Source organism: Cajanus cajan, chromosome 3 (assembly GCF_000230855.2).
Source record: "Cajanus cajan strain Asha chromosome 3, NIPB_CcT2T_4, whole genome shotgun sequence".
Classification (NCBI taxonomy): Eukaryota; Viridiplantae; Streptophyta; class Magnoliopsida; order Fabales; family Fabaceae; genus Cajanus; species Cajanus cajan.
In genome coordinates, this window is record NC_138519.1 from 38783698 (window position 1) to 38927876 (window position 144179).

General features: G+C 33.4%; 1 protein-coding gene and 1 pseudogene across 2 annotated transcripts; both read right to left on the reverse strand.

Moving 5' to 3' along the window:
- Window positions 1-7121: 7121 nt before the first annotated feature.
- LOC145956275 (uncharacterized) lies at window positions 7122-103161 on the reverse strand (annotated as a pseudogene). Its single transcript, XR_014432718.1, has 5 exons — window positions 103154-103161; window positions 100769-101313; window positions 100344-100441; window positions 98744-100255; window positions 7122-7360 (listed from the first exon to the last, which is right to left on the reverse strand). The product of XR_014432718.1 is annotated as an uncharacterized LOC145956275 (transcript).
- Window positions 62171-63004, reverse strand: LOC109791382 (ethylene-responsive transcription factor CRF6). Its single transcript, XM_020350676.3, has one exon. The coding sequence runs from the start codon at window positions 63002-63004 to the stop codon at window positions 62171-62173; it is 834 nt and encodes a 277-aa protein (XP_020206265.1).
- Window positions 103162-144179: the final 41018 nt, after the last annotated feature.

A 144179-nucleotide genomic window follows, 5' to 3' on the forward strand; every position in this document is an offset into this window, starting at 1 on the left:
AAGGCTCTCTAAATTTGATGCATGCTTTTGTGGCTACAAATGAGCAGTTAGGAAATAATGTTCTGTTATCAGTAGTTCTAATTAATCAACATTAGCATCCACTATTAATTAATATGGTTTAATATTAATTAATATAAATAGGGCATAATTTCCGATGGAATTTCCGACGGAATAGTTCCGTCGGAAATTTTCGAAAGAATATTTCCGTCAGAAATTTCCAACAGAATTATTCCGTCGAAAACTTCCGATGGAATTTCTGTCAAAAATTTCCGACGGATTATATCCATCGAAAATTTCTGACGGAATAGTTCCATCGGAAATTTCCAACAGAATTTCTGTCGGAAATTTCCGACAGATTTATATCTGTCGGAAATTTCTGACGGAGCAAAATCCGTCAGAAATTTTTATTTTTCGACGGATTCAAATCCGTCGAAAATTATCCGTCAAAAATTACTATTTTTCTTGTAGTGATAACATTAAGATGTATTATGCAATGGACACTGACTACATGTTATCATGCATGTAGCGCTAGTAAAAATATCACATACATACATAGCTCACAATATGTCATATCAATGGCATACTCACACACTATAACCAGTTATTAAGTAATATAATGATTACACAACATCATCCAATACACCTCAAGTAAGAATCATTATGAAATAATTTAATCATATATTAGCACCTTAAACATAGCCACTGAGATCAATGTCACTATGAATTTTTAGTAATTTTATCATTGTCACACATGAAGTCCTTAGATATCGTTATCATTAGAACACCTAAATGTTAACATTTATGATTGTATGTTAAATTTCACATTTGTATTTTTAATAACATTCATTAATAGAGAAAACCACTACATATCATAAGGATCTTAAAATCTATGATTCTCACATACATCTTAATAGTAAGAGAGACTTACTTTGATCTATAAGAGTTTTAATGAGAATAAGTCCTTCAATTTCCTTTTTCTGGTCTATCTTTTTCCATTCTTTTTCATTTTTCAAGTTGCTTTCTTTATGGTTAATAGTGAGTATCTACATATGGTAGAGACAAAACCGTTGTTTTGTTATTTAACCAACTTCCATCAAGTTGGTTATCGTCAATTATAGAATTTCTTTTTCTTTCAAAAAAGAATAACTTCTCATATTAACCAATAGGTCCCTTCATTTTATTAAATCATATTTAGGCCCATAACACTACCAGAAAATGAATAATCTAAGTTGCTCAATCTAAGACGGTTTATTAAAAACTGATGTAGAATAAGACGCGGTGGCATTGTTGTAAATAAAAGTAACATAATCTACGACGGTTTAGATAATAACCATAATAGAATAGCTTACACGAACATATCTACACCGGTTTGTTGTAAAACTGACTTAGATGATAAATGATCTACGATGCTTTTTGTGTAAAATCGACTTAGATAGATGTGACACCCTTACTACCCCAACACATATATAATATAATTCAATTAAGAAGAATAAACTTTCAAAGGGTTCGTAAAAGGGTTCACATAAAACTTCGAAACTGTTCTTTCTTTAGTATAAGAAAATGACTGAAAAATAAAACTTTAAAGGTAAAATTTAAGAGTTTACAATTTTAAACACATTTATTACAATACCAAATCCATATAAATATTCTGTCCTAGAAATCCTCTGCCCCGATGTCACATTATCAGAGCATTACCATAATTTAACTGTTGACATTCTAGATGCCACTCGTAGCCGGATCTTCTTCACCTAAAATATCCACAGTTTATACGGTGAGAAAAGAAAATATCTATATGCAAAGTACATACAAACACCTCACAATATAATCTCATCATAATTCATTATTTAATAATATATATATATATATATATATATATATATATATATATATATATATATATATATATCAATAATTCATCGTCTTCATATCTCAATTCACATTTAACATATCTCATTTCACATACATATCTCAATCCATCATAATTCACACCAATTATACAATTTACAACATCATTTCCATATTCATAATTCATGTCAATCTTACAATTAACACTATGCCAAGACCTCGCCACATCTAACACAAGTGATACAGGTTAATTGCCTCCCACACCAAACCAGGGTCACGCCCTCCCTGTAGCATCACTTACCCAGGGGCCGTGCCATCCCTAGTCATTAAGGAGTACGCTCGTCCCTGAAGCATCACCTACCCAGGGTTCGTATCATCCCTGATCATCCGGGAGTACGCTCGTCCCTGAAACATCAACTACCAGGGTTCGTATCATCCTTGATCCTTTAGTGTGAGGAACCACAATCAAATTACAATCCATACAGTCTCTTGCAATTAACCCTATGCCAGGGCTGCCATAATCGACATAAGTGGTGTGTGTTAACTGTCTTACTCATCCCACACCATGCTAGGGTCACGCCCTCCCTGTAGCACCACTTACCCAGGGGCCGTGCCATCCCTAGTCATTAGTGTGAGGAAACACATCGCAATCATATTCTTAATCATTTCCATACCATATCTCATCTCATATCACAATTCCATATAACATACACAATTTCATATCACATACTCAACAGATAAGTCTAACAAAATAAGGGTTTACAAATCCCTCAAGCAATTCATATCTCGATCATCAATTCTTATAATATAATATAACAAGAACATTAATAAAATAATTAATAGAATTAGTAATTTAATATAATTTCAGCACAGTAAAACCCCTAATTGTTCCAAAACCTAGTTCATAGGCACTTTTCTACAATTTCGTTCTCTCTCACAGATCATTATTTTTACAAATTATTAGCATATTTATAATCCTCAACACATACCGAATCTAATGATATAATTAATTCCTCAAACAGGAATAATCCAATTTTTCCAAAACCTACCCTACAGGCACTTTTCTATAATTTCGTTCTCTCTCCTAGAGCATCATTTTTACAAACAAATTATATATTTATTGTCCTAAATATATACAAAATCAAATAATGCCAATAATTCTTCAAACAGAAATAATTGTAAAATTACTCATAATCCTAAGGGCTCTTCTTCTACCCAAATTCCCTCATGCAACTCCACATATAAATAATCCCCTTTTCTCCCGTACCTGGATACATAGGAACTCGGGCAGAACCTCCTCTTTTTCCTTAAATAAGGATCGGAACTAAGACTGGAGCAGAACCTCATCCTCTGAGTTCCCCTTGGTCTTCAGAGAGAAGAAGAAGAACGAAAGAGGGAGCAGAAGAGAAGAGGGAGTGAGAATGAGAGGTGTGTAGAAATGAGAGGATTTGAGGCCTATTTATAGGATTTTTCGCCCACCTACCACTACGGCCCGTTCCAAAATCGGAACGGCCCATTCTGGGCCCTTCAAACCTATGTAAATTTTTCAACTGGAACGGCCTGTTCCCAAACCAGAACGGCCCGTTCTCAAACCCAGCAGAACGGCCAGTTCTACTTCCAGAACGGCCCGTGCTCCAAACCAGAACGGCCCGTTCTCCAAACCGGAACGGCCCGTTCTCCCTCCAGAACGGCCCGTTCTGCTTCTCAAATTTTGGGCCTTTAACTTATTCCAGAACGGCCCGTTTCACTTTTGAAACGGCCCGTTCTGGGCAACGAATTGGGCCTACGGCCCATTGAAAATTGGGTTGTTACATTACTTCCCTCCTTTATGAAATTTCGTCCTCGAAGTTTTTGCAATGGTAGACTCCTCGCTTCTTACTTTCTAATTATTATGCGACCTCACTACCTTATTGATATACAACTCTATCAAAAGATATCTAAGGGAAAAAAAAAAAACAAGTAAACTTGGCAAGCCTATCCACTAAAAGACAAATAGAATTAACCTCTTAAGCATCTCAGACAAACCTACAATTAAGGCCTATCCACCCATCATCTCACTTCCACAATGGGAGGTCTAAGTGCTACAAAATTCCTAAAGACTTCTAGCATACTAAACACAAGTATACAATTTCTCTACTCCTTTCTTCACCTTAGGTCACTTCACTTCCGCTGCGCTATTCAGATACATCCTCCTAAGGTCCCGATACATCTCATTAGCTCCTAAATATATATATATTAAGAGTACTGTTATGTACTTCCTCTAAAATCATCTTCCTTAATTCAACGTTACTATGCACCCAAGTTTGTTCTTGCACCTCAAAACAATGTCGATTTCTACTCATAAATGGTTATCTATACTTCTACCAATCTTCTCCACTTGGTTCTCTAAGAAAGGATCTGACTCCTAGGCTTCTCTAATCTCATCCATTAATTCACTAGTCACTTTTAACACAATCAATTCAATGCTTTTAAGGATAATCTCATACACCAACCATAAGTCTTTAAATTCTTCAATCAAATCTAACCCTTAAATCATCATAAATGATATACTAGAGGTCATCATAATCAAGGCATCTGCCCCAATATTGGTTTTACTTCTGTGATCATCTTTAAAGATTAAACACCTAAGCGTAAGTTCACTAGGTATACATATCAGATCTCTAATTTCACCAGTTCATCTACACCCAAGTCAAACTCTTATTCATCACCTTATCCTATAGCCTCATATCTTGTCACCAAAATTAATCAATTAATTATACTTCTCCAATTTTCTTCAACAATTCACTCGTTACTCAAGTTATACCTAGTTTCATACTACTCGGAGTAATCTCATAAGTCAAACTTAAATATTTAATTTCAGCCAAAAAGATCCATCTCTTTAATCATAAGAAAAAATAATGTAGAGGGTTCCTACTCAAAGCATCAACCATCACATTGACTTTATGCAAATAACAACTAAGATTGAAATCCTAGTCCACAAAAATTCCAACTATCTCTTTTGTCCCATATTCAAGTCCTTCTGGTCAAACAAAATTTGAGGCTCTAATGATCACTAAATACCTCCAACTTAGAATCATATAGGTAGTGTCTCCAAATCTTAGTGTAAATATCACGATTGCTCACTCAATGTCATGGGTAAGGTAATTCCTCTCATAAATTTTCAATTGCTTAGAAACATAAGTTATTACCCTTCCTCCTTGCATCTACACTACCTCCAAATTCATCTTAGAAGCATCACGGTATACCACATAAGACTTACTAAAATCCGGTAACATTATCCAATCTTTCCTTAAGAGTTTGAAACATACTCTCACATTTATTATCCCATACAAAGGCAAGTTTTTCCTAGTCAATCTAGTCAAATAGTAAGCAACCTAGAGAAGTAAGCGACGAAATGCTTTGGGGAGTTGAAAATAAGCATAGGTCTAGGGATCCTCGATATAGGTTAACCTTTTGAACTACTATTGAATTCATGGGTAGGCAAAAGACAACTTAGTGAACTGAAACATCTTAGTAGCTAGAAGAAAAGAAAGCAAAAGCAATTCCTATAGTAGTGACGAGAGAAACGAGAGCAGCCTAAACCGTGAACGGCTATCTTAAAAATTTACTCAATAAATTTCCTATAAACTATCTCAATAAAACTTCTAACCTCACAAATTGACTTTTGATATCTCTCACTTAAGCACAACTTCTACCATAGGTAGATCTATGTTATATCCGCGCAAGAAATTACAAGGCCTAAATCTATCTTGGATATATCTTCAAAATTAACTCTAATATAATGATCTCACATCTTAAGGTCAATCTCACTAAACACACAACCATTCACTAATTAATCCATAAGGTCATCTATCCTCATATCCACATACATGCATATCATATTAGAATACCTATTTAAACCTTCATATATAAATCCTTCCCTATCATATATATAAATCTATCACTATTTTACACCATATAACATGTGCATGAACTTAACTTTACCACATAGCATCATAAAACCTTGAATAACCTTACAATCCACATGACAACACCTCAGAACATCATAACAAAATCACTTTTATCCTTGCATTGCCTAGTAACTCAAAAACATCATGATAGCATACATATCCCATCAATAACTGTCAAGGAAAATGATACCTAGAGAGTTACACTTGTCCAACGATCTCAATCCTATCTCAAAAGAAAGATAAAAGAATAAGCTATAACTCTTATGAAAACATGAGATTCTGAATAGATCCTCTTCTCAGCTAATAATTCAAAAATCACAACAGATATATTTAACGCTTATAACTAGCCTCTAATTACCAAAACAACTATAACTGAAGTTCTAAACCTTCATTTTACCTGATTCCAGTGCCATTGAAAAGATCACATCCAAGACTACAACTTCCATGAAGACCACAAAATCCAAATCTATCAATACGGTACTCCTACTAGCATAACAAAACTACAGTGAAAACATCTCCTACACTAGACAACAATAGTGCACTAACAACCCACAGAATACCTCAACCCTTCCAAACTTACTTCTTTCTACCTTAAACTCATATCCAAGCTTCCAACTACAATCCCTAAACGAAAATAATTCACCTATTCCACAAAAGACTTAGAGCTAAAATCAAATCCTCATGCAACCTAACCCTTAACAAGATTAATATGCAAGCATCAAAACTTAAGGAAATCACCAACACTTTGACCTTTCATCAAGAACACTCAAAGTTCTAATGCTCGACACATAACCTCTTGGATTCAATCATTACCACTATAACTTTCAGAAACGCCACCAATCGTAAACTCTTAATACATTCGATAAGTCAATTTCTTACCCACATCCAAGCTTCCACTAGTTCTAGTTGGTTAGCAAGATACTTCGTCTACTACCACTACTAGAACCTATGCTCGCAACACGAGCGATGCCACCCAACCACTACTTCTTACATAAGCAAGAAGTATCAAAATAATTAAGCAATCATGAGATTAAGAAAGACCAATCAAAAATAGCATCATCAAGTTATATCATGTCTATCAGACAAATCCTAAGAACACAATGCACACAAATAAATAACAATAACATAATCAATCATCACATTAGCACATCAATAAGCTTCACACTCAATGCATTCCATCATTCATCTATCGAACAAGCATAATAGACTCACAACTCACGGCCGATTGGATCGACCTGCTTTGATACCACTAAATGTGACACCCTTACTACCCCAACACATATATAATATAATTCAATTAAGAAGAATAAACTTTCAAAGGGTTCGTAAAAGGGTTCACATAAAACTTCGAAACTGTTCTTTCTTCAATATAAGAAAATGACTGAAAAATAAAACTTTAAAGGTAAAATTTAAGAGTTTACAATTTTAAACACATTTATTACAATACTAAATCCATATAAATATTCTGTCCTAGAAATCCTCTGCCCCGATGTCACATTATCAGAGCATTCCCATAATTTAACTGTTGACATTCTAGATGCCACTCGTAGCCGGATCTTCTTCACCTAAAATATCCACAGTTTATACGGTGAGAAAAGAAAATATCTATATGCAAAGTACATACAAACACCTCACAATATAATCTCATCATAATTCATTATTTAGTAAAATATATATATATATATATATATATATATATATATATATATATATATATATATATCAATCATTCATCGTCTTCATATCTCAATTCACATTTAACATATCTCATTTCACATACATATCTCAATCCATCATAATTCACACCAATTATACAATTTACAACATCATTTCCATATTCATAATTCATGTCAATCTTACAATTAACACTATGTCAAGACCTCGCCACATCTGACACAAGTGATACAGGTTAATTGCCTCCCACACCAAACCAGGGTCACGCCCTCCCTGTAGCATCACTTACCCAGGGGCCGTGCCATCCCAAGTCATTAAGGAGTACGCTCGTCCCTGAAGCATCACCTACCCAGGGTTCGTATCATCCCTGATCATCCGGGAGTACGCTCGTCCCTGAAACATCAACTACCAGGGTTCGTATCATCCTTGATCCTTTAGTGTGAGGAACCACAATCAAATTACAATCCATACAGTCTCTTGCAATTAACCCTATGCCAGGGCTGCCATAATCGACATAAGTGGTGTGTGTTAACTGTCTTACTCATCCCACATCATGCTAGGGTCACGCCCTCCCTGTAGCACCACTTACCCAGGGGCCGTGCCATCCCTAGTCATTAGTGTGAGGAAACACATCGCAATCATATTCTTAATCATTTCCATACCACATCTCATCTCATATCACAATTCCATATAACACACACAATTTCATATCACATACTCAACAGATAAGTCTAACAAAATAAGGGTTTACAAATCCCTCAAGCAATTCATATCTCGATCATCAATTCTTATAATATAATATAACAAGAACATTAATAAAATAATTAATAGAATTAGTAATTTAATATAATTTCAGCACAGTAAAACCCCTAATTGTTCCAAAACCTAGTTCACAGGCACTTTTCTACAATTTCGTTCTCTCTCACAGATCATCATTTTTACAAATTATTAGCATATTTATAATCCTCAACACATACCGAATCTAATGATATAATTAATTCCTCAAACAGGAATAATCCAATTTTTCCAAAACCTACCCTACAGACACTTTTCTATAATTTCGTTCTCTCTCCTAGAGCATCATTTTTACAAACAAATTATATATTTATTGTCCTAAATATATACAGAATCAAATAATGCCAATAATTCTTCAAACAGAAATAATTGTAAAATTACTCATAATCCTAAGGGCTCTTCTTCTACCCAAATTCCCTCATGCAACTCCACATATAAATAATCCCCTTTTCTCCCGTACCTGGATACATAGGAACTCGGGCAGAACCTCCTCTTTTACCTTAAATAAGGATCGGAACTAAGACTGGAGCAGAACCTCATCCTCTGAGTTCCCCTTGGTCTTCAGAGAGAAGAAGAAGAACGAAAGAGAGAACAAAAGAGAAGAGAGAGTGAGAATGAGAGGTGTGTAGAAATGAGAGGATTTGAGGCCTATTTATAGGATTTTTCGCCCACCTACCACTACGGCCCGTTCCAAAATCGGAACGGCCCGTTCTGGGCCCTTCAAACCTATGTAAATTTTTCAACTGGAACGGCCCATTCCCAAACCAGAACGGCCCGTTCTCAAACCCAGCAGAACGGCCAGTTCTGCTTCCAGAACGGCCCGTGCTCCAAACCAGAACGGTCCGTTCTCCCTCTGGAACGGCCCATTCTCCAAACCGGAACGGCCCGTTCTCCCTCCAGAACGGCCCGTTCTGCTTCTCAAATTTTGGGTCTTTAACTTATTCCAGAACGGCCCGTTTCACTTTTGAAACGGCCCGTTCTGGGCAACGAATTGGGCCTACGGCCCATTGAAAATTGGGCTGTTACAATAGAGATCCAAAATTAGCGTGCACGACTTCTCTCCTAGTTCATGCGCGCCCTTTAGTCTCCCACCCACAACCCTCGTCGTCGTCCCCCGCAATTCTCAACATCATCTTCTCTCTCTGTTCTCACCCACAGTCGTCGTCGTCCCTGTCGCAACCCAAAACTTTCCAATTTCGCGACCTATGGTTTAGACATCCTTTTAAAGATCTCATCAATTAAGGAATGCCCGGACACCAGACTAATCCTTAATTAATGGTTTTGAAAATAGGTTCATGGAGTCGCCACCAATATTTTACTCAAAACATTGGAAAAAGAAAAGGTTTTTAAAGATCCAATAATGGCCTTGATAACCAGAATTGGCCTTGATAACCAGAATTGGGTTCGGGGGTCGATTACGTGTAACGAAGGTATTAAGCACCCCTACAACGCCCTCAATCGGTACCCTATGATGAAGTTAACGTGATAAGAAATAATAAATTAAATATTAGATCCCATTTATTAATAATTATTTACATACTTGAAATTTAAATAATATGGTTAACCCTAAAATGTCTACATGATTATTTTTATTATAACGATAATTATTATAGATAAGAAATAAAAACAAAGAGAAACAAATTAACTGAAATACCTCTTGAATGAGCTCTGTTGGATCTTCAAAATAGGGAGATTTTAGGTGCTTTGTGGCAACCTTTCGCACTACAATTACCTCACAATACTCAAGAAATACAATAGGAGAGAGACAAAAAAAGAGAGAAATTTCGAGCTCTAAGGAGTGCTGGACGAAATTTTTGGGGTCCCTAGAACTGTGGCCGAGATTTCTATTTATAGGCATCAGATGTGGGCCGGAACGGTCCGTTTTGAATCTGAACGTTATGTATTAATTTTGTACCCAAGAACGGCCCGTTCTGAAATCAGAACGGCCCGTTCTGGGATACAAATTTTAGTCCTTTTGATTGGTTTGGAATGACCCGTTCTAGTCTAGAACGGCCTGTTCCAACTTACAATTTTTAGGCCATTTAGAAGCCTCGGAACGGCCCGTTCCAATTCGAGAACGGCCTGTTCCGGACTTGCACTACAAGAAAATTCGCTATTACAGACGGCCAGAATCCGTGGGAAATGCCAAAAATCCGTGGGTAACTTTCCGACGGATTTTCCCACGGATTTATCCGTGGGTAATTACCCACAAATTTACCCACGGATATATCCGTGGGAAATTACCCTGAAGGAATTTTCCGCCTAAAATTATAATTTTTTTTAATTTTAATAAATTTATTAATGTAACAATCCTCATATTTAGTCTCTCAATGGTTCTATTTCACGATATTTCATTGTTTAGCGTGTTTTATCCTTATTTGTGTAATTTCTGGGAAACTTTCCGGAAGGTCACCCATCCCTGTACTACTCCAGGTCAAGCACGCTTAACTATAAAGTTCTGATGAGTAAGGTACCAAAATGTATATGTATGTTGTCAGTATAACTTGTACAAATTAATTCATTTAAATCATTCTCAAATATACAATCTCATATTTGTACTGTAATAATAATATATAATAATTTTATATTACAAATAATAATAATTAATAATAATAATAATAAATTTAATTATTATTTATTTATATGTAATTACTTTTATAATTAACATCTACTTATTTTTATTTAAAATTATAATTTAAATTATTTAATTTTATAAGTTATAATGATAATATAATTTATAAAATTATAAATATTTATTTATTACATACTTATAAATTAAATTTTAATACTTTAAATAAATTATTAAGTAATTTAATATATTTATTTACCTTAAATCAAACATATAAAATTCAAAAAATGTATTTATCCTTTTTTTTTTCTAATTATCAACTATTAATAAAATACTAACTTAAAATCTTATCTAATTATATATAATATTCTCATATCAAATTTAAAACCAAATATTAGTTATAAAGAAATATTAAGATCATATAGTAAATTGTCAATAAGATTTTAGTTAGATAATTTAAAATAATTAATGTTTCAATTATATTGTTAATTACCAAATAATTTATTCCAAAACTAATTAATTTGTTCATATTAATTATTAGTAAAATTCAATAACTTTTAATTTAACAATTAATTGGATCGATAAAATTCAACACACACCATGAGTTATTGAGCGGAATAACTTTACCAAGAGTTATTTTGTAAGTTATCTTTAATCAAGCAAATAAAATTCAAAAAATGTATTTATCCTTGTTTTATTTTTTAATTATCAACTATTAATAAAATACTAATTTAAAATCCTATCTAATAATATCATAATATTTTCATATCATATTTAAAACCAGTTCTTACAGTTTCGACAAATATAAATTTGTCTGAAATATTTCATCAATAATATAGCTTTTCCTACAAAAATTTTCTCATCGAAAATATAAATTTTCCGTCAGATTTAATTTTGTTTTATAAGAAATCATCTTGGATTAATATAACATTTTGTATATATGATTTAAGAGTAAAAGATTTTTAATTTAACGGTTGAATTTACAAAATTCACATTTAATATAAAGTTATACGTAATCTTGTAACTGATTTTGTCTGAAAAGTAATAGATAATCATACCCTTAACTGATTTTTATTTTATATATTCTAATTTTATTTGTAATAATATGATTATATATTTAAATAGTTTAATTTTAATAATTTTTTAAGTATATTTTTGTCTTTTCACTTAAAATATTTGAATTTCTATATTTTAATTTGAATTATTTTTTAAGTGAAAAGACAAAAATATACTTAAAAAATTATTAAAATTAAACTATTTAAATATATAATCATATTATTACAAATAAAATTAGAATATATAAAATAAAAATCAGTTAAGGATATGATTATCTATTATTTTTTTAGACAAAATCAGTTACAAGATGACGTATATTTCCCTTTATCTATTACTATAGATAATCAAACAACTATATATTTAACTATTTTTCTTCCATTCATTTTCTCTGTCTTTATCTCTACTTTCTATATATAGATTCATTGAAGTTTTAAATACTCATATTTATACTCGTTACTTTGTATTTTACTGATTTACTTAAATATAAAATTCAGAAATCAATAAAATGTAAATTTAAGAAATTACTACAACTTAAAGGGATATTTTTAAATCAACCAGTTATTAGGAACAAAAACAATTATTTTGTGTAATTATTTTAACTTTAATGTTTTAAGTTTTAAATAAAGAAGATTTAATCTAGAAAAAATTCCATTAACCCCTACTTGAAGTTTTTCTCAATAACGTCATACGTATATTTCTTCTCAAATTTTTAAATGAGTATTAATTTTCTTATTTATTTATTTAAGTGGCACATACAACTACTTATATAAGATAATACTATTTATATACTATTAAGAGAAAATAATTTATTAATACAAATAAATAATTAAATGAGATTGATCTCTTATTTCATTATTTCAACTTTTTTTGAAATTTATTTTAAATATCATGCACACTGTGATTTAAAAAATATATTAAATTTAAGTAATAATTTTAAAAATGAATTCAAAAAAATCTTATTTTCAAAATTGAAGATCAATGAAAGTTTTCATGAAAATAACATAGTATTGGATGTAATTTAGAAATAAATGATAGATACATATATATGATTTGCAAAACATAATTTAACTTTTTTCTCCCTTATTTAATTAATAACGTTATTTTCAAAAGAGATGGGTGATTTTTAAAAATTAAAGAAAAGATATGTTATTCTTAAATTTGGACGTCATGTGTTGGTATTTTTTAAGATAAGTAAAAAAAAACACATTTATGCTAATTAGTTTATAATTTATATTAACCTAATTAAACATATAATTATATATAGGTAAGTCATACCTCACTCACTCTAATTTATATTTATCTTATTCATTACAATATATTTATATTTTGAAAACACCCATATAATAATGAAAATATTATATAGTGCATTGTTGTGTGTATCGATGGGATCAGGATTGCTTGCATTTGAAAAATAATTGGCTTATATTTTATTTAATAATTTCATACGGATATAAATCCGTGGGAAATTCTGTCAGAAATTTCAGATTGATTTAAATCTGTCGGAAATTCCATCAGTTAAAATTCTGTCGGAAATTCCGTCAGAAATTTCTAACGGATCTAAATCTGTGGGAAATTTCCGACAGATTTTTGTCCGTGGGAAATTATCCGTCGGAAAATTAACTTTTTCTTGTAGTGTTGGGAACGGCCCGTTCCGGGCCACTAAAAAAGGTTGATTTGGGCTTTTGGGCCCTCCGATGTCCTATCTTGTTATTTGTATGCCCCTCGGACGAAATTGGGTGTCTACAGCTGCCCCTCTTTACTTGTCCTTTGGAATAGTTGTGTTGCTTTTCCAAAGGCAAGTAAAGACGTAGACATTTCGTCTGGGTCTTCTTCTTGTCTCTGTGTTGGTGCTTCTGCGTTGCTTCCCTTGGACAGGTGTATTTGCTCGTATCCTCACCCTTTAGAGAAGTTGAGCATTGATTGCGTACTCTATTGGGTAACAAGGTTGATAAACTGTACACCTGATCTTCAGTCTTCGAGTAGAAGCTCCATTGTTTCTCTTGTGATAATGTGTCCCTTTATTTGTAGCTTGTTTAAGAGGGAGTATTATTATGCCTGGCCTCTCCAGGCTGCCTGCTGAACGGTGAGTATTATTATGCCTAGCCTCTCCAGGCTGCTTGTTGATGCTAAGTATTATTATGCCTGGTCTCTCTAGGCCGCCTGCTGATATTGTGAGTATTATTATGCCGGCCTCTCTAGGCCGCCTGCTGATATTGTAAGTATTATTATGCCGGCCTCTCCAGGCCGCCTGCTGATATTGTGAGTATTATTATGCCAGCCTCTCCAGGCCGCCTGCTGACCTTGTGAGTATTATTATGCCAGCCTCTCCAGGCTGCCTGCTGACCTTGTGAGTATTATTGTGCCGGCCTCTCCAGGCCGCCTGCTGACATTGTGAGTATTATTTTGAGTATTTTTGTGCCAGCCTCTCCAAGCCGCCTGCTGATGTTGATGATGTGATTGCCCCCTTTTTTGTGGGAGGACGCCTGATGAAGACGAGGATTGCTGGTAGGGGGTGCCCTTGTGATGGTGGGCAAAGGAGTAAATGCTGAGTATTATTATATCTGGCCTCTCTAGGCTGCCTGCTTATGATGATGATGTGATTGCCCCTTTTCTTTGGGAGGACCTCTGATGAAGACGAGGATTGCTAGTAGGTGGTGCCCTTGTGATGGTAGGAAAAGTAGTAAATGTTTAGTATTTGATTCATTGTTTGATTGTTGATCGATGGTTGTGGAATGAAAGACTGCCCCTAGGTGGATGGACAGAAGATGTTTGTTGTGCCCCTGTGTTGGTGGGCAGAGAAGTGGATGGCTGGCAGGGATTCTAGTGTTGCTCCTGCCACGTGAGTATTGTGATGCCTCTCCAGGCGCCTTTATTGTGGGATGGCTAGTAAAGAGTTTGGTGTTGTTCTTGTCAAGGTGAGTATTTTGATGCCTCCCCAGCCGTCTGCTTGTGGTAGGGTTTTTTCTGAAATTCATTTTTTAGCTTCGGCTTTTTCATGTTTGAAGCTTGCCTTTTTTTCTATTTTTCTAAATGCTTCGGCTTTTTCAACATTTACGAAGCTTGCCTTTTTCTCATGTTGTTTTTGCTTTTTTTTGTCATCATTGATGGAGGGATCTATTCCCACGATGATGTTATTTGTTGAATCTTTATTGATGAGTATTATTTTGGAAGCCACTCCTGGCTTTGGTTAGGAAGTCATTCCTGGTCTCGGCATTCTCTTAGATCATCCTTCATTTAGTTGAGGAGTAGGGCGCGATGGCCTCTTCATGCTTATGGGCTTGCTTATTCGGTCAATTCTGGTTCTATCCCGTCTTGTTGTTGATGTGTCTTCCTTTTCTTGGTGGCTATATGAAACCACTTGTATGGAATGCCCTTGTTGGGGCTATGCTTTTTGACACGATCTTGGCTCTTGAGGCACTGTCTAGCTGTTGATCTTTTTTACGAGTGCTTCGGCCTCTTGATTCCTTCGACAAGTGATGGATCAACACACACAAAGAATGCAAGGATACAAAAGAAAATACAAAGTAGGAATGGATTGGATTTTTTTTCCAAATTTTTTTTTTTGTTTTTGAGCTTATACCCTTTTATGCACACTTGGGTCATATGCCTGTTATGCAATGATGCTTCTATGCTAATGCTTAAAATGCAAATCTATTCTTACTTTCAGGAAATTAATCTATGCGCATTGATCAATGACATGGATTGTTAGCATTTAGCCTTGTCGAATTCAATGTTGAACTTGAACCTAAGGTTTGTGTAGTTCAGCCCTCTCGCTTGTACCGAATATGATATGTTAGCCCTTAGATTAGGTGTACCTAGACTCTGTTCTAGGACACCTCCATCTTTTCCTTGTGAGTGTTCACTGTGCATACTTCGTGTATCTCTCAAATTTATCTTAATGCCATATAGGTCAAGAGGAAAGAGAGGAAGATGATATATATATATATACATATATATATATATATATATATATATATATATATATTTCTTGTAAAAGTTTTGGTAGAAAGAATTTTTTTCAAAAATGGTTTATAGAAGAATGGCTGACCAAGGTAGGCTAGTGGTTTAGGCTGATGAACAAGCACATTCAAAGTGAGGAAATCATTTTCCGCGTTAGCTTATTATTTCCTTTAGAGTTAAGCGATGACTTGGGATTGCATATTGATTAAATGATCTTCTCGAGCCGCCTTTCGGTTTTCAGCTCGGGATGCTGCTTTGTCCTAACTTTTGCCTAGGTTACCTGAGATGTGTTCCCTAGTAGACATTTTCTTTTGATCCTTACTTTTGCCTAGGTTACCCTTTTTAATTGTGGGTTACCTAGCAGATCTTACCCTAACTTTTGCGCAGCCCCCTTAGTGGGTTTCCTGCCGGGCCTTTGTCTTTGTAGCATTTGTGATCTTTTTTCATTCCTTCATTAAAGGGGGATGCCCCTTGCACTGATTTCGTTTGGGCTTTTATCCACAAGTCATGCCAAGTTTGATTGATCTTTATGTGTTCTTTTTTATGGTGTATAAAACCATTGTTTCTAATGACATCCTTATTTCAAATGTACTTGTTCATTTAGGGTTTGTTGACGGGGCTTAGAGTAGATAAAAGGGAGAAGAGAAATGAAGTAGAAAAGTGTATGGCATTAAAATGGAATTTTCAATTTACACATGCCCATTTAATGTAGCTCGAAGGCCCAGGAATGCCCCGAGTTCGTGATTCGTACACAAAGAAAAAGAAGGAGGTTGCCCCTTAGAGAGGCCTAGGTCATCTAACTGTAGAGCTAGTCCTCCACTTGCTTGGAGGTGGCGCTTCAGAAGATCTCGTGTAGAGGGAGGGCCTTTGGCTTCTTCTCTCATGAAGGTGTTCTCAACCCATATCTTTCCTGAGAAGTAGGAATGGGTAGAAGTGATGATAGAGTTTTCTATGGAGTCTTGTTTCTCAAAAGGAACATTCAAGCTGTTTATCAATTTTCAGCTCGAACAAACATTGCTTTTTTTTTTCCTAGTATGCCCTTTGCGGGTTTTCATTCTAGGAGCTTCTTAACAAGCAATGCTTCTCTCTTGTTGAAATCATCTTTCAAGAAAACTCTATTCACTTTGCCTTAGCATTTGAAGGATTCGTCCTCCTCTGGTTCTCTTTATAAGCTTGCAACTCGTTAAGAGTGTGGATCCATCCATTCCCATTCCCTTTGGATTTCACGGTTGCACGACACGACTTTATCCTCTTAGGGTAAGAGTTGGCGTCTTAATGATTGTGGAGTTCTTTACCCTCAACTTTTTTAAGCATGGCTTGCTTCCATTACTTCCAATTAACGCACATAGGTTAATTTCCCTTTTTATTCTTATTTATTCTTTTACAAGGAGGGATATGTTCTAAATGAATGTAATGCAGAATGTAGAGAAAGTTGAGAATAATAAATATCAGTCTCGTTGATTTGTTTATTTGTGAATGCTCAAATAGATTTCAATAGTATTAAGTGAGAATCTATATTAGATTCTAAGAAGAGTTACTTCAACAAACATATCAAAGCAAGGGCCCAACCATAGTATTTTTAAAGAATTGATTTGGGCTTTTCTTTATAGCGCAGATACTGTCGTATATTAGAGCATTCACTTTTCTTGACTTTCTACACATACGGCAACTTAATCTTCCTTAGCTAATAAAATAAAATGAATGAAATTAATGAGCTAATCTAGAATGCATGTCATTTTTTTTTGCCTAATCTTTATCATGTTTTCATTATCTAAAGGGGAATGATGCATGGTAAAGATGAGATTTCTTTTATTGATTTTTTTTACAAAAAGGAAACTACCTAAATGATGTTAATGAAATGCTGACCTAAGAATGTACAAAGGGGTATAAAATTTTTATTATTATTATTTTTTATTATTATCTTTATTGTTTGCTTATTATAAAATTCCAATCCATCTTATTAGAACAAAATAATACAAACAAATGCACACACATATGCTCAATCAACGTACACCCACGAACGATCATGATCAAATCCTTGGTCTGTGGTCCTTGTCAAGAAAAGTGCGTTTTATAGGACGGTTCTAATCTCACTAGTCTTTAAGGCCCCCAAGGTGCCCCCATTATAGGGACCCAGTATCTCTGTCGCCGTCACTTGGCAAACTCTAAGGTCTGTCGCAGTATTTCGGGCTAGAGTAACCGGTTATCACCTTGAGTGTGATTTTCGACAAGGCTTGCAGGCTCCAAGGCCAAACTTGGGTCGGTCGTACGTCAACCACTCCCTATGTTTAATATCCTCATGCCCCCGGGTGTAGGGGGAACTGTTGTGTGCAAAGGTTTGTGTACATTTTTTATTCAAACAGATTCAGAATTTAAACAGGCAAACAGATATTGAAGCCAAACAAATAAAGCAAACAAAGTAAAAGGGAAAAATATTTAAATTATTATTTTTATTTTATTAAATTCATCAATTAAATGGGCTTGACCCTCTTTAAACGTCCCCAGTGGAGTCGCCATCTGTCGAAACCCGAAAATTTCCGATCTCGCGACCTATGATTTAGACATCCTTTTAAAGATCTCATCAATTAAGGAATGCCCGGACACCAGACTAATCCTTAATTAATGGTTTTGAAAATAGGTTCATGGAGTCGCCACCAATATTTTACTCAAAACATTGGAAAAAGAAAAGGTTTTTAAAGATCCAATAATGACCTTGATAACCAAAATTGGGTTCGGGGTCGATTACGTGTAGCGAAGGTATTAAGCACCCCTACAGCGCCCTCAATCGGTACCCTATGATGAAGTTAACGTGATAAGAAATAATAAATTAAATATTAGATCCCCTTTATTAATAATTATTTACATACTTGAAATTTAAATAATACAGTTAACCCTAAAATGTCTACATGATTATTTTTATTATAACGATAATTATTATAGATAAGAAATAAAAATAAAGAGAAAGAAATTAACTGAAATACCTCTTGAATGAGCTCTATTGAATCTTCAAAATAGGGAGATTTTAGGTGCTTTGTGGCAACCTTTCGCACTACAATTACCTCACAATACTCAAGAAATACAATAGGAGAGAAAAAAAAAGAGAGAAATTTCGAGCTCTAAGGAGTGCTGGACGAAATTTTTAGGGTCCCTAGAACTGTGGCCAAGATTTCTATTTATAGGCATCAGATATGGGCCGGAACGACCCGTTCTGGATTCGAAACGGCCCGTTTCGAATTCGAACGTTATGTATTAATTTTGTACCCAAGAACGGCCCGTTCTAAAATCAGAACGGCCCATTCCGGGATACAAATTTTAGTCCTTTTGATTGGTTTGGAACGGCCCGTTCTAGTCTAGAATGACCCGTTCAACCTACAATTTTTAGGCCATTTAGAAGCCTCAGAACGGCCCGTTCCAATTCGAGAACGGCCCGTTCCAATTCGAAAACGGTCCGTTCCGGACTTGGGAAAGACCTGTTTCGATTTTGAAACGGCTCGTTCCGGGCCACTAAAAAAAGTTGATTTGGACTTTTAGGCCCTCCTATGTCCTATCTTGTTATTTGTATGCCCCTCGGACGAAATTGGGTGTCTACAGTCCCCTGCAACTCTCAACGACGACACCGTTCAGTCTCCCACCTGCAGTCATCGTCTTCTCTCTTTGTTCTCACCCACAACCGTCATCGTCTCCCGCAAGTCTCAATGACGACGCCTTTCAGTCTCCCACCCGCAACCATCGTGTCCTGTCCAGATTCTCGCAAGATCTCAACATCGTCTTCTCTCTCTATTCTCACCCACAGGCAACTCTCAATATTCCATTTGCAGTCGTGAGGGAATAGAGAGGTATTATTTTCAGTTTTGTCTTTGTATCCCTAATTGGCTTCTATTGCAATTTGCTAAGCCAATTGTGAAGCAATTTTTACGTTCTTTATATTTATACTGAAGCATTAGCTTTGACTTGTGTTGGGTTAAGAATAATAGCATCGACCAGATTCACAAAGAAACCACCACAATGTAAAACCATGAATAACATGTAAAAAGGGTACTTTAATATTTTGTGTACCCTTTAGTTGCTCCCTCCTCTTGATGGAAGTATTTCTATTAATAGATGTGAACCAAACCTTTTTCAGCCTTTGGAATCCTAAGGTTAGATTGAGGGTCAAAGGATGATTCATGTTGGAATTAAATGCATTAGATATGTTGGAATTACTTGAAATAAAATCATTTTATAATTTTTTAATATATCAATTTATTGTCACTGTTGAATATCATTAGTTTCCTAAAGTTAGATACTTGCTGCTTATAGAATTTTTGCGTTTTGATCGACTTTAGCAGTATCCCTTAAAATCTAAGGATGTGATCATATTTGTTCATGTATATAATAGCACATCTTAGAGAGTAGTTTTTCCCTTTTCTTCATAACTATCTCATTGGCATCCTCCTCTAACAGTAACAGTTCTAAGAGGTTATTCTCTCCTCTCACATATTCTTCATTTGTAGTGCCACGTGTTACTTTTGGTTTTGTATGCAAAAAGCACTTGCTCTCTTACAAGGTCACTTGTTTAACTACCATGTTAGGATTTATGCTAATTTGTATATTATTGGGAAGTAAAATTTGTTAATTGTATTTCTCCTGCCTTCTGCAAATATGATCGATTATATAATGTTAACTAGTTCATGGGCACAAGTCCACTTTGTGAAAGCATCAAACAAATCAATAAGTTAAATTATTTTCCTTTGTTAGTTCACAAGATTAGGAGGCAGGACTAAGAATTCCCCCAGCTGATACAAGCTAGAAAATAGAGGTCTGATAAAGACAACACTCTGACATTATAATTGTGCAAGTATTGTCCATGGTGTAGCCTTGTGCGATTCAAAAAGGTTTGGAGTTGAGCTAGGTAAAGGGTCATTATATTGTGCAACAAAATATTGGGGTCATTCCAAGAACAATTTTGGCTATTTCTACTCGGGTAACCCTACAAAGTTTCCATGGATTTGGTGATTGATTAGATTGCACAGCATGATTTATTTGGATTGTTGCTCTATCTAAGAACCTGTGAAATTATGTGTGTTATGACCAAGTGACATAAAATTATGTGTGTTAGAAACGAGTGAAGTTAAACTTGAGAATGTCTCTATGAGGTAGAAACTCTATTTCCTCATCAGCTTCCTTGTCCTGTTCAATTTTGTATAGTTCTGTTGGATCTTTAGGAATAGGAAGATTTCTATTGTGGATTGTAGCAACGTAGACATGAAAAATGCATGAATCAAAATAAACACAAACAGCTTGACCATTACAATATGATTCTTAAAATATTACATTAACTATCAACTAATAGCATGAGACAATTAGTTAGGTAGCATAATGTTAATTTTTTTCACTTATAATATGCAGAAAATATGTAATGTACATATATATTTATAGCAGTATAATCTGTAAGACACAATTCCATCAAAAATTTGTAAGAAGGAACCAAACCTAAGAACTAAAGTTATATCCCTTCTATGTTATATGTGTAAAACTGTTCCCTCGAGCTGAAACACTAAAGGGCAAAGGCAAACTTATTTCAACATGTGACATGTTTTTTGATCTCTACATTTACTTCTTAAGTGCACGACTCTATTATCTTAGTTTCCTTCAGAAAAAATGAATGTTGTGGCCTTACTTTTCTCAAGAGGAGAGGAGCACCATTGTTTTGAACCAAATAAAACTATATAAACATGAAACTAAGCTTGACAAATAGATTTCAGAGAAAACATGGTGTAGTGAAATTTCAGGCTCATCTTCATAGGGCTTATTAATCATTTAATAGGAATTTGTGTCCCTCAGCCTAGCAGCTGAATTGCCTGTTAGACCTAGCAGCTCTAAGGTGTACTCCCCCTTTGTGTCCAGGTCTTTCCCCTCTTTATTCAGATAGTTGAATATCTAAAAGTAAAGGAAGTATAGAACTTATAACATGTGTAAAACTAATATTAGAATCCACGTAGATATCTGCACCATCTCTGACAAAGATTGAATCCTCAGCGACTTATATCAACAGGGGGAAAAATGATGCTCCAAGAAGAATAGAAGATTAGAATATAATTTGCCATGATAATAAAACCATTATCCTACTAAAGCAGATAGCTTATTCCTGGTTTTATTTTTTAAACAGCAGCATGTAATCAAGATAGGAACAAGAATACTGGAGATCAAGGGAAATGAAGCACATCTATGATGTTGCACTTACTTGACCCTAACTAGATTGCTTAACTTACTATTACTAGCAAATACCTACGGATTTAGACATTTTTATCTTGAGCAGATCAAAGAAAAAAAAAACTTGTACACTTGACTGAGATTATTTGTATCAGGAGATTTCACTGATAGCATAACTATTATGGTGTTTAGGATTTAACTTTACAATCGAATTCTTAGTGTTTCTTTTTGTTTTGGATCCCCTTTTTTGAATTGAGATTTTGGATGAGAGGAATATTGGATAAAATCTGAATTGGGTTGTTGGGATTTGGGAGTTAGAAAATTATTTAAGTTGGTCTTTTGATTTGTTCCCATCATTCAATTCTAAGGCATTTTGGTTGAATTAGTCTTATTAGTGTCATGTAAAAGAATAAGAAGAAGTTGAAGATGAAACTTTGAATTTGATGGATGTCATGTCAAGTGTTACTTTAGTTTCCATATGTGTGATATTGTTGCAATATGTCCCATGAAGAGTGTGACCTACAGTTTCTAGATATTGATGCATTCATGACGATGTAATTTGATTAAATTAGCTTTGAAAATTGCATATTTAGCTTATGCTTGGTAGGAATTAAATTCGGTTGGTGATATAATTTGATAAAATTGGCTTTGAAAATTGCATATTTAGCTTATGCTTGGTAGTAATTAAATTCGGGTGGTGAAAAATGATTTTGTATTAAGGAATAATATATATATATATATATATATATATATATATATATATATATACACGGTATATAATATGAAATAAAAGAAAAAAATATAAATAGTTGTTTTTTTTATTGAAATATAAATAGTTGCTATAGCATTAAAAAATTAATAATTTTGGTATAATTAACTTTTGAACCAACAATAGTTAAATTAGTTAAAAACGATCAATTTTTCTAGATTCTATAGTTGATAGTCTACTGTTCGAACCTATATAAATTGTCAAAGTTAGAAGCAAAGCAAGTATATTTCCTCCAAAATAAAATGTCCTGATCTCCCTAAATAATAGTATCCTATGTATATTCTAATTTATATAATAATGATAACAAGTTTCTATGGTGCACCTGTTTATTATTTGTATGCTAGCAAAGTTTATTTTTCAGTCACCTTTCTTTTTTGCCAATAATTCATCGTAAGTTATACCCGTGACTTTGGTATAACACATTCTTGAATCTTTTTTGCAGAACCCATGACATAAACATAACATTTGGCCACGTACATGTTTTGAATAGTAGCGAAAGCACTACACAATATGTAGGAGTCTGATCTAGCGATAACTTCTCAAAGACCCTCGCCAGGTGATGGACTCCTTCCACCAAGGGGATGAACAAACGTCAATGGTGAAGAGGAGCTCCTTGCTAAGGCCAAGATAGTGACCTTACGGAGTGGATGTCCTTCAAGGGTACGACAAAAAGGAAGGTGGGCGTAGATGGTGATGGCTTGGACGAATATGAGAAATGAAGGGAGGATGGTGTTTTGGGTGTTCTAGTTGGCTCTTTTCACTAAGTGGAGGTGAAGGTCATTCAAGGTATCCCTAAACTCACTCTAAGGAGGAGATAAGAGAGGTAGGTCGAATTGACCTAGTGACTAAGGAGAGGATTTGAGGCAAAAATGTTCACTCAAATTCATATAATCCAAAGTATTTACATGATGCATAGCCTATGGTATTTATAGGAGTGGGAGACATCTAGGGTTGCATTTGGAGAGTGCATGGACGAAATTCACAAGCCAAATGCACACCAAATGAAATGAAAATGAACCCTAGATGCAACTTGGTGGCCAAGGATGGAATCTTTGGGATTAGTTAGGCTACATCTAGGTGCATGATAAGACCATGCAACCTTTGCCCTCCACTTGGACCTAAGCCTTTCTAACACCAAAACATAGGTCCAAGAGCCACAAAAATTATGTCTAGGTTTTGTTCCCACCCTAATCAAATACCTTAGCCCAAAAATAAAAACATATGATCTAAAACACCCCATCATACAAAGGTAAAATGGGAAATATAAAAGAAAATAAATCCTATGACTAAAATACCCCAAAATACAAGGGTAAAATTAGAAATACAAGTAAAATAGATCCTATGTCTAAGATACCCCAAAATACATGGGTAAAAATGGAAAATCAAAGACAAGGGCAAAATAGGCATAAAGATAAATTCTAGGCTATCAAAGCTTAGGAGAGTGATTAATGTATTTTAATCTTGAGAAGCATGTCTTCTAAGGTTTTGACTTCCCTATCCTCTTCCACTCTCTTAGCCATTGGCTTAGTGATGGGTCTCACATGAAGCTCCATGGATGGTCCTCCATCATCCCCTCCTTCTTGAGAAGGATTTGACCACAAATCTTCAAGCTCAATCATTCCATTGATACCTTCAAGAGATGTGAGACCACAATTAGGGAAAGAAACTACTCAAAACTTAGCTATGCAATCCTTAACTACACAATTTGTTGAATGAAAGTACTAGGGGAAGGAGAGAGCCAAAGAGGCATCACCATTTTTGAAACAGTTATTGACCTCATGTAATTCATTCACTAAATCATCTATCTTAGGAATTGGGTGCCTTTTATTCGATGATGGCTTTTTTAAAAAAAGGTGCTCATCCTCCATTGCCATCTTTCTTTGGCACCAAAAAGAATGAGGATGGCACAAGGGTTAAAGTTCTCTAGAACCTAGCCCTTTTTCTTCAAAGGAAAAAATCTTTTTTTCTTTTATTTTCTTTTTGTTTTTGTTTTTTCTTTTATCCTCATCTTTCTTAGCTTTTAATATGAGTTGGTCCTCATTCACTTGAGAAGGTGATAGAGGACACCACACAAATTTCTTTCCCAAGTATTGAAAACTTATTTTATTGGTGAGGCCATCATGGATTGTTTTCTTGTCAAATTGCCATGGCCTCCCAAGCAAGACATGACTAACCTCTAATGACACTATGTCACATAAAACTTCTTCTTTATACTTGCCAATAGAGATTGGTATGCTTGCTTGTTGGTTAACTACAACACCTCTTTCCTCATTGATCCATTGCATTTTGTAAGGTTTAGGATGAGGTTTTGTAGTTAAGGCTAGCTTATCAACCAATCTAGTACTACAACAATTAGAAGTAGACCCACTATCTACAATGAGAGAACAAGTGCTTTCTAAGACCTTGCATTTTGTTTGAAACAAGTTCTCTCTTTATGATTGGTCAATTTCACTAGATTGATTGTTAAGGAGCCTTCTAACCAACAATAAGTCTCCTTCACAAGGTAAGATTTCTTCCTCGGATTCTAAAACTTCTTCTTCATCACTTGACGATGAGGAAGTAGCTTCATCATGGCTACTATAGTGATCTTGGCCCTTTAAAAGCATGGTTTTCTTGGTGGGATATTGTGAAGTAATGTGCCCACGGCCAAGACACTTGAAACACTTGATGTCACTTGTTTTAGTGTCTTTGGAAGATGCCTTAAAAGATGATTTTTCTTTTTCTTTTTCTTTTTCTTCCTTGGGAGAAGGTTGAGAAGAGTGACCCTCCTTCTTAAAACTCTTAGGATAAGAGGGAGTGGAGTCTTTTCAAAAAGATTAATTTTCTTTTAAGTTGATGCTCCACCCTTGAGAAAAGTTGAACAAGTTCATTCAAATCCCTATATGGCAAAAGTTTAACTTTGTCTCTTATCTCAAGGTTTAGACCACTTTGAAATCTAGAGATTGTGGTCCTCTCTTCCTCCCTAATCCCAACCCTCATCATTAGCAACTCCATAGATTTTCTATATTCTTCCACACTAGAGAATCCTTGGTTCAATCTTTGAAGCTTGTCCATAAGCTCTCGATCATAGTATGGAGGTATATGCCTCCTTCTTAAGGCACTATGGAGCTCATTCCAATATTGGATTGGGGGCTCATGGTTTATTCTCCTTTCTTTTTCTAAGGAGGTCCACCAATACATAGGATGCCCTTGGAAGCTAAGGGTTGCTAAAGAAACCTTCCTATCTTCACTCACTCCATGGCAAGAGAAAAGTTGTTCAACTTTCATTTCCAAATCCAAATAATTTTCAACATTATCCTTGCCATGAAATGGGAGGAAGAGTGATGTTAGGTTCCTTATTGGAGGACTCCCTATGTCTATGTTGTCTTGGGGGTCTTTGATAGTAATCATCATTGTGATGACTACTATAGAATATATCACTTGGAGGTTGGGTATGATGCCCTTCCTCCTCATGAACACTTGAGGGTATCATATGCCCCTTGCCTTTTGAGGATTTAGGAGAAGTGACTCTTGGTCTTGAACCACTAGCCTCTCCTCCCACAACTAGCCTAGTAAGCAACCTTTTTATTTCTTCATTATTTTCTCAAATTCTTTTTCTCTTTTTCTTAATTCTTCCTCTCTTTTTATATTTTCCTCTTCTTTTTTTCTTAGGTACTCCTTTAATTGCCTAAGTTCATCCCTAACACTAGACCTAGAACTACATGAGTTATGACCATGTACACTAGAATGATCACTCATCTTTGATCAAAAAGGTTTTCACAAAGTTGTTTTCAAAAAGGTTTGAAAAAGGTTTCCACATAGAATGAGTGATAAAAAGGTTTTCACAAATGGTTTTCAAGGTGCAAGATAGGTATAAAAAGGCCTAAGTGTACAAAATAAACTATCAAAGGGAGGTGGACTACTAGGAATCACTTAATAACCAAGCCTTAACAAGTAAAAATCATTAAGCCTTTTCTACTTTTCTCACAAAACAATTTGGCACAAAAATAAAGTGTGTGTGTGCACGTTCCCCCTAGTAGGCAAAAGCAAGCCTTCTAAACGGAAATTGAGAAAAAAATAAAGTCCTAAGCAATTATACTACTAAAAGCTTTAAAACATGCAAAAGAAAAATACTTAAAGCATATACTAGTCGAAGTCCTAGGTGAAGGTTTTCAAATCACCTTCAACTACACGAACTAAAACCAAAATGAAGAGGTTTAAAAGTGGCCAATTACAAACCAAGATAAAAGAAAGCAAAGGCCAAAATGCAAAAGGCCGAAAATTCACAAGAAAGAAACAATTAGGAAAACAAAATTTTCAAGTCTTCAACTCCTCCAATTTGGCTCCCCTTCACAAGGAACAAACAAAGTTAGTCCTCTCCTTTGGTGTTTGCACTCTTTGAGATATGATATCCTTCTCCAAAGCACTTGGGACCCCACGGATTTAGTCTCCACTCAATCCCCCAAAGAAATTTTGCTAAGGGTATCTTGGAGATAGTACTTCACCTACACTCAAAGACAACAAACTAACCAAGAACAAGAAGGAGACCAAAGGAATAAAAACTAAAAAAACTCAATTAAAAAGCTAAACTCAATGAGAGATTAATGAGACAAACATAATAATTTCAAGGAAGACAAGCAAAAATTAAGACACATTAAAAAAGGCTAGCACTCAAAAGAGAAAATCCTAGAATGGCACTAGAATGGAATAAGTCTTTAAAGGTTTTGCAATTGTAAACTTAAGTCCTTTTTGGTAAAGGTCCAGCCACGGTTTTGTATCTCAAAGAGGGTCCAATAAGGTCCAAAAATTGAGTCCAAGTCCAACTCCAATGTGCAAGGGTAATGAGGTCAAATGTCCACAAGTCTAGCAACAAATTCTTTTGTTTTCTTTTATTTTCTTTTGGCCTTTTTGGTCAAGTTTTTTTTCAATATTTTTGTCCAGATTTTGTTTCTATTTTTCTTTTAAATGTTGCTTGGTTTTTACACTTGTGGGTGATTAAAAATGCAGCACATAAAGGAGTCAAATTTAAAGAGACAAGTGGCAACACATGAGTGGGTGATGAGGCATATTGTGAGTGGAGTGTGTCTTGTACTAATTCTTTCTTTTTGTGCAGATTTTTTGTCAAAGATTCCAGCACTCACACACAAAATTTAACCACTCACACATGTGCACAAAGGATAAAGGAATAATCATGTAATGATGTGCATGGAAAGGTGGCCAATCATGTATGTGCAGGAGGAAAATAACACATAGATTTCAATACAAATTTGGAGCATGCCAAGGACTAATCAACATGCATGAATGACTTCTAAATGGTGCAGTAAATTTTCAGCCACCTCATGGAAAAGCACATACATCAAATATTTTCATTTTTCTCATACATCAAATGGGTGCATCATACATATAGATTTTTGACTTTTTGAGATGGGTGAGATAAACACAACTTTTGACAAAACTTTAAAGGTAAAAAGATCAAAAAGAGATGGAAGACATGTTCTTGATGTTCATAATATATTTTTCCAGCAACAAGAATAAATACAAAAATGGCACACAAGAACCTAAAACTCAAGAAAAACCCTAAAGCACAAAAGGAGGCTCATGAATAAGCAATGAACCATGGAGAAACATAAGAAAACATTTTTAACAAGGTTTTCATGGATGAAAATGAACTCAAAGATGACGCAAATCAAGACTCAAAAAAAGAAAAGACTCAAAGAAATGGAAAGGAAGCTAGTTACCCTTGAAGATAACCTAAGCTCTGATACCAAATGATGGACACCTTCCACCAAGGGGATGAACAAACGTCAATGGTGAAGAGGAGCTCCTTGCCAAGGCCAAGATAGTGACCTTACAGGGTGGATGTCCTTCAAGGGTGCAACAAAAAGGAAGGTGGGCGTTGATGGTGATGGCTTGGGCGAATATGAGAAATGAAGGGAGGATGGTGTTTTGGGTGTTCTAGTTGGCTCTCTTCACTAAGTGGAGGTGAAGGCCATTCAAGGTATCCCTAAACTCATTCTAAGGAGGAGATAAGAGAGGTAGGTCGAATTGACCTAGTGACTAAGGAGAGGATTTGAGGCAAAAATTCTCACTCAAATTCATATAATCCAAAGTATTTACATGATGCATAGCCTAGGGTATTTATAGGAGCGGGAGACATCTAGGGTTGCATTTAGAGAGTGCATGGACGAAATTCACAAGCCAAATGCACACCAAATGAAATGAAAATGAACCCTAGATGCAACTTGGTGGCCAAGGATGGAATATTTGGGATTAGTTAGGCTACATCTAGGTGTATGATAAGACCATGCAACCTTTGCCCTCCACTTGGGCCTAAGCCTTTCTAAAACCAAAAAATAGGTCCAAGAGCCACAAAAATTATGTCTAGGTTTTATTCCCACCCTAATCAAATACCTTAGCCCAAAAATAAAAACCTATGATCTAAAGCACCCCATCATACAAGGGTAAAATGGAAAATATAAAAGAAAATAAATCCTATGACTAAAATACCCCAAAATACAAGGGTAAAATTAGAAATACAAGTAAAATAGATCCTATGTCTAAGATACCCCAAAATACAAGGGTAAAAATGGAAAATCAAAGACAAGGGCAAAATAGGCATAAAGATAAATTCTAGGCTATCAAAGCTTAGGAGAGTGATTAGTGTATTTTAATCTTGAGAAGCATGTCTTCTAAGGTTTTGACTTCCCTATCCTCTTCCACTCTCTTAGCCATTGGCTTAGTGATGGGTCTCACATGAAGCTCCATGGATGGTCCTCCATCACCAGGTATCTAATTGTCTACTATTGTAGATATTTTATTAATCTTTGACTATCTAGCTGACGATGAATAATTCTATTTAGATGTGATCATGTGAATCTATCAACTGAGATCTAACAAGTAATTATCTTATATTTAATAACATGTTTAGATATTACTATATTTATCATAATTGATTTAATTTGATTATATCATTAGTGATGTGAAAATTTTAATATGCACGTTTTTAGTGATTTGAAAATTTTAATATGCACTTTTTATTCTAAGTATTGAATATCTTAAATATAAATCTAAATATTTGTAGATGGTTGATTCAAGAAAAACTTCATAATTAATACGTAACACAAATTAATATAGGTTGAACAATAATTATTAATTATATAGAGTCCTATCATTTTAGAAATATGAATATATGTTCTTCTTAATCCTAAGGTGTCATTGTAACTCTAAGGTGTCATTGTAGTCTCTATATAGTATTAGAGAAGATTATTTACAAACATTTATGATTTACTTGAGTACTTATGGTTTACCACTCAATTATTTTATCCACAATATGTGTGATAGTGCTTATGGTTCACCACCCAATAATGACAGGCACAAGTCTGTAAATCCCTTTTCTATAGTGTTAGGCAAGGTGTGTTTTAGGGATTGATGTTGGCATATTAAGTAAACTATTAGTTGGGGCATATTAACTATATCTTCCTTTTATGATGCAGAATGGATCGTAGTTGGATGAATGCTAAAAGAATCAATAATGAGTATCAAAATGGGGTTGAACAATTTTTGGAATTTGCTCAACAAAATCAAGTAGATTTGAATGGGAAGTTTTATTGTCCTTGTGTTAACTGTTTAAATGGGGGGCGACGTACAATTGATGAAATACGGGACCATCTTATTTGTGATGGGTTTCTAACGAGTTATACAACATGGATATGGCATGGTGAACATAAAGAGATACAAACAGTGTCTCAAACTCGACACAATGATGAAGAAATGGATGATCAAATAGAGGACATGATTCATGACGTGGGACAAGAGTCTTTTCAACAACCACATTCGCATGTGTATGATAATTTAAAAAGTGACTCAGAGACACCTTTGTTTCCTGACTGTATAACCTTCATGTGATTGTCAGTGATGTTGAGATTAATGAATTTAAAGGCAAGAAATGGTTGGAGTGATAAAAGTTTCACAGAGTTACTTGAGTTGTTGAAGCAAACGCTTCCAAAAGACAACACTTTGCCGGATCATCACTATGAGGCGAAGAAGGTTTTGTGTCCCATGGGTTTACAATACAAGAAAATACATGCATGTCCTAATGATTGTATATTATACAGGAAAGAGTTTGAAGCATTGCACAAGTGTCCCTATCATGGGCTATCACGGTATAAAGTGAAGGATGGTGGTGGTAATAGTGATGAAGATATAACAGATAAGAGGCCTCCAGCAAAGGTGTCATGGGATCTTCCAATCATTCCAAGGTTCAAGAGATTGTTTGCTAATGCAAATGATGCAATGAACCTTACATGGCATGCAAATAAGAGAAATGGTGATGGCTTGCTTCGCCATCCGGCTGGTTCTCCATAATGGAAAAAAATTGATGCTTTTTTCCAACTTTTGATAGTGAGGGAAGAAACCTAAGGCTTGGACTTGCTACAGATGGAATGAATCCTTTTGGTAACTTAAGAACCAACCATAGTTCATGGCCTGTTCTCCTTTCAATTTACAATTTACCTCCTTCATTGTGTATGAAGAGAAAATATGTGATATTGTGTATGATGATTGCCAGTCCAAGACAGCCGGGAAATGACATTACTTTTTGTCAATGCGAAAAACCCAACCCTTCAAGGTTAGAGGCAGTGATATATATAGTCTTGTAGAATCTTCCCATTGCTTGATCTTTGAATATATCCGTTGACGCAGAACTTCCTTTTGCAGGTGTCCGTTGAGGTAGACATAGTCGTGCATGATCAATTCATTCTGCTTATTTAATGCTTGAGTTCTTGCATTAAATGTTGCTTCCTGTGATAGACCATGCGTGAAGTCTTCTTTTTCTTGTTAGCAATTGTGTCTGAATATAGCAAAGACCTAGGAACCTTTTTGTCATTTCCTGGTCACGTAGCTTGTAAAATGTTGTCCTTAACTGAAAAAGTGATGTACTTTTTCTGACACAAGCATGCTTTTAATTCTGCGCTTGATTTTCTCGTTTCATTCTTCTTCTATTTTTGCGCATTCAATTTAGAGTCCTTGTTTTTGTGTGGTTGTAGATGATGCTTTGATTTGTCCTTTGAGACTTGATTCTTCATATGCTTTCATGGTAGTCTTCGTCTGCGTCTGGTAGTCCTTGTGCATCTCAAGTCTTGACTTTCTTCTGAGTATTGACCAACTTTCATCTGAGTCTTGTTGACTTCCGTTTGATGCTTCTTGACTTGTCTATGTGACATTTTTGTCTGTCGTCTTGTGTTGTCTGATGCATATGTTTGTTTTGTCAGATCCTTGTTTTCCTTGACCTTGCTTCATATTTTGGCTTTTCCTGCTCTTATACATATTTGAAACACTATTATACTTTTTGTTAGCAACAACAATATGTATTATATTTGTCTCATTCAAAACCTTGATGGGAAGTGCTTTGTTTCCGTTTGACTTAACACTTTTCACCAATTGTTTTTCTTTAAACTCACATAAATATATTAAAAAAATTTGTTACATGATAAAAAATTAATCTAATATATTAATTATTGTTAAGAAAGATTTTAAATTAATATAAATAATTATGGGAAAAATTAATGTAAATAAAAAAACACAATTTTTTCTCCAAATTTAACTAATAATTTTTTATTTATTAATAATACTGAAAACTAAGAAAGTGTAATAAAAAATAGAAATTTTTAATATATTAATTATTAATTACACTTTTAAAAAATCACTTATATAAAGATATAACTTATAAATATATCATCATTAAATAATTCTAAAAAGATATAGTATCATTATATATATTTCATGCAATAATTCGTGCTCTACATTAAATTTTATTATCTATCTAACTATTAAATTAAAAATTCTTAATATATATATAGATTAAGTCTAAATTTTTTTAAGAAAATTAAAATTATTTGATACTCCATTTTGTTAATTCAAATTAACAAATATATATATATATATATATATATATATATTTATTTATGGTGGTGTAATAAAATATTAATTATATTAATTAATAATTGTTAAAGGTTTAAAGTAAATTAAAATTATAAAAATTTACAAAAATTTACTTAACAAAATTTGTTCGAGAGTAATGTTTACCACATTGAAACGTCTATATTTAATTGCAACTAATTGTATACGATAAATTTGGATGATAATTATGTCATTTAACTGAATCATTTAAAGTTATTATTATTTTTAATTTTGTATATTATTCTTCTTTGTAATCTTTATTTTTTAATCCTTTCAAATTCAATTTAAATTAGATGATACTTGTAATGACGTGTCAAGATACTACACTTAACATTTGGTGTAACATAATCACTATGCAACCAAAAACACAAAACTTCAACTTAGCTTAAGATTATCATGCAAATAATATCTAGATATTTATACAATAGATATATGTATATGATGTAGAAAAAATTAAAATAATCCTTGTTATCTTTATGGTACTAAAGATATACATCGTAATTATAGGATCAAAGGATTCTTTCATAAAGAAAACAGAGAATTTGAGACACTTTTTCATAAGAAATTTCACAAAGTTACATGTTTTTTAGATTGATAAGTTTTGAGTTTGAAAACTAATATTTATAGATTATTTTCATGGATAATCAATTATTTTATTCTTGGTGAATCTAGAAACCAGTCAAGAACATTATAATCGATTATTTGCTGGAATAATTAATTATTACAGTGAACTTCTCATAATGAGAAAAAACAATGTAAATAATCGATTATTTCAAGTGGATAATTAGTTATTTTGAGTGATGGACTCAAATTCTCAATTTTTTAAGTTTAAAACCAATTTAAAAACACTTTCATCATCAAACATCATCTAACAAGAAATATTTGACTAAGTTACTCATAATGCACAAAGCAAACATGCCTAACAAAGAATAAACACGCATCAATATAATTTGCACTCTCTTAAAACATGAGGGGCGCGTTTTATAATTATTAAAACATAAACATAAACTAAGTCTTCATCTTGAGCTTGGTCAACATTACCAACCCCAATCCACGTAGTGACTCTTAATAATACATGATCCCCCTCATGAGATTCTAATTTTTTTCTCCTCTTGTCGGGATAACTCTTTTGCCTGCTCTAGGCTACTCTTAACCTATCTTGGATCATCTTAACCTTTTCTATAGTATGTTGCATTACATCAGGTCCTAACATAAGGTTCTCACCAAGTTCACACCAACACAAAGGTTTCTTACACTTCCTCCCATATAAGGCTTCATAGGGTGCCATTCTTATACTAGAATAATACTTATTGTTGTACGTAAACTCTATCTAACACATAAATTTATCCCAACTACCCCTTTGTTCTAAAGCACAAGCTCTAAGCAAATCCTCTAAGGATTGGATGGTTTTCTCTATTTGGCCATCGTTTAGAGGATGATTAGTTGAAAACAACATAAGCTTGTTTCTTAAGGCTTGGTGAAGACTCCCCAAAAATCTAGAGGTGAACCTAGAATCTCAAAAAAAATGCTAAAAGGCACACCATGTAATCTAAGAATCTCACTAATGAAGAGATTATCCAATCCTCCAAAGAATACCTAATATTGATAGGGATAAAGTGACCAGACTTGTTCAATCTATCCATTATAATATAAATGGAATCTAAACCATTTGATATCTAAGGAAACCCGACCATAAAGTTCATTGAAAAGCTATCCCACTTCCACTCAAGTACAATCAAGGGTTATAACAGACCCAATAGATTCTAGTGTTCTATGTTAGTTTTTTGACACATTAAGCATGCACACAAAAAATCAATTATGTCTATGTTCATCTTAGACCACCAAAATATCTTCCTAAGGTCCTAATACATCTTAGTAGCACCTCGGTGAAAACTAAGCTTACTCATATGTCCCTCCTTTAAGATCAACTTCTTAAGCTCAAGCTCACTAGGTATACATACCCTATCCTTAAATGTTACACCCTTACTACCCCAACACATATATAAATATTAATCATGTAAATAAACTAAAGAATAAAATTTTCAACGTTGGTAAAAGGGTTCACATAAAACTTCATAACTATTCTTTCTTCAATATCCAAAATAACTAGAAATAAAACTTGGAAGGTAAAATTTAAGAGTTTATAAATTGTTTTCAAAAGACAAGGTATAACTCAAAATACATATAAAAATCTATATCCTAAAATTTTCTGCCCGGTGTCACAATATCAGAGCACACCCACAATTCAAATGTTGGCATCCTAGATGCCACTCAAAGCCGGATCTTCCTCACCTAAAACATCCACAAATCGTACGGTGAGAAAAGAAAACATCTATATATATAGCACATAAGAAAACACAACATATTGTCTCATTATAACTTAATATTCATAAATATTTTAACATAACGTATTTCAATCAACCATGCATCGTCATCACGTCATAGTTCTCAATCACACCAATCATCACAAATCTTGCACTTCACACTATGCCAAGGTCACGCTACCCATTTAACAATCCAAGGTCGTGCTCACCCCTGATATAACACTATGCCAAGGTCACGATTCCCCTGTAGCATTTCTAGCCCAAGGTCATGCTCACCCCCGACATGTTATTCAAGGTCACGATACCCACATAACAATCCAAGGCCGTGCTCATCCCTGATATAACACTGTGCCAAGGTCACGTTACCCCTAACCTAGGGCCGTGCTCAACCCTAACATGTTAACCAAGGTCACGATACCCATGTAACAATCTCGGGCCGTGCTCACCCCTGGTCATAGGTGTGAAGAACCACAATCACATCTCATTCACATTCCACACAACATCTCATAGTTCAATTCCATATACACATCAGATAAGTCCAAAATAATGGGTTTCATACATCTCATGCAATTCACATCTAAGTCATCAATTTTTATCAAGTAATATAGCAATAACATTCATAAATTAATATAATAATCAATGAAATTATCAATTTAATACAATCTTAACCTAAATAGTAAAACCCCTAATTGTTCCAAAACCTAACTCACAGGCACTTTTCTACAATTTCGTTCTCTCTCCCAGATCATCATTCTTACAAATTAAATATATATTTTTAATCCTCAACACATACAGAATCTAATGGTATCATTAATTCCTCAAACAGAAATAATCCAATTTTTCCAACAATTGTCCCCATAAACCAACACAATACTTTTCAGCGTGTTTTCTCTTTCTTTAAGTCATTCTCAACTGCATTGTCTCACACCTATTCTAATCTCTAGATCCCTTTCATTTTGGTGTGTCCAGGTTGTTACACATAACCTCATGCCCCCATCTTCCTTTTTAACTAAAAAGATAGTTGTTCTGAAAGGTGATACACTAAGTCTCACAAACTATTTCTGTAATAACTCATCTAAATATTTTTTAAGTTCAATTAGCTATAAGGGAAACATCTTATAGGGTGCTACAAATATGGGTTTGGTTCCTAGTACTATGTTTATAGAAAACTCTATCTCACACTCAGATGGTAGACTAGACATGTCCTTAGGAAACAATTCAAGAAATTCCCTCATTATAGGTATCTCACTCATAAAAACCTTATTCTCTAACTTCTATGAGGCTAATATTATGCATACTTGGGCACCCTCTTTCAAAGATGCCTTAACCTAGTTGGATATCAAAAAATTATTACTTTTACCATCGACAGACTAACTAAAGACAAATGTTTTATTTGAACAATTTAACAAGACATGATTAAAAGATAACCAATTCATACCAAGAATAACATCTAGTTGACTAAGAGACAAACAAATTATATCAAATATAAAATTATTATAAGTAATTTGCAACGAATATTTAAGGCATAGGTCAAAAGTAAAAATTGACCCACTAGTTGGCATTTCCACTACAATTTCAAACTTCAAGGTTGACACAACACAATTTAAGCTTTAGCACCAATCATGTGATATAAATGAATGAGTTACACCATAATCAAATAAGACAACCAAAGGTACTCGATCAATGAGACACATACCTTGGACCAAGTCATTCGGTTGTGAGGCTTCAGCACAACTAATAGTAAAAACTCTCTTAGGAGCCTTTGGTTTACTAGCTTGGAAGCCATTCTCACTAGCACTCATTGACTTCCTCTTAGGGTTGGGATAATCTCTCAGAAATTCCCCTTCCCTTAACAGTTGTAGTAAGTCACCCCTACTCAACACAAACATATGACTTGTGGCCCAGATGACCATACTTTAAGTACTTCAACTAGCCTATAAAAGCAGACCTCACACTATCCTTATGCGTAAACTAGCTTTTGGTTGGTTGCTGACTCCATGATTGAGGCTACTAAATCCCTCGATGGACACTAGATTGCCTTATAGGTGCCGACTATCGCTTTCTCCCGCTGGAGGAACCATACTCTTTTACTCCCTCACTTTCTCTATGCACCTTACCATCCTCATCATATATGTGACATCTATTTACCAATATAGGGAACTGGTAAATCTCTTGATTGTTAAGAGTTTGTTTAATCTCTAGTCATAAGTTGTTGGCAAACTTCACACACTTAGATTTCTCGTTGTTCGCATCATTGTAGTGGGGACAAAAGTGCACCAACTTCTCAAACTTGACAATATACTTCGTCATCATGCCATTACCCTACTTCATCTCTAGGAACTTTATCTTTTTGTTGTTCTTCACATCTTGAGGGAAGTGTTTCTCTAGGAAAATCCTTTTTTGAGGTTATCATAGTTAACCAAAGTTCCTTTTACCATATTCCTCTCCAAGGTGTTCTGCCACTAGAACCCATCATCTCTAGACAACTTGGAGGCAGTAAGGATACCTTTTAACCCTTACTGCATTCCATAGCCTAAAATATCTTCTCTACCTTGAAGATCCACTTTATAGCCCCATCATGATCATATCCATCAAGGAAGGTAGGCAAATTATTTTGGTGAAACCTCAATAGTCAATTGGTCCCACAACAATCATATACCCTGTCACCTAAGCTATTGTGTTCAAGGCATCATCTAACTCATGATTGTTCCTCCCTCATTGCTTTTCTAATTAATAGAAAAGTATACAACCACTCAAATCACTCTACACAAAACACAAGTCAAAGTACACATATAAACATGGCAAGCTTCTTAACACACTGGCCAGATAAACCAACATGCTTTGATACCACTAAACGTGACACCTTTCTACCCTAATTTATAATAAATAAGGATTTTTTATAAGAAAATTCAATTAATTTTAATATTATAGGAACATATTTTAAACTTAATTTTTCTAGTAAAAGGGTTCACAATACTTTAATTTAAAAACTCCTTAACCAAAACATAATTAAAGCTCCTCAAGATTTCAAAACAAGGTATAAATCGTCAATTTATGCAAAACTCCAATAGAAATATAAAATGCCATAAAATAAAATAAAGCGTATCCATAAGTAAAGAAAACATGAATATTTTTAGCCTCAATGTCACACTATTAGAGCAAGATCCTAGAATAGTCATCAAAGCACTAGACCTCGCCTTCATCAAACCTATCTTCTTGTACCTAGTTTATAACTACAGGTGGTGATCAACCCAAACAAACACAACAAAAAATACAGGGAGTGAAAATATATCTCATCCATGTGCAACACATATAAGGTGTAGGAATAATACTAAAGACATACATCATAATCATGTTTTCATACAAACAATTATTTTAACTTTCATCATTTAAAGTCATACTCAACTCAGTACATCTATCACATTACATTCATTTATCAACAACAACCATTCATCTCATTCAAAATATCTCAATCATAAAATAATACTTGTACAAATGCATGTACTTGACTTTATATAATTGTACAAATCTTCTCATGATCACCAACTCAAGGAAACCTAGAAGTAATGGAATGGAATCACCATACACTAGGTGACCCCTTCAATTCACTATCAACTAAGGGATGTCTACCAGGATCTAGTCAACCATGGTTACCTCACAATCACATTAGAGGCTATTTATCATAACACCCCCAAGGTCTAGGTAAATAACCATAATGACTATCTTAAATAGGCTCACGCTACCTTGTAAACAAACCAATTGGCTCACCCTCAACATATGTAATGACCAATTGGTGATACTTTCTTGATCGTAGAGTCTAGACTTATCCACAACAAACCAAACACTACTTAGATTTTATCATTATAAGTAACAACCTAGACTTACATATCTCATCACTGTGACACCCTTTACCCTAACATACATATACAATAATTATGAAAACATATTCTTAGAGTAAATAAATCTTTTGAATTACAACCATGGTTCCACTAACATAAGAGTATATAATTCACATTCGTAAACATAAATCATGGTCAAATGCGGAATTTACATGAAAATGGAACATGAGTTTTTCCAAAACAAAATAACAATAATGAAATCCTAAACTAAACCTAACTATGCCCCGATGTCACATATCCTATCAGAGCATGCCCAATTGAATCCTAAGCCTCATCACCAACATCCTCATGCTGATGATCACCTACAAGACAATTTAAACACATACAAAAAGAAACAGGGGAGTGAGAAACATCTCATTCAGGTTAAGGTATAAAAATAACGGTCAGGCAACACACACAAATCATAATAAAGCACAGCACAAAGCACACATTAATCAAGCATAACTCAAGTCATACATACATTAGTAGCACATACACAGTCACTCATTATGCAATGATGTCATGGACTCAACTCACAAATGCATGCATGTGGCGCTAGTCACATCACATATCATTAGTGTGTTGCCTAAGCAAAACACCTAAGGTAGTCTAGGAGTATATGTAGGGAGCTACCCATACACTCTCAACTAGAAGGATGTACTGCTAGGGTCTGATCGGGATAGCAAAGTTGTGCAAGTTATGTCTCATGCTCACAAATGGGCGGAATCGAGACATCCAAACCACACTAACCCCTAGGACTCCCCCAAGTTGCTCCCATATGATGCATGTCACACACATTCACACTTCATGGACTCATCACTTTACTTATCATATCACATCAGATCTCATGTCACTTGTTCACATTTCTCACACTCATAGTCACAAGGTCACAAATAAGAGATTCCCATCCTCATCATGCTCATAGCAAACATGTCACTTGCATTAACACAATAATAAGGTAGTTCTCACACCACTAGCACTTTCAAACATGGCTTAAAACTTATCTTTTCTTGAAATTAAACACATTCACACTCAGCAAACATCAAGGGACATAACAGAAAACTCAAACATCAAAACAGAAAACATTCATATTTTGCCTGTTTCTCATAGCACTACTAGAATTTATCTTATTACATGCGACTTTTCTTGCGAATTTTTATATAAATTCGCAGGAAATGTTGTTCTTACAAATTTTTCTATGAAATTTTATCTACAAGTAATACCTTTGTGGATAATATATTTTTGCGAATTTTAAAATTCACAGGAAATTTTCCTGCAAAATTTCTTGCGAAAAAATTCGCAAGAAAGTTTCCTGCAAAAATATATTATCCACGAAGGTTTCTTGCAAGAAATTCTGCAGGAATATTTTTTACAAAAAATTGAAGAAATTACTATAAATTTTATCAATAATTCTTCAACTTTCAAATGCTCACAATGAATTCATCCGAAACATTTGTTTTCATGCCTCCAACATATGATACATAATCTTTTAAATTCTAAGATTGTAGATTATAAGCCTAACACTCAACCAAACAAATCAACTTGTAAGGTAAGTGTTGCCCCAACTTATATACTCTTTAATTGTTTTATTTTCAATCGATGTGGGACTTGAAGTTTTTTTAAAGTATTAAACTTATAAATTTAAATATCTTTTTTTATTTTTCCTACAAATTAAAATTTGCAGGAAAATCCGCAGGAAAAGTTACCTGCAAAATTTTTCTACCATTTAGTAAACATTACTTGGAAATTTATTTTTGCAAGAAAATCTGCAAGAAACAAAATAAAATTCTTACAATATTTTCTGCAAATTTCTACCATGGAAAAAACTTTCTATGATTATTAAAATTGTAGCAAAATTTGTAAGAAATATTTATAAATTATTTTTCACAAATAAATTCGCAAAAAAATTCTGCAAATAATTTTTTGTAAGAAAATTTGCAAAAAAATTCTACGAATATTTTTTGCAGGAAAATTTGCAAAAAATTTCTACGAATATTTTTTTGCAAGAAAATTCGCAGGAAAATGATATTTTTCTAGTAGTGCAGGGTTTCTCGTAGGAACCCATAGAGCACTCTAATCCTTATCAAAACATATTCAAATTTAAAATTAAATATGCATTCATGCTCAGTAATTAACAGAGAACACAACAGAAAATTCAGAAGTCAAAATAGAAAACATTCAAAATTTGTCTGTTTCTCATAGGGTTTCCCGTACGAACGCATAGAGCACTCTAATTCATATCAAAACATATCCAAACTCAAAATTAAACGTATATTAATTCATGCTCAGTAATCATCAAGGAACACAACAAAAAACTCAGAAGGCAAAACAAAAAACATTCAAAATTTGCCTTTTTCTCATAAGGTTTCCCGTTGGAACCCAGAGCACTCTAATCAATATCAAAACATATCTATTCTTGAAATTCAATGCATATTCACACTTAGAATCACACAAGGAACGCAATAATACAATCAGAAAGCAAAACAGAAAACTTTCATAAAGTGTCTGTTTCTCATAGGGCTTCCTGTAAGAACTCATAGAGCACGCTAATCCATATCAAAACATATCTATTATTGAAATTAAATGCATATTCACAATCAAAATCACACAAGGAACGCAACAGAATAATCAGAAAGTAAAATAGAAAACTTTCATAAAGTGTTTGTTCCTATCAGGCAAGGGATTGGGAGCCAATCCTGCTACCCAACAATTATTCCCACACCTCCGAGTGAGGTTTCTCACTCCCCCTTACCTGAATGAGAAGAAGATGAAGTATGTGCGGTTCTTGGGTGATCTCCTCCTCCTGGTTCTTCTGAGTCTTCAGAGCGCGTAGAAAAGAAATGAGAGACTAGTCCGGAGAAATAAGAAGCGTGAAAAGTAACTCCTGACAACTCATTTCTTAAAAATAATAAAAATGAATAATAATAATAATACTATTTAGCAAAAGACCACTACGTCCCTCCTTCTCTTCTCGTAAAATAATTAAACATATTTTATCTTTTTAATAAATAATATATATAAACATAATTCTTGATAAAAACATATTTTTCATAAAAATAGTCTTATTACAAATAATTTGAATATTAATTAAAAATAATTTTTATAATAAAATAGAGTTCACATAAAATAGATAAATAATATAAAATATATTTCTCCATTCTAGTAAAATAACATACGTTTGTATAAAAATAGAACTCGTATCTACTAACTAAATAATATTAAAAATCCTTCTAACAAACACATTAAAATATTAAAATAAATACAAATATATTATTTATAAAATACATTTCATAAAAGTTACCTATATATCACTAATCAAAATAATCATTATAAATCATGTCTCATAAATAAAATAAAGCTCATATAATTAATTAAATAATATTAAAACTCTAAAATAACTATATTAAATATCAATAATTTCAAAATTTATTTATATAAAGTATGAAAAATCGGGGTGTTACAATCACCATATGTCATAATGATATCATCCTCAGGCATCAACACCATTCATAATATCATCATACATCATAATATTATACATTATCATTACTCATACTCCTATCATCATCGATTATTATCATCTCATATATTGTCATTCATTAATGTCTCAAATGTTGCGCACAACACTCTCAATTTAAACATCAATATTTCACATCATATCATGCACAACCATCTCATATTACATTTAGGCACTTAAAGAATAAAACAACTCACTATTACAACTCATAAATTATCTCTTCTTATCTTAATGTTCTATGACATTGTGTGGTTTAAACACAATATCTAGAGTTGTACCTATGCTATCAAGTTTATCTTAATTTTATTACAAAGCTGAGATAATTATCTACAACTTCTATGTTGACCTCAAGAGTTAATTTTCCTCTACATATGTTCTTAGGGTTTTGAATAGACATGTAAGAACAACATACCCCTTAGTTTTGTTTTTGTTTTTGATAAACCTTTAGGTTAGGCTTAAGAGTCCAACCCAAATCTCCTCTCTCCACCTACAACCCTTTTATTTTATTTAAATAAAAGATTAATTATATAACTAAACCAATTAATTAAATTAATTAAGAATGGGCAATCGTGCATAAATGTCAAAAGATTATTTGCTTATCATGTATGCTAATAAGAATATAATTGAAATAGATCGGGCATTTGTTGTGAACGATTATTTCTAGAGGGCTAGAAGGAAGGATGGTGGTCCATATCCTTATGCCTTTTCACCATTTAACGTGTTTAAAATTGTTGGAGTTAATATTTCTTAAGAGAAGAAAATCATTCTTTATCCCTTTGACAAGATTTGAAAAACTTCTCTTCACCATATAGGAATGAACAGTAAGAAAATAAATGGATTTTCAAGGGAGATGTGCCTTAAACTTCTAATCATATGGCTGATGAGGATGGAGTTATTGGTTCAAAGATAGAGGGAGAGCAAGAGTAGGAACAAGGAAAAGAGGAATTTAAGCCAAAACTAAAGCCATCATCTCCATTTTAGCAAAATATGATCAATAAGATGGATGTTATTATGAAGATAAATAACAGATATGAATCTAGATTTTAGGGATTCTTGGTCGCTTTGATGATATGCAACATGAAGTTGACAAGATCAAGGTCACTTGGAATTAATGATGACTTCTATTGATGATTTAAGGTCTAAGACTTCATTTTTTTTGTCTGTTTTATTTCATTTTCTTGGCTTTTTAAGTTGTAATGTTTTTGAACAATTATCTTTCTATGTTATTTTTTTTATCAATGTAATGATCATGGTGATGATCTTTTATGTTTTAATGAATAATTATTTTATGTTTATTTGGATGCTTTTGATGATGTCCAAAGGGGGAGAAAGGTATTGGTTTTGTTTTAAAATTTTTGAAAGCAAACCTAAAAGCAAAAATGACAATTGTGCATCTTAAAAAGGATGGAAGTCATGAACAAATTTGTCATTTATAAAAGGGAGTTTTCATCATTAAAAAAGGGAGTTTATTGATCAAGATCAAGTTGAAATTCAAGGATTTTGATGATTACAAATATGTATAGAGTTATTTAAATTAATTTTCTTTTGAGAGAGTGCATCTTGAATAGTTTGTTTTGCTTTGTGCATGTTTTGTTTTGTGATTATGTTAAATCAATAGTTTATATATATATATATATAATCTTCTTATTAGTTTACGATGATTATGGATAATGTTTAAAATTGATTTGAAACAAATTGAAATGAAAAATTTAAAGTTTTGAGTTTTTACTCTAAGTAGTCAATTATCTTTAAATATAATCGATTATTTTTTTCCCATTTTGAAGTGAATTGGAAATAATTGCTGAAATAATTGGTTATTTGGCAAACTAATTGATTATCTAGCAAAATAATTGAATTATCTAATAAAATAATTAAATTTGGAAATAATTGTTTTTTTACCAAAATAATCGATTAAATTATTTTTGTTGGATTTCCATGTCCACAAAGAAGAAAATGATCAATTATCACTTAAAATAATTGATTATTTTAGGTAGATAACTTTATATAACAAATTTCATTTAAAGCTTAAGTGTGACTCATTTTTTACAACTCTAAATATCTGAGTTTGATATTTAGCTACAAATTCTTGAGAGAAGATTATGAGAAATTGAGTTTATCAATTGGGAAATATTCTATCATGAATTAAGAAAGCATGAGTGATGGAGGACCATCCAAGGAGGATACATACTTGAAGGCCATTGGACCTTTAACTAAGTCCATAGTTAGGAGGCTAGAGAAGGCTTCAACAGAGGAGGTGTTTCTTAGACCTTTGCTCTTACCTTTGTAATCACTTTTGATCATATATTTGAGTGAGTTCAGAATTTGTTCAGAACATTCTCTCTTCCAGAAGTCTCTAACCTTTTTGATATTCATTCAATTCTCTTATCCTCTCAAAGAAGAGTGTGGGGCTTATCTCCTCCAAGGATTGGCACCTCTTGAAGAGTGTTCTACACCAAAGCATTGGTGGAATCCGAAGCTTCTCACCCATTGGAGGCTTTGGAAAGCTTAGGGAGAATCAAGGAGTCAAAGGTCTACGGAGGAACTTAAAGAGGAATCAACATCAATCTGGTTCCACTACAAGCTTTCCATCAATGAGTCATCATCATCAATCATGAAGATTGTAGAACGTATGGTTTAGTTGTTCACCTATTTTTTTTGATTCTATATAATTAGGTGATACCCTTCCTTTATTCTTTATTAGAATCTTGAGTAGGTTTGTCAAGAAGAAAATGTTACTTTTAGTAGGTTTTCTACAAAAGCACTTCTTGGGGTTCAAGAAGTGGAGTTATCTAAATTTTCAATAGTAATTTTCATGATTGTGATTGTGAAATTTTGGAATTTAAAGATTTAGTAAAATTCTTAATTGGGTTGATTGGGAGATTGGATGTAAATCATGCTAGTTGTAATTAAACCAGTATAAAATCTTGCACAACCTTTCTTACTATTTCTTTATTGCTTTATATGAATATTATCCATGTATATGTTTGGCTAATTGAAAGCATGTCATTTAGGGTAGTTTAATTGTATCTTGCATCCTAAGCTTGGTTAAAATCTTGCATAACCTTTCTTATTATTTCTTGATTGCTTTATCTGAATATTATCCATGTATATGTTTGGTTAATTGAAAGCATGTCATTTAGGGTAGTTTAATTGTATCTTGCATCCTAAGCTTGGTTAAAACCAATTGAGTTAATTGGAAATCTTTTAGAAAAGTAATCCAAGAAAGTTTTAAGATGAATTTTTAAACAATCCAAATCACCCCATCTTGGATACAACTATATTTTCTAACATTTGCTACTTGATTACATGTGGTAAATGTCCTCATGGATCTCTCTATTGACGTATTTGGCTTGTTTTTTGGTGAGGCACTTAAGTACATGGAAAGTGTCCCCTCTCTTGTAGAATTTGCCTATCACAATGACGTAGTGACAAGACTTTAGTTTTATGTGGCGCATTCAATGGGTTAATAAAGAGGTAATTTGTCATTAGGTAGTTAATGAAGGACCATCCATAAAGACCAAAGAACCTTTGACAAGGTCTTTGGTAAGGAGGCTAAAGGAAGCTAATAGAAAAGATAATGTAACATGAGCATAGAATATGTGTTCTCCTAGTTGCTTATTCTCCTATTTGTACATATTGTATAGGATATTTTGACCATGTATTTTGGGTCAAGTAGTATAGGAAAATTGGTCCTTGTATTTTTCTTTAAAGGTGTAATTAGTAGTCTAGGGGAGGCGTAACTAGCCTAGGCCATAGACTTATTTGGGCTTGGATGGCCCAAACATTTTTCTAGCCCATTAAGGTTGGACATCCACTTGCCTAAGAAAGTGGTTTGGACGTCCAAGTTTAGTGAACATGAAATCCAAGTTTATTAAATAAGTCACATGGCATTGATAGTAACATCTCAACAAACTAATCAAAGTAATCATTAGGTTAGGTAGTTGGAGTTAACTTAAGCTAACCTAGGTTATTTCTAAACTAGGATTAGCTTAGCTTGCTCCATAAGTTTCTAGAAGGGTAACTAGGGTTGGTTAGCTTAAGTATAAGGTAGCTAACCATGGTTAGTCTAACTTGCACCATAAGCCAACAAAAATAGTATATATAGGAAAGCTTATATTGGTCGAAATTTTCACTTTGGAGTTTAATTAATAAATTAGATGCATTTTTCCAAATTCTCTCTCTCAAAGCTTGTTTCTCTCCTTGAAACTTGCTTCATTTCTCTTATCCTCTCTGGAGTGTATCAACTATTTTGTTCTTATGAGATGTGTTCACCATGAAACTCTTTGAATTTAGCAATGAGTTCGGAAACAAGTAAGTAATAACGTTGGTGGTAGGGTTTTTTGGATTGGTATGTGTCAAGTACTTGGTCAATGAATAAATGAGAGTTGCTATAACATTAAAATCTTTTGACACCTATCTTATGGGTGAGTCAGAGGTTGATTAAAAACGTTTTATATTTTACTTGATCGTCAAGACTTTGAACTTGAAACTAAGTAATTTTTTGAGCATGATGCCTTATATTGGTTTTCCAAGATGATTCTAGCTCTACTTTTTTTATCACTTGATGAGTTATCAACGTGCAAGGTCCACCTATCATGCTTGACCTAGGGTGCAAGAGTGAGTTTAACCATGAGGTCGATGATGCATTGAAACTTGATGGACCACATGCTTTAAAATTTAAAACATATTCAAACTACTCCACTAATTAGACAATCATCCATCTAACTAATTCTAACTTCCTTGGAATCTGATTTATAGGGTATTTTGTTTTCAATATAATCTGGTGGCTCTAAAAGTAAAGACATAGTCGATAAGCTACGGTGATCAAGCAAAGGCAAGCCTCACTATAACTTGATACTTAAGCTTAGCTTCATGGAGCATTAAGCTGATGAATTACACGGGTTTATTCTTTTTCCTCCTATTATACTAGGATGACACTAACAACTCCATTCGTGGCAATGAGTATAGAAGGAGGGGTGCTTCCATGGTTGATTGAAAAACCTTTTCATAAGGTTCACTCTTTTATAGTTCAATTAGCTTTTTTAAGAAAGTAAAAAAGTGTTTGGCCCTTTTTGTCATGTGGGGTATGAAATGGGAAAGCGGTCTTAGTCATTGAGTGAGCTTTTGTACATCCTTTAACTTCTTGGTAAATGTTTTACACTTATCACTATCAGCCTTAATACCCTAATAAACATAAAACCTAGGAACTTGCCTCCTCAAAATTCAAAGGCATGTCTTCAGGGTTGAGTCATATGTTATGCTTCCTAATTGGAGTTAAAGTTTCTTCTATGTTGGGGTGTGGTCATTAAACTAGTCAAAATTTATAATCATTTCATCGACATAGACTTCCATGTTGCACCTTAAAAGTTCTTAGAAAACCTCATCCATAAGCATTTAGTAAGTTGCCCCTACATTTTTTAGGCCAAAGGGCATTACTCTATAGTAGAAGTTAGAGTCATCTGTGATAAAGGAAGTTATGTTTTCTTGGATGAAGTCAGTGACTTTAAGATAGCGTGTTTCCTCTCTTACTGCCTTACATCTTATGTTTCCTAACTTATGCTTCTTCTAGGCGATTGACTTGTCTTCTTTGAACATGACTTGTAGCATATAAAATTGGGGTTAATCCTCGACATGTTAACATTACTCCATGTGACACCCTTACTACCCCAACACATATATTGTAATAATGAAAACTTAACAAAAACAATTTTCAGTTTCGGTAAAAGGGTTCACATGAGAATCTTCAAAATTATTCTTCAATAACCACCACAATAAAAATGAAACGTGAGAGTTTACAAATGATTTTCAAAAATAATATTTACAATTCTAATTCCATATAACAATCTATGTCCTAAAGAAAATCCTCTGCCCCGATGTCACAAAATCAGAGCATACCCACAACTCAACCTTTAGCATTCTAGATGCCACTCGTAGCCGGATCTTCCTCACCTAAAATATCCACAAATCGCACGGTGAGAAAAGAAAACATCTATATATATAGCACATAAGAAAACACAACATATTATCTCATTATAACTTGATATTGATAAATATTTCAACATATCGTATTTCAATCAATCATGCATCGTCATCACGTCATAATTCTCAATCACACCAATCATCACAAATCTTGCACTTCACACTATGCCAAGGTCATGCTACCCATTTAACAATCTCAGGCCGTGCTCACCCCTGATATAACATTGTGCCAAGGTCACGTTATCCCTATCACAGGGCCGTGCTCACCCTTGACATGTTAACCAAGGTCATGATACCCACGTAACAATCCAGAGTCGTGCTCACCCCTGATATAACACTGTGCCAAGGTCACGTTACCCCTAACCTAGGGCCGTGCTCACCCCTGACATGTTAACCAAGGTCACGGTACTCATGTAACAATCCAGAGTCGTGCTCACCCCTGATGTAACACTGTGCCAAGGTCACGTTACCCCTAACCTAGGGTCGTGCTCACCCCTGACATGTTAACCAAGGTCACGATACTCATGTAACAATCTCGGGCCGTGCTCACCCCTGGTCATAAGTGTGAAGAACCACAATCACATCTCATTCACATCCACATCCACATCCACATCCACATCCACATCCACATCTCAATTCCACAATACACACACAATCCACACAAAATGGTGATTCACATACCCCTCGAGTAATTCATCATCTAGATCATCAAATAATATACCAATAACATTCATAAAATAATATAACAAACAACAGAATTATCAATTTAATATAATTTTAACGTAAACAGTAAAATCCCCAATTGTTCCAAAACCTAACTCACAGACACTTTTCTACAATTTCGTTCTCCCTCTCAGATCATCATTCTTACAAATTATTAGCATATCTATAATCCTCAACACATACAAAATCTAATGGGATCCTCAATTTCTCAAACAGAAATCATCCAATTTTTCACAACCTAACTTACAGGCACTTTTCTATAATTTCGTTCTCTCTCCCAGAGCATCATTTTTACAAGTTAAACATATATTCGTAATCCTAAATATATATAGAATCACATAAGATAATTAATTCTCCAAACATAAATAATTATAAAATTATTCATAACCCTAAGGGTTCTTCCTCTACCCAATTCCCTCATGTAACTCTACATATAAATAATCTCATTTTCCCCCGTACCTGGATAAATAGGAACTCGGGCAGAACCTGTTAGAAAAGAATGGCCCAATCCAAGAGGGGGGGTGAATTGGATTCAATGACCCTTTAAAAATTTATCAGAGTTTTTGGATCGTAAATTCAATCAAAACTTTTCTATGACAGAATTTTCAAATGAAGCACTCTTAAAGACTTGTTACAATAATATGAATGCAATGTGCAACTTGATTACAAGACAATGAGGTTCAAATATAATATCCAATTATAGATTTAAACCATCAAAATTCACATACACATGTTAATCAAGTTTTATCTTCTTTAAAGCACAACCAAGAAATTACAAAATAAGAGATAAGGTTGAAGAAGATTGCACAAGTCTTTTATACTGGTTCAGCCACTCCACATGTGACCTACATCCAGTCCTTAATCACCACCTGATTAAGATTTGATCCACTATCTTTTAGCAAGAAGGTTTACAAGCACACACACATGCATATACTTCACTACAAAAAGATAACCACTTTCTTGACCCCAAGAAAGTAACCCTTGTAGAACCCACTACAAGAAACTTCACCACTTGAGAAACCCTTCTCAAGATTTTTCACAAAGATTCACAAAGAATAAAATGAAACGAATTCACCTAGAATTCTTGAACAAATCTTTGTCTTTCTCTTTCAAGAGTATGATGATGATGATGATTTCCTCACAAGCTTTTCACAAACGTTTTTCTCTTGGATTTCACAAAGAAAACTCTCCAAGATGTCACACAGACTCTCTAAAACGTTTTTACCAGTTGATTATCAGTTTTTACTCAATGTTTTTAAGTTTCAAAAGAGTTCAAACTATTTATAAAAATTCAAACCCAGATAATCGATTATTTTAAAGAATAATCGATTATTTTGTTCTTCAGATTTCTGGAAATCAATCAAGAACAATTTAATTGATTATTTAGCTGGATAATCGATTATTCCAGAGAGTTGTTCCTGAAATAATCGATTATTTTGGCAAATAATCGATTATTACAGCAAGGCATTCCACTTAGCCCACTTGCTGAAATAATCGATTATATTTAACAATAATCGATTATTTTGAGTCAGTTCTTAAAACTTCATTTTAAGTCTCAAAATAATTTTCCAATGTTTAACTCATCATCATCTACTCCCTACTTGATTCTAGACAAGATTTGCTCAATGCACAAAGCACACACAGACACAAATATAACAATTCATTTATAACAATTTGCTTCCTAAGCTCTATTACATAGCTATACTTCAAGGTATTTTTCTTGACTCTTCCTTGACTTTGTTTTTGTGTTCAATGTTGTTGTTGTACACTTGTTGTCTCCAAGTTGTTGTGATCATCAAAACTCTTAAAGTCTTCAGCTCCCCTAAGCTCAACAGAACCTCCTCCTCTTTTTCCTTAAACAAGGATCGGAACTAAAACTGGAGCAGAACCTCATCCTCTGAGTTCCTCTTGGTCTTCAGAGAGAAGAAGAGGAACGAAAGAGAGAACAGAAGAGAAGAGAGAGTGAGAATGAGAGGTGTGTAGAAATGAGAGGATTTGAGGCCTATTTATAGGATTTTTCGCCCACCTACCACTACGGCCCGTTCCAAAGTCGGAACGGCCCGTTCTGGGCCCTTCAAACCTACGTAAATTTTTCAACTGGAACGGCCCGTTCCCAAACCAGAACGGTCTGTTCTCAAACCCAGCAGAACGGCCCGTTCTCCAAACCAGAATGGCCCGTTCTCCCATTAGAACGGCCCGTTCTCCCATCAGAACGGCCCGTTCTGCTTCTACAATTTTGGCCATACTCACTATTCCAGAACGGCCCGTTTCAAAATTGAAACGGCCTGTTCTGGGCCACGAATTGGGCCTTTGGCCCACGAAAAATGGGTTGTTACAATACTCCCCTCCATTAAGAAATTTCGTCCCCGAAATTTTTGTAATGGTAGGCTTCTCTCTTCTTACTTTCTAATCCTTATGCCACCTCACTACCTTACTGATATACAACTCTATCAATTTTATCAAAGGATTTCTAAGGGTAAGACATGTAAACCTGGCGAGTCTATCCACTGAAACACAAATAAAATCAATCTCTTAAGCGTTTTAGACAAACCTACCACTAAGGTCTATCCACTCACCATCTCACTTCCAAAATGGAGCGTTTAAGTGCTACAAAATTCTTAAAGATTTCTAGTATGCTAACCACAAGTATACAATTTCTTTACTCCTCTCTTCATCTTAGGTCACTACACTTACGCTACGCTACTCTGATACATCGTAGTAGCTCTTAAATGAATGCTAAGAGTACTCTTACGTTCTTTTTCTAAGATCATCTTTGTTTTCTTTTTCTTTTTCTTTTTTTTTTAATTCAAGGTTACTAAGCACCCAAATTTGCTCTTGCACTTCAAAACAATGTCGATTTCTATTCAAAAAAATGGTTATTTATACTTCTACCAATCTTCTCCATTTGATTCCCTAAGAAAGGATCTGACTCCTAGCCTTCTCTAATCTCATCCATTAATTCACTAGTCACTTTCAACATAATCAATTCAATGCTCCTAAGGATAATCTCACACACCAAGCATAAGTCTTTAAATTCTTCAATCAAATCTAATCCTTAAATCATCAAGAATGATATATCAGAGGTTATCATAATCAAGGCATCTACCACAATATTAGTTTTACTTCTATGATCATTTCTAAAGATCAAGTACCTAAGTGTAAGTACACTTGGTATTCATATCAGATCTTTAATTTCACCACTCCATCTACACCCAAGTCATACTATTATTCATCTCCTTATCCCATAGCCTCATATCTTGTCACCAAAATTATGTTTCTCTAATTTCCTTCAACAATCCATTCGTTACTCAAGTCATACTTAGTCTCACACTACTAAGGGTAACCTTATAAGCCAAACTTAAGTCTCTAATTTTAGCCAAAAAGATTCATCTCTCTAATCATAAGGGAAGATAAATATAAAGGTTTCCTACACAAAACATCGATCACCACAATGGCTTTAGCCAAATAATAAATAAGATCAAAATCTTATTCCTTAAGAAAATCCAACTATCTCTTTTGTCACGTAATTAACTCCTTCAGTCAACAGATAATTAAGGCTCTAACGATCAATAAATATCTCAAGCTTAGAATCATATACGTAGTGTCTCCAAATCTTAGTATAAATATTAAAGCTTCTAACTCAAGGTCAAGGATAAGAAAATTCCTCTCATGAATCATAACCTACTACCTTTCCTTCTTGCCACAACACTCCTCCCAAACCTATCTTTAGAAGCATAACTATATATCACAAAAGTTTTATTAAAATCTAGTAGTATTAACACTAGTCAATCTTTCCTAAAGAGTTTGAAAACTACCTTCGCATTTGTTATCCCATACAAAGGCAACTCTTTTCCTAGTCAATCTAGTCAAAGGTGATAGTAAGCGACCCAGAGGAGTAAGCGACGAAATACTTTGGGTAGTTAAAAATAAACATAGGTCTAGGAATTCCTGATATAGATTAACCTTTCGAACTACTGCTGATTACAAGGGTAGGCAAGAGACAACCTGGTGGACTGAAACATCTTAATAACCAGAGGAAAGAATGCAAAAGTGATTCCCGTAGTGAGGGCAGTTTAAACCATGAACAACTATCTTAAAAATTTACTAAATAATTTTCCTATAAACTCTCCAATAAACTCCTAATTATACTAATTGACTCAGATATCTTTCACTTTAAACACAACTTCGGTAGATCTACGTTATACCTCCGCAAGAAATTTCATGGCCTAAAATACTCACCTCATACAATCCAAATTCATACTTAGATAATCTAGTCTAAATCTATATTGGATATATCTTCATACTTAACTCTAATATGATGATATTACATCCTAAGGTCAATCTCATTAACACACAAACATCCACTAATTGATCCATAAGGTCACATACTTGCATATCAAATCATGTTAGAATACCTTCTTCACATATACCATCCCTAAGCATGAATGAATTGATCATCGTTTACACCATGAACCAATCATATCATTTTAATCAACCTTTCAATGACCAAACCTCAAAACATCACCAAATCCATTTTTAACCTTGTTATGCCTAAAATCTCAAAAACATTCATAACAGCATATATCTACCTGACACATAGAGTTATATTCATCCAAATGATTTCAAACCTATCTCAAAAGAAAGCTAAGAAAATAAGCTACAACTTTTATGAAAACATAAGATTCCCAAAAGATCATTTTCTTAGCTAAAAGTTCAAAAAAAATCACCACAAATGTATTTCGCTCTTACAACTAAACTTCTGATCACCAAAGCAGTTATAACTGAAGTTCTAGACCTCCGTTTTATGTTATTCCAGTTTCATTGGAAAGATAATATCCAAAGCCACAACTTTCATGAAGACCACAAAATCTAATGCTGTCAATACGATACTCATACTGGCACAACAAAACTGTAGTGAAAATATCTTCTACACCAAACAACAATAGTGTATGCCACAAACTACCTCGACTCTTTCCAAACTCACACCTCAATTTCTCATTCAAGTCTCTCACTACTATCCTCAATGAAAAGAACTCACATGCTACCTAAATCATAAATAGTTAACATTCCAGTACTAACACTCAAGGGAATTACCGTCATTTCAATCTCTCACCAAGGAGACAATCACCTTAGATTCAACCGCTACAACTATAGATGTCAGAAACTCCACCAATCGCAAACTCTTAGTACACTCGACAAATCAATGTATCACTGACATCTAAAGTTCTAGTTGGCTAGCACAAGGCTTCGTTCACTATTACTGGCACATGTGTTCGCAACACGAGCGATACTATTTAACCACTACTTCTTACATAAGTAAGAAGTATCAAAACCAATGAGTAATCATCAACTAAGCTATATCATGTCTTCCAGATAAATCCTAAGAACACAATGCACAAAAATAAATAAACAAAATCAATCATCACATTAGCACATCAATAAGTTACAATCAAATCATCACATTACTCATCTACCAAACAAGCATAGTAGACTCATAACTCACGGCCGATTAAATCGACCTGTTCTGATACCACTAAATGTGACACCCTTACTACCCCAACACATATATTGTAATAATGAAAACTTAACAAAAACAATTTTCAGTTTCGGTAAAAGGGTTCACATGAGAATCTTCAAAATTATTCTTCAATAACCACCACAATAAAAATGAAACGTGAGAGTTTACAAATGATTTTCAAAAATAATATTTACAATTCTATTTCCATATAACAATCTATGTCCTAAAGAAAATCCTCTGCCCCGATGTCACAATATCAGAGCATACCCACAACTCAACCTTTAGCATTCTAGATGTCACTCGTAGCCGGATCTTCCTCACCTAAAATATCCACAAATCGCACGGTGAGAAAAGAAAACATCTATATATATAGCACATAAGAAAACACAACATATTATCTCATTATAACTTGATATTGATAAATATTTCAACATATCGTATTTCAATCAATCATGCATCGCCATCACGTCATAATTCTCAATCACACCAATCATCACAAATCTTGCACTTCACACTATGCCAAGGTCACGCTACCCATTTAACAATCTCAGGCCGTGCTCACCCCTGATATAACACTGTGCCAAGGTCACGTTATCCCTATCACAGGGCCGTGCTCACCCTTGACATGTTAACCAAGGTCACGATACCCACGTAACAATCCAGAGTCGTGCTCACCCCTGATATAACACTGTGCCAAGGTCACGTTACCCCTAACCTAGGGCCGTGCTCACCCCTGACATGTTAACCAAGGTCACGATACTCATGTAACAATCCAGAGTCGTGCTCACCCCTGATATAACACTGTGCCAAGGTCACGTTACCCCTAACCTAGGGTCGTGCTCACCCCTGACATGTTAACCAAGGTCACGATACTCATGTAACAATCTCGGGCCGTGCTCACCCCTGGTCATAAGTGTGAAGAACCACAATCACATCTCATTCACATCCACATCCACATCCACATCCACATCCACATCCACATCCACATCCACATCCACATCTCAATTCCATAATACACACACAATCCACACAAAATGGTGATTCACATAACCCTCAAGTAATTCATCATCTAGATCATCAAATAATATAACAATAACATTCATATAATAATATAACAATAACAATAACTAATATAACAAACAACAGAATTATCAATTTAATATAATTTTAACGTAAACAGTAAAATCCCCAATTCTTCCAAAACCTAACTCATAGACACTTTTCTACAATTTCATTCTCCCTCTCAGATCATCATTCTTACAAATTATTAGCATATCTATAATCCTCAACACATACAGAATCTAATGGGATCCTCAATTTCTCAAACAGAAATCATCCAATTTTTCACAACCTAACTTACAGGCACTTTTCTATAATTTCGTTCTCTCTCCCAGAGCATCATTTTTACAAGTTAAACATATATTCGTAATCCTAAATATATATAGAATCACATAAGATAATTAATTCTCCAAACAGAAATAATTATAAAATTATTCATAACCCTAAGGGCTCTTCCTCTACCCAATTCCCTCATGTAACTCTACATATAAATAATCTCCTTTTCCCGCGTACCTGGATAAATAGGAACTCGGGCAGAACCTCCTCCTCTTTTTCCTTAAACAAGGATCGAAACTAAAACTAGAGCAGAACCTCATCCTCTGAGTTCCTCTTGGTCTTCAGAGAGAAGAAGAGGAACGAAAGAGAGAACAGAAGAGAAGAGAGAGTGAGAATGAGAGGTGTGTAGAAATGAGAGGATTTGAGGCCTATTTATAGGATTTTTCGCCCACCTACCACTACGGCCCGTTCCAAAGTCGGAACGGCCCGGTCTGGGCCCTTCAAACCTACATAAATTTTTCAACTGGAACGGCCCGTTCCCAAACCAGAACGGCCCGTTCTCAAACCCAGCAGAACGGCCCGTTCTCCAAACCAGAACGGCCCATTCTCCCATTAGAACGGCCCGTTCTCCCATCAGAACGGCCCGTTCTGCTTCTACAATTTTGGCCATACTCACTATTCCAGAACGGCCCGTTCTGGGCCACGAATTGGGCCTTTGGCCCACGAAAAATAGGCTGTTACACTCCATGTGGAAAGGCCAGTGTTGGTGAGGAGTAGTTTTTGATATCGGATCGAGCCTCGACCTATAAGCGTTTGTTTATCTTTGTTCTTTAGTCGGGTTTGGGACTTATCTAAAGGTCGACAAGTTAATTTGTTGGGGTTAAGAAAAGGTCACCATGCTTGATACGAGGGTCCATGTCAAATCTTGTAAGTGGTGGTTGGCTAATAAAGGCCACGATGTGACCTATGGTGACAAGGTTAGCTATATATCCTAGGACTATCTTTAGGCTCTTAGCATAACATCTTTTGGTCGTTCTCTAGTATGCTCATATAGTGGTTATCATCTTGTTGCTCGTTGGGAACTTCATTACTAGATGTGGTGTTGGGGCAATTGAACATGGGGCAATTAGGAGTGGCCATCCCACAATGACATTGTAGGAAGTGGCAATGCTTGCTAACATGTATTTCATTAATAAGGTTTGGTGCTCTTCCCACTTCCAAACTTGGTCAAGAGTTCAACATAACCTCTTGTGTTGATGCCTTCATCTATAAAAAGAATCAATTCATTATATGGTTTGATCTCGTCATAGGGAACTTGTAGTTGGAGGAAAGTGTTCGAATACAGGATGTCAATCAAATTGCCTTAGTCGACCAGAGTTTTATGTACTTCGTAGTTGGCAATCAAGACCAAGATTACCATATGTAACATCTTAATAGGTCACTACACCTAATATACCATGGTAATCATGCTATGAAATATTATTAAAAATATAAATAAATAAATTTATTAAAAAAATTATTAATATTAAATTTTTTTATACAATTGTCTTTTTTTCATTATAGGTTTATAAACCTATAATGAAAAAAACTACTATACATAAATTGTCCCTCCAACAGAAAATGATTCACTTTTTCTCCTATATTTCATTTAAAATTTAAATTTTATTAATATTGAGTAAATTATATTTTAAAAATAAATTTATTTATATAATATAATAAAAAAACTACTATACATATATTATTAAAAATATAAATAAAATATAAATTTATAACGAAAAAAAATTATTAATATTTAAAATATTTTTTATACAATTATTTTTTTTATTATAGGTTTATAAGCTTATGATCTGTGCGTGAGTGTACATCAACATACATGGTTCTATATGAATTGTCCCTTCAATAGAAAATTATTCACTTTTTCCCCTATATTTCTTTTAAAATTTATATTTTAATAATATTGAGTAAATTATATTTTCAAAATAAATTTGTTGACTTTTAAAAATTAAGTTTATTCATCTAATTGATATTATTAATATAAATAGACTTTTAATAAATAAACTAATAAGTCAAACCTAAAAATAAGTTTATGATAAATAATAGACCACGCTTAGGTTTTAGAATTTATTTTTGTAGAATAGACTTAACTTATATATTTAAAATTTAGTCTAATTTATACTTTTTATGTTATTGCGTATCTAAAGTTATCCTCCCAAAAGCCTGTAGTCTTATACTCCCCTTGTTTAACTAATTTACTAATTTAATCCCATCTTGCTATCTCTTTGTTCTAAATTCTATTTTTTAGTGATATTGAAAAAGACAGTTAATGACCTTTTGAAGAATTCCGTTTGTAATTGTGCATAGTCCCTTTAAAAAGAGAAATTATGGAAGGTAGTTAGCATAATACTAGATACAATAATTGTATTATAATTTATGTGAATAAGAACCAAACCAACCTTGCAAACTAAAGTTTTGTTTACTATTATTAAATCATTTGGATCAACACATTATAATTTAGGTATATATATATATATATGAGGAGAGTTCAAATATATGATCTAAGAGATATGAACTTTTAATTTAACGGTTGATTTTCAAAATTCACATTTAATATAAAGTTATTGAGCTGTGTAACACTTAATAAAAGTTACACTGATGTCGTTTGAACTCTCCTCTCTCTCTATATATATGATCAAATTACTTCAAAATTATTTTTTAGTAATTTCAACAATATAATTATAAAATTTAAAATTTTTAATATATAAATTAAGTCTATAATTTATTTAAAAAATTTGATAATCATACATTACTTCATTATATAGATTCAAATAAACATATATAATATTTTTATAATTATTCATCGATTTAAATTAATAAATTAAAATATTATATAATTATATGTTCAAATCAATGTATAAAATATTTTTATATTTATTTATCCATTTAAATTAATGAATCAAAGTATTATATAATTTTTTTTATTTTTTAAAATTTGTAAATTTTATTTATACATTAAAAACTTTTAATTTAACGATTAAATTGTTAAAATTTAACATACACGATGAGCTATTAAATAAAATTACTTTATCAAAAAATATTCTTACAGTAATTGGATCCTTTCTTTTATATATATATATATATATATATATATATATATATATATATATATATATATATATATATATATATATAGTTAATCACCTATACACTGTCGATGTAAAAAAAATTTACATTGGCAATCAATCATATCTTTTAATAGTGTCACGTCAGTTGTTTATTTAATGAAATAATAATAAAATAAGTAACTTTAAAAGATATGATTGGTTACCAGTATAAAAAACTTTACACTAACAGTGTATAGATGATTAACTTATATATATATATATATATATATATATATATATATATATATATATATATTCCTTGGCAAAAGTATTTAATTGAAAATTTATATAATTAAATTTATAACTGATGTCGTTGACCTCCTTAATTAAATGTTGACTGTTCCTGCTTGAATCTATATCCGCGTGTTCTTTCCAAGACTTAGAAACCATAAAATCTTAATTCCTTCATTAAAAAAAAACACATCGGAAAGGGTGAGCTACGAACTAGGGAGGATCACAAGTTATTCTTTCTTACAGTATTGTCTTTGTTTATTTAATTTTAAATAGAAAGAGAGTGTGCAAAGTTCCCCTTTTCATGAAACTGCAATGCAACAACTTGCTTGTTAAATCCCCTATAGACAAAGGGAAAGTGGTATTTGAAAGTTTGGTCAACATTATGCTAAAAAGTGGATTGGAGTGCAAGAATTGCATAGAGCAGACTTTTTCTTTGTCAGATGCATGTATATATAAGGCATATTTGTGAACCATGAAGGAATGATATCCAAATTAGACCAACTTGCATGCTTGTGTTTTAAAAGGTGATGTTCAAAAGTCAAAAATATCTTAACCAAATTAATGATGCAAGCATGTAAATGGTCTTTTTGTGAACACTTCGGTAGGGCCACGTTAAGAGTAATCAGACGCTGTTGAGTATTTTAAACCGGAAGACTTTAACATATTAGGATTTGATATTATAAAATTAAAAATAAATTTATAAAAAATTGAAAATTATATTAATTAAAATTAAACTAATAATGTGTGACTTTAATAATAATATTAATATTTAAAATTAAATGATATTTAGTAATTAAATTAAAGTTTTAATTTATTCAGTATTCCATAGACTTATTATATATATTTTAATTTTAAAGACTAGTTTTAAATTTTAATTTAAAAGAAATTAACATTAAGTGAAGTGGTTCAACATATATATAAATTGCACCTAGAAAATTAATACAGACAATGTAGGACTTCCCAATACCTCTCTCCATAGATAGCTATCAAACCAAGTGAAGCCTACCAGGTAAATCAAGAAAATAAGTTATAAGTTCTCATGTCATGTTAGATTTCAACTTAAAACCATTGGTATTAAGTAAAGTTGTTCAATAAATATATAAACCGCACGAGAATTGAGGTAGATGATGTCGAACTTTCCAATACTAATATGTCAGATTTTCTTTTTACTTCAAAGATTAAGAAAAATGTATTAGACTAAAATTTTAAAAGACTTTTATTATTAAAAAAAGTCTTTTACTATTCAATCAAGACTTTTTCTTAAAATAAAAATGTCATGTGGTATTCATTGTTAAAATTTTAAAATTATAAAAATTTAACTATTTATTTTTAATAAAAATTTAATATTGAAATAATTTGAAACATATATTAAAAAGACTTTTGAAGGTCATGAAATGAAAATGAAAGTTTCAATTTATGTCATGCATACTTAATAAATGTGATCAAGAGGACATTTAGTATTTTTAAATCATGCTTAACAATTTTTAAGTGAGGGCCTTTATTTCTATTTAAAATACAGTTGAACTTGTATTAGAATGTAGTACTACGTAACTTTTTTCACAAAGAATATCCTTTTATGAATTTTCAATTGAATTTGTGGATTAATCTTTATCTTTAATGCTATTAGTTAATGAAAATCATAATTTTAAATATATTATTCAGACTCAAGTATATAAAAGAGAACATGTCAATATATAAAGGGCTAGTATAACTTTAGATATATGAAAAAATGTCAGTTAGAAAGATATTAAAGTCAATTATTTATCAAAAGATAGAAAAATTATGTATGTTTTACTTTTCTTTATTATTTATGTTATATATTTTTCATTAAATTTTGTAGTATTGTAAATCCACATTTTCCTGTAAAATCTATAATATTCTTTAAAATCTTATAATATAAATTTATCAAAATCTATTAAAATTTGAATTATAAAATCTTGATTAAAATCCAAATTTTAAAAATCTTTTAAAAAAAATCTTAAAAATCATGACATTCCTACAATATTTTTTAAAATCTATTAAAATTCACATATCTTTTTCATACTAAAATATTATTTTTTAAAATCCCAATTCAATATAACCTAAAGTATCTATTTACTTCCAAAGAATTAGAACGTTTCCCACTGTATATCTGTCCGTCGAAACCTTGTTACTTTGTTCATGTGACAAAGTTTCTAGATGAAGAAAAACGGAAACCCCCTCACAATTTAAAAGATTCAAAATGGCCAATATAGTTTTAATGATTTGGACTTGATATTTCAGATTTCAGGTTCAATGTGAATCACACGAGCTTGCATGCCTCTGTTTTAAAATGTGTATGTTCGAAAGTATCACTTCCAAATTGGTAGTTCAAGCCTCTAACATCGATCCTTCTGTCAAGGTACTTGAGAAAGTGACTTTAACATAGACATAGCTAAGGTAACAGTAACATCAAAACATTGCAATCATAATTGCCAATGAAAATGTTTTTTGTTGACCACACATAATGCAGTATGTGCGGCTGTGAAGTGCCTTAAGTGGCCAACCATAGAACTCGAAACGTGGACTCACTTTAAGCTTAAGTGCATGAATGGCCCAAAACTTTGCACAATGCATCTCAATGCATCGTCAAAAATATCCCACAAATTAAAAAACAAAAAATCAAAACTTGTTTGGAGTTAACTAACAACACTTTAATCTGCTTATTTACAAATTTCTCCAAAATAGACTAAACACAAAGATACAACTTTTTTTTCCTTTGTGAACCCACATCTCATCATGGTTGCAACAAAGGATCAGTGAAATAGTTATCTAAGTCCCATTTACACGATTCAAAATCCTCGTACAACGGAACATCAACACAATCAACATTAGAAAACATCATAGGAAGAGGTTCTTCGTAGAATACACGATCTTGGAACAAGAAATTATCATCATTATCATTTTCTATCAACCCTTGAGACGTATCTTCCAATAATAAGGGTTCCACCCAAGGCCGAAACATGAGAACAGAAGTGGGTGAAGGGTATCCACAACTCGTGACACTAACAACATTGTGACCGTACACATCCTCGTCTTGTACCACATGTGTAGGTTTTTTTGTCCACATGCCACATGTATCTTTCGATCCATTGACACAGAAACTAATCTCATTCGTAATATTATGGTTTATGCACGGTGTTGTTGGTTTGATTATATTAGTAACAGCTTGAGCACCTCTTAAACTAATAGCGGCTCTGTCATACACCATAGCGGCCTCTTCAGCAGTGTCGAAAGTGCCGAGCCATACCCGCCTTTGTCGGGCCGGGTCTCTAATCTCGGCGGCCCACCGGCCCCAGGCCCGCTGCCGGACGCCGCGGAATTTTCGCTGATTTTTCTCTTGTTGTTTGAGACTTTCATTCTCTTGGCAACCACTGTTGTTATTGCTTGAGACACACACAATTCTTATCTCGTTAACTACTTTCTTGATCCTCGGGATGTGTTCTTCTTTTTCTTCATCGCTGGAGGAGTCTGTGGCGTTGTGATCAGTGACCGAAATGCGAACAACTTTGGGGAAGAATTTGGATTTCACGAGTTTGGTGGTTATGGTTCTTTGTTCGTTGTGTTCCATGGTAGCTAGAGAGGCAGTGTGTGAAATATCAAGAATTTCTTGCTACAGAATCTCTATTTTATAGCATGATATGTTTGTTGTTTTAGTTCAAATTTTTTGTCTAAGGAGATTTTTATTTTATATATAAAATATCAGTGCATTAAATATTTGGAAATATCATTGGCTTGATTTCCTTGTAAAATTGAAGGAAACTTTTGGCGAATTTGTAAATGATTTTAGGCAATTGCGAGAAGAATCTTGAAAAGAAAGAAAGACCGTTATTTAGTAATTGCTTGAGACTAATCCGAGGAATTTAGTTAAACTTTTTTTAAAATTATATTTTTATCTCTCAATTTATTTTTAAACTTTAATTTAATCTCATCATTATTAAACGATTCAATTTAATTTTTAAATTTTAATTTTAAATATTTTTACAATATTGTTTTCTCGTTTTTTAATAGTAATTATTGAGTGTATTTTATGTTTTTAAGATATTAAATATTTACTTTATAAAGTAATAGGTGAATTTGTAGGAAAATTTATAAAAATCACCCGTACCATTACTTTTTGTTTTTTTTTTTAATGAGAAGTCAATTTTCTGTTCTTGAGATAAAAGTAATATGCTTGGCCACCAAGGAATTCTCGTTTCTTGTGTCATTATTGATTATTTTTAATTCTTTTGAAGTCAATACAATGTCATCATTGTTTATATCAGCCCACTCCCGTTGTGGTGAAATGAATAATTTTTTTATCATTTTTTTTCTTTACCAAAGAAATAAATTTTACTGTATAAATGTAATTTTTTTTATGTATAAATGTAATGATTAAACAGTATCAATACAAATAAAAGCTCCAACAAGCTAGCTAGTTCTAATTATTTTAAGATTCTGCTGTTAAAAAAATATTTTAAAATTCTTTAATATAACTATCTCGAAGTTATAATGATGAACTATATATTGCTGCACTGCATGTTTTATTCAATCAAATGTGTTTCGTTTTCCAAAAAACGCGATTCCCTAAGAAAAAATCTATAAAGGGAAGAAGATGTCAACGTCGAAATAAATACATGTAAAAGCTATGTTGACGTTATAATTTGTGGACAGGAACAAATGGGCACACTATTCTGCAATGTTGTTGGCTTTGCTTGGGGATCAAGCGAAAACAAGACGTTCCATTACTTTTACATAATAATCAAGAAAAAAAACAATATGTTATTTAAATATAATAAAGAAGCAACTAGTATCTTTATGTATTTTAATTAAATAAAAAATAAAAAGAAAAATGCGACAGAAAAAAAGTTATTTATTTTTTTATGTACTTTATTAAATAAAATAAAAATTAAAAATGAAGAGAAGTTGAAATGAAAGAAATGTTTAGTTATTTTAGAAAAATAAAATAATATAATTAATACACATTAAAAAGAAAACTGCTTTTAATAATAATAATAATAACAATATATTATTTATTGATTGGTTGATTTATTATTATTATTGTTGTTTATAATATTATATTATCCCAAAGACGGTTTTTACATAAAAAGATGTTTCATAACATCATTATATTCATCATTTTTCGCCTAAATGTTATTACCATTATTTTAATTTATAAAAATGAAATATATAATTATAATAATTAAGCTGATTGCAAGGAGTATATATTTTAATTAAATCAATTAATTCAACTATATGATTTATGTAAATTTTAAAATTAAACATGTTTTTAATTTTTAAACTTTTATTGATTTTCACTTTTAGTCCGAGAGATTTTTTTCTATTAGCATTTTTTTTCCTTGACATAGGGACATTAAGATCTTTTGTAATTTTGTTCATGAAAGAAAAATTTAGGACTAAAATAAAATAAAATTTGTTCAAAGGCTAGAAATGAAATTAACAAGAGTTTAAGGATTAAAAATACATTTAATCCTATATTTAATTTTATATAACATATTAATATTAATCAATTTATTAAATTTTATGAAGATTTTTATAATTACGTAATCAATTATTAAGTGTGTTTGATAAAATTAACTTACTTTCTTATTGAAAACTTATAAAACGTATAAGTTCGTTGAAAGTTTATATGTTATAAGTTAGGAGTTAAAAAAAAATTAAAAGTCTATGAGTTAACTAATTGAATTAGAAGTATTTGGTATGATCAGTTGATAAGTTAATTTATTAATGAAAAATGACATATATATTAATTTGATAGTGAGAGTGAGAGAATAACATGTAAAGGGTCTTTGATATATGACAAATGTTAACTATCTGAGAATCATAATAATTCATGGAAATCATAAATCCTGTAACTCATGAAAATTTGTTTGGTTGCTCATAAATATTTATGAGAATGTTTATAAATGTTATCTCAAAATTAAAGATTTTTACTATATTAAATAAATAAATAAAGATAACATGACATTTTTGTAAGATAATTATGTCTCATGTGAGAAACATGTGATGTATGAAGGGACTAATAAATAAATAATTAAAAAATTAGGGACTAAATCATAAATGGACTCAATGGAACGGTTTTGAGAATAATTGTTATTTGATGGGAATAAAAATCTTTAAGGGTTATAAATATTCACTAATGTGAAACAAGGTCCAGACCCCTAACAGAAATTATTCTCTCAAACCCTAACCATCAAGAAAGATAGAGAGAGTAGAAAGAAAAGTCAAAGGGAGTGAAATCTTGGTTCTCTTCTCAAGAAGATCAAAGCACTTTAAAGATTGAAGGAAATTTCCATTATGGAGGAAGGGACATACTTTTCTTAGTATTATGTGAGTATTATGAATTTCAAAGATCCTTTAATTTTCTATAATTGATGTATTAGAAAATCATAGAACTTACATGTGGTATCAGTGCAAGGTTTTGAAATTGAATGATTCTCCGTAAATGATATGTGTTGTAAAATTGTATAATTCTCCATGAATGTTATATATACATATAACGATTTTGCAATGACCTAAAAGACATTGTCAAATTAAGAAATTTTAAGCATTTTTCTTTCTCATCGAAAGTGAGATAATTGTATGACAATGAAAATAAAAGAATATTTTCTCACCAGAAGTGAGATAATTGTGCAACAATAAAAATAAAAGGATATTTTCTCACTGAAAGTGAGATAATTGTATGAAAATGAAAATAAAAGAATATTTTCCTCACCGGAAGTGGGAAAATAATATGAAAAGTGAAAAGGAAAAGAATAGATAAATAAACGAATATGTTATAAATATTATGTTTGATCCTTTGAGTACCACCTGAAGTGGAATAATTTTGTCAAGGTCATTGTTGCAATATTAAATGATGTTTGAGACAATTATATACATATAAATCCCAATTCATATGAACCCTAATTTTATAAATTAGGAATTATGATTTAATTTTCCGCTACATGTTGTTTGTTTGGATCATGAATGAAATTTTTAATTTTGAATTATGATCAATACATTAAATCCCACATTATCGAAATCCTAATGACATTCGCGTAAGAATTATTTTCTTAAAATCGAGTGATTGAAAGAAAGTTTCCCTTTTTGAAATGCCTGAATTTGTATTTTAAATTGGAAAGAATTGATTTTTTTCTTTTAATCAAATTTTCGAGTGATTGAAAGAAAGTTTCCCTTTTTGAAATGCCTGAATTTGTATTTTAAATTGGAAAGAATTGATTTTTTTCTTTTAATCAAATTTTGGAATTCGTGACTGCGCATTCTATCCTTATATATTTTAACGTAGAAATTAACATTTCAAACTGAAAATAATTTATTTTTCCTTTTAATCAAATTTTGAAATTTGTGACTGCGCATGTTACCTTCATGTATTTCAACGTAGAATTCCAATGTTCTCAATTTCTAAAGTATGAAGTTTTATTTTATTTTCTTTTATGAAATTCGTGAATGACTTTAAATTGGGACTAGTCAAGTTTTTTTATTTACTTGGAATTAATTGTATGATGAATTTGTTAGTCACCAAAGTGGCCAAATTTTATATTTATTTAATTCCAAATTAATGATGATTTAATTCAATTACCCATAGAATAATAATGGATGTTAAATAAAATAATTGTTTGTTTATGGGTATATTGAAATTCATTATTATAAGATATTTATGTATCGCACAAAGGTTGATTAGTTGTTCTTATATTTAATGAATATAATTGTGTGTGACTTATGTGTGCGATTAAATTATTTATATACCCAAAGGTATTAGATAATTTTAATTGGTGCATGTTTAATTGCAAAATAATGATTAAATTTATTAGCATCATTATGTTTGTATGTTGTGTGTTGATGTATCACCCAAAGGAGAGCATCAATATACTAGTGATTGATGTTTGAATATATTATATGTGTAGCATGTACTTTATGTCTCAAAACACTAATGTGAAATTTTATTATAAAGTATTTGTTCCCAATTTACTGAATTCTCTTGTAGCGTCTGTTCCAATTTTTAATAGGCTAGCTTAGCTTATTTGACTGGAATGAGCAAGTCTAATTTCACCTCGGTGTATTGGATTTAGACCTTACTATATTAGAAGAGAAACCTGCTGCTATTATTGATTCTAGTAGCGATAAAGAGAAAGCCTATTATAAAGCTGGGGAAAAGTCTAACAAATTTTGCGTGCCACTACAAGATTAAATATTTTTCGAAATGACATTTATTGTTGTAAAAAAATTATAGTCGTTGTAAAAAATACTTTTCTCAACAAAAAAAATGTTGTTGCATGTTGTGACGATAAGCGTTGTTGCGAAAAGTTTTTCAACAACTTTAAATGTCGTTACTAATGGTAATGTTTTGACAACAATAATTATTGTTGCTATTTTGTCATTTGTTTTGTTGTCAAAACTTTTTTTTTTCAACAATTTTAGTTGTTACCGTATATGATATATCCCAACGAAAAAAAAGTCTTTGTAATAAAATACTTTTTTCGCAACAATTTCTGTTGTGACCATTTCCCTTTTTCATAAGAAAAATAATAAATATAAATTTTTATTTTTTAATAATTATTAATATTATAAAATATTTAATGTAAACTTTTTTGGTTAAAATTAAAATATTATATTATTTTTAATTTATTTTTATTCGTAGAAGCATAAATTTAATTATATGTTAATTTATAATACACAAAATTAAACCATAAATAAATTAATATAAAAAAGAAATCAATACAATAACTATATTCTTGATGTTAAAAATTAAATCATAAATCAATTAATATAAAAAGAAATTTATAATATATTAATTATGTTCTTGATATGAAAATATTAACAAAACATAACTACCATTTCACTCCTTAAAAAGAAACTACCATTACATAATATTGTCTTGAATTTCTAACTAATTATTTACATAAAAAATGAAATTATAATAATAACTTCATTCTCTAATTAAATTGCCAATATCTTCCAAAAGCTCGATGAGTATAATATCATTCAACCTGTACAAATTAAACATATAAAAATGTCCTTTAATTTCATCGAACATATTTTTTAATTTCTTTTAAAGTATGGTTGTGTTGGTATTGAATTTTCTAATCTATAATATCTAATACATTAAAATTCATTTGTTCTAAGAAAGTTATAGTCTTGGCGAAAAAAAATTGAAAATGAAAAATACATGCTTTATATTTTATAGTAATAAATATATGTTAATTTATGATTCGTATTTAAAGTATATATATATATATATATATATATATATATATATATATATATATATATATATTATTTTTAAAAATATGCTAAGAAAATTTGATGACTTAGTGGTTTAGTATTGTAGTTAAAGTGAAGGGTTATGAATTTCTTATTTTTGACATTTTCTTATCTTCTTTCAAATGTTTTATGTTTGTACTTTGTCCAACGACGTAAAATATGTTAACTTAAATTTTTTTGTTAACAGTTGTTATATCGTTGGTATAAAAAGAATGTATTTCTATCAATAATAAATACATTAAAATATGAAAATATCTTTTCTCAACGACTGTCAATATTGTTAGTATAAAACACTACTTTTCCTAACAACATATAATTTTCACTCATCTAGTTGATAAAAGAATTCATATTGTAACAAAATTAAAATGTCAACAACTAAAATATATTTTAAAAATAAAAAAAACATCAAAGAAATAATTTAAACCAAAATTTAAAATTAATTTTGTAATTTGTACCGCTATTTTTATATATATATAAGTTGGAATTTGTTGACACCAAAATATAAAAATATGATCTACTTCTAATTATTCTACCATTAACAATTTGTATGAACACCCTTAAAAAAATAATAATTTGTATGAGCAAGTTTGTAGCATATAGATAAATCTATAATTATAACAAAAGACATAAGTTTTTCCTATATATAGGCTTGTATCCAATTTTAATCATGCAAAAAATTCACTGTAAATAACTATTTTTTATTATTTTCTTTATGTAAATTTTACTTTATAAAGAAACATGAAGTGACTATTTTTTCCTAATTAGAATATCTATCTTGAAAATGAGTGATTTTAGGAAGTTATTTTTTAACAAAATTATTTTTAACTAATTTTCTTTAGTTGTAGAGTTTTTGGAGATTTACTTAATATCTCATCTCTTTTGATTTTACTTTAAATTTTAATTTTGATTTAGATTTCAATGCTTTATAGAAAATTATTAGTTGTTAAGAAAATTATTAGTTGTAAATATTAAATTTGTATTATAATATAAATTAGTTATTATAAAATTAAAAATATTTATTTATTATGAATTTTAATTGTAATATAATTTATAAGTAAATTAATTACTTATTAAAGTTATAATTAAATCAAATAAACATATATTTTATAAAATTTATTTAATAGTAACAAATTTGAATTTTAATTATAGTATAATTTATAAATTATAAATTATTATTTTTGAAAATTATAATTAAATCAAATAAACATGTATTTTTATAAATTTTATTTAATATAATAGTAAATAAGTGTAAAATTTTAGTCCATGTTTAAGATATATATTATTACTTTCATATAATATCAATGAACTTTAATAGCTTAGTGCTATAATATTATTATTGGAGTTAAGGGATTAAGGATTCAAGTCTCATTTTTTACATTTTGACGATTTTTTTTATCTTATTTAAAATATTTTATCTTTATATTTTTCTCAAAAGTGTCATTCCTAACAACTTTAAACATTTAGATAAATTTTCATCTTGTTTTAAATATTTTATGTTATCATTTTTTCCAACAACTTTAAACATGTTGACATAACATTACACCTTTTCTTAACGACTACTGATATTGTTGACATAAAGTAGTACATTTCCTAACAACACATAGTTTTTGCAACAATATTAATTTTGTTAACAAAAATAAAATCCTATCGTAACAAAATTTTTATGTCGTTGCCAAATGACTGTCTTTACCAACAACTCATTTTTTGTTGTAAAAAAGTCGTTGCGAATAACCTATTTTCTTGTAGTCCTAATGTTCATGAGAATGACTGTTGCTGACAGTATTAAGATAACTCTTCCCAAAACTGAAATTGCTAAAGATTTATGGGTTTTATGGGAGAGTGTCTCAAACAGCTGATAAGTCTCTTGTTGGGACACTAATGAAGACACTAACCACCATCAAGCTTGATGGTTCATGTACTATGCATGAGCATGTCATCGAGATGACAAATATTGTAGCAAGACTTAAGTCTTTTGGAATGGCCGTGAATGAGAACTTCGTTGGGAATGTTCTGCTTACTTATGACATAAACGTTTAGGTCACATTTCTAGAGAAAGAATGGAAAGATTAATTCAATTAGTCATTTTAAAATGATTTAATCATTTTAATGCGCATTATGTTAATTTTATTTATTTATTTATTTGTCCATTATGAGAAATGTCACATGAGTCAAGTGGAAGAATGTATGATAATTATGTCTCATGTGAGAAACATGTGATGTATAAAAGGACTAATAAATAAATAATTAAATAATTAGGGACTAAATCATAAATGAGCTTAATGGAGCAGTTTTGAGAATAATTGTTATTTGATGGGAATAACAATCTTTAAGGGTTATAAATATCCACTAATGTGAAACAAGGTCCAGACCCTTGACAGAAAGTATTCTCTCAAACCCTAGCCATCACGAAAGATAGAAAGAGTAGAAAGAAAAGTCAAAGGGAATGAAATCTTGGTTCTCTTCTCGAGAAGATCAAAGCACTTTAAGTATTGAAGGAGATTTCCATTGTGGAGAAAGGTACATACTTTTCTTATAATTATGTGAGTATCATGAATTTCAAAGATCCTTTAAGTTTATATAATTGATGTATTACAAAATCATAAAACTTACAATTTTTACCACATTAAAACTTTATTTTTAACTTCAGAAAATTACTTTGCCACCTCCTCACTTGGGAATAATTCTGTGGGAAACGCATGCGAAAATCATTATTGAGAGACAATATTTCCTATGAATGTTATTTTTTTAAAAATAATAGTCCAAATGTGGAAAACTAACATTCCTTATGTCATATTCCCAAGAAAGTAAAAACCATTTTGTGAACCAAATGCCCTTTAAGGTGTGTTTCATAACATTAGCTTATAAGCTAGTTAAAAGCTTATAAGTTAATTGAAAACTTATAAGTAATAAGCCCGTTGATTGAATTGAAAATTTTGGATAAAATTAATTGATAGGCTATTTAATAAGTATAAAATGATGTAAAATAGTTTTCATAATGAGAGTGAGAGAATGATAGAATAGACAAAATAGTTTCTAAATTAAAAAAGGTTAAACAAGGATTTTAAGAAAATTGACGAGGATAAAAGAGAGAGAGAGCTTATAAACTAGTTAAAAGAACTTATATGCGCATATATACTCATGTAATAAACAAGTTCATATTAGTCAAATTAACTTGTAAACTAGTCAAAGGAACTTATAAGCTCTTGAAAGTCTTACCAAACACACTAATAAGCAAAATAATATCTAAAAAAAGGTAAAGAAAGATTTTAAGTAAATTATGATAAATAAAAAAAAGGAAAAGGAACAAAAAACTAAGAGCTTATAAGCTATAAGCTCCTAAAATAAGCCCTCTTACCAAACAAGTTTATTTTGATCAAACTAGCTTATAAGTTGGTCAAAGGAATTTATAAACTACTCAAATGTATTGTCAAACACACTCTAAATAATCAAAATAATACATAAAAATATTGGTTTAGTATATATAGGGAGCATATCAAGTGAGAGAGAATTTATTATGAGAGATGAGAGGGTTAAAATATAACCCTTAGATTTATTTCCTTTCACTTGATTAAACCCCAAATTTTCTCTCACTTGATTAATCTAAGGGTTATATTTTAACCCTCTCATCTCTCATAATAAATTCCCTCTCACTTGATATGCTCTCTCTCTCTCTCTCTCTCTCTATATATATATATATATATATGTAATATCAAAAAGGTTTTCTTCTCAAAGGAAGTCCAAACTAAGTCCTATAGGAGATGGTCTATTCCAAGTCCTCCAAAAAACAAATGATAATTCATATAGGCTATAATTCATCACCAATCATTCACTTGATTAAAATTTTTTAAAATATATAATTAAATTTAAATTAATTATTAAAAAAATATAATACTTAATTTCTGATTGATTGAAGACGTAAAATTTATAACATTATTAGGTTCACCAATATAAAAACTATGAAATGTAATTGATGTTTGAATTTAAAAAGATTATAAACATAATAAAAATTGTGTGAAAAATATATTTTGTGAACAACTAAAAACTAATATGAAATTGGATTTTTTGAAATTTTGTATTCTCACCATGTTTATAACACATTTGATTTGAACTTCAATTATATTCAATAATTTTCATTTAAGTAAATCTTGTGAAACAAATTTTAAGTCTTGAATTAGTAAAAGAAAATTCAAAAGGACTAAATTGACCTACATTTAAAAGATAAAAGACCAAAATAAATAAATAAAATAAAATAAAAGAACAAAAATATAATTTAACCTTTTATTTATTTAAATAGACAAATGTGAAGTCTTTCTCATGCATATCTCAATTCTAATTAGGGATGGAAATAGATCAGGCCTTACAGGGGTATATGTAACACCCTGTGACACCCTCTACCCCATTATTAATATACAACAAATACAACAATAAAATATTTCTTTTCTTCTTTTTGGGTAAATAAAATCTTTCATAGTTGACAAATATTTCAAATATAACAAGGTAGAAGATTCACATTCGTAACTCATCAATCATAAAAAGTCAAATATAAGTATTAAACTCAAGAAATCATATATATACAAATAATAATAAAGGAAATATAAATTAACTCCAGTAAAGGTGGCAGTGCCTCCTAGTTAGGGATTAATTTATACTCCCAAATCATATAATAATAAATATAACAAAGATGTACAATTTGGTCTTTTCTCAAGAACGTTCAAAATTACATAAGAAGAGAAAATTAAAGCTTTTAAAACAATAACATCCCTAAAAAAAACAAGCCTAGCTATGCCCGATGTCACATCCTATCAGAGCATGCCCCACTGAAGCCTTAAGCCTCATCACCAACATCCCCATGATGCTGATCATCTGCAACACAATTTAAAACATATACAAAAACAACAAGGGAGTGAGAAACATCTCACTCAGTTTCAGGTGCAGAAATAACTGCTAGATAGCACACACACACACAACATATATAAGTCACATGTAAACAATACATAAATAGTCAATATCACATATATATACTCATTTATCATGCTTATGATGTCATGGACTCAACTCATAAATGCATGCATGTGGCGCCATACGGAAGATTCACAATTCATCGTTGGTGACCCTAAGGTACACCTGGTTACATCACTGGTGACCCTAAGGTACACCTTGTTAACATGTTACATCGTGGGTGACCCTAAGGTACACCTTGTTAGTCGTGGGTGACCATAAGGTACACCTTGTTAGTCGTGGGTGACCATAAGGTACACCTTGTTAGTCGTGGGTATGCGGCCTCAGCGGCACACCTGGAGTAATATATGCATATGATGCATGTCATACATTCATAATCTCATGGACTCAACATTTAACTTATTACATAATTTCATTTAGTACATCATATCATTATTTGTCATAGTATCATAATCATAGTTTGTCTCAATAGTCCATTCTTAGGTCTCATGTCATTTGTCCATATTTCACATGGTCATGTCATCAATACTCCTCATAAGGTCCGCATAGGTATTCACAGAGAGCATTCTTGTTCATATTAAAACTCATTTATTATTAACATTAATTTCATACTCATTTATTACTTTCAACAAAGAACAAAGTATAATAAATAGAAAATCGGACAGAACAACGGCACCTTTAACAAAAACAGAGTAGAGTAAATAGAAAATCAAACAGAACAACGGCACCTTCAACAAACAACAAAGTAAAGTAAATAGAAAATCAAACAGAACAACGGCATCCTCAACAGGGAACAAAATAGAGTAAATAGAAAATCAGACAGAACAACGGCAAGGGATTGGGGGCCAATCCGACAAACAACTACCCAACAATTATCCCCACACCCCTGAGCGAGGTTCTCACTCCCCCCCTTACCTGGATAGGCGGAGTTGAAACTTGGGCAGGGTCTCCTCCTCTGGATCCCCTTTTTCTTCCCTCTCTTTCTTTCTTTCTTTCTTTCTTTCTCTCTCTCTCTCTCTCTCTCTCTTCTCTTTCTCTCTCTAGGATTTCACTTTCTTACTGAATATAAAATTTTCACCCCCCTGCCCCTATTTATAGGCCTCCTGGCGCAACCAGAACGGCCCGTACTGATTTCGGAACGGCCCGTTCCGGATCCTTCAAACGTGGGCAAATTTCTCAACTGGAACGGCCCGTTCCAAAACCGGAACGCCCGTTCCCAAAAAGCAGAACGGCCCGTTCTGAAACCAGAACGGCCCGTTCTCAATCTCAGCAGAACGCCCCGTACTGCTTCCAGAACGGCCCGTTCTCCATACCAGAACGGCCCGTTCCAGGCCCGTTCTGGGTCTTTAAAAACAAGCATATTCCTTCTTTTGGAACGGCCCGTTCTGCATTTGGAACGGCCCGTTCCGAAACCCAGAAATACCCTTGTCCCTTTATTAAAATTACGAAAATGCCATCAATAATTACGAAAATGCCATTATTAATAAAAAATATCCTTTTAAGGAAATTGGGGTGTTACACACCCCGATTTTCAAAAATTATATGAAGGCTCAAAGCTCACTATTTTAAATTTTAGTAGCCTAGAACGGGCCGTTTCCAAATTGGAACAAGTTGTTCCAAACTACTAAAAAGGCCTATAAACCCTAGTTGGAAACGACCTTCCCAAACTGGAGCAGAGCATTCCAAACCATCAAAATGGCCTATAACCCTTGTTGGGAACGGACCGTTCTGGATTAAGAACGGGACGTTTCAAACATGGCCATTATGAGTTAAACTCAACTCTAGAATGAGCCGTTCTAGTTTAAGAATGGGTCATTCCAGATGCGAATTTTACACATGACGAACGAGTCCAGAATGGGCCATTCTAGATCTGAAACGGGCCGTTCTGGCCACTTCTGACATCTATAAATAGCAAACTCTGGCACTGCTTCTGGACACACTCTCTAAAGACCAAGGAGAACCAAGAGAAGGATATCAACTATACTCTGCTCTAGCTTCATCTTCTACTTATCCAAGTAAGGGGGGAGTGAGAAACCTCGCTCGGGGGTGTGGGAATAATTGTTGGATAGCAGGATTGGTCCCTAATCCCTTGTGGAAAACCCTATGAAGTAAAATTAGGGATATGATCTTTGGATGATTTTGAGGCATTATATGTAAAATTGTTGATGACTTCATGTTTTGGATAAGTTCTTGGTATGATTTATGTACTATTTTGATGTATATGACTACGAGAAGTTCCTTGTATGAGACTATGTGAATATGACGTGAGAATGTGAAAGGTGAACATATGATCTGTGATATGATATTATGAAATAATGTGACATGAGATATGATGAGACATGATAAGTGAAATGTTGAGTCAATGAAATAGTGAATGTGTGACATGTATCGTGTGCATATATGATCTATTCCAAGTGTGCCGCTTAGGCCGCATACTAGTGATGTAACAAGCTAACAAGCTGTACCTTGGGTCACTAGTGATGAAATGATATATTCCAGGTGTGCCACTTAGGCCGCATACCAGTGATGTAACAAGCTATTCTAGGTGTACCTTTGGTCAACAATGATGTATTTATGAATGAACGTGCCCCCAGGTATGTTGCTGTAGCAGTATACTAGTGATGAGAAATGTGAAACTTCTATATGGCGCCACATGCATGCATTTGTGAGTCGAGTCCATGACATCATTGCATGATAAATGAGTGTACATGTGATACTGATTATGTATGTGTATTGTTTATATGTGATTGGTGCTTGTGACTTGTAATATATTTGTTGTGTGTGTGCTATCTAACCTTTATTTCTGCACCTGAACCTGAGTGAGATGTTTCTCACTCTCTTGTTGTTCTTTGTATGTGTTTAAATTGTGTTGCAGGTGATCATCAACATAAGGATGTTGGTGATGAGGCTTAGGCTTCAGTTGGGCATGCTCTGATAGAATATGTGACATCGGGGCATAGCTAGGCTTAGTTTAGGATGCTATTTCCATTAAACTATTTGAAAACTCAGTTTTATTTCTTTGTAATTTCACTGACATGTTATTTGGATCAAGTTTATGAATGTGAACTCTTTACCCTTATGTGGTTGGAGATTTGGTTTTTAATGATGAAGAATTTTATTTTTATAATTATTGTATATATATGTATGTTGGAGTAGAGAGTGTCACAGTATATAACCTGACTTTTTTAAAGTATGGTCCGATTTGACCTATTTAATAAAAAAATCAAGTTTATACTTTCAAAAAAACTCATTTATATAAAAAGGTCAAGTTTAGGCTTATAGAAAAGCTTATTAGGCCTAATAAGTCGGTCTATTTATTTATATAATATAATAAAAAAAATAATATACATATATATATATTATTAAAACTATAAATAAACAAATAAATTTATAAAATAAAAATCAATTATCAACATTTAAAATATTTTTTTATATAATTATTTTTTCCATTATAGATGTATAAGTTTACGACTTATGCATGAGTGTAAATTAACATACATTACTATGCATGAATTATCTCTTCAACAGAAAATGATTAATTTTTCTCCTATATTTCTTTTATAAAATTTAAGTTTTAATAATATTGAGTAAGCTATATTTTAAAAATAATTTTGCTGATTTCTAAAATTTAGTTTATTAGCTTAATTAATATTAATAATTTAAATATGCTCATAGGTCAAACCAAACTTTAAAAAAGTCATGTCAAACTTATAAAAAAGCCTATGATAGATCAAACTTGATCTTTAATTTTGTAGAACATATCTAACCTATATATATAAAGTCTAACTTAACCTAACTTATTCTCATCCTTAACTGTAATGGAGAACCATATTTATGTAATTTTTTAAAAAATAAACTTTTATTTTAGTTTTAACATATTTGTTTTAGAAAATAGATAATATTTAATAAGACTTTTACAATGATCAAATAACAAAGATATTCAAATGTTTATAGCCAATAATCTTATACTTTTTTAATAACAAAATATATGAAGAAAATTCAGAATGGTTATTCCTAATAACCTTTATTTTTTTTTTGAAATATTTGATATTTGAATGAAATCTACACAATAATGAATTAAGAAAATTAAGAAAAAGATTCAGATGAATATTACCAACAAACTTATTTATAAATATAACGTATTTAATATCATGATAAGTTCTTCATAATAATCAAATAAGAAGACAATCCAAATAATTATTGTTACGATCTTATTTATAAATATTATTATAATTATTATTAGAAAGTATTTAATATTTTGATAAGTTCTTTACAATAATCAAAAGAAAAAAAACTATTAGTAACAGCCTTAATTATATATGATTATAAGTAAAAAAATATTATATTGTGGTATAGTCTTTTACAATAATTTAGTAGAAAAACATATTAATGCTAATAACCTTAAGATTTCATAATAACCAAATAAAAAAATTCCAAATAACCATCACTATTGAGCATAGTTTTAAAAACCGGACCGGTCATCGAACCGGTTAAGGTACTGGGTCAGTAGGTCAAAGGTTGAACTGGTAGATCATTAGTTGAATCGCATGACTCGGTTTTTATTTATTTTTATTAAAAAAATATTCATATTAAATATATTTTATACTTATAAATTTTAATAAATTCATATCTTATTTTAAATTTCAATTTTTTTATCTTATTTAAAATTATTTTTATTTTTATTTTGTAAAAAAATACATAAAAAATTACATGTTAAACGGTATATTAATACAAATTACAAATATAAATAATATGTACATATATAATATGCTTACAATTAATATCACAAAATAATATATGTAATATTTACATAAATATTATATTATTAAATATATAATTTAAAATTAATAATATATTATAAAAGTTATTTAAGTTGTATATATTGCAAACAAATATATTAAAACAAGTAGTCATTGTTATATTTAATAAGACTCCTTGCTTTTTCATTAAGAGATTCAATTTTCATTATTATTTTTTGTGGTTTATGGTCCCTTAAAAAAATTTAAAAAAAAAAGAAAAAAAATGGTTGAACCGGTTTGACCCACTGGTTCACCAGTTGAACCGAAAAATTGACCGGTTCAATCCGGTTTGAAACGGGTCGACTGCATAACCGATCTAACTTAAGATTCGGACCGGCTGGACCACCGGTTCCCGGTCCAACCGGTCCGACCGGCCGGTTCGGTCCGGTTTTTAAATAATTACTATTGACTTTTTTTAATATATTGTTTTTTTTAATTATTTAAATAACCTGGGCCGTTTTTATTTACCCAAATGACCCATTTCCAGTAACAGATTTCTTAAAGGGATTTTTAAAAATCCCTTTGAGAAATCAATATTATTTTTTTTTGTTTTTTGTTTTTTATTTCAGATTTTTGATTTTTTTTGTTTTTCATTTTTTGATTTTCAGATATTTAAAACAATTATAATTAATTTTTTAAGAAAATTCATTTTGTTTATTTTTTAGAATATAAAAAATATATTTAATATTTAAATTAAATAATTTTTAAAGAATAAAATTTAATAAAATTAATATTAAATATAATTTTAAATAAATGACAATATTATTATATTAAATCACAACTTTAAATAAGAACAAAATAACAACAACAAAATAGGAGATCGAATAAAAGAGAACAACAACACAATTACAATCCACCAAATTACAATCCAACTTTAATGATGTCTATGCCCACCAGTTCCACACCTCGGAGGTTGTCGGTTCCTTGTTGGGTTTCGATGATCAATGTGTGATTGTTATGGTTCAACTTGCTCCTCATCATGTTCTATATGAACAATATCAATGGATGGATCCAACGAAGCACTTCCACCGACCTCAGAGTGATAAGAAGAAAATGAAGTGCTTAGTTGTTCGATGTATTAAAGTGGTATAAAAATTAATTGATACCTCGATGCTAGTGGAAATGTAATATCCCGTTGGACTCTTGGTTGGATGAAGGGCATGAGATACCAAGCCCAAGACTGTAGAAGCAAAGAACATCCACCCATTTTTTTGACGATGGATAGATTTCCCTACACATTTCTCTGTACAAATGTGCCAAACAAGCAGAACCTCAACTATATCGTCCTGCATGTTCCAAGTCAGCCAACAATGGTAAATACATTAAGTGAAGTCTATTACTTGACTTGTCTGACATAATGACACTACCGATAAACCTTAAGATATATGCCCTACAATGTTGGTGCAATTGTTGGTCTCTTAACCATTTTAGTTTTATGGTTAAGCCAACTAGAGCTTCCCCTTTCGGAGGTACGAAGCCTAACAACTCGTAACACAATTCATCCCTGTCAAAGAAAGTTGGTCCTATGACTGGTTTGTCGCCGATCCTTAAACCTAGTTGTAGTGCCATATCTTCCAAAGTGACCGTGCACTCACCAACTGGAAGGTGAAAAGTATGTGTCTTAGGTCTCCACCTCTCCACCAAAGATGTTATCAGACAATCATCGATTTTAAAATGTCTAATTTTTGCAACCTCGCCAAACCCAGCAACCTCCAACAAATGTTCAATTCTTGGGTCAGGTGTAGGCATGGAATGATAGTAAGATTGAATCACTTGATCACTTGTTGTCTACGAATATGGCAGAATTGAAATGTTAGTAATAAATAATATTAGTTGTAAACATTATGCAATATATATTTACTTACCATAAGATGAGTTTCATTTGACCTATGGAGGTATTGTTTCCACAACATAGTTGAAGATGAAGAAGACATTCTTGAAAAACAATAGCAATGAAATTGAAGAATGCAATAGCTGAAGAGAATTGATCTTTTGTTGTGTGTTTAGGGTTGGAACGTATGTAGTGTATATATAGTGCAAAAAATTCGAATTAGTTTGTCTCATTGCGTAAGGAATCCAAAGATTTTGTGCAGAGTGTCATTGCCTTGGTTCCAAAGCATCAGGAATCGAATGACTTTGTGCAGAGTGTCATCAATTGGTTTGTCCTAGAGCGTAAGAAAATTAATGCTTTATGCAGAGTGTCATTGCCTTGGTTCCAGAGCATCAAGAATCCAATGACTTTTTGCAGTGTCATCAATTGCTTGGTCCCAAAGTGTCAGAGAATTTAATGCTTTGTGCAAAGTGTCATTGCCTTGGTCCTAGAGCGTTAGAAATTTAATGCTTTGTGCAGAGTGTCATTGCCTTGGTCTTAGAGCATCAGGAATCTAATGACTTTGTGCAGTGTTATCAATTGCTTTGTCCCAGAGAGTCAGAAAATTAATGATTTGCGTAAAGTGTCATTGCCTTGGTCCTAGAGCGTTAAGAATCCAATTACTTTGCGTTTGTCCACATTTGCTTGCTTTAGTTCTATATAATGTTCTATAACAAAGGCTAAAATGCATCAGATTGAAACATCCAATCAATGGAGTCGTTAACTGTTCCAACCATTGTTTATTATGATGGAAAAATTGTCTCCACTAAGCATGGAGATACGTTTGTTAGCAACGAGGTTAGAACCCTACTGGTAAGCAACATGATGACTTATCAACAACTTAAGCAGGCTATTAATAATAACCTTAATCTTCCTCATTACAAAGTTGTCATAGATATCCACTACCGATACCCAATTTCATGTATCGGTGGTGTATAAAAATATACAGCGTGTCATCTTAGGGATGATGAAGATGTGGAGTGTATGTTTTCATTGTTCACATAACTGCACGACCTAACAAGTCTCAAATTGTATGCTATGACGACGTATATTGGATTATTAAATGGGACGGAAGCGATTGAAAAATACATTGACCAAACAATGAAGTTAGACAACTAATGTCACATGGTGTAGGGTTTATGTTATTTATCTACTATGTTTGAAGTTTGTTTAAATTGTGTTTTTTTTAAGTTATTTTTATTTTAATGATGTAACCGTTATAATTAGTGTACTAAATATATAATATCATTAATATTTAATAAAATAATATTGTCATTTATTTACTAATAAATTTAATTATCAATAATTATTAATACAAAATCTATATATTTCTTATTTTATTACATTATTCAATTTTCTATATTTAATAAATTTAATTTAAATAATAAAATCAATTTTAAAATTTTAAAATTGAGTAATGTAACATCCCGAATTTTCTACTAGTATAATAGTTAATTATTGTTTATTTATATTTATGGAGGTTGTTTTCTTATAGATATTTTAATGGGTTTTATAGAATATTTTAAAGGTTTTTAATATTTATGAGTATTTTAATAATATATATTTATGAAAATTATTTTTGATAATATTTTGATTTTTTTAGTAGTCTAGAACGGGCCATTTACAAACTGGAACGGACCGTTCCAAATTACTAAAATGGCCTTTAAACCATAGACTGGAACGGGCCATTCCAACACATGATTTTATGAGTAATATTAATACACGATTCTAGAACGGGCCGTTCCACTTTAGGAACGGGCCGTTCCAAACATGGCTATTGTAGGTAATATATAATTTTAGAACGGGCCGTTCTAGTTTTGGAACAGGTCGTTCTAGATGTGAAATTTACGTATGATGCATGAGTCCAGAACGGGCCGTTCCAGATTTGAAATGGGGCTTCTGGCCACATCTGATGCCTATAAATGGAACGTTCTGGCACTCCAAAAACACATTTTTTTTTCACTTCTGACTTCTTTTCTTCTACACTCTCTAAAGACCAAGGGGAACCTAGAGGAGAAGACCAACAAGATCCGGTTTTAGTTTCAGCTCCTGCTTATCGAGGTAAGGGAGGAGTGAGAAACCTTGCTTTGGGTGTGGGAATATCTATTGGGTAGTGGGATTGGCCCCCAATCCTGTGTTTGTCGTATTTTTTTGTATGCTCATGTATGAGGGGTTTTCCCCAATTGTATCTGTTTTGCCTATTGTTTTCTTATATGTAATTAATTGTATGAGCTGATGTCTCTGTGGGTTCCTATGGGAAACCCTAAGGGAATGCATTGGTGATTGTAAGAGGAGATGGTTTGAAGCGGTAATTTTATGAGTTAATTGTATTCTTTTAAGTGTTTATTGTATGAATTAGAGTGCTTTGCGGGTTCCTCTGGGAACCCTATGAGAAACAGGCAAAATATGAATGTTTTCTAGTTTGCTTTCTGATTGTTCTGATGTATTCCTTGTTGAATGAGATGTATAAATATGTGTTTATTTTTGAAAATAGACAAGTTTTGATATGATTTTGAGTGCTCTGTAGAGACTATGTGAATATGATGAGGATGTGAAAAGTGATAATTGTGACACCCTTCTACCCCATAATAGATAAGTAACAACAATAAGAATAATTCAATAAATATAACATCAAGAAGGGTCCACATATTTTAATAAAAACTCATAGGTTCACAAGTCTTGAAATAAATAGAAATAATAATAATAATAATAATAAAGTTTTACTCTTAAAAGAAAATTATCAAGGTCTCTAAAGAAAAATGAAAGGGATCCAGAATTTACAAATATAAGGTGAATATAAAACTCCTAAAAATAAGTCTCCTCAAACGACAAATAACAATTCATAACTAAAGCATCCTAAATTCATGCCCCAATGTCACATCCTATCAGAGCAGAACCCTTTCCCTTTAGAACTCAACACTATGAGTGCCTTCATCTTCACCTAAAAGAAAACCACATAAAAACAGGACGGTGAGAGATAGATAACATCATATATGAACATAGAGCTACCCAATTCCCACCCCACACCGTGCACCAAAATATCATCATTAACTATAAACAACAAATACATCTCATATAATTACCAAACATCATTTTTTTTCAATCATACAAGCTTTCATACACATGCTCACTATATGCTCATACACATCTCCTCTCCTAAGAGTCTCAACTTGGCACTCCGCACAATGGGCGTACCTCGTCAATTCCCTTAGTTGTTGCCAATGCGGGCATACCGTTCTCACACCCTCCCAGGGCCGGTATGTTGCACGGTTAAACACCCAACGGCCCGTGCAAAGGCAATCCACCCACCGTTAAACCCTCTGTGGCTAGTGAGCTGCGCAGTTAAACACCCAACGGCCCACGCATGGAATGCCTCCCGTCATGGTCCCCCCTGTCTCAACCCCTCTCTGGGCCCAGGGTCCAATGCAATATAGCCACGTCTGGCTTCTCAAGCACCACATGCAACTCATAAGTCTCATGCAACTCATGCATCCCACGTAACTCATAATTAATGCATCTCCATTATATAACATCATCACATGTCAATAACAATCCATGCAATATCATCCTCACATGCTAGGTACCTATCATTAAGTTATCAACATCATAGACCACAAATTTCACATAATTCTTCACGCACATCACAATATCTATGACATTCAGTTAATAATTTAACCATAACTCGAGATATACATATCCTTTCTAAGTGATCCCAACTCCATTAGAATCCTAACATCAATATCTACAACTTTCATGAAGAACACAAATCCTAATAAAGTCGTTTAGGTTACCATTCAGGGCTCACAAAAATTGATGTTGTGGTTCGCACACAGATTGGAAGGCTCAAATTGCAACTCACATAACTTGATCAAATATTAATATTTTTACACGATTCTTGTGTCTAAATGGTAGCCCCAGATGTCTAGTTTCTAACAAAACAAACGGAACTCGATTTGGATAACTACACAGAAAGATATCGCAAAATTACGAACGTATGTCGGGGTCCCGACGCCCGACGCCCAAAACTGGCGCTGAGCGCCCAAATCTCTGCCCAGACTCCCCTCTGTGAAATTAAACCCTGCGTTTTACGAGTTTCAACAAGGTTTTTACCAATTTTCACTACTTCTACACCCCGTTGGTTCAGTTTAACTCCATTTATATTCTTCATACGTTCCAAATCAATCCATACACATCTCAAGCCTCAAAAATTGGTTTCCATTGGTTTTACAAAAAAAAATCTAAACTCTTCTTAACACATAAAATTCAAGTCATCAAATTTAAGGATAAAGAATTAACAAGAAAGCCCCAATGGAATTCAAAGACAATTCAAGAAATAAGTTCTTCCAAATGAATTAAGAATTTAGAACATCGATTGCACAGATAATCGTTCAGAATTTTAAATAGAGTTCCTAGAGGGACTTAGGGATTGCCCTCACTACCCGAACACCCCTATATTCACATATGAAGAAACCCATCTCCCCCGTACCTGGATGAGCAGAAGATGAATGGTCTTGGTGTGATCTAAGATCGTTCCTGAGTACTCTTCCTTAGAGCTCTTTGTTTCTCTTCTTTTTTTCCCTAACCCTTCAGAACGCAAATGAGGCAGATAGGGTTAACACCACCTGACTCCTTTCTTAAAATTAATCCATTGGACTGGGTCAACTCAACCCATTTTCCTTCTCTTCTAACCCACTTCTAATTTTCCTCAAAATAATTAAATAAAATAAATACATGTATATTATAAAATATTTTTTCTCTATAATAATAATATATTTCTGACCCTAAATATAATAATATGATTTCAATAACAAAATATCATATAAAATCAACCTTCTCTTAAAACATATAAATATTTATTTAAAAATGCTAATAAAAATACTTATTTAATACGTACAAAATAATTGTCCAAAATAATAATTATTTAAAACGTACAAAATAATATTTCTCTATAATTATTAAAATAATTATGACCAAATACCATCTAATAATAATAATAATAATAACCTTTTTGAAAATTGGGGTGTTACAATAATGAGACATGACAATGTTATATGAGAATGCATTGAGTCTTAATTGACATGCATCATATACATAAATTTTTTTAAGGGTACGATATGAAATACAACGCCAGGAAAGGCCCCCTAGTGTAAAAGCTTTGGGGATTAGTCCTTGGGGATAGCTCGGTTTAGAAGTCCAAGTCTCGCCCATTGTGTGCATGGGATGTATCTTGCGCGACTTAGCTCACTACAAGAAAAATGCTGATTTCCGACGGAAATAGGTAAATTTTCGATGGATTTTGCTTTTTTCGACAGATTTCCGACGAATTTCAATCCGTCGAAAAAAGTGGCGTCGGAAAAAAAAATCTGTCGGAAATAATTTTTTTGACGGAAAATTTCATCGGAAAATTTCGTCAGAAATTTCCAACGGAAAATTCTGTCAGAAATTTCCGACAGAAAAATCTGTCGGAAATTGCTGTCAAAATTTCCGACGGAAAAATCCGTCAGAAATTATAATTTTTTTTTAATTTTAATAAATTTAATAATATAACAACTCTCATATTTGGCCTTTCAAGGGTTCTATTTCACAATATTTCACTGGTTAGCGTGTTTTATCCTTACTTGTGCAATTTCTGGGAGACTTCCCAGAAGGTCACCCATCCCAGTACTACTCCAGGTCAAACACGCTTAACTGTGAAGTTCTGATGAGTAAGCTACCAAAATGTCTATGTATGTTGTCAATATAACTTGTACAAATTAATTCATTTAAGTCATCCTGAAATATACAATCTCATATTTGTCCTATAATAATAATATAATAATTTTATATTACGAATAATAATAATAATAATAATAATAATAATAATAATATGTTTAATTATTCTTTATTTATATGTACTTACTTTTATAATTAACATCTACTTATTTTTATTTAAAATTATAATTTAAATTATTTAATTTTATAATTTATAATGATAATATAATTTATAAAATTATAAATATTTATTTATTACATACTTATAAATTAAATTTTAATATTTTAAATAAATTATTAATTAATTTAATATATTTATTTACCTTAAATCAAACATATAAAATTCAAAAAATGTATTTATCCTTATTTTTTTTCTAATTATCAACTATTAATAAAATACTAACCTAAAATCTTATCTAATTATATATAATATTTTCATATCAAATTTAAAACCAGATATTAGTTATACAAAAATATTAAGATCATATAGTAAATTGTCAATAAGATTTTAGTTAAATAATTTAAAATAATTAATATTTCAATTATATTGTTAATTAGCAAATAATTTATTCCAAAACTAATTAATTTTTTATATATTAATTATTAGTAAATTTTAATAACTTTTAATTTAACAATTAATTGGATCGATGAAATTCAACACACCATGAGTTATTGAGCGGAATAACTTTACCAAGAGTTATTTTGTAAGTTATCTTAAATCAAACATATAAAATTCAAAAAATGTATTTATCCATGTTTTATTTTTTAATTATCAACCATTAATAAAATTCTAACTTAAAATCTTATATAATTATATCATAATATTTTCATATCAAATTTAAAACCAGTTCTTACATTTTCGACAAATATAAATTTGTCTGAAATATTCTATCAATAATATAGTTTTTCCTACAAAAATTTTCTCATCAAAAATATAAATTTTTCGGCAGATTTAATTTTGTTTTATAAGAAATCATCTTCGATTAATATAACATTTTGTATATATGATTTAAGAGTAAAAGATTTTCAATTTAACGGTTGAATTTACAAAATTCACATTTAATATAAAGTTATTGAGCAGTGTAACACTTAGTAAAATTTATACCATTGTAATTATAATCCCCCTCAGATATATATATATATATATATATATATATATATATATATATATGTGTGTGTGTGTGTGTGTGTGTGTGTGTGTGTGTGTGTGTGTATATATATATATATATGATTTAAGAGTAAAAATTTTCAATTTAACGGTTGAATTTACAAAATTCACATTTAATATAAAGTTATTGAGCGGTGTAACACTTAGTAAAATTTATACCATTGTAATTATAACCCCCCTCATATATATATATATAACTTAGTAAAAGTTACACCGATATAATTATAACCCCCTATAATTATATATAATATTTTCATATCAAATTTAAAACCAGATATTAGTTATATATAATATCTGTCAAATTTTTGAAGGAAATTAATTCTCATGTGATAAAAAGAATTTCTTAATAATGAATTAATTTTAAAAAAAAGTTTAATTGTAATATATATATGTATATATATATATATGTCTTAATATTCACATATATAATGTAATATATTAAAACAAATAATTTTTTGATAAAATAAAATTTGTAGCATGCATGTTTATCTTTTGTGTTTTTTAATTATTGTATACGTTGATTGAAAAAATCAAAATAGTAAAATTGTATACATTGATTAAAAAAATCAAAATAAGAAAAATCATAAGATTTATATTCTATTTAGAATTGTTATTATAAGATATATTTTAAAATCAATTATCATCTAAAAATATATATTAGATATTAAAAACATATTTATATCATAAATAAATTAAACTTTATTTTTATAAATTTAACATATAGATCTTTATATTTTTTATAGTGTTAAATTATTATAAAATACGTCTTTATGATTGTAGTTCTACCCAAACATTTAAAAATTGTCTATGATAGATAAATAAGTCATACTTAAAATATATATTTTTAAAGAAAGTTAGGTTCAAACCAAGTAAATTATAATAAAATATAGTATAACCTAATTTATTTTCATCTTTAATACTAATCGTAGATATAAAAAACTTGTAATAAATAATTATAATATATATTTATATTTTTAAAGATACATAAATTTTTTAATACTACAAATATATATAAGAAATTAATAAATTAAAAATAAGAAATTAAAAAAAGAAATTAAAAATAAAAAATAAAAATAAAAAATAAAAATAAAAAATAAAAATAAGATTTCCGATGGAATATTCCGTCGGAAATTTTCTGGCAGAAATTTCTGACGGATTTATTTTTCTGTCAGAAATTTCTGACAGAATTTTCCGTTGGAAAGTTTCTGTCAGAAATTTCTGACGGATTTATATTTCCGTCGGAAATTTCCGATAGAAAATTTTTGACGGAAAATTCCATCAGAAATTTCCGACGGATTTATAAATCCGTCGAAAATTTCCGACAGATCCCTATCTGTCAGAAATTTTCCGTCGGAAATTTACATTTTTCTTGTAATGGCTATCCCGACGAGACCCTGGTAGTATGTCCTTCTAGTGAGAGTGCGTAGAGGGTGTGACCTGGCATGTACTCTTAGACTATTCTTCGTGTATTGCTAGCGGCAATATGCCATGTGAATATGTGATATGTTACTGGCGTCACATGCATGATAATATGTAGTCTGTGTCCATACTTATGCATTTTTAATGTTATACGATAAAGTGATGGTTTATGTCTTGGATGAGTGAGATGTGATGTTATTATTAATTTGTCTACGTTATACCTATTTTGTTTGTGTTTGGCTATCCAGTGTGTATTTCTACACTGTGAGCCAGAGTGAGATGTTTCTCACTCGTTTTTGTTTTTGTTGTTTTCCTTTGACCGCTATTTGTGACACCCTCTACCCCAACATACATATACAGTAATTATAAAAAAATATATATATAATTTTACATCAATAAAAATCAAATTTCCAACTACGTAAGGGTAAAGAGTTCACATTCATAAACTTAATCCAAATAACATGCCGGTAAAATTACAAAGAAATAAAACTGAATTTTCCAAAATAATTTAATAAGAATATCTTAAACTAATCCTATCTATGTCCCGATGTCACATGTCCTATCAGAGCAAAACCCAACATAGAAGCCTAAGCTTCATCACCAACATCCTCAGTCTCACACTGATGATCACCTGTATAATAGTCACAGCAAAACAACACGAGAAAAGGGAGTGAGAAACATCTCACTCTGGCTCACAGTGTAGAAATGTACGCCGAATAGCCAAACACAAACAAAACAAGTATAACATAGATAAATTAATAATAACATCACACTCATCCAAGACATAAACCATCACTTTATCACATAACATTAAAAATGCATAAGTATGGACACGGACTACATATTATCATGCATGTGGCGCCAGTAAAACATCACATGGCATATTGCCGCTAGCAATACACGAAGAGTAGTCTAGGAGTACATGCCGGGTCACACCCTCTGCGCACTCTCACTAGAAGGATATACTACTAGAGTCTCGTCAGGATAGCTAAGCCGCGTAAGATACATCCCATGCACACAATGGGCGAGACTGGGACTTCCAAACCGAGCTATCCCCAAGGACTAATCCCCAAAGCTTTTACACTAGGGGGCCTTCTCTGGCGGTGTATTCCATATCGTACCCTTAAAACACTTATGCAAATGATGCATGTCATTCAAGACTCTATGCATTCTCATATCTCATTATCATTTCTCGTGGTCATTTCACATCATATTTCATTATCACATTTCATATCTCATGTTTCAATCACATTTCACATTATCTCATCATTTTCACAAGGCCTCCACAGAGCACTTTAATTTGTATCAAAACTCATTTATTTATAAAATTAAATACATATTTTTTCATCTCATCAAACAAGAAATATAATAGAGCAATCAGAAATCAAAACAGAAAATATTTATATTTTGCCTATTTCTCATAGGGTTTCCCATAGGAACCCATAGAGAACTCTAAATCATATCAAAACATATTTATTCTCAAAATTAATCACATACTTACACATCACATTCAACAAGGAATATAATAGAGCAATCAAAAATCAAAACAGAAAATATTTATATTTTGCCTATTTCTCATAGGGTGTCCCTTAGGAACTCATAGAGCACTCTAAATCATATCAAAACATATTTATTCTCAAAATTAATCACATACTTACACAACACATTCAACCATACACATCACATTCAACCATACACATCACATTCAACCAGGAATATAATAGAGCAATCAAAAATCAAAACAGAAAATATTTATATTTTGCCTATTTCTCATAGGGTGTCCCATAGGAACCCATAGAGATCTCAAATCATATAAGTAATTGCATATAAGAAAAATAATAAACAAAACAGATACAATTGGAAGAAACCCCTCATACATGAGCATACAAAAAAATACAGCAAACACATGATTGGGGGCCAATCCCACTACCCAGCATATATTCCCACACCCAGAGCAAGATTTCTCACTCCCCCCTTACCTCGATAAACAGGAGCCGAATCTTGTTGGTCGCTCCCTCTAGGTTCCCCTTCGTCTTCAGAGAGAAAGGAGGAAGAAGATTAGAAAATGAAAAAATGAGTTTTAGAGAGTGCAAAATGCTTTATTTATAGGCATCAGGTCGCGGCCAGAACGGCCCGTTCCGAATCCGGAACGGCCCGTTCTGGGAATAGGTACAAAAGCCTCTCCAGAACGGCCCGTTCAAAACCAGAACGGCCCGTTCTGGGGTTTCTGGAACGGCCCGTTTCAATGTGGAACGGCCCGTTCTGAGTCAAACTTTGTTCTTTTAAAATCACATCCGGAACGGCCCGTTCCTAAAGTGGAACGGCCGTTCTGGGTTAAAATTTTACCCACGAATGCTTGATTTGGAACGGCCCGTTCCCAAAGTGGAACGGCCCGTTCCAGAGCTATGAAAATCCAAATTACTGATTAATAAATAAATAAATAAATAACGTATATATATATATCAAAATAAAATATCAATACAATTTAAAACATGATTTTCTTCAAATAATAATTATAATAAAAATATCATAATTAATAATATTATACAAAATAATTTTCATAAATGATTATTATTAAAAACCTTTAAAACTTCAATCAAACCCATTTAATTAATCACAATAATTATAAGGAAATAATCTTCATAAATACAAAAATAAATAATAATTATTCGTAGTATTAGTAGAAAAATTCGGGATGTTACACTATTTAGGTGATTATCAGCATGAGGCTGAGAATGTAGGTGATGAAGCTTAGGCTTCAGAGTTGGGCGTTGCTCTGATAGGACATGTGACATCGGGGCGTAGATAGGATTAGATCAGGATGTTTCACTTATTAAATTATTTTGGAAATTTTAGTTTTACTTCTTTATAATTTTCGCTAATTTTGTTAAGTTATGGATGTGGTACTCTCTATCTGTAACACGTTTGATATTTTAATTATAAAATGTTATGTTATTCAAATTTTATTATTATGTGTTATGGTATGCGGGGTAGAGGGTGTCACATTAAGTGGTATCAGAGCCTGGTTGATCCAATCGGCCGTGAGTTATGAGTCTACTATGCTTGTTTGGTAGATGAATGATAGAATGAATTGATTGTGAAACTTATTGATATGCTAGTGTGATGATTGATTATGTTTGTTGTTTATTTAATTATGTGTATTGTTTTCTCAAGAATTTGGCTGATAGGCATGATATTGCTTAGATGACACTATTTATGATTGTTTTTCTTCATTTTCGTGATTACTTGTTTGTTTTGATACTTCTTGCTTACATAAGAAGTAGTGGTTGGGTGGTATCGCTCGTGTTGCGAGCATATGTGCAAGTAGTAGTGGACGAAGCATCGTGCTAATCAACTAGAAACTATTAGAACCTTGGATGCGGGTGAGACAGTGATTTGTCAAGTTTATTAATAGTTTATGGTTGATGGAGTTTCTAAAACCTATAGTTGTAGCGATTGAATCTTAAGAGGTTATATTTTGAGAATTGGAGTTGAGTGTTCTTAATGAAAGGTTGAAATATCGGTGATTTCCTTGAGTTTTGGTGCTTAGATGTTAACCTTTTATGGTTTAGGTAGCATTAGAGTTTTATTTTCTAAGCCAGTTGTGCTAAATTTGTGAGTTGTTTTGGTTTAGAAATGTAATGGAAAGCTTGAATATGAATTTGAGGTGTGAGTTTGGAAGGGTTGAGGTATTTTTGTGGCCTTAGATATATTGATACACTATTGCTATCTGGTGTAGAGGATATTTTCGCTGTAGTTTTGTTGTGCTAGTATGAGTACCGTATTAACATATTTAGATTTTATGGTCTTCACAAAAGTTGTAGCCTTGGACGTTATCTTTCCAATGGAACTGGAGTCAAGTAAAACGGAGGTCTAGAACTCTAGTTATAGCTACTCTAGTGATCAAAGGTCTAGTTGTAAGCGCTGAATATATTTGTGGTGGTTTTTGAATTTTTAGTTAAGAAGATGATCTTTTTAGAATCTCATGTCTCCATAAGAGTTGTATCTTATTCTCTTAGCTCTCTTTTGAGATAGGTTTGAGATCATTTGGATGAGTATAACTCTATAGGTATCATTTTCTTTGACAATTGTTGAAGGAATATGTATGGTATCATGATATTTTTGAGTTGTTAGGCAATGCAAGGATAAAAACTAATTTTGTCATGATATTCCGAGATGTTGTCATGTGGATTGAGAGGTTGTTTAAGGATGTATGATGCTATGTGGTAAAGTTGGTTCATGTACATGCTATATGGAGTAAATGGTGATTGATTCGTACATGCTTAAGGATGATATATATCGAATGTTTGAAGTAAGTATTCTAATATGATTTGTTATGTGTGTATGTTGATACGAGGATAGATGACCTTATGGATTAATTAGTGGATGTTTGTGTGTCTAGTAAGGTTGACCTCAAGGTGTGACATCATCATATGAGAGTTGAGAGTGAGGATTTATCCAAGACAACTTTAGGCTAAGTTATCTAAGTATGATTTTTGGTTGTATGAAGTGAGTTTTCTAGGTCTTTTAAATTTTAGTGGAGGTATAACGTAGGTCTATCTAAGGTAGAAGTTGTACTTAAGTGGGAGATACCAAAGTCAGTTAGTGAGGTTAAGAGTTTTCTTAGATTAGCTTATTATTTATAGGAGAGTTATTGAGGAAATTTCTAAGATAGCATTACCTTTGACTAGATTGACCAGGAAGAGAGAGTTGCCTTTATGTGGGATAGTAAGTGTGAGAGTAGTTTCCAAACTCTTAAGGAAAGATTGACTAGTGTTAATACTATTAGATTCTAGTAAGTCTTTTATGATATATAGTGATGCTTCTAAGATAGGTTTGGATGGAGTGTTGCTACAAGAAGGAAAGGTAGTAGCTTATGTTTCTAGGAAATTGAAAATTCATGAGAGGAATTACCTTATCTATGACCCTGAGTTAGCAGTTATGATATTTACACTAAAATTTGAAGACACTACCTATATGATTCTAAACTTGAGGTATTTAGTGATCGTTAAAGCCTTAAATATCTTTTGACCAAAGGAGATATTTGGAATTTCTTAAGTACTATGATTTTAATCTTAGTTGTTATCTAGGTAAAACCAATGTGGTGACTGATGCTTTGAGTAGGAAACCTTTACATTTTCCTTTCCTTATGATTAGAGAGATGGATCTTTTAGTTCAAATTAGGGATTTAAGCGTGACTTATGAGGTTACCCTTAGTAGTGTGAGACTAAGTATAACTCGAGTAACTAGTGGGTTTTCAAAGGAAAATCGGAGGAGCACAATTAGTTGGTTCATTTTAGTGACAAGATATGAGGTTATAGGATAAGGTAATGGAGAGAAGTTTACCTTGGGTATAGATGAAGTGGTAAGACTTTGAGACTGAGTATGTGTACCTAGTGAATTTATGCTTAGGTGTTTGATCTTTGGAAAGGATCATAGAAGTAAAACTAATGACATGGCTAACGCTTTGAGTACGATGCTCATTCACCTATCATCTTTGATGATTTAAGGGTTGGATTTGATTGAAAAGTTAGAAACTTAAGCGTGATGTGTGAGCTCACCCTTAGGAGCATTGAATTGAGTATGTTGAAAGTGACTAGTGAATTAATGGATGAGATTAGAGAAGCCTAGGAGTTAGATCCTTCTTAGTGAACCAAGTGGAGAGGATTGGTAGGGGTATATATAACCCTTTACGAGTGGAAGTTAATGGTGTTGAGCTTAGGAGAGCTTGAAGCTTAAGGAGTTTTGATGATCACAACATGCAACAACTTGGAGAACACAAAAACAAAGTTAAAGAAGAGTCAAGAGAATGCTATGATCTAAGACTATGTAATAGAACTTAGGAGATGAATTTTTATATTTGTGTATACTTGTGTGTATGCTTTGTGCATTGAGAAAATCTTGTCTAAAATCAAGTAGGGAGTAGGTGATGATGATGAGTTGAGAACATTGGAAAATTATTTTGAGACTTAAAATGAAGTTTTAAGAACTGACTCAAAATAATCGATTATTGTTAAATATAATCGATTATTTCAGCAAATGGGCTAAGTGGAATGCCTTGCTGTAATAATCGATTATTTGTCAAAATAATCGATTATTTCAGAAACAACTCTCTGGAATAATCGATTATCCAGCTAAATAATCGATTAAGTTGTTCTTGGTTGATTTCCAGAAATCTGAAGAACAAAATAATCGATTATTCTTTAAAATAATCGATTATCTGGGTTTGAACTTTTATAAATAGACTTGAACTATTTTGAAACAGAAGACAATTGAGTAAGAACTGATAATAAACTTCTAAAAACACTTTAGAGAGTCTGTGTGACGTCTTGGAAAGGTTTCTTTGTGAAAATCCAAGAAGAAAAACATTTGTGAAAGAACTTGTGAAAATCATCATCATCATCATACCCTTGAAAGAGAAAGACAAAGAATTGTTCAAGAATTCCAGGTGAATTCGTTTCATGTTTGTTTCTTTGTGAATCTTTGTGGAAAATCTTGAGAAGGGTTTCTCAAGTGATTAAGGTTCTTGTAGTGGGATCTACAAGGGGTGCTTTCTTGGGGTCAAGAAAGTGATTATCTTTTAGTAGTGAAGTATATGCATGTGTGTTTGCTTGTAAACCTTCTTGCTTAAAGATAGTGGAAAAATCTTAATCAGGTGGTGATTAAGGACTGGATGTAGGTCACATGTGGAGTGGCTGAACCAGTATAAAAGACTTGTGCAATCTTCTTCAACCTTATCTCTTGTTTTGCAATTTCTTGGTTGAGCTTTAAAGAAGATAAAACTTGATTAACAAGTGTATGTAATTCTTGATGGTTTAAATCTGTAATTGAACATTATTAGTGAACCTCATAATGTTGTAATCAAGTTAGCATATTGCATTCATATTATCATAACAAGTCTTGAGAAGTGCTTCATTTTGAAAATTCTGTCATAGAAAAGTTTTAATTGAATGTGAAGATCCAGAAACTCTGATAAAATTTTAAAAGGGTCATTGAATCCAATTCACCCCCCCTCTTGGATTTGGCCATTCTTTTCTAACAATTGGTATCTAGAGCAAGGTTCTTGAGAGTTGTTCAAGACTTAAAAATGGCCAACAACAACCTACCCTATGGTGAGGGTGTCTCTATACATAGACCTCCTGTTTTCAATGGTGAAAATTATGTCTATTGGAAAATTAGGATGAGAATTTTCATTGAAGCTATTGATATAGCTGTATGGGATGCTATAGAAAATGGACCCTATGTTCCAATGAAAAAGAATGATGATGGTGAGCCTAAGGAAAAACATTGGAGTGAGTGGAGTGATGAGGAAAGGAGAAGAGCCCAACATGATAAGAGAGCTAAAAATATAATAACATCTGCATTGTCTATTGATGAATTTTTCAGGATTTCACAATGCTCATCAGCTAAAGAAATGTGGGACACCTTGCAAGTCACTCATGAAGGAACAAGTGATGTAAAAAGATCAAGAAAGCATACTCTCATTAGAGAATATGAATTGTTTAGAATGCAAAATGGTGAATCCATCTCTGATTTTCAAAAAAGATTTACACACTTGATAAATCACCTTGTTGATCTTGGCAGGAAATTTGAAAAGGAAGAGCTGAATCTAAAAGTGCTGCAATGCTTGGATAGAACATGGCAAGCAAAGGTGACAGCCATTGAAGAATCAAAGGACTTGACCTCCTTAACATTAGCTACTCTCTTTGGAAAATTAAGGGAGCATGAACAAAAGCTGCACATATTTGATGAACATGAGCAGCAAGACAAGAAAGGCAAAGGAGTGTCATTGAAGGCCTTAAAATCTGCCAAAGGAAAAGAGGTATATGAAGAAACAAGCTCTGATGACTCCGAAACCGAAAATTTCAACCTGCTAGTGAAGAAATTCAGAAAGTTTATAAGAAGAAAGAGAAACTCTCCCTATAAGTTCAACAAAAAGCCAAACAAGAAAGAGGAAGCAACCACCTCCTCCTTCAATTGCTTTGAATGCGGAAAGCCGGGACACATGAAAGCTGAGTGTCCAAATATCTTAAAGAAGCAACAAGAGGAGAAGAAGTTTAAGAAAAATGCAAAAGGAAAAAGAGCCTATATTGCTTGGGAAGACAATGACTCAAGCACAACAAGTGGAGAATCTGAAAGTGAGGAAAACAATTTGTGTTTGATGGCTGGAACTGCACAAGACACAATAGTAAGTGACTCAGACCTTGAATCAAATCCTGATTATGACCAACTTCAAGAAGCTTTCATTCAAATTCATGAAGAGGCTGTCAAATTAGGTGCCTCAAATTCAAAATTGAAAAACAAGCTGAAATGGTATGAAAATGCTTTAATTAAAGCTGAACAAGAACTTGAAGATTTGAAGCATGAGCATGATAATCTTCAAACTATGTTTAACTTTAGTGAAGCTCATTCCTCAAAAGATGTTTGTGAACATTGCAAAGTTTTTGAAAAAGAAAATGCTGATTTGAAATCCACACTTGCAAGGTTCACAAAGGGAAATGCAAATTTGAATATTCTTTTGGGAAAGCAAAGAAACACTTTTGATAGGAGTGGACTTGGCTTTAATCCAAGTACAAGCATACCAATTGTGTCAAAGAAAGTAGCTTTTGTGAAAAGTCAAAATTTTAGAAAACTCAAAAGCAACTTTTCTAGACAAGCAACTTGTTTTTATTGTTGTAAAAGGGGTCATACAATTAGGAACTGCTATTCAAGAAAATATGGAGTTCCAAGTGGAAAAATGATTTGGGTTGAGAAGAGTCAAAGGTTGAGAACTAACCAACAAGGACCCTCCACATGGGTACCTAAATTTTTCCTCTAAATTTGTGTTGTAGGAATGCTTGAGGGCCAAAAATTTACTGTGGTATCTTGATAGTGGCTGCTCAAGGCACATGACCGGGGATCCCTCCAAATTCTCAAGTCTGAAATTGAAGAATGAAGGGTATGTTACCTATGGTGACAATAATAAAGGCAAAATTCTTGGTCATGGAAATATTGGTAATTCCTCCTCTCAAACATTGATTGAAAATGTATTGCTTGTTGAAGGTTTGAAGCACAATTTGCTGAGTATAACACTACTAGAAAAATTAAAATTAGAGAGGAAAAAAATCCGTCACTAAACTTCATAAAATCCGTCACAAATAAGTTAGTGACGGAATTTGTGACGGAAATGATTCCGTCACAAAATTTGGCGTCACAAAATATTTAGTGACGGATTATTTTCTCCGTCACAATTAGTGACGGAATTAAGGCGTCACAAACAATATAATTTCCGTCACTAATTTGTAACAATAAATGTTTAGAAATTAATAAAAATCCGTCTCAATTTGTGAGGGATTAAATCCCTCGCAATTTGTGACGGATTAAATCCCTCGCAATTGATGAAAGAATCCCTCGCTATTTGAGAGGGATTAAATCCCTCGCTATTTGAGAGGGATTTTATCCGTCACTAACTGAGATGAATCCCTCGCTAACTGTTTGATGACTAAATTTGGGGAAACTATTGTTTTAATAGTCTGGTAATCGATTACCTATACATGTAATCGATTACCAGACAATGAAAATCATATGTTCGAAATTTACTTATTAAAGGTTCTCTGGTAATCGATTACCCATTTATTGTAATCGATTACCAGAGACTATTATTGAAACAATTTCAATCAAAACAAAAATATCAAGTCTTTTTTATGAAAATGCATGATATCATTTAAAATGAAGATAAAAGAACAATACAGACATCAAGAGGAGTTCCCAAGTTTAATGATGTGCTTAATCGGCAAGACAACACATGAAAAATAATGAATGACCTCTATCAGTGTAAGTATGACAATAAAGCTTCATTGGAGTATATCCATAGCCATGATACTTTTCATCATTTAGAGATCAAAATCCACAAGGCACACATTTAGGCAAAGAAACCCCTTCAAACAATACACATGAAGCAACCTAATTTTACTAAGCTAGATTGCTTATATAGTGATGACCTTATACCTATCTACCAAACATACAATTAATAGAGGCAACATGTTCCAAATCAAATCATACAAAAATTCAAATACAGGGGAAAAAACTCTTAAAATTAATTACCTTTTTTCCCGGCCTAACAAGCCTCAAGGCCACCTCAGCAGCAGTATTTGCAGGAGCAATAACATCAGTTGCCCTTCCTGTGACAGGACCTTCCTGAAGAACATGAGTGTGAGCCACAGCCGCGATGAAACCATTTATATGACAAGCCAAATCACTACAAACAACCAAAGAAACTACCATCAACTTTTTATGCTTCACTCCAGAACAGAGACAACAGACAATCACAACCAGTTTCACAAGTCCATTTTCACTTCATGGTGACTTACAACCATAAGTTTACATTCACTTCACGATTTCACAATATATCATATTGCAACGTTAAAATTGAATCACAGTTCCAGAACAACTGGAAAAAAGATGACAATCGTCATACTGTTGAATAAATGAAATGTTGAAACAAACTGTTGCAAATTAAACCCAAAGAATGGGAGACTAATAAAGTGGTTCCTCTCCAAAGAATGGGAGACTAATAAATTAAATCCAAAGCACTATTCTCTATGACACGGCAGCAGGATCGTAAGATCACTAGATTGCAACTTTAATTTTTAACAACATTCCATGGCAAAACAAATATAGTACAAGCAGATACCAAATGGAAACTAAAGGAAAACCAGCATCATCAAAGCCAATATATGAACTGACAAATTAAAAAATATATATAAGAAAAAATCATGTGGGCATAAGTCTTAATACAAGTGTTGGGAACTTCCCTGCAAAGTGGTGCAAAATATCAAAATAAGGTTCAGCTAAAGCAATATTGAAATCAGAAACCCAAAATATAACAATTCTAAAAAGCAGGGAATCAAATTCAAAAGTACCAATCCAATTGCTAGATGTTAAAAAAATTGAACTTGACAGTTAACTATGTGTACGTTTCACTCTTAGAGATGTTGCAAATATAGTTACTCGATCGTTAGATAATTGATATGCATAAAGGCCAAGAATTAATCATCCAAGTACCTAAAGTTACCTTTGAAAAATAAGCAATTTTCTAAATTTATGCTATCACAAACAAGCACATAATGCAACTGCTAGTTGTAGAATAAACTACAATGATACTCAACTCGAAGCTATAGAAAAAAGGAAAACTGTGTGAGGATGTATCTAATGAAAAAGTTTTTTTGACTAGTGAGGGAAACCAATTTTAACCATACAACTACAAATGGATGATTGAAATTAATAGGTCACATGATCATCCCAAAAAGTACATGATTTTTATAATTTAAACTTAATCACTCATGATAAAGATTTAATGGCCAATACCTGTTCTTGTCAATCACACACAAAAAAATATCATTGATGTCTCTCATACATAGATGTATAGTTTACTGCAGTATCATAAGCTTGGCGGTTCAATATCTTAGACAAGTCAATTTCAAAATATGAGGCACCACTAGGCCTTAAGGTAACTACAATAAAGCACGGTGACATAACAAGAAATTTTACCTCCATAATCCTTCTCCTTGACATTCAAATAAGAATGAGGAAGCACCCACCGAACTCCCGGCAATTCTGCATTTCCAAAAAAACCACAAATCGAATAAACCCTCACTAGCACAAAACACATGCAAAACACTTAAAGCTCAAAAACAACATATACCTTTAATCTTGTAAGAAAGCTCTTCAGACACAAGCGCACCAAACGCAAAGTAGTGCCTAGTCGAAACAGAATATATCTTCATCCGGGCTTCCTCTTCACTGCAAAAACCAAACCAACCACACTAAATAATCAAAATCCAAAACCCATAACCACCTAAGGGATGCACCTCCAATAGCTTCTACATAGCCCATTTAGGTTCACCTTATCATACAATAAGAGCTTAATTTTAATTAAGCCACTAGAGCAAATAAAAATAAAGAACTAAAACTAATTTATGTTAAAAATAAAATTCTTGAAAAAACTAATAGGAGAATTAGGTTATACACAAGGCAAATTATTTCATTTTTACTTGTTAATTTATTGTCCTGAAGAGGCTAGGTATGATGGATAAAAAAAAAGGGGTTTTTTTAATGTTATTTTGTTACCTTCCGATAACCTTGGCCAAAGTTTTGATGTAGGAATCGATGATTTCGTCGAGGGTGGGGTCGCCTTCGGGCTACTCCATGACGACGAGCCAGTGTTCGAAGTGGTAGCCGTCGAGGAGGATGGTTTCCTTAGGGGGCGGTTGGACCAGTTGGGGTTGGGGTCGTTGAGGGAGGAGGTGGTGGCGCGTGTGGAGAGGGCGCGGAGGGAGGGGGTGGCGGGGAGGAGGAGGCAGCGGAGGGAGGGGGAGGCCGCGAGGGAGATGCGGCGAAGGAACGAGAGGGCGGAGAGGGAGGGGGGTGGCAGCAGAGGGTAGGGGAGGCCACGAGGGAGATGCGGCGGAGGAACGAGAGGGCGGAGAGGGAGGGGGTGGCGGGGAGGAGGAGGCAGCGGAGGGAGGGGGAGGCCGCGAGGGAGATGCGGCGGAGGAACGAGAGGGCGGAGAGGGAGGGGGTGGCGGGGAGGAGGAGGCAGCGGAGGGAGGGGGAGGCCGCGAAGGAGATTTGGCGGAGGAACGAGAGGGCTGAGAGGGAGGGAGGAGCAGTGGCTGAGAGGGAGAGGGAGCGGGAGAGGAAGGGGGTTAGGGTTCGGGTTTTAGGGAAGACTGAGTGGCGGAGAGGGAGAGGGAGAGGGATAATGGAAATGCAAAAATATATTTTTAGGGAGAGGGAGCGGGAAAAGTAAAAGAGGGAAAATGATTAAAAAAATTTCAAGAAAGAGTGGTGCCTCTCTTTAGGGTTTAAACCCGTTCCTCTCCTCTTTGTGCGTTTTAAAAATATATTTTTTATTTTGAAAAAAAAACTACCATTTTAACTCCTATAAATAATATGAAATAAATATCTTTAAAATACAATTATTTTTAAAATTACTACCTTATATTTTTATTAATTAAATTAATATATAAATAATATTTTGAATTTAAACTTGAAAATAATGATTAATATAATTTAATTTAAATGCAAAATCGTAGTATTTCAAATTTAAAATAATAATATATTTATAATAACAATTATAATAGTTCAATTTTGAAATTTTAACAAAATTTTAAAGTTTTATGTACAACACTTTTTCTTTGGATATAAAAAAATGATATTCTCTCTAAATAACTACATAAAATCTTTTAACAAAAACAGAATCGAGTAATACCTGTCATATTAATATTCTCTCTAAATGATTTAACACAGCTGGAGGTGTGGTGGCCGGGGAGAGACTGTTGGAACGGTTTAACACAAAAAGAGGTGTGGTGGCCGGGTGAGGGACTGTTAGAATGGTTAAAATTAATTAAATATTTTTATCAAACAAACTCATTCAGATTTTAAATTTATTTTCTATCTTTCATAATCAAAAGAAATCCAATATTAATTCAAAAGATAATAAAAATTATAACTAAAATATTTATAAATTTTCTAATATTACATTTAGTATATATTTAAATTAATTAATTAAATATTTGTATTTAAGAAATTGTTAAAGATTTTAGATTTTTATTTTATTAAATTAATTAAATTTTATCACTTTTTAATAAAGTGAGTGAATGATAATGAATTAACTAAAATTCAAAAATATATTTTAATTAAAAATAATTTTTTATTACCGAAACAATTAAATTCTTTGTTTAAATATATTTATATCTTATAGAATTATCTTAACATATCTTATAGAAATTAGGAGAGGATAAACTAGTATATCTAAACTATATCTTATAGAATTATCTTAACATATCTTATAGAAATTAGGAGAGGATAAACTAGTATATCTAAACTATATCTTAGTTATTATTATTATTATATTAAATTTAATGACTATATATAATATATTAAAATTATATATACTATAATATATTAAAAGATTGATCTATTTCAATAAAAATGAATAATAATAATAATAATAATTATTATTATTATTATATTAAATTTACAATAATATATTGAAATTATATATACTTTTATTTATCTTTTTAAATATTAAACTTATTGATTTATATAATAAAGTGAAATTTATAAGTTTAAAAATTTGTATACTTTATCGTTTAATCAATAATTTTATTGAGTTTTGCTTTTATATATATATATATATATATATATATATATATATATATATATATATATATATATATATATATATATATATATATATATATATATATATATCGGACAAGATAAGAAGATAAAGAAAATAATTCTTATAATGTGTGTTTGGTTGAAAAATTTTACAAATTTAAAGAATTTTAAATTCTTACTATTTGTAATATAGTTTTGTTGAAATGATTTTGTAATTTTAAGGCAAACATTTTCAATCCATAAAATTATAATGAGTGTGGATGCTTTGTAAATTATCACTTGAGAGTGCAAACGAGAGGTTAGAGTTGTTTGAGGCTAATTTGATACTGTTTCATTCTACCGTTGACTGTGGATAGTTATTACAATATCAATTAATTCATATGTTATTTCCCTTACTTTTTCTTTGTGATACATATGAATATATAGTTCTAATATTTATTCATTTAAATCAATTCTAACTCATATTTTATCACAATATTAGGATACTTGAAAACACAAGATCGAGTAATACCTGTCATATTAACAACTTTCATGCAAAATAAAATATCTCCATTTTTTAGGTTGTGCTTATTTCTTTCATAAATCTAAATTAGATTAATTTATAAGTTTGCTTTTAAGCATAAAAAATAAGAAATTAAAGGATATTAATTTATTAACAAAAAATAATTTTTTTTTAATTTTTAACTAAAAATTTAAATTTAAATTAAAAATTATGAAATTAGAAAGATATTTTTCAATAAATAACTAAATTAGTTAATTATTATTTATTTTATATTTGTGGACATTATCTTCTTATATTTATTTTAATGACTTTTATAGAGTGTTTTAAAGGTTTTTAATAATTATTAGTATTTTAATAATGAATATTTATGAAAATTAATTTTTATAATATTTTGATTTTTAACTAGCCCAGAACGGCCGTTCTCAAACTGGAACGGGCCATTCTAGACTACTAAAATAGCCTATTAAAACTAAAGTGGAACGGCCCATTCTAACACATAAATTTATGAACAATCCGCAAATACGGAACGGCCCGTTTCCAAGGTGGAACGGGCCGTTCTAAAATACTAAAATAGCCTATTAAAACTAAATCGGAACGGCCGTTCTAACACATGCATTGATGATCACTATGCGAATACAGAACGGCCCGTTCCAGTTTTGGAGCGGCCCGTTCCAGTTTTGGAGCGGCCCGTTCCAGACATGGCTGATGTACCTTAAAATGTGATCCCAGAACGGGCCGTTCTGTTTCTCCAGTTTTGGGCAATTTTCTTATTTCGGAACGGCCCGTTTCACTTTTGAAACGGCCCGTTCCGGCCACCAGCAATTTTGATATTCAACTTATTAAAAATCTAAATTTAAGATATTTCTATTTATCAAATTCATTTTTTTATATAAAATAACATAAATATAAATTATCGTTTCAATAATTTCTAAATTCATTTTTAAAAATTTAAATATATAATCATATTTTATTATAAATTCAATTTTAAAATTAGCCTAATTTTGAATTTTGAAATTTATATAATTCTTATGGTTTTTTAATTACAAAAATTCTAATAACTAAATTAATGTTATTTTGAATACTTTATTTAGAAATTTGATTTCATTTGAGTTTTTTCCAAAAAAAAAATTATAAATAAAATCTACAATAAATTATTACGTTTAGTCATTTTTTATAATCTAAATCATGTTTACTCATTTTTAAAAAAAAAAATCAATTTAAACTTATTTATAACTTAACTAAAGATAAAAGAAATACAAAGGTTTTGGTCCCCACTTTATTAAAAAATAACCTCCATGTAGTAGTTTTGTTGGTTATCCAATTTTACAGTTTTGTTGGTTTTTATAATAAAAATAAGACATAATTTAAAACAGATAAATTATTGACGGTTGAAAGAGGATGGAGTAAAGCAATTCTTGCATTTCAAAATCAAAGTGTTTAGGGTTTATCGAATATGCATTCCAATTCATCACAGTAGTAGTACTTTCTATTTTCATTCGAATTAAATCTTCGATATAAGGTTCCCAACCTCTCCATGTTCTTGTTAATCGAATTCATAACGACCATGTGTTACTGTCAAACCCATGGTTGAGTCAAATACTATGGTATTGATAAAAATTTATTCACTAGAGTGTGAGATTGTTTCTCATAATTTGTTAGATATCACTCAATGAAGGGTTTCAAGATATCTTATTTTCTTACTTTTTTTCCTTCATTTAGAAGCAATTAAAGTTAAAAAAATAATTAAAAACTTGTAAATTATCCTTGTCACTTTTAAATCTAAATTACATTAATTTATAGTTTGTTTTTAAACAAAAAAAAATAAAGAAATTAAAAGATATTATTTTATTAACATAAAATAAGAAACTTTTAATTTTTTAACTAAAAATTTACACTTTAAAATTATAAAATTATGACATTAGAAAGACATTTTTCAATAAACAACTAAACTAAAAAACAACGTGTATTATAATTTTCATTAATACTATATTATTTGTCTATTCATACATACATATATATATATATACATACATACATATGTATTATAATTTTCATTCATACTATATTATACTCTCATTAAAAATTTCATAATTTTACTATATATACATACATACACACACACACACACACACACACACACACACATATATATATATATATATATATATACACAATATTTTAAAATTATATTATTTGTCTATTCAAATTAACGTGTATTATAATTTTCATTAATATATCAAATTGTAACATATCCCGAATTTTCTATTAGTATAATTGTTTATTATTACTAAATAAATAAAATTTATATATTATTATTTTTATAATATTATTGATGAATTAATATCAATAATATTATTAGTGTATTTATAGATAAACTCATAATTTGATAAATATAACTTATTATATATTAATATACTTTTACAAAATTATAAGTATATTAATTATAAATATACATATCTTATCTAGTATATTTATATTTTTGTAAAATTATATTAACATATACTAAGTTATATTTATCAAATTATGAGTTTATCTATAAATATACTAAAAATATTATTGATATTAATTTATTAGCAATATTAAATTATTAATAATATATACATTTTATTTATTTAGTAATATTAAATATATATCATTTGTTACATTAATAAAAATTATAGTATATGCTAACTTAAATAAGCAAATAATTATATAATTTAAATTATTATATATATATATATATATATATTAAAATTTTAAAATTATTAAATTTTTAATGGGAGACATTCAAATTGTACAATTATGATATTTGAGGGACTAAAATTGTTCAATTAAAAATTAAAGAACTAAAATTGCACAATTACAATTATTTAGGGACTAAAATTATCTAATTAAAACCTTAGGGATCAAAATTGCACAATTACAATACTTGAGGGAACAAAAATGTAATTAAGCCAAAATTAAATTAATAATCTTTTTTTTTTAATTTCACAAGTTTTTTTTTTAAATATTTTTAATGAATGTCTTAATTTCTTATGCTCAAAATTGATAATTTTTTATTTAATTAAATAAATTTCATAATTTTTTTAGTCTTTTAATGAAATAAAATATTTTTATTTTTATTATTATTTTTAAAAATATTTAACATATTTTCTTTAATTATGCATAATTCTTAAATATGAAAGTTTCATAAATAAAATTTAATATTTTGAGAGGGAATAATTTGTAACACCCCAGCAACCCGCATGTGGATATTGTCCGCTTTGGCCGCAGCCCTCACGGTTTTGCTTCTGGCAATGGCACGCATGCCACCCCAAAACGCGTCCACACAAGGAAGGTATCCACACCCATATATATGGCATGCTTCGTTCTCCTTCCTAACCGATGTGGGACTTCACAATCCACCCCCCTCATGGCATGGGAATCCAGCGCCCTCGTTGGCACACCGGCCCGGGTCCCGGCTCTGATACCAAATGTAACACCCCAGCAACCCGCATGTGGATATTGTCCGCTTTGGCCGCAGCCCTCACGGTTTTGCTTCTGGCAATGGCACGCATGCCACCCCAAAACGCGTCTACACAAGGAAGGTATCCACACCCATATATATGGCATGCTTCGTTCTCCTTCCTAACCGATGCTTCGTCCACACATGCGGGTTGCTGGGGTGTTACATTTGGTATCAGAGCCGGGACCCGGGCCGGTGTGCCAGCGAGGGCGCTGGACTCCCATGAGGGGGGTGGATTGTGAAGTCCCACATCGGTTAGGAAGGAGAACGAAGCATGCCATATATATGGGTGTGGATACCTTCCTTGTGTGGACGCGTTTTGGGGTGGCATGCGTGCCATTGCCAGAAGCAAAACCGTGAGGGCTGCGGCCAAAGCGGACAATATCCACATGCGGGTTGCTGGGGTGTTACATTTGGTATCAGAGCCGGGACCCGGGCCGGTGTGCCAGCGAGGGCGCTGGACTCCCATGCCATGAGGGGGGTGGATTGTGAAGTCCCACATCGGTTAGGAAGGAGAACGAAGCATGCCATATATATGGGTGTGGATACCTTCCTTGTGTGGACGCGTTTTGGGGTGGCATGCGTGCCATTGCCAGAAGCAAAACCGTGAGGGCTGCGGCCAAAGCGGACAATATCCACATGCGGGTTGCTGGGGTGTTACATTTGGTATCAGAGCCGGGACCCGGGCTGGTGTGCCAGCGAGGGCGCTGGACTCCCATGAAGGGGGTGGATTGTGAAGTCCCACATCGGTTAGGAAGGAGAACGAAGCATGCCATATATATGGGTGTGGATACCTTCCTTGTGTGGACGCGTTTTGGGGTGGCATGCGTGCCATTGCCAGAAGCAAAACCGTGAGGGCTGCGGCCAAAGCGAACAATATCCACATGCGGGTTGCTGGGGTGTTACATAATTCGTCACAAATATTTTCACAAAATATTTTAACCTATTTGTGACGGAATTTTGAGAGGGAAAAATCCGTCACTAAATTTTTTTTATTTAGTGACGAAATTTGTGACGAATTTTTTAGAGACGAAGTTTATTCCGTCACAAAATCCGTCACAAACATTTTTTTTTATTAGTGATGAAATTTGTGACGGATTTTTAGAGACGAAAATTTTCCGTCACAAATTTTTTTTTTTGATTCAGTGACGAAATTTGTGACGGATTTTTAGAGACGGAATATATTCCGTCACAAAATCCGTCACAAATGTCAATAAATTTTAGTCCGTCACAAAACTTAAAATTCCCTCACAAAATGCGTCACTATTAGCGATGCTATTTTTTCCGTCACAAAATTCGTCACAAATATTAATTTTTCTAGTAGTAGTCAATTAAGTGACAAAGGCTTTAAAATTGAATTTGACAATACATGTTGCTTAATTTGTGATAAAAGGAGTAAAGAAATCAGATTTATAGGAAAAAGGATTGACAACATATACATGCTAGACTTAGAGCATTCTATATCAATGTCAAACACTAAATGTCTAATAACTCAAGAAGAAAGCACATGGCTTTGGCATAGGAGAGCTGCACACATTCACATGGATCACTTGAATAAATTGAGTAGGAAAGAATTGGTGGTTGGTCTACCTAAACTCAAGTTTGGAAAAGACAAATTATGTGATGCTTGTCAAAAGGGCAAGCAAGTGAAGGCTAGTTTTAAAAGCAAAAATCAGATTTCAACATCTAGACCTTTGCAATTAATTCACATGGATTTGTTTGGTCCATCAAGAACAATGAGCTTAGGTGGAAACTACTATGGCTTAGTGATTCTAGATGACTACTCAAGATTTACATGGGTTATGTTTCTTGCAAATAAAAATGATGCTTTTACTGCCTTTAGAAAATTTGCTAAGCTTGTTCAAAATGAGAAGTGTTCAAACATCACCTCTATAAGAAGTGATCATGGAGGTGAATTCCAAAACATCATGTTTCAAAAATTCTGTGAGGAACATGGTATAAACCATAATTTCTCAGCACCTAGGACACCTCAACAAAATGGGGTTGTTGAGAGAAAGAATAGGTCCTTAGAAGAACTTGCAAGAACAATGTTAAATGAAACAAACCTACCAAAATACTTTTGGGCTGATGCTATTAACACAGCTTGTCATGTGTTAAATAAAGTTTTGATTCGGCCTATTTTAAAGAAAACACCCTATGAAATCTATAAAGGAAAGAAGCCTAACATTTCCTATTTTAGAGTGTTTGGTTGCAAGTGTTATGTGCTGAACAATGGGAAAGAACAACTTGGGAAGTTTGATGCAAAGGCTGATGAAGCAATATTTCTAGGATACTCTACAAATAGTAAGTCTTATAGAATTTACAATAAGAGAACTCTAGTGGTAGAGGAATCTGTTCATGTAGTATTTGATGAATCAAATAAGCAAGAGACAAGGCAAACTGAAATTGAAGATTTAAATGAATTGCTTGATCAACCCCTATTGGAAAATGAACCAAATGAAAAATCTAAGGAGAGTGTATCACATGAGAAAGAAAAGGTAACATGTGAACAATTGCCTAAAGAGTGGAAGACTTCTAGAGAATTATCAATAGATAACATAATTGGAAATATTGGTAAAGGTGTTACAACTAGGAGTGCTATCAAAAATATTTGCAACACTATGGCATTTGTTTCATAAGTTGAACCTAAGAACATTGATGAAGCACTTAAAGATGAGCATTGGTTAATGGCTATGCAAGAGGAACTAAATCAGTTTGAAAGAAATGAAGTGTGGGATTTAGTGCCATTACCAAAAGATTATCCAATTATTGGAACCAAGTGGGTTTTCAGAAATAAGCTTGATGAATCTGGAATAATTCTTAGAAATAAGGCAAGATTAGTGGCTAAGGGATATAATCAAGAAGAAGGAATTGACTATGATGAGACTTTTGCCCCTGTAGCAAGGATTGAAGCTATTAGACTGCTTCTTGCTTATTCATCAATTAAGAATTTCAAGCTTTGTCAAATGGATGTAAAAAGTGCTTTCCTCAATGGGCTGATACAAGAGGAAGTGTATGTGGAACAGCCACCTGGATTTGTGGACTTCAAAAATCCTAATCATGTGTACAAGCTCAAAAAGGCACTTTATGGCTTGAAGCAAGCTCCTAGATCTTGGTATGATAGGTTGAGCAAATTTCTAATTGAGAATGATTATGAAAGAGGAAAGGTGGACAATACATTATTTGTTAAGAGATTTAAAAATGATACAATGTATGTGCAAATATATGTGGATGATATTGTGTTTGGATCTACAAATTCCTCTCTTTGTAAAGAATTTGCTAAAACAATGCAAGGAGAATTTGAGATGTCAATGATGGGAGAACTTACCTTCTTTTTGGGATTACAAATCAAACAAATGCATGATGGAACTTTCATAAGTCAAAGCAAGTATTGCAATGAACTTTTGAAAAAGTTTGGTATGGAAGAGTGTAAGGAGGCTGCCACACCAATATCAAACAATTGCAATCTTGATTTAGATGAGAAAGGAATTGCTGTTGATAACTCAAAATATAGAGGTATCATAGGATCACTCTTATACTTGACAGCAAGTAGGCCTGATATAATGTTCGCTGTGTGCCTATGTGCAAGATTTCAAGCAAATTCTAAAGAATCTCATATGAAAGGTGTAAAGAGAATCCTTAAGTATTTGAAAGGTACAACTAATGTTGGTTTGTGGTATCCAAAAGGAGTCTCATTGAGTCTAATTGGCTACTCAGATTCAGATTTTGCTGGGTGTAGGCTAGACAGAAAGAGCACAAGTGGAACTTGTCACTTGTTAGGTAGTGCACTTGTTTCATGGCATAGCAAAAAGCAAGCTTGTGTTGCCTTAAGTACAGCTGAGGCTGAGTATATAGCAGCTGGAAGTTGTTGTGCTCAAATTCTTTGGATGAAGCAACAATTAAGAGACTATGGAATTGAGTTGAACAAGATTCCTTTGAGGTGTGATAACACAAGTGCAATAAATCTAACCAAGAATCCAATTTTGCACTCTAGGACTAAGCACATTGAGATAAGACACCACTTTTTGAGAGATCATGTTCAAAGGAATGATTGTGTTGTGGAGTTTGTAGAGACAAGCAAACAACTAGCTGATATTTTCACAAAACCTCTACCTAGAGAAAGGTTCAATCAATTGAGAATTGAGTTGGGAATAATTAGTGAATCAAATTTGAATTGATTATGTTGTGAGAATGAATGTGAGAGATGTGTGGAAGATAATATTTGAAGGTTGCAAACAAAACTTGGTGAAATTTGAGAAGTCAAAATTTTCAGTGAAGCAAATCCTCACTAGAATAATCGATTATCTTAAGATATAATCGATTATCTTAAGTGACTCATGGAAATAATCGATTATCTGGAACATGAAGAATTCCAAGAGTTTCGGAAATAATCGATTATTTGGGTAATAATCAATTATCTGATAAGAAGGAACTCAAAGGTCACTGAAATAATCGATTATTTAGGGCAATAATCGATTATCTGGGAATGAGAATACAAATAGTCACTGGAATAATCGATTATTCCGAAAATAATCGATTATCTAGGGAGTATAAGGAAAATGAACCCTCTGTAATAATCGATTATCCTTAAAATAATCGATTATTCATATCAGAAAATGGTTTAAGCTGAGTTTACTGATGCAAATAATTGATTATTTGCACAAATAATCGATTATTTGGGCGGTTTTTTAAATTTTCTTAAAACGGTTAACTCCGCGCCAACTCTTAAAACTACCCATTTTCTCCATACCCAGAATGTGCAAATGCTTTAAGACTTCTCAGAACCTCTCATTCTCTCATTCTCTCATTTATCCCAAACCCTCCAAACCCTAACTCTCTCAAAACCTCTCAAATCCCTCTTCTTCTTCATCCTTCTCCAAGACCCAACCATGGCATCTTCCTCCAAGAGACCCAAGAAGCTGGAAGTGAGGGGGAGCAAGCGCCCTCTTCCCTCGGAGCAACTAATCTCGAAGTGGTTCGCCGATGAGAAAGCCTAGGAATACTATTTCGAATGGTATGCCGGTCGGAGAATCATCCCTCCGAAGACCCTAAAGCTTGATTGATTCAAGAATGAGGGTTTTAGCTTTCCAACCCTCCTGGAGTACTAAGAGTTGAAGGCGTTTCTAGAGATGGACGGACCCTATTATCTGGAGCTCATCCGGTTATTTCACTGCTTTGCCACCACAAATGGAGGAGTTATGCAATCCGTGGTGAAAGGCAAGCTGATCAAGTTAGATGGACCAACTTTGAAGGCGGCTGCGGGTCTGAGCGGAACTGGAGCAGAGAAACCCCAGCCATTCAACTTTGGAGATTTTGAGGAGCTGATCACTTTCCGGGATTGTCAACGGAACCCATCCAACACCAACTATGAAAAGTTCTTGGAAGGAGGTATGAAAAAGAACTCTCGCTTGATTTCCTTCATTATTGCCTGGATGTTAAAGCCTAGGTTGCACAACCATGCACAAATGTCTCGGGATGACATTTTGTTAATGCATGTCATTAAGAAGAAAATTAAGATTGATTGGGTGGCGGTTGTGAATGACTGTATTTGGAAGGCAAGGAGAAAGGAAGACGGTCCAATTCCTTATGCTTTGCTTTTGTCAAAAATTTTTGAGACTGCTGGTGTAGATTTAACAGGTGAAAGAAAGATTGTCCTGCACGCATCGAACAAAATAGAGAAGTCTTCTTTGCATCATATGGGGATGCTGAAGCAAGAAGACAAGTGGGTTTTTAAAGGAGATGTTCCTCCTACCCCGGAGCCAGCTACAGATGAGGACGGTTTGCCTTCTCATGATGAGGATCAGCCACCACAGGTGGAAGCTGAGCCTGGAGAAGCTGAGCCGGAACTGAAGCCGTTCTCACCTTTTGAGCAGATCATGATTAATAAAATTGATGCTATGATGGACATGTCAAGGAGACATGAGACTTTGTTTTCAGGTTTGCTGGACAGGTTTGATGATCTGGATCGCGAAGTTAGGCTGATCAAGACTCAACTTGGCATTCCTGAGGATGAAGAATGATTGTTTTTACTAGTTTTCATTAGGATTTTTAATTCTGGTTGAGACAATTTTAAGTTCAATTGGGTTGTAATGATTTTAATTTCTGAACACTTTTATTGCTTTTGGTGTTGAACACTTTAAATTTGATGAATTTGAAGTTTGTTTGTCAATTGAGTAAGAACTGATAATAAACTTCTAAAAACACTTTAGAGAGTCTGTGTGACGTCTTGGAAAGGTTTCTTTGTGAAAATCCAAGAAGAAAAACATTTGTGAAAGAACTTGTGAAAATCATCATCATCATCATACCCTTGAAAGAGAAAGACAAAGAATTGTTCAAGAATTCCAGGTGAATTCGTTTCATGTTTGTTTCTTTGTGAATCTTTGTGGAAAATCTTGAGAAGGGTTTCTCAAGTGATTAAGGTTCTTGTAGTGGGATCTACAAGGGGTGCTTTCTTGGGGTCAAGAAAGTGATTATCTTTTAGTAGTGAAGTATATGCATGTGTGTTTGCTTGTAAACCTTCTTGCTTAAAGATAGTGGAAAAATCTTAATCAGGTGGTGATTAAGGACTGGATGTAGGTCACATGTGGAGTGGCTAAACCGGTATAAAAGACTTGTGCAATCTTCTTCAACCTTATCTCTTGTTTTGCAATTTCTTGGTTGAGCTTTAAAGAAGATAAAACTTGATTAACAAGTGTATGTAATTCTTGATGGTTTAAATCTGTAATTGAACATTATTAGTGAACCTCATAATGTTTTAATCAAGTTAGCATATTGCATTCATATTATCATAACAAGTCTTGAGAAGTGCTTCATTTTGAAAATTCTATCATAGAAAAGTTTTAATTGAATGTGAAGATCCAGAAACTCTGATAAAATTTTTAAAGGGTCATTGAATCCAATTCACCCCCCCTCTTGGATTTGGCCATTCTTTTCTAACAAATGGTGTTTTGGGGTTCAATGATAGGATCTATGTGCCTAGTAATCTTGAATTTAGGAAGATGATCTTAGAGGGAGGACATAAGAGTACTCTTAGCATTCATTTAAGAGCTACTAAGATGTATCAGAGTGGCGCAACGGAAGTGTGGTGACCTAAGATGAAGAGAGGAGTAGAGGAATTTGTGTATTCATGTGGAGTATGCCAAAAGTCTAAGGTGGAACATTAGAAGTCTTTGAGATTTTTATAGCCTTTAGACGTCCTAGTTTGAAAGTGAGATTTTATATCTATGGACTTAGTTGTAATTTTGCTTGATATGCTTAAGAAATTTGATCTTATTTGGTTAGTGGATAGACTCACCAAGGTGGCTCACCTTACCCTTATTGATATTAGATATTTTTTCGAGAGATTGATAGGGATGTACTTCAGTGAGGTAGTAAGGTTTCAGGAGATTTTCTACTAGTATAAATTTTGATGGGAAATATTTAGGAAAGTGCTGCATGAGAATTAGAAAGCAAGGTGCGAGGAGTCTACCCATTTCTATTATAGGAAAATTTCGAGGACGAAATTTCAAAAAGGAAGGGAGAATTGTAACATCCCGAATTTTCTACTAGTATAATAGTTAATTATTGTTTATTTTTATATTTATGGAGGTTATTTTCATATAGATATTTTAATGGGTTTTATAGAATGTTTTAAAGGTTTTTAATATTTATGAGTATTTTAATAATAAATATTTATGAAAATTATTTTTGATAATATTTTGATTTTTTTAGTAGTCAAGAATGGGTCGTTCCCAAACTGGAACGGGCCATTTCAAATTACTAAAATGGCCTTTAAACCATAGACTGGAACAAGTCGTTCCAACACATGATTTTATGAGTAATACGCGATTCTAGAACGGGCCGTTCCACTTTGGGAACGGGACATTCCAAACATGGCTGTTGTAGGTAATATGTAATTTCAGAATGGGTCGTTCTAGTTTTGGAACAGCCGTTCTGGATGTGAAATTTACGTATGACGCATGAGTCTAGAATGGGCCATTTTGGCCACATCTGATGCCTATAAATGGAACGTTCTGGCACTCCAAAAACACATATTTTTCACTTCTGACCTCTTTTCTTCTACACTCTCTGAAGACCAAGGGGAACCTAGAGGAGAAGACCAACAATGTGACACCCTCTACCCCATTATTAATATACAACAAATGTAACAATAAAATATTTCTTTTCTTCTTATTGGGTAAATAAAATTTTTCATAGTTGACAAATATTTCAGATATCACAAGGTAGAAGATTCACATTCGTAACTCATAAATCATAACTACAGTGTAAAAAAATTATAAAAGAAAAGAAGTTAAGATTTTCAATACAATTTAGTGAAAACAAGAAATCATATATATACAAATAATAATAAAGGAAATATAAATTAACTCCAGTAAAGGTGGCAGTGCCTCCTGGTTAGGAATCAATTTATATTTTCCAAATCATGTAATAAAATATAACAAAGATATTCATTCTGGTCTTTTATCAAGAACGTTCAAATTACAATTCTTAACATACATTTTCCTTGAATTATAAACTTTATCTACGTTATCTCTTCGTTAGAAATTACAAAGAAGAGAAACTAAAGTTATTAAAACAATAACATATTAAACTAAAAATAACTATGCCCCGATGTCACATCCTATCAGAGCATGCCCAATTGAAGCCTTTAAGCCTCATCACCAACATCCTCATGATGCTGATCATCTGCAACACAATTTAAAACATATACAAAAACAACAAGGGAGTGAGAAACATCTCACTCAGTTTCAGGTGCAGAAATAAAGGTTAAATAGCCCACACACACACGACAAATATAAGTCACATGTAAATAACATACATAAATAATCAAATATCACATATATATTCATTTATCATGCTATGATGTCATGGACTCAACTCATAAATAATACACATACATCATCAATATCACATATATATATTCATTTATCATGCAATGATGTCATGATCTTGACTTATAAATGCATGCATGTGGCGCCATAAGGAAGTTTCACATATCATCGTTGGTGACCCTAAGGTACACCTGGTTACATCACTGGTGACCCTATGGTACACCTTGTTAGCATGTTACATCGTGGGTGACCCTAAGGTACACCTTGTTAGTCGTGGGTGACCCTAAGGTACACCTTGTTAGTCGTGGGTGACCATAAGGTACACCTTGTTAGTCGTGGGTATGCGGCCTCAGCGGCACACCTGGAGTAATATATGCATATGATGCATGTCATACATTCATAATCTCATGGACTCAACATTTAACTTATTACATAATTTCATTTAATACATCATGTCCTCATTTTTCATAGTCTCATAATCATAGTTTGTCTCAATAATCCATTCTTAAGTCTCATGTCATTTGTCCATATTTCACTAGGTCATGTCATAAATACTCCTCATAAGGTCCGCACAGGAATTCACAGAGATCCAGAGAGCATTCTTGTTCATATTAAACCTCATTTATTATTAACATTAATTTCATATTCATTTATTACTTTCAACAAAGAACAAAGTATAATAAATAGAAAATCGGACAGAACAACGACACCTTCAACAAAAACAAAGTAGAGTAAATAGAAAATCAAACAGAACAACGGCACCTTCAACAAAGAACAAAGTAAAGTAAATAGAAAATCAAACAGAACAACGACATCTTCAACAAAGAACAAAATAGAGTAAATAGAAAATCAGACAGAACAACGGCAAGGGATTGGGGGCCAATCCGACAAACAACTATCCAACAATTATCCCCACACCCCTGAGCGAGGTTCTCACTCCCCCCCTTACCTGGATAAGCGGAGTTGGAACTTGGGCAGAGTCTCCTCCTCTGGATCCCCTTTTTTTCTTTCCCTCTCTCTCTCTTTCTTTCTTTCTCTCTCTCTCTCTTCTCTCTCTCTCTCTTTCTCTTTTCTTTCTCTCTCTAAAATTTTCACTTCTTGCTCAATATAAATTTTTCACCCCCCTTGGCCCTACTTATAGGCAATCTGACGCACCCGGAACGGCCCGTACTAATTTCGGAACGGCCCGTTTCGGATCCTTCAAACATGGGCAAATTTTTCAACTGGAACGGCCCGTTCCAAAATCGGAACGCCCGTTCCCAAAAAGCAGAACGGCCCGTTCTGAAACCAGAACGGCCCGTTCTCAATCTCAGCAGAACGCCCCGTACTGCTTCCAGAACGGCCCGTTCTCCATACCAGAACGGCCCGTTCCAGGCCCGTTCTGGGTCTTTAAAAACAAGCATATTCCTTCTTTTGGAACGGCCCGTTCTGCATTTGGAACGGCCCGTTCCGAAACCCAGAAATACCCTTGTCCCTTTATTAAAATTACGAAAATGCCATCAATAATTACGAAAATGCCATTATTAATAAAAATATCCTTTTAAGGAAATTGGGGTGTTACAAACAAGATCCGATTTTAGTTTTAGCTCTTGCTTATTGAGGTAAGGGGGGAGTGAGAAACCTCGCTTTGGGTGTGAGAATATCTATTGGGTAGTGGGATTGGCTCCCAATCCTATGTTTGTTGTATTTTTTTGTATGTTCATGTATGAGGGGTTTTCCCCAATTGTATCTGTTTCGCCTATTGTTTTCTTATATGTAATTAATTGTATGATCTAAGGTCTCTATGGGTTCCTATGGGAATTCCTAAGGGAATGCATTGGTGATTGTAAGAGGAGATGGTTTGAAGCGGTAATTGTATTAGTTAATTGTATTGTTTTAAATGTTTATTGTATGAATTAGAGTGCTTTATGGGTTCTTGTGGGAACCCTATGAGAAACAGGAAAAATATGATTTTTTCTGTTTTGCTTTCTGATTGTTATGATGTATTCCTTGTTGAATGAGATGTATAAATATGTGTTTATTTTTGAAAATAGACAAGTTTTGATATGATTTTGAGTGCTTTGTAGAGACTATGTGAATATGATGAGATGATGTGAAAAGTGATAATGAGACATGATAATGTTATATGATAATGCATTGAGTCTTGATTGACATGCATCATATGCATAAATGTTTTTAAGGGTACGATATGGAATACACCGTCAGGGAAGGCCCCCTAGTGTAAAAGCTTTGGGGATTAGTCCTTGGGGATAGCTCGGTTTGGAAGTCTGAGTCTCGCCCATTGTGTGCATGGGATGTATCTTGCACGGCTTAGCTATCCCGACGAGACCCTGGTAGTATGTCCTTCTAGAGAGAGTGTGTTGAGGGTGTGACCCGACATGTACTCCTAGACTACTCTTCATGTATTGCTAATGACAATATGCCATGTGATATGTTACTGGCGCCACATGCATGATAATATGTAGTCTGTGTCCATACTTATGCATTTTTAGTGTTATATGATAAAGTGATGGTTTATGTCTTGGATGAGTGAGATGTGGTGTTATTATTAATTTGTCTACGTTATACCTGGTTTGTTTGTGTTTGGCTATTCGGTGTGTATTTCTACACTGTGAGCCAGAGTGTGATGTTTCTCACTCCTTTTTCTTTTTGTTGTTTTCCTTTGACTGTTATACAGGTGATTATCACTGAGGATGTAGGTGATGAAGCTTAGGCTTAAGAGTTAGGCTTTGCTCTGATAGGACATGTGACATCAGGACGTAGATAGGATTAGATCATGATGTTTCACTTATTAAATTATTTTGGAAACTTTTGTTTTATTTCTTTATAATTTTTGCTGATTTTGTTAAGTTATGAATGTGGTACTCTCTATCTGAACACGTTTGATATTTTAATTATAAAATGTTATGTTATTCAAATTTGATTATTATGTGTTATGATATGCGGGGTAGAGGGTATCACAAGTAAAATAAATAATTTTAACATTTTCTTTATTTTTAACATAAATTTAAAATATTATACATAATTTTATAATTTTATATATAATTCTGAAAATTAAAATTAACTATATTTAAAAAAAAACTTTAAAATCAGAAATATTATAATTTATAAATAAATATAATATTAATTTTATTATTAAGTATTATTCTTTATAAATTATTTAATTTAAATATTAAATATATTTTTTTATTTCTGAAAATTTAATTAAATTAATTTTTAAAATTTTTAAAGAACAAAAAACAAAAAAAAAAGAAGCCCACTATTGATACCTTTAATTTTTTTAAAATAAAATAATTAAAATCCCTAGAATAAAATGAATAACAACGTTAAAATATAAAAAGATAGTATAGTCTATAATTATTATAGCCCATATTATTTAGAAGCTCTTTTAATTTGTTTTATTTAGTGTGTTTTGTATATTTTGGGTATATATAAGGCAAAAATGATATAGAGTTTATCTAATGTAATGTGGAACATTCAAGCGAAAGAAAAGAGAGAAATAAAAAATGTGAAACTTGAACTTTTTATATTATCAAATGACTTACTTTAGGTTGACTTTCATTAAGATATAATTTCTTTTTTTCTTTTTGGTTTTTAAGTGTAGTCATACATTGTAGGTTTTAAATCAAGAAGAACACTCAAAACAAACAAACATATTTCAAAAAAGACATTATATCTATAAGATTTGAACACAAATAAATAAAGAGAATGTTTCTATTATGATTAAATACTCTAATTTAAAGCTAATTTTTATCAAAAGAGAAGTTGATTTTAGTTTTTAAGTTGTATATATGAGTCGTGAATTTTTCATCAAACATTTTAATGTTGCAAAACTATACCTTAAAAAGATATATAATTGTAATTCAAGATATAACATTGTCGTTTCAATATTTTTTTAAAGAAATTGTCAAATGAGTACAAATTATTTTTCATAAATCTAAAATATAATTTATATGTTTAAGAAAATATATTTATTATAAATTTAATTATAAGATAATTTATATATCAAAAATTATTTATTTATTATAAATTTTAGTTACATTAAATAAAAGTTTATCTTATACATAACACATATTAAAATAGTAGATAATTTGTAACAATCTCTACCCACATGTCATAACACATATAATAATATAAAGCTAAAATCCCTCATATAAATAAAAGGACTCAAAATTCATATAAGTAGAAAAAGTCACATTTTAATAAAATATAAAATTGAAATGCCTCATAAATTAATAAAAAGGACTCCTCTTTTAAAAATTCAAACCTCCATTTAATCTTCTAGTTAAATATATTAAACACAATTATTTCAAAAATTTATTCCCTTATTTAATAAAATATTATACTATCATTTAATAAAATATTATATTTATATTTTAAAATATATTATATAATTAAGACAAATATTAAATAGTTAATAAAATAAAAATATAAAAATTATTAATAAAATACTTATATTATCTTTTATGAAAAATTGAATGTTAGATAGTTTATAACATTTAAATTATAATAAAATTTAATTAGTTTAATTTTAAAAAGTTTAAACATGAATTTAGTCCTTATTTGTTTATGTTTTTTGTGACACCCTCTACCCCAACATACATATACAGTAATTATAAAAAAAATAAAATATTTTATCATTAAAAATCAAATTTCCAACCACGTAAGGGTAAAGAGTTCACATTCATAAACTTAATACAAATAACATGTCGGTAGAATTACAAAGAAATAAAACTGAATTTTCCAAAATAATTTAATAAAAACATCTTAACACTAATCATATCTATGTCCCGATGTCACATGTCCTATCAGAGCGAAACCCAACATAGAAACCTAAGCTTCATCATCAACATCCTCAGCCTCACGCTGATGATCACCTGTATAACAGTCAAAACAAAACAACACGAGAAAAGGGAGTGAGAAACATCTCACTCTGACTCACAGTGTAGAAATACACACCGGATAGCCAAACACAAACAATACAGATATAGCATAGACATGTTAACACAATATTACATCTTACTCATCCAAGACATAAAAATATCAATTTATTATATAACATTGAAAATGCACATGTATGGACACGGACTACATATTATCATGCATGTGGCGCCAGTAAAACATCACATGGCATATTGCCGCTAGCAATACACGAAGAGTAGTCTAGGAGTACATGCCGGGTCACACCCTCTGCGCACTCTCACTAGAAGGATATACTACCAGAGTCTCGTCGGGATAGCTAAGCCGCGCAAGATACATCCCATGCACACAATGAGCGAGACTGGGACTTCCAAACCGAGTTATCCCCAAGGACTAATCCCCAAAGCTTTTACACTAGGGGGCCTTCTCTGGCGGTGTATTCCATATCGTACCGTTAAAACACTTATGCAAATGATGCATGTCAATCAAGACTCTATGCATTCTCATATCACATTATCATTTCTCATGGTCATATCACATCATCACATTCGTCATCACATTTCATCATCATATTTCATTATCACGTTTCATATCTCATGTCTCAATCACATTTCACATTATCACATTTTCTCATCATGTTCACAAAGCCTCACAGAGCACTTTAATTTATATTAAAACTCGTTTATTTATAAAATTAAATACATATTTTAACATCACATCAAACAAGGAATATAACAGAATAATCAGAAATTAAAATATAAAATATTCATATTTTTCCTATTTCTCATAGGGTTTCCCGCAGGAACCCATAGAGCATTTTAAATCATATCAAAACATATTTATTTTCAAAATTAAGCACATACTTACACTCAACAAATATCAAGAAACACAACAGAAAACTCAGAAGGTAAAACAGAAAACATTTAAAATTTGCCTCTTACAATTATCAATACATTCTCTTAGGGTTTCCTTTAAGAACCCATAGAAATCTCAATTCATACAGTTGGGAAAAAACCCCTCATACATAGACATACAAAAAATACAATAAACATAGGATTGGGGGCCAATCCCACTACCCAGCATACAATCCCACACCCAGAGCAAGATTTCTCACTCCCCCCCTTACCTTGATAAGTAGAAGCCGAATCTTGTTTGGTCGCCCCCTCTAGGTTTCCCTTCGCCTTCAGAGAGGAAGGAGGAAAAATATTGGAAAATGAAAAAATGAGTTTTAGAGAGTGCAAAACGCTCTATTTATAGGCACATAGAACATGGTCAAAAATCTCTCCCAGAACGGCCCGTTCCAAACCCAGAACGGCCCGTTCTGAGTCAAGACTTTGTCCTTTATAAACACATCCGGAACGGCCCGTTTCCAAAGTGGAACGGCCCGTTCTGGGTTAAAATTTTACCCACACATGCTTGATTTGGAACGGCCCGTTCCAGAGCTATGAAAATTCAGAATTATTAATTAATAAATAAATAAATAACATATATATATATATCAAATTAAAATAAAATATCAATATAATTTAAAACATGATTTTCTTCAAATAATAATTATAACAAAATATCATAATTAATAATATTTATACAAAATAATTTTCATAAATGATTATTATTAAAAACCTTTAAAACTTCAATCAAACCCATTTAATTAATCAAAATAATTATAAGGAAATAATCTTCATAAATACAAAAATAAATAATAATTATTCGTAGTATTAATAGGAAAAATTCGGGGTGTTACAATACTCCCCTCCTTTTAAAAAATTTCGTCCCCGAAATTACTTGAAGCGAATAAAAATGGATATGTCTCCTGGATCTGACTTTCTAATGTTCCACCTTAGACTTTTGGAATACTATACACAAGTCCACAACTTTCTCTACTCCTCTCTTCACCTTAGACCACCACGCTTCCGCTACGCCACTCTCATACCTCCTCCTAAGGCCTTAATCCATCTTAATAGCTCCTAAGTGAATACTAAGAGTACTCTTATTGCCTTCTTCTAAGATCATCTTCCTTAATTCGAGATTATTAGACACATAGATTCTATCCTAAAACCACAAAACACCATCAACTTCCACTCGAAAAGGGGTATCTATACCCTTACCAATCCTCTCCACTTGGTTCACTAAGAAAAGATCTAACTCTTAGGCTCCTCCAATCTCATCCATTAATTCACTAGTCACCTTCGACATACTCAATTCAATGCTTCTAAGGGTAAGCTCACAAATCAAGCTTAAATCTCTAAACTCTTCAACCAAATTTAACCTTTAAATTATCAAAACGATAGATGAAAGATCATCCTACTCAAGGCATCTGTCACCACATTGCCTTTACCTAGATAGCAACTGAGATTAAAATCCTAGTCCTTAAGAAATTCCAACTGTCTCCTTTGGTCAAAAGATATTTAAGACTCTAACAATCGCTAAATACCTCAAGTTTAGAATCATATAAGTAGTGTATCCAAATTTTAATGTAATATCATAACCACTAACTCATAGATAAGGTAGTTCCTCTCATGAATTATCAATTGCCTAGAACATAAGCTACTATCTTTCCTTCTCGCATCAACAATGCATCCACATTCATATTATAAGTACTACTATATACCACAAAAAGCTTACTAAAATCCAATAATATTAACACTAGTCAATCTTGCCTTAAGAGTTGGAACTACTCTCATACTTACTATCCCACATAAAGACAATACTCATCTCCTAGTGAATGCAGTTAAGGGCAATGCTATCTTAGAAATTTCTTCAATAAATCTCCAATAATAATAAGCTAACCTCATAAAACTCTTATCTCACTAACTGGCTTAGATATCTCCCCACTTAAACACAACTTCTACCTGAGACAGATCCATGTTTACCTCAACCGGAATTTACAGGAACTAGAAAACTTATCTCATACAATAAAATAATAATAATAATAATAATAAAATAAAATAAGACAAAATAAAATAGTAATACTTAGATAACTTAACATACAACTATCTTGAATATATCTCCACCTTCAACTACAATATAATCATACCACACCTTAAGATCAATCTCACTAACCACACGACATTCACCAATTGATCCCTATCACACCCTAAGATCAATCTCACTAACCACATGACATTCACCAATTGATCCCTAAGGTCATCTATCCACATATCAACATACATGCATATTAAATCATATTAAAATACCTACTTTAAACCTTCATATATACCATCCATAAGTATGTACATGAACAACCTTTACCACATAGCATCATACAACCTTAACCAACCTCTCAATCCACATGAAAACCCCCCAAAACATCTTAACAAAATTGATTCTTATCCTTGCATTGCCTACTAACCCGAAAACATTATTACAGCCTACTTCTCCTTTCCAACAACTATCAAAGAAAATAACACACAAAGAGTTCTACTCATCCAAATGATCTCAAAACTATCTCAAAAGAAAGCTAAGAGAATAAGCTACAACTCCTATGAAGACATAAGATTCTATAAAGATCATCTTCTTAGCTAAAAACTTCAAAAACCGCAGCAGATATACTCAGCGCTTACAGCTAGACCTCTGATCACCAAAGTAGCTATAACTAGGGCTCTAGACCTCCGTTTTACCTGATTCCAGTTCCATTGGAAAGATAACGTCTAAGGCTACAAGTTTTGTGAAGACCATAAAATCTAAATCTGTCAATAAGGTACTCATACTGGCACAACAAAACTGCAGCGAAAATATCCTCTACACCAAGCAACATTAGTGTATCAATATATCTAAGGCCACAAAATACCTCAACCCTTCCAAACTCACACCTCAACTTCATATTCAAGCTTTCCACTACACTCCCAAACCAAAACAACTCACATATTGAATACAAAAGGCTTAGAAAATAAAATTCACATGCTACCTAAACCATAAAAGGTCAACATGAAACCATCAAACTCTAGAAATCATCGACACTTCAATCTCTCCTTAAAAATACCAAAACTCCAATTCTCAACATACATCATCCTTAGATTCACTCGCTACAACTATAGCTTTCAAAAAATTCCATCAGTCGTAAACTCTTAATACACTAAAAAAAATCAATCTCTTACCCAAATCTAAGACCTCAATAGTTCCTACAATATTAGCACAATATCTCGTCTATCACTACTCGCACATATGCTTGCAACACAAGCGATATCACTCAACCACTACTTCTTACATAAGCAAGAAGTCTCAAACAAATAAGCAATCATAAGAATGAAGAAGAGCGGTAATAATGGTATTAGCTAACACTATCATGACTATCATTCCTCTAATTACAAAATAACAATATCAAACTCAACAATATCAACACAAGAAGAACATCATCATCATCAAAACAAAACATCACCAAAGTACACAACAAACAAGACACAGTCAAAGTACACAACAGAGTCGTGATAAGAACATAACACACACGGTCGATTGGATTGACCTGCTCTGATACCACTTAATGTGACACCCTCTACCCCAACATACATATACAGTAATTATAAAAAAAATAAAATATTTCATCATTAAAAATCAAATTTCCAACCACGTAAGGGTAAAGAGTTCACATTCATAAACTTAATACAAGTAACATGTCGGTAAAATTACAAAGAAATAAAACTGAATTTTCCAAAATAATTTAATAAAAACATCTTAACACTAATCATATCTATGTCCCGATGTCACATGTCCTATCAGAGCAAAACCCAATATAGAAGCCTAAGCTTCATCATCAACATCCTCAGCCTCACGCTGATGATCACCTGTATAACAGTCAAAACAAAACAACACGAGAAAAGGGAGTGAGAAACATCTCACTCTGGCTCACAGTGTAGAAATACACACCGGATAGCCAAACACAAACAATACAGATATAGCATAGACATGTTAACACAATATTACATCTTACTCATCCAAGACATAAAAATATCAATTTATTATATAACATTGAAAATGCACATGTATGGACACGGACTACATATTATCATGCATGTGGCGCCAGTAAAACATCACATGGCATATTGCCGCTAGCAATACACGAAGAGTAGTCTAGGAGTACATGCCGGGTCACACCCTCTGCGCACTCTCACTAGAAGGATATACTACCAGAGTCTCGTCAGGATAGCTAAGCCGCGCAAGATACATCCCATGCACACAATGGGCGAGACTGGGACTTCCAAACCGAGTTATCCCCAAGGACTAATCCCCAAAGCTTTTACACTAGGGGGCCTTCTCTGGCGGTGTATTCCATATCGTACCCTTAAAACACTTATGCAAATGATGCATGTCAATCAAGACTCTATGCATTCTCATATCACATTATCATTTCTCATGGTCATATCACATCATCACATTCGTCATCACATTTCATCATCATATTTCATTATCACGTTTCATATCTCATGTCTCAATCACATTTCACATTATCACATTTTCTCATCATGTTCACAAAGCCTCACAGAGCACTTTAATTTATATTAAAACTCGTTTATTTATAAAATTAAATACATATTTTAACATCACATCAAACAAGGAATATAACAGAATAATCAGAAATTAAAATATAAAATATTCATATTTTTCCTATTTCTCATAGGGTTTCCCGCAGGAACCCATAGAGCACTTTAAATCATATCAAAACATATTTATTTTCAAAATTAAGCACATACTTACACTCAACAAATATCAAGAAACACAACAGAAAACTCAGAAGGTAAAACAGAAAATATTTAAAATTTGCCTCTTACAATTATCAATACATTCTCTTAGGGTTTCCTATAGGAACCAATAGAAATCTCAATTCATACAGTTAGGAAAAAACCCCTCATACATAGACATACAAAAAAATACAATAAACACAGGATTGGGGGCCAATCCCACTACCCAGCATACAATCCCACACCCAGAGCAAGATTTCTCACTCCCCCCTTACCTCGATAAGTAGAAGCCGAATCTTGTTTGGTCGCCCCCTCTAGGTTTCCCTTCGCCTTCAGAGAGGAAGGAGGAAAAATATTGGAAAATGAAAAAATGAGTTTTAGAGAGTGCAAAACGCTCTATTTATAAGCATCAGGCCGCGGCCAGAACGGCCAGTTCCGAATCCGGAACGGCCCGTTCTGGGCACATAGAACATGGTCAAAAATCTCTCCCAGAACGGCCCGTTCCAAACCCAGAACGGCCCGTTCTGAGTCAAGACTTTGTCCTTTATAAACACATCCGGAACGGCCCGTTTCCAAAGTGGAACGGCCCGTTCTGGGTTAAAATTTTACCCACACATGCTTGATTTGGAACGACCCGTTCCCAAACTGGAACGGCTCGTTCCAGAGCTATGAAAATTCAGAATTATTAATTAATAAATAAATAAATAACATATATATATATATATATATATATATATATATATCAAATTAAAATAAAATATCAATATAATTTAAAACATGATTTTCTTCAAATAATAATTATAACAAAATATCATAATTAATAATATTTATACAAAATAATTTTCATAAATGATTATTATTAAAAACCTTTAAAACTTCAATCAAACCCATTTAATTAATCAAAATAATTATAAGGAAATAATCTTCATAAATACAAAAATAAATAATAATTATTCGTAGTATTAATAGGAAAAATTCGGGGAGTTACAATTTTCAACTTTTGTCCGTAAATATCCTTTTTGTTTGTTTTTACTTTAATCCCTATATATTTGTTTCTTTTCCAATTTAGAAACTTGTAATATTGTGTTTTATAAATTTTAGTCCTGTAATTTTTTTTTTATTGTTATTCTAATGAAACTAAAGTGAAATTTTTAGAATATGAAAGATGTGCAAACATATAAGGGGCTAAAATGAAAAAAAATATAAAAAAATAACGATGAGACAAAAAAAAAAGTGTGCAAACATATTGGAACTAAATTTATATTTTATATTTTTTAATATTGTCAATTTGATATGTTAATTAAAATTATAAATTGAAATTTAAATAAACTTAAATTAAATATAATGATAACATTTTAAAGGAATAAAAATTGCGAAAAAAATAAAAAATGAATATACATGAGAGTGCATATAATTTAAGTTTATATATGAATTAGGTTCATTTAAAGTCATGTTTTTTCAATTTTAGTCTCTGTAAATTTTTTCTTTCATTAGTTAATGTAAGTTTGTGGCCTTCCAATTTTGATATCCCCATGAAAGTAAATTTAAGCTTAATTTAACATTATAAAATTAATTTATAAGGTTATAGTTCCTCATTTATATATTATATTCCATAGGGTTGACTCATTACAAAAGAAAACACTATTTAGCGACCAATCAAATCAGTCACTATTTTGTCTATTTTGGTCACTATTGTACAACAACTAAAAGCATTCGGTCACTAAAAGTCTATTTGCTAGTACAACCAACGACAATTTGTATACTCGCTAAGTAGCGATCGGATGAGCGTGTTGTAAAAACCCAATTTTTTGCTAGGCCAAGGGCCCAATTCGTTGCCCGGAACGGGCCGTTTCAAAAGTGAAACGGGCCGTTCCGAAATAAGAAAATGCTTAGAAAATGAAGTGGGAGAACGGGTCGTTCCAATTGGAGAACGGGCCGTTCTGGTTTGGAGAACAGGCCGTTCTGGAAGGAGAACGGGCCGTTCTGGAGGGAGAACGAGCCGTTCTGCTGGGTTTGAAAACGGGCCGTTCTGATTTTAGAACGGGCCGTTCTAGTTGACAAATTTGCGTAGGTTTGAAGGGTCTAGAACGGGCGTTCCACTTTTGGAACGGGCCGTTCCGGTAGGTGAGCCTGAAATCCTATAAATAGCGCCCCTCACCTGTCATTTTGACACATCTCTCATTCTCTCTTCCTATTATCTTCTGTTCTCTCTTCTTTTCCTCTTCTTCTCTCTGAAGACCAAGGGGCACTTAAAGGAGGAGATCAAGAGATCCCTGTTTAGTTCAACTGATGTTTATCCAGGTACGGGGGAAAAGGGAATTATTTATATGTAGAGTTACATGAGAGAATTGGGTAGAGGAAGAATCCTTAGGATTATGAGTAATTTTATAATTATTTTTGTTTGAATGATTATTGGTCTTATTTGATTCTGTATGTATTTAGGAATATGGATATATGATTAATTGGTAAAAATGATGCTCTCGGAGAGAGAACGGAATTATAGAAAAGTGTCTGTAAGTTAGGTTGTGAAAAATTGGATGATTTCTGTTTGGGGAATTGATGATCTCATTAGATTCGGTATGTGTTGAGGATTATAAATGTGCTAATGATTTGTAAGAATGATGATCTGGGAGAGAGAACGAAATTGTAGAAAAGTGCCTGTGAGCTAGGTTTTGGAACAATTGGGGATTTTACTGTTTATGTTGAAATTATATTAAATTGGTAATTCTGTTGAGTATTATATTAATTTATGAATATTATTGTTATATCAATTGATAAGAATTGATGATTTATATGTGAATTGCTTGAGGTGTATGAAACCCTTATTTTGTTGGACTTATCCGTGGTGTGTATGTGATATGTTATTGAGCTATAAGATGAGATGTGATGAATGTGAATATGATTATGATTGAGGTTCCTCACATCAATGACTAGGGATGGCACGGCCCTTGGGTAAGTGATGCTACAGGGAGGGCGTGACCCTGGCATGATGTGGGATGAGTGAGACAATTAACACGTATCACTTATGTCAATTGTGGCGTGGCCTTGACATAGTGTTAATTGTAAGAATTGTGTGGATTGTGATGTGATTGTGGTTCTTCACACCTATGACCAGGGGTGAGCACGACCCAGGAATTGTTACATGGGTATCGTGACCTTGGTTAACATGTCGGGGGTGAGCACGACCCTGGGTTAGGGGTAACGTGACCTCAGCACAGTGTTATATCAGGGGTGAGCACAACCTTGGATTGTTACGTGGGTATCGTGACCTTGAATAACATGTCGGGGGTGAGCACGGCCCTGGGTTAGGGGTAACGTGACCTCGGCACAGTGTTATATCAGGGGTGAGCACGGCCTTGGATGGTTACGTGGGTATCGTGACCTTGAATAACATGTCGGGGGTGAGCACGACCCTGGGCTAGATATGCTACAGGGGGATTGTGACCTTGGCATAGTATTATATCGGGGGTGAGCACGGCCTTGGATTGTTAAATGGGTAACGTGACCTTGGCATAGTGTGAAGTGCAAGATTTGTGTTGATTGGTGTGATTGCGAATTATGACGTGATGATGATGTATGATTGATCGAGTTATGATATGTTGAAATGTTTATGAATATTTTATTAAGTATAGAGTCATAATGAGACGATATGTTGCGTTTTCCTTATGTGCTTTATATATAGATACTTTCTTTTCTCACCGCTGTAGACCCCTAAAATTGTCCGGGTCGGAAATAAAAGCTTGAAGACTCTCGAAGACTGAAGGATAATCAGCCAGAAGGACTCCTGGAAAGCCCTAGGAGGGTTCTCTGTAGGTCTAGAGGTCTTAGAATAGCTAAAAAATAAGGAAGTGGAGGGAAAAAGCCCAATACGGCCGTACTGAACTTAATACGGCCGTATTGAAGCTTCAATACGGCCGTACTGAAGTCAGTACGACCGTATTGACACTTCAATACGACCGCCGCGAACCCAATACGGGCGTATTGAAATTTCTGACTTTCAATACGACCGTATTGAACTCCAATACGACCGTATTGAAGTTCAAAAATTTCAATACGGCCGTATTGGCCCTGTAGGCCGTATTGCGCCTATTCCCTATAAATATGACGTCATTTGGACGTCCTACCACACTTTTGAACATAGTTTGAACCCTCTCCTTGAGTATTCTGGGGTTTTTGAGCAGTGTTCTGCCCTAGAAATCACTCGGAGAGTTGATCCGACGAAGTTTTTGAGCCCCGAGCCATTTTGCTTGAGGATCGAACCTAGTCGAGGGGAAATCTCTTTGATTCCCTTAGTTAAAATTTTGTTCTAGGAGAGCGAGGAGCGGGCTTGTAGAGCGAGGGAACGCCAAAACGCTTCCCAGTTCATTTTTTATAAAAAGCACGCTTCAAGAGGTTTCCCTTCAATCCTTCCTTTTACTGCTTTCTGTGTGCATATTTAAACTGTCATCATGTAGATAGTCAATTCATGATTGTTTAGAATAAATAGGGGTAATTTAGTAATTTTATACTGTTCTTTTAAAAAATAATCTGTCATAGGGAACCCGAAAGGGGCGCTGTGGGGTGCTAACACCTTCCCCACGCGTAACCGACTCCCTTACCCAACTCTGGTTGTAGTGGCCAAAGTTGATTTTTAAATCAATTGCCTTATCCCTTTTTCCAATGTTTTGAGTAAAACATTGGTGGCGACTCCACGAACCCTCCTTTTATGAAAACCACTAATCCATGGAGGGTCCCGCTTGGGATTAATATGGATTAGTGAGCCTCTTAATAAAATTGCTCGTTTGACGAGGTCTCAGTTTGAGAATAAGTCCTTCTAGCAATCCACATTTTTTAAACAAATAAACGAGTCCAACCATCCTTCGCGAATGCCGAAAGCCCGCTTCGGGCCGGTGGCGACAGATGGCGACTCCGCTGGGGAAGCCTTGAGAGTCAGTCCCATTTGGTGATGGATTATTTTCAAAATAATAGTCTAAAATTACTTCACTACCCCTCACTTGTATGATAACATGATTTATTATATGGCTTTAATAACTGTTGTTTGTTTAATTTCCGCAATTGTTTGAAATACAAACTGTACACAAACCTTTGCACACAACAGTTCCCTCTATACCCGGGGGCATGAGTGGTAATCCATAGGGAGTGGATGTTAGTACGGCCGGTTGATGGGTTTATAGGAGCCTATGAGACCGTTGTCGAAAAGCATCACTCAAGGTGATAACCATGAACTCGAGTCCGACGGTGCGTTGGAGCTTTCCATCGACCTACGACAAGAGGAATTGGGTCCCTATAATGGGGGCACCTTGGGGGCCTTTGACCAAGTGAGAACAGTTAGATCCTCCTTGAATATGCACTTTTCTGCAGGAGACCCCTACCTCGTAATTCGCTCGTAACTGTTCGTGGATGAGTGAATTGTTTGTGCATTCGTTATGTGACATTGTTTGTGCATTAATAAATAACCTCGTGATAAGGTCTAAAAATAATCCCCATGCATAAAAAACCATGACATGAGAGGAAAGACCATGTGTGAAAATATAATAAAAATGAGGAGCATGTACATCATTACCAATAAGACATCATGCATCCTCATGAAAACATACATTTTAGGATCACCAATACCTCTTAACATGAGTGAAAGAGACCCATGACTATAGAGATTCTCCGTTGGGGAGAAATCATAGATAAAGAAGGGTGGTAAACTTCCGTCTTAAAAAGGCAGCGCCTTAAAGATGGAGGTTTATCAAGCTCGTGTTAAAGAGTGTATTCATTCCATAAAATAAACTAACTAAACATTCATTTTAGAAAGTGGCTGGTCATCTCTCTATCCTTACGCGCGCACGGAAAATCAAGAAAATGGAAGCATTGGAGGAGCAAAACAAGAAGCTCACAACCGAGCTTTCACAGCTTAAAGAGCAGATGGCGCAAATGATGGAACTCATGCGTCATCACAACATCCATGATTCTCATCATAGTGATCATGGGTCCCATCATGAGGGAGAGGAGGAAGAGCATGAAAAAGATCCTCCAAACGCCGTACCCCTTGGGGCAGGAATTATAATAAAAGAGCCCGAGGTCTCAAAGGAACAATTCCATGCCCTCGAGGATCGGCTAAGGGCTATGGAGGGGCATGACTTTGACATTAAGGATGCCGCCGACATGTGTTTGGTGAGGGACATTCAATTCCCTCCTAAATTTAAAGTGCCAGATTTCCCAAAGTACGTGGGATCGACTTGCCCTAAAAGTCATCTCACCATGTACTGTCGCAAGATGGCTGCATATGCCACAAATGAAAAGCTCTTGATCCACTGCTTTCAAGAGAGCTTAGCTGAAACTGCACTCAACTGGTATATGCAGCTAGATGGAAATCTAGTACACACATGGAGGCAGTTGGCCGACGCCTTCCTCAAGCGCTACAAATACAACATCGACCTAACACCCGATAGGTCTGATCTTCAAGCCTTGAGTAAAAAGAACGATGAATCCTTCAAGGCGTACGCCCAACGTTGGAGGGAGTTGGCGGCACAGATAGAGCCCCCGCTGTCGGATAAGGAGACGGTGTCCTTATTCATCAACTCGTTGACTGGTCCCTATTACGATAAAATGATAGGGAACACAACGACACTCTTCTCGGACATCATCACCATAGGAGAAAGGGTGGAACAAGGACTTAAAAGTGGGAAGCTGGCTAAGCCTTCCCAATCATATGAAGTTAAGAAGGCCTTTGGGAAGAAGAAAGAAGGAGGAGTCAACGCTGTAACCATTGCTCCGTCTTCTTCCGCTTCGAAGTCAGGCAAATCGCAAAACAACTCTGTGAAGAAGTTTGATAGACTTCCGACCACTTACAGCGATCTCCTGCCGAAGCTAGTGGAGGCGCGCCTTATAGCTTACATTCCACCAAAGAAGGTGAATCCACCCTACCCCGATTGGTACAATCCACAAGACAAATGTCTATACCATTCGGGGGCACAGGGGCACTCAACGGAGAACTGCCGAGCTCTCAAGTACAAGGTCCAAGACCTTATCGACGCTGGGTGGGTCACTTTCGATTCGACGGCGCCCGACGTGAGCAAGAATCCTCTACCGCAGCAGGAGTAGAGAGAAGGGCAAGCCATGATAGGGCCCCTCCACATTTTTCTTTTAGGGACTCATGATCAGTACCCGAGATCATGAGGACCTTTTCATGTAAATAAAGGGTTTTGTACAGTTTTACACTCATATATCAATAAAAAGGCATTTTTCACACATTATTCTCTCATTTTGTTCTATTCTCTCTCTCTCATTAATATTAATAAATTCTAAACCTAAACAGAACCAATAAATAATTATGTCTGTGATTGCTCGCTCTGACCGGGATCCGAAAGCCGAGGGTGAATGGGTTGAGTTGGACAGTGATGAGGAGACCATCTCTCCGGATCTGCAAAGACTGCTAGATCAAGAAGCTCGTCTACTCCAACCGAATCAAGAAGAATTGGAGACCGTGAATTTGGGGCAGGGTCAAGAATTGAAAGAGGTCAACATTGGGACCCGTATCAGTGATGGAATAAAAACGCAATTAATTCAATTATTGAGGGAATACAAGGACGTATTTGCATGGTCGTACCATGATATGCCCGGGTTGGACTCCAACATCGTCGAACACAAGTTGCCCTTAAAAGAGGGGTTTCGACCTATTAAGCAAAAGCTTCGACGAATCAAGCCCGAATGGTCCTTAAAGATTAAGGAGGAGGTGGAAAAACAATTGGACGCGGGATTCTTGGTTGTATCCCAGTATCCCGAATGGCTGGCTAACATTGTGCCAGTCGTCAAAAAGAATGGGAAGGTTAGAGTGTGTGTTGATTATAGGGATTTGAATCGTGCCAGTCCAAAGGACGATTTTCCCTTGCCCCACATCGATACACTTGTGGATCACACCGCCACAAACACACTTTATTCCTTTATGGATGGATACTCGGGGTATAATCAAATCAAGATGAATATAGAAGACCGCGAGAAAACTTCTTTCATTACACCCTGGGGAACTTTCTGCTACAGGGTGATGCCTTTCGGACTTAAAAATGCGGGGGCCACCTACCAACGAGCGATGGTGACTCTATTCCACGATATGATCCACAAAGAAATTGAAGTATACGTGGATGACATGATCGCAAAGTCAAAAGACGAAATGGACCACATCCAATATTTGAGAAAATTATTCAATCGGCTTCGTAAGTATCAGCTTAAGCTAAACCCGGCTAAGTGTACTTTCGGAGTTCGGTCGGGTAAGCTTCTCGGGTTCATCGTCAGTGAAAAAGGCATAGAGGTGGACCCCGATAAAGTAAAGGCAATAATGGAAATGCCTCCTCCTAAAACTGAGAAAGAAATTAGAGGATTCCTCGGCAGGGTGAACTACGTCGCAAGGTTCATCGCACAGTTGACTGACACGTGCAAACCAATATTCAAGTTGTTGCGCAAGAATCATTCCGAAACTTGGGATGAGAATTGTCAACGAGCTTTTGACAAGGTCAAACAGTGCTTGGCCAATCCACCAGTACTGGTGCCACCTGTCGAGGGAAGGCCATTAATCCTCTATCTGACAGTACTTGATGAGTCCATGGGAGCCGTGCTAGGGCAACAGGACGAAACTGGAAAGAAAGAACAAGCCATCTACTACCTGAGCAAAAAGTTCCTTGATTATGAAACCCGCTACACGCCATTAGAAAAGACTTGCTGTGCGTTAGCGTGGGCAACACAAAGGCTCAGGCAGTACATGATAAGGCATACTACTTGGTTGGTTTCCAAAATGGACCCAATTAAGTACGTGTTCGACAAACCAATAATCACTGGGAAGATTGCCCGATGGCAAGTGCAATTATCAGAATTTGACATCATACATGTCACACAAAAGGCCATCAAGGGTAGTACCTTAGCTGATTACCTAGCACACGGGCCGACCAATGACTATCAATCCCTTCAGGACGATTTCCCCGATGAACATATAATGAGTATACAACATGAAGATCCTAAGGACGATGCGTGGACCATGTATTTTGATGGAGCCTCCAACATGCTTGGACAGGGGATTGGGACAGTGTTAATCTCCCCACAAGGAAAGCATATCCCTCTAACAGCAAGACTCAATTTCGACTGTACAAATAATATGGCCGAATACGAGGCTTGCGCGTTAGGAATCCAAGCGGCTATCAACAATGGTATCCTCAAACTCAAAGTATTTGGAGATTCGGCTTTAGTCATTCACCAACTGCAAGGTGACTGGGAAGTCCGAAATCCTAAACTGATACCATATGTTGAGCATATCAAAGATTTGACACAATTTTTCCAAAGTGTCATCTTTGAATACATTCCAAGGGAGGAGAATCAGTTTGCTGACGCCCTTGCTACACTATCATCGATGTTCGCATTGGATAAGGAGCATGAAATGCCCATCATCAATATCCGGCGGCACGATAAGCAAGCGTTCTGCCTACTGATAGATGAAGCTGTTGACGATCATCCATGGTTCCATGACATCAAGCAATATCTGTCAAAAGGGGAATATCCTGATATGGCTAGTGATAATGATAAAAAACATATCCGAAGAAGGGCCATGGGATTTCTGTTGATTGGGGAAACCCTCTACAAAAAGAATTATGACTCGGTCTTGTTGAGATGTATAGACCGAGTCGAAGCTCAAAACGTGATCAAAGAAATACATGAGGGGGTTTTTGGTACCCATATTCCCGGGCCTGCAATGGCTAAGAAAATCCTTAGAGCAGGATATTATTGGTCGACCATTGAAAGGGATTGTTACCAATACGTCCGGAAATGCCACAAGTGTCAAGCATATGCCGACAACATTCATGTCCCACCAACGCCGCTCAATGTTCTGGCTTCACCATGGCCATTTGCAATGTGGGGCATGGATGTTATTGGACCCATCGAGCCAAAGGCATCCAATGGACATAGGTTCATCCTTGTGGCCATTGACTATTTCACCAAATGGGTAGAAGCGGCATCGTATGCTCATGTGACCCGAAAGGTGGTAACATCTTTTATCAGAAAGAATATCATATGCAGATACGGTATTCCCGACAAAATCATCACTGATAATGGATCCAATTTGAACAATAAGATGGTGGAAGAACTGTGCAAAGAGTTCAAAATTCAGCACCACAACTCTTCCCCATACCGACCAAAGATGAATGGGGCAGTTGAGGCAGCCAATAAGAATATCAAGAAGATAGTACAAAAGATGGTTGTCTCATTCAAAGACTGGCATGAGATGCTACCCTTCGCTCTCCATGGTTATAGGACTTCAGTACGTACATCCACAGGAGCTACTCCATTCTCCCTTGTTTATGGAATGGAGGCAGTTCTGCCGGTTGAAGTCGAGATACCTTCTCTGAGAGTAATCATGGAAGCAAAACTTTCCGAGGCAGAATGGGTTCAAAGTCGATACAACCAATTGAACCTTATCGAAGAAAAACGACTGAACGCCATATGCCATGGTCAAGCCTACCAAAGGAAGATCAAAAAGGCTTTCGACAAAAAAGTCCATCCTCGGATCTACCATGAGGGAGAGCTGGTGATGAAGAAATTGCTACCAGCTCAAAAGGACAAAATCGGAAAGTGGGCCCCAAATTACGAAGGACCATATGTGGTGAAGCGAGCTTTCTCCGGGGGAGCATTGATTCTCACAGACATGGACGGAGAAGAACTTCGATACCCAGTCAACGCTGACGTGGTAAAGAAGTATTATGCTTGAAGACGTTGCTTGCATCAGCCCGCTAGGATGAAAACCCAAAAAGGGCATCCTAGGCAAAAGTTAGGGCAAGACAAAAAGCCCGCCAGTACAAGGGTACTAGGCAAAACAAAGGCAAAATTATCCCCGCTAGGACATGTCCTAGGCAAAAATTAGGGGCAAAAGAATAAGATATAAAAACAAAGCAAGCAACGATCACTTGAACCGAAAACCGAAAGGCGGTTCAAGTGATAATCTTCTAGAAGCAAGCGTCTTGCAGTATCTACACTCCTGGCTCAGGCATCTCACCCAAAACGATTAGGGGAACGAGAAAAGTGACAATTACAGATATAATTGTTTAAGCCAAAAATGTATAGCCTACCTTGGCCAGCCATTCTTCAGAAATTCCTTTTGTAAATCTTTCTGTATGAACATTTGTGAATATCAATAAAATATCCATTTGTTTCTTTTCTTTCTTGACCTTGTGATTATGCCTTTAAAATTGATGTTTCTAAAAATTGTACGAAACTCTTAATAATCGGTCAATAAAAGAAAATTGGAGGGGTTCCTGTAAAATCCATAATCTCCTGCATAAAGGCTCACAAAAATACTCCCTCGCGTCAATGACAGAAAGTCCTCCAAGAAGAAGAGGATAGGGAGAGCCACTCACTTTTCTAAATAAATGAACAAAAATAAAAATTGTATTACATTTGTGCATCACACACATGAGTTGCACATTCAAAGACCTTATCATGAGGCAACTGCATAAAATAGAAAAATAGAAAATTGCTTGTGTATGACAACAGCAAGCAAAATACAAAGATTCAGAAAATCAGCAGCATCATACAGAATAATTGAGCCTGGAGAGGCTTGCCGAAAGAATACTCTCAAAATAACTGAGCCTGGAGAGGCTCGCCGAAATACTCCTCATCCTCCACACCAAAGAATAATTGAGCCTGGAGAGGCTCGCAGAAATAATACTCCCCAAAGGGAACCTCAGCTTATGAAGCCAATATCCAACAAGAGCTATCAAAGCAAGATCGACGACATTCCCAATGGAAGCACGATCACCCAAGCAGAATATCCAAGTCAAAGGACTTAGACTTCCTCAGTGAAGATAGCTCTCCAACTCGAGTGTTGAGTGAGGCTAAGCCTGTAGAGGCTTCCTAAATAATACTCTGGGATACATAAGATCCCCAAATCCCCAGTCGCCTACTCAAGAGGCATCCCTGCAGAAGGAGAAGAAAATAAAAAATCAATAATCATTCCCCAAGTGGAATCTGGCTCAGCCAATCATTGAACGTCAAGCTGATACGCCTAACAGAAGAGGCTAATCAAAATCAACGACAAAATCCCCCAGTGGATAACAGCCTACACGGAGGCAGCAAAATCAAAAACCAAAAGAGACACCCGAACAAGGATAACCGGGATACTCCACCAACGTCGAAAGGACGTCAGCCAATCATAAGGCACCGCTCACATCAGAAAGAGCATCTTTGTGTCTGCACCCAAAGGAATCAGAAATTCCCCAGTGGGAACCAACTACGCAATGGAAAGTTGGGACACAAGAACCTATGAGTAACTGCACATCCCCTAGACGGATCCCTGCGTTATCCAGCCCTTAGTGGCACAAAATCAAAAAACAACCGTCGAAGCAGCATCGTGGACTGTGGAGACAAAATCATCACGAATCCCTGGAAAGGAGATATTCACGCTACCCCGTCGTCACAAACACGGAGGTATGCAGCTTCCGGCTCGGACAATGAGCGAAGCTATCTCTGGAAAAGGGGTACTCACCGCTTACCGTTGTCATAAGGGTACTTAGCTTCCGGCTCGAACAAAGAGTGAAGTTAAGCCTGGAGAGACGGTACTTACAGCTTCCAGCTTGGGCAACAAGCAAAGCAAGGCCTGGAGAGGCAAAACTCACACTGCTTACCGTTGTCACAAGGGTACTTAGCTTCCGGCTCGAACAAAGAGTGAAGTTAAGCCTGGAGAGACGGTACTCACAGCTTCCAGCTTGGGCAACAAGCAAAGCAAGGCCTGGAGAGGCAAAACTCACACTGCTCACCGTCGCCGCAAAGGTGCTTGGTTTCCGGCTCGAACAAAGAGTGAAGCTAAGCCTAGAGAGGCGGTACTCAACCATCAGCGTCATCAGAGGTGCGTTGATGTCCAACTTCCGGCTCGGGCGTCGAGTGAAGTTGGCCTTGGAGAAGGTAAACTCAGCTACCGAGGATGTCAGAAGCGCCGAGGTATGCACCCACCTGGAGAGGCTACTCAACATTTTCCCACCGGAAGACGCTACAAGTCAGAAGGTCGGCACAATACCCGGACAATTGGGTCAACTCCTTTACTTGTCAGCCGATACACCAAGAGGCCGTCCGACTAAGTAAAGGGGGGGCAGCTGTAGACCCCTAAAATTGTCCGGGTCGGAAATAAAAGCTTGAAGACTCTCGAAGACTGAAGGATAATCAGCCAGAAGGACTCCTGGAAAGCCCTAGGAGGGTTCTCTGTAGGTCTAGAGGTCTTAGAATAGCTAAAAAATAAGGAAGTGGAGGGAAAAAGCCCAATACGGCCGTACTGAACTTAATACGGCCGTATTGAAGCTTCAATACGGCCGTACTGAAGTCAGTACGACCGTATTGACACTTCAATACGACCGCCGCGAACCCAATACGGGCGTATTGAAATTTCTGACTTTCAATACGACCGTATTGAACTCCAATACGACCGTATTGAAGTTCAAAAATTTCAATACGGCCGTATTGGCCCTGTAGGCCGTATTGCGCCTATTCCCTATAAATATGACGTCATTTGGACGTCCTACCACACTTTTGAACATAGTTTGAACCCTCTCCTTGAGTATTCTGGGGTTTTTGAGCAGTGTTCTGCCCTAGAAATCACTCGGAGAGTTGATCCGACGAAGTTTTTGAGCCCCGAGCCATTTTGCTTGAGGATCGAACCTAGTCGAGGGGAAATCTCTTTGATTCCCTTAGTTAAAATTTTGTTCTAGGAGAGCGAGGAGCGGGCTTGTAGAGCGAGGGAACGCCAAAACGCTTCCCAGTTCATTTTTTATAAAAAGCACGCTTCAAGAGGTTTCCCTTCAATCCTTCCTTTTACTGCTTTCTGTGTGCATATTTAAACTGTCATCATGTAGATAGTCAATTCATGATTGTTTAGAATAAATAGGGGTAATTTAGTAATTTTATACTGTTCTTTTAAAAAATAATCTGTCATAGGGAACCCGAAAGGGGCGCTGTGGGGTGCTAACACCTTCCCCACGCGTAACCGACTCCCTTACCCAACTCTGGTTGTAGTGGCCAAAGTTGATTTTTAAATCAATTGCCTTATCCCTTTTTCCAATGTTTTGAGTAAAACATTGGTGGCGACTCCACGAACCCTCCTTTTATGAAAACCACTAATCCATGGAGGGTCCCGCTTGGGATTAATATGGATTAGTGAGCCTCTTAATAAAATTGCTCGTTTGACGAGGTCTCAGTTTGAGAATAAGTCCTTCTAGCAATCCACATTTTTTAAACAAATAAACGAGTCCAACCATCCTTCGCGAATGCCGAAAGCCCGCTTCGGGCCGGTGGCGACAACCGTACAATTTGTGGATGTTTTAGGTGAGGAAGATCCAGCTATGAGTGGCATCTAGAGTGTCAACAGTTGATTTATGGGTATGCTCTGATATTGTGAGATCGGGGCAGAGAATTTTTAGGACATGAATTGTATTTGTATACGGAGTTGAGCCTATTATTTTGAAAATATTTTCTAACCTCTTATGTTTTATTTTCCAAGTTTCATTTTCAGAATATTTTGGATATTGAAGAATGTTTCTAAAGGTTTTATGTGAACCCTTTTACCTATTTTGAAAATTTGATTTCCTTAGTTTATCTATATTATCACAATATATGTGTTGGGGGTAGTAAGGGTGTCACATTTAGTGGTATCAGAGCAGGTCGATCCAATCGGCCGTGAGTTATGAGTCTATTATGCTTGTTTGGTAGATTAATAATGTGATGAGTTGAATGTTGAACTTATTGATGTGCTAATATGATGATTGATTATGTTGTTTATTTATTTGTGTGCATTGTGTTCTCAGGATTTGTCTAATAGACATGATATAACTTAATGATGTTATTTTTGATTGCTCTTTGTTATTCTCATGATTGCTTAATTGTTTTGGTACTTCTTGCTTATATAAGAAGTAGTGGTTGGGTGGCATCGCTCGTGTTGCGAGCATAGGTGCAAGTAGTGGTAGAAGACAAGTTATCTTGCTAACCAACTATAACTAGTGAAACCTTTGATGTGGGTGAGAAATTGACTTATCGAAGGTATTTAGAGTTTACGATTGGTGGCATTTCTGAAAGTTATAGTTGTAGTGATTGAATTCAAGAGGTTATGTGTCGAGCATTAGAGCTTTGAGTGTTCTTGATGAAAGGTCAAAGTGTTGGTGATTTCCTTAAGTTTTGATGCTTGCATATTAATCTTGTTAAGGGTTAGGTTGCATAAGAATTTTATTTCAGCTCTAAGTCTTTCGTGGAATAGGTGAGTTATTTTCATTTAGGGATTGTAGTTGGAAGCTTGGATATGAGTTTAAGGTAGAAAGAAGTAAGTTTGGGAGGGTTGAGGTATTTTGTGGGATGTTAGTGCACTATTGTTGTCTAGTGTAGGAGATGTTTTCGCTGTAGTTTTGGTATGCCAATAGGAGTACGGTATTGATAGATTTAGATTTTGTGGTCTTCATGAAAGTTGTAGTCTTGGGAGTGATCTTTTCAATGGCACTGGAATCAGGTAAAATGAAGGTTTAGAACCCCATTTATAGTTATCAGAGGCTAGTTGTAAGCGTTAAATATATCTGTTGTGATTTTTGAATTGTTAGCTAAGAAAAGGATCTATTCAGAATCTCATGTCTTCATAAGAGTTATAGCTTATTCTTTTATCTTTCTTTTGAGATAGGATTGAGATCATTGGACAAGTGTAACTCTCTAGGTATCATTTTCCTTGACAGTTATTGATGGGGGATGTATGCTATCATGATGTTTTTGAGTTACTAGGCAATGCAAGGATAAAAATGATTTTGTTATGATGTTCTAAGGTATTGTCATGTGGATTGTAAGGTTGTTCAAGGTTGTATGATGCTATGTGGTAAAGTTAAGTTCATGCACATGCTATATGGTGTAAAATAGTGATAGATTCATATATATGATTGGGAAGGATATATATGAAGGTTTGAATAGGTATTCTAATATGATTTGATATGCATGTATGTGGATATGAGGATAGATGACCTTATGGATTAATTAGTGAATGGTTGTGTGTTTAGTGAGATTGACCTTAAGATGTGATATCATCATATTGGAGTTAATTCTGAAGATGTATCCAAGATAGGTTTAGGCTAAATTATCTAAGTATGATTTTTGATTGTATGAGGTGAGTGTTCTAGGCCCTGTAATTTCTTGTGCGGATATAACGTAGATCTACCTATGGTAAAAGTTGTGCTTAAGTGGGAGATACCAAAAGTCAATTAGTGAGGTTAGGAGTTTTATTGGGATAGTTTATAGGAAATTTATTGAATAAATTTTAAGATAGCGGTTCACGGTTTAGGCTGCTCTCATTCTCTCGTCGCTACTATGGGAATCGTTGTTGCTTTCTTTTCCTCTAGTTATTAAGATGTTTCAGTTCACCAGGTTGTCTCTTGCCTACCCGTGGATTCAGCAGTAGTTTGAAACTCCCCAAAGCATTTCTTCACTTACTTCTCTGGGTCGCTTACTATTACCTTTGACTGGATTGACTAGGAAAGAGTTGCCTTTGTATGGGATAACAAATGTGAGAGTAGTTTTCAAACTCTTAAGGAAGATTGACTAGTGTTAATACTACCGTATTTTAGTAAGTATTATTTGGTATATAGTGATGCTTCTAAGATGGGTTGGTTGGAGTAGGGATGCAAGAAGGAAGGGTAATAGCTTATGTGTCTAGGTAATTGAAAATTCATGAGAGGAATTACCTTACCTATGATTTTAAGTTAGCAGTTGTAATATTTAGAGACACTTAGAGACATTGCCTATATGATTCTAAACTTGAGATATTTATGGATCATTAGAGCCTTAATTATCTGTTGACTGAAGGAGTTAATTATGTGACAAAAGAGAGTTTAATTTCTAGAGGACTAATATTTCAAACTTAGTTGTTAATTGAGTAAAGCCATTGTGGTGATCAATGTATTGTGTAGGAAACTTTTATATTTATCTTCCCTCATGATCAGAGAGATGAATCCTTTTGACTCAAATTAGAGACTTAAGTTGGGCTTATAAGGTTACCTTTAGTAGTGTGAGACTAAGTATGAATTGAGTAACGAATGAATTGTTGAAGGAAATTGGAGAAGCATAATTAGTTGATTCATTTTGGTGACAAGATATAAGGCTATAGGATAAGGTGATGGATAAGAGTTTGACTTGGGTGTAGATGGAGTGGTGAAATTAGAGATCTGATATGAATACTAAGTGTACTTACGCTTAGGTGCTTGATCTTTAGAAATGATCATGAAAGTAAAACCAATATTGTGGCAGATGTCTTGATTATGATGACCTCTAATATATCATGTTTGATGATTTAAGAGTTGGATTTGATTGAAGAATTTAAAGACTTATGCTTGGTGTGTGAGATTATCCTTAGGAGCATTGAATTAATTATGTTGAAAGTGACTAGTGAATTAATGGATGAGATTAGAGAAGCCTAGGAGTCAGATCCTTTCTTAGGGAACCAAGTGGAGAAGATTGGTAGAAGTATAGATAACCATTTCTGAGTAGAAATCGACATTGTTTTGAGGTGCAAGAACAAACTTGGGTGCGTAGTAACCTTGAATTAAGAAAGATAATTTTAGAGGAAGGACATAACAGTACTCTTAACATATATTTAGGAGCTAATGAGATGTATCGGGACCTTAGGAGGATCAGAGTGGTACAGCGGAAGTGAAGTGACCTAAGGTGAAGAGAGGAGTAGAGAAATTGTATACTCGTGTTTAGTATGCTAGAAGTCTTTAGGAATTTTTGTAGCACTTAGACGTCCCATTTTGGAAGTAAGATGATGAGTGGATGGACCTTAATTGTAGGTTTGTCTGAGACGCTTAATAGATTGATTCTAATTGTGTTTTAGTGGATAGGCTCGCCAAGTTTACTTGTCTTACCCTTAGACATTCCTTGGTGAAATTGATAGAGTTGTACATGA

What these genes read in the sequence shown, in the direction of transcription:
- LOC109791382 (XM_020350676.3), bottom strand. Translation starts at nt 63,004, where the DNA reads ATGGAACACAACGAACAAAGAACCATAACCACCAAACTCGTGAAATCC.